The sequence below is a fragment of the Homalodisca vitripennis genome, chromosome 5, assembly GCF_021130785.1.
Source record: "Homalodisca vitripennis isolate AUS2020 chromosome 5, UT_GWSS_2.1, whole genome shotgun sequence".
Classification (NCBI taxonomy): Eukaryota; Metazoa; Arthropoda; class Insecta; order Hemiptera; family Cicadellidae; genus Homalodisca; species Homalodisca vitripennis.
Window position 1 is genome coordinate 69,687,847 of NC_060211.1, and position 144,179 is coordinate 69,832,025.

Sequence of the window (144,179 nt, forward strand, 5' to 3'; positions counted from 1 at the left end):
AGGATAGGTAACTAAAATCTGCCTAATATCGTAATGAAGTATTCACGTTAATTATGCCGTATACTGACAATATTACTTGACTGTTTGTAGGTAAGAAATTAGCAGTAAGATTGTACGTGCTGTTTATTTTGATGAAAAACTTTATTTAAAACTACAACTTTGTTCCTTTGAATAACAGTTTTTACTATAGTTGTAGGTAGTTACGGTTAGGAGGGTTGCGGTATTTACTAGCTCTTTAAATTTCCTTTTCCAGCTCGCACTAATCGTCTGAGGTATTCATTATCAGACTCTAGGCTTCTGAGTAATAAATGTATTGAAATAAACATAACCATAACTTCCAATAATTTGAAGAATAGGCTATAAAAACATTGAAATAACACTGCTTACTACTTTCATATCTACATAAACAAACAATACCGGTAAGCATAACACCTTTCTGTTAGTCTATGAAATTATTATTATAATTTGTTAGCTGTATGGTTTATCATGTTTTTATTTTTGAGTATATGTATCTTGAAATTCCCTACCAAAAACTTATATCTGATCCAACTTTACATCATAAGAACAGATACGTAATGTTATTATAACAGTGAATATGTAACCATGTTATTAAAAGAAAAATAACTTTTTGAAAATATTCTTATCTAGAAACCCCCTATTTCAATTGTTATGCAGATTTTATATGGATAATCATGATCAAAAATACAAATTTACATATACCTCGAGATGAAAAAAATTTACATAGTATTACTAAAAGATTTAATAACTGAATAACTACGTGATTAAGTTGTAGTTTACTGCTCTTCAAACGTTTATCTGGAAAGAAACTATAAAAAAGTTAATGCTATAAATACTTTAAGTGTCACTATCTTAATTTGTTTCTGTTACAGTAAAACAAAGATAATTACAATAGAGTTGACAAATATTCTGCTTAATTTGCAGATTGTTTACTGTGCAACACAATTTAATTCTTTTCAGAAATCAATAGTATCTTACAAATACGAGTCTTTAAAATTGGGATTCTGCTGTTTAGTTAACATGATTATCTGCATCGATTGCCTTCATGATAAATATAATTTATTTATTTCACAGCATCTTGTAGTTAAATCGAGTCCATTAACTAGTACAGGAGGTCTGCTTATAGCTCATCTATGCTTTATGCCAAGCTGTACAGGTAATCACTTAATTAAATCAGCTCTTTAGTTAGCGTGCTTGTCAAACCTGATTGCCTTCAGGATGAGCGTTGTGTATCTAATACACTGAGCATGGCGCACCTATTACAAAATAAAATGAAAATTATACTGGTTGGTTACCTAATATTTTTGGGCACACCTTGTGTAAAAAAATTGCAACAAATAAGAAGATTTGTATCTTTAGTTAGCAGACATACTTTAAATAATTTGTACTCTTTTGTGTAATAATATGATTTTCATTGCAAAGGTCTCTTCTATTTGAATTAAGGCCTTTAGTTCGTAGGCTTATACTGTATTAACGGTATTATAATAAACATATTCATTATGTTCAATCCACGTCTACACACTAACAAATAGATTTAAATAGTTTTTATTCTAAATTATAAGTTCAGTTAAGCTAATAAACCATGATATGGAGAGATTTTGTATGTTTTACAGATTTCTCTACAAATTTAAATTTGTGTTCGTTTTAGAATTACATAAAAAACATTTTATCCATTTCAAAATCTATTTAAGGAAACTAATAATATACTCTACTTGTGCTAAAACTTTGGATAGTTAACTTGCTTTATTGTAATATATTTATAAGAAGATTTTATAGTAGGCGATTTAGGACGCAATTTATTTAACCCAACTACAATTATAAAGTAAATATAAGTACAAAGTAATGTATTAAATTTCTATCGTCAAGAGTAGTGCAGGAGGAAAGAAATTGAATTGCACTAGAAATTGAAAATATAGAGACTGTGGCAAATAAAATCGTATTCATTTTATTACATAGTGTAAACAATGCCTTCCAGTAAGATCGTAAAGTTTTTTTAGATCTATTGAAAATAGTGTATAATATTGAAAGTTGTGTAGGGAGCTGACCTTAATAACAATCGTATGACTTCGTGGCCGACTTCAAATAATATCCCATAATGGAGAACATAATCTTCCACATTCATATGCGGAAATTTTGGTTCCCAGAGTTTCTATTCACTATTATATAATTTGCTAAGGGAATTTATTCCAATGCATAAGAAAAAATACTGTTTATATATATATATTTTTATTTAATAAAGACAAATATATGGCCATTTAAATATTCTAAATTTGTAAATTCATATTGAAAAAATTTTTTATATTATTACTTTTTAATGTAGAAAGAAAAGAGTAACTGTGAATTTCATATGTCAATTTTAAAGTTAAATTATAATATACATCCATTTCTTTTTATTCTTTATAATAAGAAGCATTATTTAATATTATGTAAAAGAGTCTTTATGACCTCGTCTTAAGCATTAATTAAAACAAATACTCGTAGATCCATAAGCAGTTTATGTTCATTCATACTTTTCAAAGCATATTTTCTCACTTATACTGAGGAAAAAACTGTATAAAATTTAACTAAAACTCATTGATTCAATTGTTTTAGTAATACATTATACACTGCCTTATAATATATCCCCTTCAATATAATATCCACCATATTACCACTTATAATGTAATAATAGTTATCAGATATAAATCGTATAAAAATACATTAAAATAGCATTTATCGTGTACAATAAAATTGCTATTCTATTGAACAGGAAAAAAAGTACGTTTGCTATATTGAACCCGTTAGAGACAAACTATTACAATTGTTAGGGAAATTTTCCTTTTTTACATTTTACTCGTATTAAATATTTTAGAGAAATCACGTTTACATTTATTGTTATTCTTCATCTACTTTTTTTCTGTTACTGCAATCAGTGGTATGATCTTATCATAAGCATTATATAAAATATGCAAGCTGAATAATTGTTTTTTTTAGTATCTAAGTTTTGCAATCGGAAAAAATTACTGAAAGTGTTCAAGATTACAGGGGTAAGTGAATTATAAGAACATCAAGTTTTATAAATAAAACTATTCGGTAAGAAATATTTATAAATGAAACAATTTTACAACTTAAAATTAAACACAACTGTAAAATATTAAAAAATTTAAACTGTAGTAACCACTTTACGCTTAGGTGGGTTTGGTGAACAATGGGTGAACCAGCCAACAGTGTACCTCGGGTTCCTCGACTATTTGAATTTTATAATGAACTAATAGTAGACAGAGTTTGAACTTATTACAAAATTTATATTAATAACTAATAATTGTTATGTTAAATACACAAAACTCACAGAAAACACAATATTCAATTTGTTTAACTGAATAATGCCAGTATCCAGATGTTCACCATCGATAAACACTCAGGTGAGGTTCATTTCATTATTTACTCCACAAAAGCGCTAAACTACTTTTTGATATATAATTATGTAACGAATTGGAACATTGGCCGCTCAAATGTATTAATATGAACAGGAGGAGCGAATCCATCAGATAATCCATTCCTTGCTAGATCTCACACTTAGCACTTTTTTGCTTTCACCTTTATTTCTTTGTATAAATAGGATATACATACATAGATATAAGAGAAATAATAAAGCCATGTTTGTATTCCAAAATACTGCAAATTCTTAGAAAATATTTACAAAAATATCTTTATCATACTCATTATACCTCTAATTTGAAAAGATTTGTAAGAATAGATTTGATATATCGTGTGTAATGCTTATAGTAACAAGAAATAGTAGTATAGTACTTTTAGTATGCATAGTGGCAGTGACGAATTCAAACAAATCAGTTTATTCTGTAATTAATTTTTAAACAAAATAGCTAATGTGTACATAAGTGGAACTCGAAATTGGCTTAATTTGTCATTGTTGGGACGACGTATTTACAGAAGCTGAAAGAATAAAAACGAAATGATTAGCATACATTAAAAACATCTACCGCAAGTTTAAATATAACATCAGCAGGAAGTTAATTAATGTTACGCTGTCATCGAGATAAAATTTGTAAACCAATTTGAGAGCAAATGTTGGAACAATAACATTAATCATTCAAGACTAAATACATAAACAAACACATTCAGAGAGATGCTACTGAATATTCATAAATAACTGATCAATTTAATATTAAACCTAGTATTTAGTAAACTATATGGCTTTGATTAGTATATAGCCTATTAATTCTGTTTGTAATAAATTTTTTTGTTTAAAACGCGACTAAGTGAATATAATTGGCCTTATCTTCAAAGCGACTTGTTTGTATAAATAGTTTTTGTTCCTGCCTATATTACCTTAATTTAATATTGCAATATTGCATAAGATAAATATAAGCAGGGAATAAATAAAAAATATATAAAAGTGTCACGTAAGAGGATCCAATCCAAAATGTAATTGTCATCGCTCGTTTTATGACAATTATAACGACAGACACCTTAACAAAAAAAATTTAATCCTGAGCGAAATAAAACAGAGATTCCGACAGTGTACTGAATGACAAGCTTCAACGAAGCTAATCCATACTTTACGGCTAAAATGGACATGTACTATCCAAGGTATTATATCTTGTCTATGTAGAAATGAAGATTCAAAAAATGTCATGTCTTCATATAAAACGTTTTAAAATATCTTGCAAAATAATAAATTCACTTTGCAATAAAGTTTATTTTCATACTAGTATTTAATTATAAACGTTTACACACTAGGTCCCCATAAAATCCGACCGCATACGTTGAGATTTTTAGGCTGCATGTGATAATATATTACATGTTAAAACCTCGAATGAGTGTGCAGAGTTCGTTTGCAAGTTTATTTATTCTTATAAATTGTTAAGCAAACCGAGTACAATAATATGACATTTGAAAATATGTTTTGTTTTTATTCTTGGAGTAAAACAAAAAAATATTAGTGTATAAAATAAATGTAAACACGATTTTATTTGAAATTATTCTTGCGTTTAAGTACATTCCTTAGTTTCATAATGTTACTTGAGTTTCAGGACGGTGAAAAAGATTTTTTCTTTATGGTTTTTGATTGCAGGACACTCAGGAATTAAATGAGCTCTAGTCTAAACTGTTACCGAATGCAGCTTTACAGAAGTTTTTGAAGGTTTCCATTTTTTGTGGCGTGCTCCTTTTAATATTGTATTGCATATTACTTAATAAGTGAGTGGAGTTATCAACACAAACAAAAATTATGTAATATAAAATGAAACTTTTTAAAATAATTTATAAATTGTAATAAATAAATAAGGACCGCAACTAAGAACTGTTCTTATTTGACGTTTAATCGCAGAAAAGATCAAAATAACTGTCTTACAATTTTCCATTCAATTTAAAAACAGCGTCGAGGCAGTATAATACTATTATTCCCGGTCAGTGCCCCGCACGGGGCAGGAGGCGCTTTTATAGTAATTTTAGTGATTTGGTCAGTCTTTCACCTCGTCAAGTATTTAACTTCACAGTGACTCGTAGTATCTTAGTATAACGTAGCTTTAGCAAGAACTATAACCTTACCGTGTAAAGAAAATTAAAATACAGTAATGATTTTTTACAACAATGATTACATAACAGTCAATGGTTAAATAATCAATCTACTTCATTATTGTAGAATCTTGAAGCATTGGAAAAACGGTTTATTGTAGTATCGCTAGCATAAAGGAATAAGAAATTTTCCAATATATAATTTTTATATATAAAAAATTATATATTGGGAAATGCCGTTTTCCTTTATACTAGTGATACTACAATACTTCATTATTCTATATTACTATTTATTCAAAGAAAACATTTATTAGGTTCGTCACTCTTAAAATTATTTTAGTGCTTTCATAAAGACACATAGATAAAGTGTGGATCATGCCTCACCATCGCTTAAATGTCACTTTTGATTTCTTTGATTGCGATACCAGAGTACCAGCAAATAGAGATTTAGAATAAATTCTGTTATATTTTTAAGGCATATGAATGAAAAGATTTTAATAACGTAATCTTACAAATTATCTTACCATATATGTTAAGCCTCTTTGGGAAATTCAGAGTGTCTTTCCTTAACTTCATGACCTTCCAACCTTAAGGTCGTTAGGGATGTCTTGATCGGAACTTCTTATTCCTTTGATGACGTTATATACTGGTGAACACAACCAGTATGTTCTCCATTACCATTAGTCCGTGATTCATCAGTAGAAGTTTATCATCTTACTAGTTATATCCGGGATGGTTAAGGCGTATTTAGGCAGTCGGAATATAGGAGTATTCCCCAAATGAACGACAACTAAAGGCGTTTTTAGGCAGTCGGAATATAGGAGTATTCCCCAAATGAACGACAACTAAAGGCGTATTTAGACAATCGGAATATAGGAGTATTTCCCCAAATGAACGGCAACTAGGCTGTCCTGTGCGGCCATCGTGCGGCCTTTGTGGTGACCTTGTGCTCATTACATGCATTTAAATTGTCCTCCTATATGTGAAGTATGTCCTAATTCTAGTTTAAAAGCTTCTAAGAAAACAAAGTTTAGCATACTTTATTTTACATTACTGCTATGCAACTATCATTAAGATTGGTAAAAGGAGTGACATCAATAGTAATAATATACACAAATAAATTAGTTATAATTCAAATTTTACTATAATTTTTGTTATTATTTTAAATGCAAGACACTGGAATTTTAATTTAATTTATTTAAATTCGTTAATAAAAGTGCATGCTCATAATGTATAACACAGGAAATAGTGAACGTTATAGAAGTACTTTTTGTGATTCAATGTTTATTGAAATTAAATTCTGCTATCGCCATTTATATAAATTTAATTAATGTAAATAATATTCGTTTGACAAGTATTTGGTCTACCGATCACATGTTTGTTTAACTATTTAAACGCATATGTGACAGATAAGGTCAAATACTAAACAAATGAATCGTAAAAAGTAAGGGCTCTGTGGTGTAGCACATTCACCCGGCAAGTGTGAGATCTGGGTTCTATTCCCGGTGGAGCAAGTACTTTTCGTGATTTAATGTTTATTGAAATTGAATTCGGCTATTGCCATTCATACAAATTTAATGCCGAGGTGGGTTTTCACGTAATATAGAAATTTTAGTTCAGAAGGAAAAAACCCTTACAACTTATAAATATTAAACTCTGGTAATTAGTATTGAACCCCAAAATATATAAATTTAAACTTAGTATGGATATAAATAAGTCTGATATTGTTTGTGTAAATATATATATATATATATATATATATATATATATATATATATATATATATAACGAACTTCGAGTTCAATCAAATATTGAAAGTTTTTAATTTTACTTTCAAATAAGATTTAATCTACTTTTATCAGTTCGTTTGTTGTCCCTTGTCAAATTCGTCTCTTTAAACATGGTGTATATGTCCTTTCTTAAAATAAGAAGGCTATAAATATCAGATTATGATTCATTACAAATGCTGTCCTGGTATGTAATAGTTTACATCATCTTATTTTATAATCTGTTTCCAAGATAAATCTAAATAATAATAAATTAATATGAGAAATTTGATTTAATATATTAAACTTAACACTTTCATAACCATATTTCTTTGTTTCCCATTATTTTATCATCAAAGCGTGGCTCAGAGATCTTAAGTACAATAACAATTTTAAGTTACAAGCTCAAAGCAACCTAGTTACCAAAATTAAACAATATACGTATGTTTTTTATCTGATGTAAAACACCCCACATACACAACAATGTTTGAGCTTGTTACACACAACTTATGAATATTAATTCTGAACATGTGCGCTTGCCGTCGCAGATTGTATTATTGTAAATGCATGTGGGAATTTTAAATAGAGCTGATTTGTTTTTATTGCAAATTACACACAAGGTATTTCATGTTACTTCGTGGCCAAATTAAATGGTATTACTACGTTACTAAAGTAAACTTTTGTTGCAAAACACTGTAAATGTTTGCATGCTTATATATAAAGTTTTAATATATTTGTTAAATATTATTAAAATTATTATATATTTTAGCACTAAATTTAACTTTTCTACTTAACAAAAAAGTCTGTTTAAACAACTCGTAAAACTAAATAACTAATGTTTATGACAATATAAAGAAAATTACAAATGTCAAAACTATAGACTGTGATGTTCGTTAATACAGTCCCTTACCTATTTTTGAATAATTATATGTATGATTGTATGCTTCTATACATGTCTGCATGAAATATAGAGAATTCAATTATCTATATGATTTTTGTACGTTGCATTAAAACCTTAGCGAACCCCGTTACGCTTTCCAATTCGTATTAAATCAAACTAGTTTTTTTATATACAAACCCACCTAAAACTATAAGTGTTTTTAGGAAAGCTTAAAAAGTTTGGCGTAACATTTATTCTTTTATATATGATGTGACAACAAGTTTGGGCTTGCTATGCATTTTCAGATGCATGTGTAACTCTAAGCTGAAGTTTTAATAAAACAATTTTATCTATTTTGTTATTTTTACGATTTTTAAAAAACTTGGTAAACGGCTCCATGTCACAAAGCAAAGGTTTATAATAACTGTTTATTTCCCAAAATATCTCCTTTATAAAAGTCGGTAATGATATAACTATGTTATGGAATTTTTCGCATTAAACATGCAAAATAAATAGTCCATAATTTTACAGTATTTGAACATCAGTTATTTAAATAACTTTATACTGTAATTAAAATGCAACACCGAAACTGACTATTGAATATGTAGCATCTAATAACACTATCATTTCCAAACTTAACTTATAAAACTGTTAGTTTATGTATGTTTACATTTATTATTACGTTTATTACTCGAATCCTCCAACGAGGAAATCTTTTTTTTATAATTTTAAATGTGCTATTAATATGAAAACTGTATAAAGCATTTAATCAAAGAAAACAATATGAATGAGCTCTCATGTCCTAACCTCATTTTAATACATATTTTTAATATATTGTTAAATTATTTTTTGTATAGAATATTTCAAGTATAATCCTTTCAAAGAATTTCAAATTTTAATATTAATGTGGTCAATTATTATTTGCTAAACATTTGTGAATTTACTGCTGCGTATTTCATTTATTTCGTATGCAACATTTTCAATTCGGGTGGCCATCATAGTTCGGTTTGTATATTTGTTACGATGCTGTATCGTTTGCAATATTTGTCCTTTTTGCAACAAACTGTGAATAAATTCAGTACTTTTTGTAAGTTTAGATCCATTTTAGGATCAACAAACAATGGTATTTAAAGCGTGATAGTAAAAGGATGTAAACTTAAGTTTTATAAATTATTGGCTATAATTCATAAATTATAAATTTGCAGTTTAAATATAAACTTTTGGCAAACTTGGTATAATATCGTAGATTTTAAGTATACTAGTAGCTGCATCACTTAATGAACTTTAAAGTTAATTTATCAAAACATAATATATGATTAATACTTTTTTCTAACAAATTTGTATCCCAAATGCTTTTATAGATATTATTACTATTTTTAGTAATATATTCGTTTAATATAATTAATTCGCATGGAGATATTTAATAACAGATTTTACACCATCAAATACATTAACATATTAAATTTCATTTTTAAAGAATATACATTCGTACTAGCAAGCGCATATACAGACATTATATGTAAATATGTTGTGTGTTAATTTGATTACATGTTAGAAGAAGTTACATGTTAGTAACCAAGTTAAAGCACACAGTTCTAAAATACACAGTATAAAATAAACGTTAATTTGTCATGTCATTTAGACTGTTATATTGCCTCATGAAGATTAACTACTAAGCACAGTACTAATCGTAAATGTGCCGCAGCAAATCCAGGTTGTAACAGTGCACATATTTCATGTGGAGTTGGTCTGTTACGTTTTAGTACCTGCACTTGAGAGGAATATGGAGATACAATTGTGTGATAAACGTGACATATATCCTTACTTAAATTAGCTACACAGTAAGGCGTGTCATTTAAGGTATATAATACATTGCAGTCTTTTACTCCATACAACCATTAATAAAATAACAACTTTTGGATAGTATAGTAAACATTACATAAACCAAATTGTTTTATTAAGTACAGTAGGCTGCTTACCATTTAAATAAGTCACATTTAATACACCAATCATTTGATAAACAATATTTTAATATCAATAATAATGTTACCATAGTAATTTAAACATTTAATACTGTTGTTTATTATAATAATTATTAAATATATAAATAACAGACATTGATGTAAGATTTAGGTTACTTGTTCACTATAGATTAGAATGTATTACTAAAACACTGATTGTGTCACCAAAATATAACTTAGAAATTGCTCTGAATCAATTTTTATCGAATCAGTAGTTTAATCCACAATAAGCCAAATGTGAGTTCGTGCGATTTAGTCCAGTTTAGTGGCAATCATCTTCTGGTTCTCTTTTAAGCGTGGTAATTTAGTTTCAAACGAATACTTACTAAATATAAAATGTAATGTCTTAGTATACATGGACTCACGTTATCTTTTGTAAGGAGCTATCTAAGTTGTAACATTCCTATAGTAGTGTTATTATACCTAAAGGATAGTGAAAATTGTATATCCAAATAAATGTTCAAAATTGAATTTAGGATTGTGTGACATTATAAGCATTTAGACTGCCAATAAGGGTATATGACGTCAAGGTGCGTTACGTGGCTATTTATCCGTTTATTCTAAATTAATGAGACTTGGGTAATTAAGAATTCGTTACATGTTTGGAACAAAAGTCATATTTGAGTAGTTTTGCAGTACAATGCAAAAAATGTATAGGTGTTATTATTAATATTCTATAAAATACCTGTTCTTAATTTAATGGAATTTCTTATTTAAGATATATACGATGCATCTAATTCTTAAAAAAATCTACATCATTATTATGGCACAATAAATAATAATCTTTCTTTCATCTAAACCACGTTTATAACATAACATATGTTTGCTTGCAAAACTAATTAAGCAACATTTCACCTGTTATGAGTATACAAAAAAGGAATTAGAAATAACAGTGTCAGCAAATGCTTGAGATTAATAAACAAATGAATTGATTGGGAAACCATGAGAGCGTGTAGTAAGCTTAGATATAATTTATTACAAAATCGTAGGTAAGAGATATTTTAGCTTACGACTCATGATAAGCCAAGTTAAAAGAAACTTGAAACAGTCACATATTTTCAAACTTTTTAGAATTATTAAAACTGCCAATGACAGTTACAAGTAGTTAGGTAAACCAAATAAGGAAACATACCTCTGTGCAAAAGGTGTAGTGTGGTAGGATCTGAATCTAATCAAATTTAAGGCTGCCAGAAGAAGATCTTTTAGGATACAGATACAGCCTAGCTAAATCTGACTAAGGGAGTCTCAGGCACTCCAAAATTTATGCTGTATAATAAATAAGCTCCATAAATCAACTTTTTACATCTCATATTATCTAGAATTTTTTTATATCTAACTCATAAGAAGTAAATAAGATATACTTCGTATATATCCAGTGCAGTATCTTCTTAAATGTTGGTAACCCGGTTGGTAGCAGGAAGAGAATCCTGTAAAAGGAATCACGAATTAAGCAGTGATCAAGAAATTATAAAAAACTTTGGACATATATTGTGTGACTTATATGTAACCTAAAATAGTTTATTAAAAATTTTAGCTGTAAAGGATACATCGTAACAAAGCCGTTTGAAAAATGTTAATAAGAGGACCAATCTAAAACTTTATATTGGGATTGTTTTAAAGTACGTCATGTTAAAAAAATTACTGCCTGCGTATTTACTTATTAAGAATACTCTGAGTATAATATTATCAAGATTGTTAATAGTACTTGCTTTAACTCAGCATATTTGATAAATACAACATTTATTCATTATAAAGTACAAAACTTTAAACCCAGTATTACTATTTAAAGGTTTAAAAGAGCAGGAATAATCCTAGTTACGAAAAATTTAAAACTCTTCTAGCCATTGAAGTCTATACAAATTGTGCAAAAAGGAAAAATAAATTGGGTCATTACTCTTAATTTAGGCTATGAACATTGTTTGCTAGAAAAATATCTTAGAATGAACAAATTGTTTAAAATGCCGTTAAGTGTGATACATTATTTTGAACTGGATTAAATCGTTGCTAAATACCATATATTATTTTTTATCCATAATCTTGAAAGAAATATCTAAAAATATGTTTATGGTTAAATATTTGTATTATATAAAATATATTTCATAAATAATTATTTAAAATCAAAGATAAAAAAAATAATTATAATTGCATGTATTATACAATAAATCATTAAATTAAATATTAAAATATCTCTTTTAAATTGTATTGTTACGTAGAGAATCTGAGTAAAAGGCATTTGATATTCTGTAATATATCAAAAAGTTAATTTAACATTTTGTTCAGAAAAGGATGCACCCTCATATCTTTGATATTGTTGCACTTATATGTTTACTAGTCTTGCAATGTAAACGTGTGAGAAGAGTTGAAATTTACAATACACGTACAGTTAAAAGTAAAAACAGGAGCTGAATTTTAAGTTTATACTCAGAAGTATTTTATAATCTAACATCATATGTTTCAGTTCAACTAAATGCAGAAACTTGTATTTCCTAACGTATGCACGTATTACAAATTCATTTATAATAATAAAAATGATACATACAATTTTGTTTATCTGGTTAGACTACAGTTTTAGATCGAAAGAACATTGAAAAAGTAAATTACGTTTATTTTTGCTACATAAGTTAGCTGAAAGAACATTTGTATGCCTGAGAGCTCGAACCTAGACTCGACACTTCACGTTTCCGACATAAGCTTTTACGACTGTGCTTTTCTACCCTGCTCTTTCTGGCACCTTGCTAGTTGACCGAACTTCAAGACATGTGATATAAAAGTGAAGTACCATCATAGCTGTTGTAATTCTATAGATAATATTGTGTTACTTAATTTTACTTGTAATGCTTTTAAGCTATTACCAAAAGCTTCACTCCGTAAAAACGTCAATTATTCTATATTATTAGATAATTATTAGTTACTAGTAGTTACCTGTAGCTTCGCACGCAGTAGGTTCAGCACCTGTATCAGTACTTAAATTTCGGTTAGAGTGATTCTATTAACGACGCCAATGTTGAGTTTGCTTTATTGCCAAGATCAAGAAAATATGTAAAAAGTGTGTATTTACGGCCATTTTTACCTTTTTATCAGTCGAGAAAATATATTTAGATACACACCTATATCTTTATTCTTTGAGGGGGCTACGTCAGTGTGGCGTAATCAATATGGGTTTTCTAAGACTTTACATTTGAAGAAAAATTTCAGTAATAAATTAGTTTGTTTTATGTGACAAATAATATTTCCAAAAGGTTTAAAATTAAAAGTACATGACCTACGACACTATTTACGTGTTTGTTTCTTTATAAGCTGAAAAATATGTTTAATATTTTAAAACATTTAGAGTTGGAATTAGTACATTAGTTCAAAAGCACAGTCCACAGCGAACTTTAATCTAGCATATTTCTTTCCGAATGATTGTAAGAAAATTCTTACCATCATATGTCGTAGGAAATTTTCTAAGGTAGGTTAGTATTAAAATTATAACAGAAATCCGACAACGTTGTAAAAACTAATGGTTAGTCTTTAGAGATTTTGACATAATATAAATGTAAACTAATTGAAAATACCAGTTATATGAAATTACATATGGTTTTTCTGTCATAAATCAATTTTTAAACATAACAGTTAACTACTCTTAACTCAATTAATATTACTTGTTTGCTGTAATACAATTTTGGAGACCTAGTTGGTATTTTTCGGAACTTTAAAGACCATTGGAGATAGCCCGGTGGGATTTTTTAAATAAGAATAGGACAATAATAATAGCCGGGTTCATAAGGTTACTCATTTAAAATGTAAAATTGGTTAAATATTTTACGGTTAAAAACTAAACAAAGGCTCACTTGCATTTATAAGGATGGCCCATTAAACTATAAATTGTGGATACAATTTCTAACTAAATAATAATAATACGATAACATTCGTGGGTGTAGGGACATCACTGTGATCAGTGATAATCCTATCTCTGTTGCTGAAATTCCCTATTATGGCAATATCTTCTGTTCTGCTGATCATGTCCTATAAGTCTTTATACTCAAGTAATCTGGACGTCATAAAAATCATCAGAAGGTAATATCGTGATAAAAATCCATTTGGAACTATGATTATATTATCAAATCCTATAATACACTATAACAATCCAGTTATCTTTACGAAAACCTTCATTATATTACTAGAGATCTTGTTAAGTGTTGAAGAAACATCACCCTTCCATTTACAGTGGAACTTGTGATAATGTAGTCAATATTTAAAATGAGTTAATGCAATCGGATATTCTCAACATAGAATATAACGAAAAGACATTGAGCTGCTTGGTTGTTTCATCAGTATTATACCAAGCAAAAAATGTATTATTATATTGTAATAAGAATTTATAACTTTGTTAACAAAAAACTACTCACATAACAAAACTGGTTTTAGGAAACGCTTTGAAACATTTTTGCCGGGCGAATCCCTCAAGCTCAGGTATCACATAAGCGGCTTTACTTTTAAGACACGTTTGAATTTACTGACAAATGTATTGAAATTCAATAAGTCGTCTTGTATCCAGTAGACATTGTTTTGGGTTAGAATCATGTAAAGGTATCTAAATTGAAAAGAACTAATGCTTAGTTTCGTGTATCTATTAATATGAAACAATGGTGCTCCATCTAAGTAAAATATTTGTTGTACTTAACTAACCCAAAACTGTTTACAATTAATTGTTGTTGTAGAATAGTAAGTTTCGTTATTTCTGACAGGGATCGGATTTTTGGGTTAGTAAAGTTAAAATCAAAAAGCTCATCAGTGTATTTTTTACATTAACCTTAGTTGCAAACTCAAGTCATCTTTGAACTGCTGTCATTTTTGACTCGGATATCCGTTTGAGGTTGGGTTTGCAGCTTTGTACTCTACTAATAAAGACCTTTTATTTGATATGCATATCAACCAATGCTTACATTTAAGATTTTCTTCTGACTCCTGGCCCCCCTGAAGAAGTAGCGGATCACTGAATATGTGATCAAATAGATTTTTATGTCCAGTAACTTTGTGTAATGTTTTTTAGATCTATTTTAAATATTTTGAAAAATATTTAAGCGACCCGGGAATTTTTGGACACAAACTCTAGCCATCTTTGAACGGCTGCCATTATTGACTCGGTTATCCGTTTGAGGTCGGGTTTGAGGCTCTGTACAATAATAATAAAGACCTTTTATTTGATATGCATATCAACCAATGCTTACATTTAAGATTTTCTTCTGACTCTTGGCGGGCCGCCCCCCTGAAGAAGTAGCGGATCACTGAATATGTGATCAAATAGATTTTTATGTCCAGTAACTTTGTGTAAGGTTTTTTAGATCAATTTTAAATATTTTGAAAAATATTTAACCAACCCTGGACTTTTTGGACACCCTGTATATCACTAACCGTTTCATTACACTAGGATAATTTCATTCTAAAATGAGGTCTTGAACTATTAAATTCTCGTCGCGTAATGGATTATTGTATTTCAGGCGTGTAGAGATCGTCTCTAAACGTATTTACTGAGCAAAAAATATCGTTGCTTTTGACCTACGATGGTACACAAGGTATAGTCTAAGTGTTGGTCGTTTAAAAACTCAGTACATGACTATTTTATTTGTGGTTAAGCCACATTTGCACTTTTTATGAGACCTCAAGTGTTCAGCCACTAAAAATAACACTGGCCCTATAATATTCTATTTCTTATTTATTTAAGCCAGGTATATTGTTCCAAAATATTTTAAAGATTGTGTTTATAGATCTATAGTTTTAATTTCCTAGTAAGGCATTTATCTTAGTCCACAATGTAATTATTTTTTATAATATTATTCTTACTATAGTTCGCTTAGTTATATTATTCATATAGTTTTAAAAAGCTATTGTGTAATATATTTATTTTCAATAAATTAGTTTTTATTTATTATATTGACAGTATTAGTATTTATTCACTAAAAGAAATTTGACTTTAAATATGATTCCTATAAATCCTTGGAGGAAATTTCTCCATGAACATGTAAAGTATTTAGAGAAAACTGTTGCCTTATGAAAAACATTATAAAAAAGTATATTCCTCAAAACTTAATTTAAAATCTGTTCCTTTACACAATAACAACAATTACAACTAAAACTTAAAAATTGTGATATGTTTAGAGACATTTAGGTTTAATTATGAAACTGTAAAGATGGCAAGAATAAAATTTAGTAGAGTACTACTACAATACATTGCATTAATCTATTAATTAAAATGTTATAGCACGAAATATGACGTAGAATCTGTCATATCAACTCATTGAATGAGGAAAAAATTACAGATTTGATAATGCATGGGTCATATTCTTAAAATAGTGATAAACATAAGTCACCTGCAACATCAGTAATCAATAATCACGCAATTTAAAACTATCTAACTAGTATGACAATATATTTAGTATAATTTAATCATATAACTTTTGTGTATTAATTACATAAGTGTAGATAGTTCCCAGTACTCACACGCAGCGTGACCTAAATTTTTATTTTACAGTAGGTTTATTCACAATAGATTTGATCAACTATATAAAACATACGCATTAAACACGTTTGTTTTGAATAAAATTTTGTTACCCAAAACTTGGTATATGATATAAACATTTTAATACGAAATTTAATTTAATAACAATAACCGTACATCTGCTTAAATAAGAGAAAGCCTGAAACTAGACTACTTAAAAACAATTTAATTGTTATTGGTGTTCAAACAAATATATACATTATAAGGGATGTTAATAATACAAAACGCCCTGGTACAAAATGGTTTGAGTTTACAACTTTTTATTATTAAATTCTTGTTCTAATAATACCGGACAAATAATATAACACAAAATATGTATTTCTTCAACATATATATAACACATTACAATACAGGGCGTTTCAAAAAGGACTTTTCATTGGTAGTCGATTTCTTCCCAGACTCGCACTAGCATTTCAGGTGTAACTTGCTCAGCAGCAGCGTAACTTCTTCCCCTAAGTTCAGGTAATGTGGCCGGCAAAGGAGGTACGTACTCCATGTCTTTTATGAAACACCAGAAGAAAAAGATCTAGCGGTGTCAGGTCTGGGGAACGGAGGGGCCATGCAATTGGTGCATTGCGGCCAATCCATTGACCTGGGAAGCGGTCATTTAGAACATCCCGGACATCAGTCAGATAGTGTGGTGGTGTGCCATCTTGCATAAAGAAAACATTTCGTTCTCGGTCATCCTCATCGATCTGTGGTGTTAAAAATTGTTGCTACATATCAAGGTACACTATCCCATTAATGGTTCTCTCTTGGAAAAAAAGGGGCCGTACACTTTCCTCTTGCTCAACGCACAAAAACACTTTCACTTTAGGGCTATTACGAACATGTTGTAATGTTATTGTGGATTTTCACTACCCCAAATTCTACAGTTATGTGTGTTTGCCTTGCCACTGAAATGAAAAGTGGACTCGTCAGAAAAGACTATGTTGTCCAAGAAATGTTTATCATCATCCACTCGATTTAACATATCCACACAGAAGTTCCTATGGGCAATCTTATCAGTGTCTTTAATTGCTTGTAAAAGCGAATATCGGTATGGTTTCAAGTGCAAACGTTTTCTTAACACACACCAACCCGTCGTATGTGGTACTTGCAGCTCACGCAATGCACACCGGGTCGATTTCGTAGGGCTATTTACAAGACATTCTCTCACTTGCTCAACGACTTTGTCAGATGTTCTTGGATGACCTGAGGATTTTTTTATGTTTCACTGAGCACCCTGTTTCTACAAAACAACTATGCCAACTCATAAATTGTAGGTCTACTAGGATGATCTTTAGCGTACTTGGTACGGAAATTACGCTGAACTGTTGTCGCAGACTTCGATTCTTCAAACCAAAACACACAATTAGCACGCTCCGGTCTAGTGAAGGCAGTCATGTCTAACGTTACTGTCACTAGCGCTTGTTCGGCGCAATTAGGCACTAGCGGACTACGCGAATATAAATAAATATTCAAAGTTTTAAAGTCCTTTTTGAAACGCCCTATATATATATATATATATATATATATATATATATATATATATATATTAAGGCTATAACCACTTATACAAATGTTATGTAAATAGAAGTAATTTGACAGGTGTTTACTCTTCTGATCATATGTTAGTATGGTTATTTAAACACATAATATGTGAAACATAAAATAATTGAATCGTAAAAAGTGAGGCCTCTGTGGTGTAATGGTAGCACATTCACCCGGCAAGTGAGAGATCCGGGTTCGAGTCCCCGCGGAGCAAGTACTTTTTGCGATTCAATGTTTATTGAAATTTAATTAGGCTATTGCCACTTATTAAAATTTAATGAATGTAAATAGAAGTCACTAGACAGGTATTTGGTCTTCCGAACATATGTTAGTTTGGTTATTTAAACACATATGTGACAGATACGGCCAAATACAACATAATTGAATCGTAAAAAGTGAGGGCTGTGTGGTGTAATGGTAGCACATTTACCCGGCAAGTGAGAGATCCGGGTTCGAATCCCGGTGTAGCAGGTACTTTTTGTGATTCAATGTTTATTGAAAATACAATATATATAAGGAAATGAGCATTTATATATCTCAAACTCAATCTTGTGGAAGGCGTGTTCCGGAGCTGGTTGCGTCCATGGCTCTGCCTCCTGTGTGTGGGGATGAGATAGCACGTGTCATACAGGGACTGAATTCGAAGAAAACAGGTGACGCAAATGGGATGTCAGTTTGGTTACTTAAACGGTGCCTCAGGCACTTATTAGGACCACTCACAAAACTGATAAATTCCTCATTCGAATCTGGAACTTTCCCTTCTCTTTTGAAGACAGCCAAAGTCATTCCAATTTTCAAGAAGGACGATCCTTGCATTCCAAGCAATTATCGGCCCATATCAATTCTTCCGGTGTTCAGCAAAATTTTTGAAAAAATTTTCTATGAAAGACTTGAAAGCTTTCTAGAAAACAAGCGGATTCTGAATCCAGAGCAATTTGGATTCAGAAAAAAACAAATCCATAATTGACGCTGTGAACAACCTTTTGGAAAATGTTGTCGATGGATTGGAACGGCGAGAACATGTGCTTAGTATATTTCTTGACCTGTCCAAGGCATTTGACTGTGTGCATCATGAGACACTGCTGCACCAGTTGGAGAAATGTGGCGTTCGGGGACTCCCGCAGCTGTGGCTTGCTTCTTACCTAAGGGAGCGAGATCAGAGCGTGGATATTTCGAACGTCACATCTAACAAAATCAAAATGCCTCATGGTGTCCCTCAGGGATCTATCCTTGGGCCTCTTTTATTCCTGATTTATGTCAGTAGATTGAACTCGGTGATCCATCATGGGAAACTAGTTCAGTATGCTGATGACACGACTCTCTGTTTTAAAAGCAAAACACTGCAAGAACTGGAAATCACAACGTTTGTTGAAGTGAATTCATGTATTCAATTCTTTTCTGAAATGAATTTGAAAACAAATCAAACCAAATCAAATTTTGTACATTTCTGCATTCGGCAGAATACACGTTCGGATGGGCCAGCTGTATTTGTAGATAATGTCCTTTTAGAGGAAACATACTCTACAAAGTTTCTGGGAATGTTCCTTGACAGAGGGCTGACCTGGGACGACCACATCGACCACATATGTGCTAGAGTTTCCGCAGGTATATATGCCTTGCGCAACCTAGCATAGTTATGTTCCCCCAAAGTTTTAAAAATGGCCTACTATGGCCTTATCCATCCACACTTTGCGTATGGAGTAAGACTTTGGGGAGGCTGTGCCAAAAATAGATTGGAACGAGTATTCAGACTTCAAAAAAAGGCTGTCAGAATCATACAAAAATTGAGTTTCAGAGAGTCGTGTAGGGAATCTTTTAGGGAGCTTGGATTTATGACTTTGCCCTGCCTCTACATTTTTGAGGTGGTTACGTACTGCAGATCAAGGTGTACTCTGATTCGTGGCAGGGACGTTCACCAATATGAAACAAGAGGCAGGGACAACTATCGAACTCAGCATCACAGACTGGCGTTGTCGCAACATCTACCTCAAGAAGTTGGTGTCAAACTGATCAATAGGCTCCCTGAAAGTATAAAGAATTCCAACAATCAAAATCAATTTAAAACTCGTTTAAGACGCCGACTGGTGTCTAGAGCGTTTTACTCTGTCGATGAATTCATGATGAGCCGCTGGGATTTATGAGAGCATAGGATCTGAGGTCAGTGAGAATGTGTTTGAGAGAATGTATGAAGATGTAAGTTTGACTGTGTGTGTGAATGTATAAGGGGTTGCTTATAACTATAATTATAAGGGGTTTCTTGACGATTGCGATGCAATGTTGAATTGTAAAAAAATGCAATAAAAGATGATTTGATTTGATATAATTTCCTTTAATATTTTTGCATTTGCGTTTTCAAAAAGTTATATAAATAATAACACAGCAAACAAAATTTACATAAGTTAAATGTTTTATATACATATATATATATATATATATATATATATATATATATATATATATATATATATATATATATCTGTGTTTGCGTGCGTGCGTGCGTGCGCGCGCGCGCGCGCGCGCGCGTGCGTGTGTGTGTGTGTGTGTGTGTGTGTGTGTGTGTGTGTGATGTAAGGTTTTCAATTTCTCAGCTAAAAATTTCAACATTGTACACCATGCTATACAAGTAGTTTTTATACTTGTACAGTTTATGTTAATCTTTAAATCACCTAAAATTGTTTAATCATTTAAATTTTGCATTTTTTTAAATATATTTTTGTTAATTTAGCCACTATATTTTCTTTTTCTCAGTAGAATTTATGGACACAACGTATAAATAAGCACTTATACTTAAATTAAATCATTGTGCATATGAGTTTTGTCTTGCAGTTTTTTATGATAGTTTATTGCCGCAAGTTTTTGTTTTTTTGTACAATTTTGTGAATACGGGTCCTTATAATCTGTAGAAGATGGTATGTTTCAATCCTAGAAACCTAGTGTTCTATTTTTAGTAACAAATAATGATGCTAATTTTCCAATCTAAATTGTCCTTTCAAATCCCCCATCATTAATACAAAAACATAAAAAAATAAATCAAGATAAATAAGTCTTTCTTAGCCGCTTAAGGGCAAGCCCTCATTATTGCCAGCTCAGATCCATGTTATGACCTCAACCCTGTACTTGTAGACTATACCACATTGATGAACTCAGCTCTTACTTTTACCATGCCAACTCACATCTTGGTTGCTATGCAGGTCAAATAGTTTACCCACCAGGTACAGTATATAGTCGAAATATAATGTAATAAAAATATAGGTACTACGGATCTATTAACATTGGTTTTCCTATACATCTGTGGCTTATAATGCAAAAATATATATTCTGATATATATGAGCTGAATTGGAAAGCATATAGTCTTCCGTTTTGCGTATATGCTTAGCACCTAATACGAAGATTATTTTAATTTTTTTTTTATGCTGCCATAATGAAGATTATTTACTTGAGAATTCCTATCTCTATTTGACAATATCTTTATTTTCCGCTTTTACGAATATTTACTACCGTATTTACGTTTTTAATGATTCAATATCAAAGTTAACTTTAATACGACGGACATAGGGATTGAAGTCCAAACACTATACAGTTTTCCCTGAATTAATTTGAGTATGATGATATAATGGAACATGTACAAAAGTGACAAGACGGGGAGAGAATATGATGCGTCTCCCGTTGATGGAGTATCAGCCTCCGGGAGCAATTTGCACTGTTGCGTATAATGTTGGAATTAGGTTTCTTCCCTGATAATCATCACAAGGAATTCTTTTACATTATGTTTACAAGTATAAAAGAGTGTCAGGATCATTATTGAATAGTGACTTTATATTTTAGTGATTGTACATTTTTTCATGAATTAATGTTTTGTAATTTTTAAAACATATGCATACTACATTATCTATTATATATATATATATATATATATATATATATATATATATATATATATATATATATATATTATAATTCAAGTAGATTATAAATAATGTTGTCCTGAGAGGGAGTATACTGTACCTTAATAAATACTAGTGCCCAAAAAGTTGTTGTTATTATTTACAGTTCACTTTATACGCCTTAAGGGTTGTTTAATTAATAGCATTTTAAATTATTAGTTTAGTTGTCTTATATTTTAAAGTATGACCCAATCTGGTTTGGCACCAAATTAGTCATGATAAAGACAAATTTATTAAAAAGGTTTCAAAGCAACACGTAAAGATTAATTATATAACCATTCACTTACATTTCTTTTTTAAATTATAGTAATCCACCCTTATTTTACCTTTGACATAAAATGTTGTAACACTGCATTTTGAATTGACATCGATTCCCTTGAATACAACATAATATAGTAATTCAGAATGTATAAACGCCTTATTTAAACTATTCACCATTTATATAATAACTGAAACTGGCTTATAATGGTTTAGACTATCATAAAAGTACAGAATTTAATTCAACAGTTAAATACAATAAAATATTTACGTATATGTAAATATGAAATTTTTCCCCATAAAGAAAATAACAAGAATCGAAATGTAATTGAATTAATCATATGTCTTACAATACGAGAGTATTCAAATTAAAAATTCTTTTAAATTAATTAAACTAACCAGGACGCATAAATCTAAAGTACTGCTTTTAACTGACATTCGTAAATTTCCAACTATAACAAAGTTCAGAATTTTCTGTCTGAGTTGGATTTTCACTATTAGTATATTCACATTCCTACTTGACCAAAAATTTATTTTAATCTTAATTTCAGAATAACTCTTCTTTTAAAGCAAGAAGAAAATAATTCCCAATACATTTTAATACTACATATATCACCAAAATGTTATAAAAGTTACGTAAGCAATTTCAGTGCATCTGTGTTTTATTTTTTTCTCGTAATTTTTTATTAATAATTCATAATAATTTTATTAGGATTTATACATGCTTTTAGAAATTAGGAGGATATATGGATGATTCGCAGTAGATGAATATTTACCTTATCCGACGTAACTTGTAAAGATCTGGTCCACTTGTTGAAAGTAATTGCTTTGGAAACTCTATTAGTGATTACGCTATGAAACAGATGACCACCTCTGTTGTAGACCGTAGGCACTTACCATATCTTTCCTACGTGTTTAAGGGCTCTTTACAAAAATTTAAGCAGATGTTTTAAGCGTTTGAAAAAGTCACATACCTGCTTAGTATGTATCGTAAACGAGCTTTGAAATATTTTTACTTAACTTACATTTAATTGTTTTAATCTCAATTAAAAAAACTTAAATAACCTTTTTATTCTTATATCGAAAATAAATTATTTCACAGGTTTATATAACATTCTAAAGACGTTTAACTCTTTAAAACTGTATTTTTCAAATTTCAAAAGTGTTTTATTAAGTTTTCAAAATTGTTATTAGTATTACCAGTATAATCTCAGAAAAGCATGAAGTGATTGTATATTTAGTGATGTAGAGCTAATCAAAATATACCATACACATATATCTTTTGGTTTTAATAATAGCGAGTAAAAAATAAGCTAATAAAAGCCAAAATATTATGATCAATCTATCGTTATTTGGCAAACTCTCTAAATTAAATTCACTCTTAGTATTACATTTTGTAAACATTTAAATTAATCTTTTAACTATCAATGGATGTATAAAATTGTATAATAAAAACAGTAGAATTTGTATATGTACTAGTTGTACAGTTTAAACTCGTCGTTTTATTTAGTTCAGACTACGTATTTACATGTATCGGGGTAAAAGGGCTTGATTTGTATTAATGGATATTTTGGAATTCTGATGTATTAAAATTTTCTTCGAACCGTCATTTAAAACTTAAGAATAAAGAATATCTATTTCGTACAATAATCATAACTATAAAATGCCATGGAACTATCTGGACTAACTTTACCAGTTAACTAAAGGTAATTGAGTTATTTATTCTTTCAGTCAACCTTGAATATTAGATCCCTAAATACCATACAGATTGTTCACAGATAAATACAATGGAATGTATTGAAATAAGAGTAGTTCTGGGATTTTTTTTGTTAAGAACCGTTTAAAATTGTCATTTATACAAAGCAATATACAATTTTATCGTAATCGGCTACAACTAACAACTTCATAAAGGAGAGGCTATTTAATAATGACATAATTGTACTATAGATTTATATGGACTTAAAACTAAGTACTAGGAACATGTTGTTTTAATAAAAATCATTAAATCAAATGATTTAAGATTTTATATACCTATATTTTTTTCACAAGAGACTTTAGTTATAGATATAAGAAGATATGATAGATTTTAAGAGTATTAATAAAGTAAGGATCTCCTCTGTGAAAGATTTGCACCATAAATCTCGCGTTTATACCTTTATTCTTTGTTGTATACGCCTATGAGTTTTCTTGAACTCTAAATAGTTGATATATTGTACTTAAAATTGCTTACAACAAAATACGAAAACTAGTTCGGCAAGTGGAATTTTCAGTAGAATTTCATAATAACGGCAAGTCACATTAAGAAATATGTTCAATATAAAGAAAAGTAAGAACGGGCTCAATATTGGCACGCTCAAACGATCTGAGTTAATAGAGCTCCTGGCGTTTTACTAGATTTGGTTGGCACTTTCCTGTGTGCAATTACAAAATAACGGTCAACCCTTAACCCGAGATTATTGCTTTAAACAAGTCAATTGAATGAAAACTCTATCTCTTTCATAAACCCTGAAGAAGTAACAGTTGGTTAACACTTAACAGTTTGGTATGATTATGTGTCTTTTAATATTATTGTTTGGTGTCTTTAGTTAACAAAATGCTGATTATTATATTTTATTAATACATTGTAAATAGAATGTTATAACTAGAGACAATTTGAAAGTTCCCATTGTATCTGTTTCTATGTCTTGTAATCTTATTGTTTGGTGTATTTAGTTAACAAAATATTGATGATTATATTTTAATACTTTGGAAATAGAATGGTATAACCAGAGACAATTTGAAAGTTCTCATTGTATTGTTCCCAGAGATCATTCACGTTTAAAAACTTTCTGGTGAAATGTATTACATTTTGGTTACCTTATTCCGATAGCCTCATTAGCACCCTGATCAAACAAGCCTTATTGAAAAATGAGGCTTCTGGTTAACGTAATTTACTATTAATTTCCTGTATAATCCACTATTAATATTATACAGTGCTGAACTGTGGATTCACTAACAACAATAAATACGTACCTTAATAAAACAGTTCAATCTATAGTCATAAACTACTATAATTTCGACTTTCAATAAGTCATCTTCTGGTGTCGGCGTCAATAAAATTAAAAGCGAGGATGGTCCATCTAGAGTCGTTATGGTTTAAAATTCACTAACACAGTTCAAACACAATGAATGAATAAATAAATAATACGAGAAACACAACATTTGCTAGGCCTATCACATGCTAATATTAAACATGAGAGGAGATCGTGGTAGGAATAAGACAGGACAACTCCTGAACACTATTGTAATACCAGAAAAATTATTAAAACATTTGCATCAATTAAAATATATATATATATTTGTCGTACATTTTTGTGACGTAGTTTTAAATGCATATTAAATGAATATTGCTCATAATAACTATAATGTTTCATATGTTTTAACTTATTACAATTATATGGAAAATCATATCCTTGTTTAAGTCTTGCTTATAAGAAAAAGTTTTATTGTATGTGACATTTTATTTATACTGAGAAAAAAAACCGTAGTTATAACTATTAGGAAAACATTATAGTTTACTGAAATATTATTTAACCAATATTACTGTAAATATAATATCTTTATTATTGTACACAATGTAACCTTGTTGTTCTATTTTTAAATATGACTGTTTAAAGAACTCGTACCAAATGGAATTGCCTGATATTAGACTACAGATGATAAAATTGGAGGATATAACTTTAGAACATAATAATGGCTAATGGATACGAATAATCCACATTGAAATTCCGTCTGCATATTCGTAAGTCCAATTCCTACTATAACTAATTGCTGGAAGTTATCTGATATCATTTAACTAATGAAACTCAATGTTAATTAACTTGTGAAACTACTTGTAAATTACCTTTTAAAGGACTTTACTGCATTCCCCCAATATTATTAATAATTTGCTGTCTGCATTAGAGGAAAGGTTCAAGTATATTGGCAACAAATGTTTTTTTATTGAACCTGTTTCAAGTTTCAAAATAATTATACAGTAAGTTTTGAACTTAATATATTAAATTAACCTGAATTGTAACAACGTAAACTATTTGCTATGTAAACATTAGCTATTAAAAATTAATAAAACTAACAGTAAAATAAGTTATACTAGTTGAGTATAAAAATGCAGTTAGTTGAATATGGTTATTAATTTACACTCTATACCAAGTATACTGTGAGATATTATAACTAAACGGTATATCAGAACAATGTAAAAACGTTTGATAACGCTCAGACTAATTCCAGTGACAAATGTTGCTTGTATAAAAATGAAGCTTCATATACATTATTAATAATATAGATGAGTTCTCTCTTCCAATACAGTGCGAACAGATTAATAAGGCAGATTAATAAACAGACTAATAAAGAGACAGACAAAAATTAAATTTTAGCAGCCCCTCAAGTAATAGGCATCGCTGAAGTTTAGCCACTTACATAGTGACCACGACTCTTTTCAATAGTTTAATTGCATTTGATTATTTTATACATTTATCTACTGATGCTAACCATCATAGAGCTTTAAAAGTATATTTTGAACCCCGTTTATTTAGGTCGAATTATTACCAATGATGTCTTTCAATGATGTATTTTTGCTGCCTGTTTTGGAATACAAATCTTGGGACATAATGTTTTTCTAACGGTTTAAAATTAAAGACGGTTAAAATTTGTAAGCATTTTATCTTATATTTCGTATTTTATAGATAATAATAGCTGAGATCTTTTCAATAAATTCCAATATTATATGACCATTATATTTTCATTTCCCTCTTACAGTCTTTGTTTATCTTTCATAGAAGTAATTTATTACTTCATAAAAAGTAAAGACAGATTTTCTGTATTAAATGGACTCTCATTACTTCGTAGTTGGGTAACTAATCTCAGTATATTTATATAAACCATAAAAGCACAGCGTGATTACTAATATGTGGATGTTGGTAATGGGTACATGGAATGTAATACATGATGTATATTTAAACTTTTGCTCAAAATACAGGTTTTTATTGAAATCCTATTATACGACTACATTAATTATTTTGTGTAATGACTGTTTAGTGCATAGAAATAATATTTTTAAAGTTCGAATTTACAAAATCGTCTACTAAGAACAATATATTGATGGTTTGGCTATAATAATTAACTTTTAAAACACCATTATTAATAATTAATTATTATAGGCAAACTTTATAAAGAACTCTAAGTAACGGACTGTAAATAGCAATAATTTTCCCTTTACTAAGCATGATATGTATCCAAGAAATTGGTAAACAATATATATACACATATATATATATATATATATATATATATATATATATATATACAGTAATACTTTGAGTCATGTATATGTCAGAGATGTTACTTTGAATTTTTATTTCAGACAAATCTGCTATAAAAATGTTAGACCAACAGAATTATACATTCTGTTTGCTAGTGTTTTTGTGCTGTAACACTTACATTTTATAAATTATTGTAACATTTTATTATATTGTCACACTCAATAAAATATTATTGTCTTTAGCTTTAAATCTTTTTAAAGTTGAAATAGCAGAAATTTGAAAACATGTAGGTTACTAAATTTAAGTACAAATTCCAGAAGTGTACACAACGAATGATAGATTAGTACTACACGTTTTAAATGGTATGGTCAGCTTGTATGGATAAATCTTGGAATATTTAACACAGCAAAAAAACAGGGATGAGATATAATGTAATTCGGTCATATGTAAAATATACAAAATTCTATTACGATATTACTTTTCAAGTTTTTTAAATAATTTTTGAATTAAATACACAATAACTTCCATAACAATTACATTAGAAGATATTTATTATTTGAAGCCAGAAACGATGAGCCTCGATTAAACAAGGAATATTTACGCTTTTAGAAAAAAGAATCTTAAAGACGACTTAAACATTAGCTATAACGACGTGATACGGATAAAACATGAATGAAATGAAATATTGATTAGTAATATGTAAGGACATATTGAGAAGTTAATGGGCTAACATGTGAGATATTAAATATAAAATGAGAAGTATTGCTTGCTATACTTTGCTGAGAAAATAAATCTACTTGCGTTGCTGTCAGGGCAAAGTTCAAACTAAATACAAGATTTAGTTTCTAAAAATTTGTTTCAGAACTGTAACTCAAGTTTTATTAATTTGAAATCCTGCAGTACTAAAAGAGAGCTAATTTTTCAGAAATAAATGTAACTAACATGTAGGCCATAATAGTATGCCTAATAAAAAACATTGTTATTACATTTCTCCAGCTTATTGTTCTAAATTAAAGTTTTTAATCTCTTCCAATGGATTCACGGGTTTTATTGTAAAGTCATAACCTTTCCATAGCCAGCCCTTCACAATCAAGTTATTCTAATAAGGAAATGGATTTTTGAATAAAAATAACTAAAAAAAGTTATTTATTCTGGAAATGTACAGAAAACAGATAGACAGACAGAAAATCACACTAACATAAAAAGAAACTTTATTTCTCCTGGTCATACAAAAGAAAAATTGTGCCAGCCTACAAAGTAATAGTCTTTATAGACGCTTAGCCTAATTCCATGGTTGTTCATTTACCATTATAGAACTTATTCTTTTTTATAGAAATAAGGTTTCATTCCAAATTTAAAAAATGATATTTTTCTAAAGTTTTCTGCTATATGATACATTCACGTATACGCTTATTAAGTTACATGTCATAGCAATGATTAGGGAATAAAAATTCTGGTGACTTAGGGAGAGTGTTACTCGGTGATGAAATAAAAAATTGCTTGTCATTGACTATGAAAATTGGGTTTTTACGCCTTATTATAGTGCATTTTACATTAGAACCAAACGCCTAAAACTAAGTCACCAAAATATGATGTAGAGTTGGGGTAGTTAGGGTACATGTCTGTTATTAAAATCTCATATGATTGTATTACATGTATTTAAAAATATTTTATCCTGATATATTCCTCTTGGTATCATAACTGCCATTAAAGCTCATTTAAAGTTATTCACTACTGCTAAGCCGATTCAAACGGAGTGAAATGCATCATCTTTGAAATTAATGTCACCTTTTTATAAATGAAAATGTATGCAAAACTTCAAGTCGCAGGTCAGTTTATTTTTGAGATATCATGGGGACAGACAGAAAAGTAGACATACACAAATAAATTGATTCAACCATTCGAAAAGTAGGCTTCGGTAAAACCCAGCCAATAAATTTTAGGTGTAAGTACATTGTAAATAAAATCAAATAACAAAACAACATATAATATAATTTGGTGGAATATAGTTATAAATTATAACGTTTATAAATTATAATACATGGCTTTATCTATCAACGTGAGGCTTAGAATTGTAGATTAGGCCCTGTTACCCTCACACCATTCTACAAAAGTACGTGATACATTGTTGAAATACATCACGTACTCGACCCTGTTAGAGATAATAAAGTTATTATTGGCTGTGGCTTCGCACTACTTCATGTCTAGTATTGAATAAACAATATATAACTATATTTTTAAAATATTGAAATATCGTCCAAAAAAGTATTATATACTTATAACATGCGTGATCTTATAAAATGTAAAGAAAGAATGCATGCTTGTTATATTACATTTTTCTGGGTCACACAATTTAATGTAGGAAATTATTAATACTTTACAAATTATAATTTGAGAAAAAATTACACCATCATAGTTAATTTTAAAAGTTTATCTATAGAATTTAACGAAACTCCCTACAACTTTGTAATGCATAAAATATATTACTAAAAAAACTATTTACTCTCTAATTTTATTTGAGGAATACTTTTACTAATATCAATAATAACATGTTTTCTCTTTTATAGATAATTCAGTTCAAATACATAATCCAATATGCTACGAGTAAACAAAGCATTTCTGAACTACGTTTACTGTAAAAAACCATCTATACTACATTACTTCCAAATTTTTTTCACACCAATTATTTCATATTTTTTAAATCAAATTTAAATTAAAACAATTTTAAATGTTGTGATTGCATAATAATATGTGATAATTATATTTCTAATATAATAATACAGAATTTAAAATGTTAAGTTTAATAATTCAAAGTTAGGGTTTAGTAGCAATAACACAAAATTTACAACTCCTTAAGTTTCACGGAAAACATAATTAACCCTCCATCGGGCGCTAAACGGAGTTTTCCTCCGTGTATGTTTTATTATTAAAAATAGTACTACTTTTCTGATGTCGGCAGTCGTTTCCCGCAGTGTACTTCACGAGCATCTTTCGGGGAAACGAAACAATAGCCTCCCGCTTTTATTTATCAAAATGTGTCAGTATGAGGTCTACTTCCGTGCGTGACTGGACGATTCCTCCGTGAGCGCCCGATGGTGTGTTTGTAGTGCTTGGACGAAATCACCGTGAGCTCCTTATTGTGTTTAGTTTTTATGTTGTAATAATCCGTGTGCGCCTAAATGTGTGACCTGTGATGGTTTCTTTTTAAATTTTACTATATATTTTATTTGAATTTTGTGAAATGGAGAATGAAGACGAGAGACTTGTTAGTACAGTACCAGTGTGCTAGGGAACATTTCAGTAATGATTATGGAGTGAACATTGTCGCTATAACAACCAGAAGGAAAATTTTTTGAAATTTTGTGCAGTGTGTAAAAAAAATTTTTAGTAATGAATAAATTTTTATTTCAGAGCAATAATTGACATTACAATTGTATAATATCTCAAGAATTGAAGTAAGTTGTTTTTGTAAGAAGTTAAAAACTAAGTTAATTTCCATACATATTTACAGAAGGTTAAACATTTTTACAATTAATTGCATTATTCCTTAAAATTAATCATGTTGTTATTATACAATAACATTTTTTAAGATTTTGAATTTCTTATTTTGAAAATTCATTACATAAGAGTGTAATTTTTATTAAATTTCTAAAAATGAATATATTACATTGTAATTAAATCAGTATGAATATTTAAACAAATAAAAACAGTTTAAACGATTATGATATCCATTATTCGCCAACCTGGAGGAAACCTCCGTGAGCGCCTGATGGTGTTTCTAATTTTAAGCGCCCGATGGAGGGTTAATTCAATAGTTATACTCGAAGTTCTTATCTTATAGACTTTCTTTACTAGTTTCAAGAAATTACTTTTCCAACCCATTGAAAGAAACCCTTTACTACTGTGAGGTCTCTAAAGTCGTAAAAGGAGTCTCTTTTATCGTTTCCCTTTCCTTTGAGACTCTACCAGCTTTCTGTTATGTACGAGAGAAGATCTTTACGCTACGCACAATACCTATTTTACATTCTAAGTCAATAGTTATGTATAAAAATGCAGTAAAAAACATGTTTATAATTAATTTATAATCAAAGTATTATAAGTAATTTAATATTACAAATAATACAAAAACTATCACACCTATAATAAGAATAAGCAAAGTAATACAAACATCTGAGTTTGTTCCTATGAATGTATACGCACTAATGTAATTTCAATTCGAGCTTATCATTATTAAATTAAATGAACTGAGTCATTGATCTATTACAAAATAGATGATCAGTATTCATGTACTTACCTTCTTACTATGTTACGTAATGTTTATTGAAGACAATCATTTGAGCGTAATAAATCGCGTTCAAATCAATCAAAATTGACACATTTTCATCATTTATATCACATTTATATAATCAAGCGGTTCTTTCAGCACTCTCAGCTCTCACAGATGAGATAATGGAACCTCCCATCGAGTATAAAGCCAGTAATTTTAACATTTCAAAGGAGTCTTGAATGGCTGAAACTGTGCACTATGGCTATAATACTGAGGGCTATCATTAAATATGTCATCTGTCTTTGTATTAAGCCTTACATGTCCCGTATGTTACATAGTTTCTTCTTGCAAAAATGAATTATTTGCAATATATAAAAATGCTAATTCCGCATTTCAGTATTATCTTGTTGGAATTATTGAATAACCTCATATTGGCGATGAACTGTGCAACTTATAATAAGATTTTGAATATTTTCCATGATTATATTACATTTGGCCATTTTCCACTTTCGCCTTTGATGGAGTAACGTGTGATTGCACTCTTAAGGTCTGTGTAATGACAATGCCTGGATACACTTTCTCCCGTATGTACCTCAAGCAGTTTTCGCGTATTTTGCCAGTCACCATATTACGACAGCTGAATGTAGACGTTCTATGACCAAAATATGCTTCTCAGACTTTGTGTGTATGTATATTTTCTTGATGGTGGCAAAAAGGGAAACTAATGATTGTCATCGGAATTATGAATTACTCGAGAAAAATAAGCTAATAAACGTGATTAGCGTATGGAATTGTATGCGATGTGCTTGTAATTGCTGTCCTAAGATGAAAATCAAACATAAGCTACAATTGATCAATACAAATGTTTTTAATTACACGACTATGCACCTGTGTTTAGTCATGCACATAGAATTCTCTTGAAGTCTGGATTCTGGGAAGCAAACCTTTCTCCTACTGATTGTTTTTTATAACGTTGGTTAAGGTTTACCAATTTCCCTGTTAAAGTGGTGATCTTTATTAGTTTCTTTATATATTTCAGACGTTAGCTCGAGTTTAATTCGTATATCACTGAGCAAACGTTTCTCCTAATTATTTATTTTGATGAAGTCGAGTTATCGTGTAAAAAACAGGAGACAGAATCTTTGTTTGCCCGATTATCGAGTGATAGGACGTTTAACCAACTAAAATTATTAAAAAAACCATGTGAATAATTACCCCCTAAAAGTACACTTCAATGTTGAAAACTGTTACACTGGGTTTCGTAGTAGCAAAGTTTGTCTGTTAAGTATAAAATGATATACATATATATATATATATATATATATATATATATATATATATATATATAGAAATAATTATGTTGTATACAGTACAATACTGCAGATCTTTTAAAACAATACGTAGATTGTATTAATAAAAAAGTGGGGTGCAATTATTAAACATGATACGACCACCAAGAAAAATGCTTCTCCATATAGTGCTAAGGTACTTTTTGCTATTTGTTGATCATTAAGAGGTAAGACGGATTAAGACTGTAAAATAAATACGCCTAGCCTATTTAAAAAAAATTAAAACTAAAATAGTTCTTTGCTAAGTAGATCTCCTCAACCTTTTATAAATATCAGTCGAAGACGTCAGAGTGGGGCTGAGTGAGATAACCTTATTATAATTCCCTAGAATATCTTACATCTAAACTAAATAATTTATTGTTCCATATTATCTAAACTATTAACTATTTATAATCTGTATACATAAAAATTACAAGATTTTGAAACATCTAAGCTAGTCATAAATATATTTATTGCTATAATACTTTAATAATATCTTAGAATATTAAGATAACGGTCGTTCCAAGATTCTGAAACGATAAAAATGCCATAAGTCCTCGATGAACGAATCGACATTTATATTGGGAATGTACTTTAATATCACATAAACTTTAATTATAAAGATGTTTGTAAGAGACAATTTGTGTTGTAAAAATTAAAGTAATGTAAAATAATTTGTGTTTTTATTAGTCACTATATATTGTTCTTTTACAATGTTTAATGTTTAATTGATATATAAATTTATCCAAAAACATAATGAGTGTAACGGATTTCCTTAAAAGAAACAATGACTGCATACAAATTGATTACTATATAATAAAATACAAGAAAGGTACAAAAGTAGTCTTTCTACGCAATTTTTAGACAAGAAAGTAAATCAGAATGCTTGTAATAAATTTTATGTTGTGAAAACATATATATGTACCGATAAAATATATTTTATCTGCCATTAGATAGCCCCGTGTCTTCTAAAAAACTGAAGAAAATGTCTTCTTTAGCCTAATACAATATAAACCTCAGGAACAAGAGTACACGCAAAGCTATATCAGACAATCACAAGGAAGGTAAACTGTTTATACCCACTGCCGTGAGAGTGGCAACCACCTGGTCTCGCCGTCGATTTTCCCTTACCATCAAGTATTTATAAAAGTCTCCTCTCAGAATGTATTTAAAAGGCACGTGCAAAATAATAATTACCACCGCCCAATCGTGGTTTATTAATATAACAAACCTCGTATCCTTCAAGACTAGATACAAAAATAAAACGTTGTCATAAGTATCAACATTCATATGGGTTTGAATTGAGTTTCAACCCTGACGAGAACAAGTTTTGTTTAGCAACTTCTCATATTCCTATGATTAAATTTAAAACACAAATGTCCTTTTTGTAAAAAATTTACAAAATTGAACTAAACAAAGCAACTAAAAAACTCTCAAATTAAATTCACTCATCATATTTAATAAATCATTGAGGAATCTGCGGAATCCTTATCATGTGTGTGTGTGTGTGTGTGTGTTTTTTTTATAAATATATACATATAACCTATTTTACTGTTTTCAAGATGTTAAGTTTCGCTTATCCATTAATTAGCAATTAAAACCTTATGAACAGTTATTTACTGAAAACAACTTTACTACGTAGGCAGGTAGTAAAATTGTATTCTACATTTCAGTCAGTATAGCAAAATAATTCCATTTTGTAAACGACGCCTGTTAATTTCTGTAACATACATGAGGTTAAAATTTTGCGGTAAGTTTGTAATGGACGTTGAAAATATTTCTCACTATTATTTTTTTTTACATTAACCAATTTACTGTGTTTATATGATTGAATGAGAGATTAAGCATATCATTTTGTCCCCCAAGAAATGAAACAAGGAGAATATCTAATTTTTTATGGCAGAGAGCAGGATTTTCTGGGAACAATGGAGGCATGATTACAGGATGTAACAATAGACAAAGGAATCTATGTCCGCAACCCCGTTTGCGAGGCCAATATCTTCCAAGTGATTCAGCCACTTATAGGTACGTGTTTCTTTGTTATAGAACAAATTCACCTAATTTTAGACTATTACCATACTTCCAGACTAGTTTGCAAGGTAACTAGAGGGTAGAATAAACCATATATTGGAATATACACACTTTTATAATAAAGGAATTTGTAAAAAGTTTTCGTTTTACAGAACAACTTATGTGCTCAAACACATACCTATAAACTTATGGTAATTTATAGTATGAAAACTACAACTGTAACATATAAACTAAGCGTATTAGGAATATAATCTTTGATTTTTTGTAGATTTTTATTATTTTTCAACAAGGCTTACAGTTACTCTTCCTTCTGTCTTGTGTAAACGTTGAAGGCCACATTTTCATCGTATTAAATAGTTTCAGGATTTAATGTAGTATGTGTGCAATAGTTTTATATTTTTGTATTGAGATTTTTTCAAAAATTACCACAAGCTATACTTAGCTTAGTTGTAATATGAGTCATATTTGAGTTTAGTTTATAGCTGAGTTAAAGTTTAATAACTAGTTTCTTATTTAACTAGCATGTATGAAAATGGCACGTTGTTTCAAAAACATAAAGTGACTGAAATAAAACGTACATACTTGACTGGGATGATGATCGTGTTGGACGAATAACATATATTTATCTATGGCTTATCAATTTGATTACAAATCTCCAGTTGATATACTATTTTAGGCTGTTGGGCAAAATTTCTCGTAACGGTTATAAAGCAATGAAAATCTAGATGATTCTATCTAATGTATTAATATTGTAGCACTAGTGTGGTGTATTCACTAATATATGAATATTAATTTATGTAATCTGTTAATTTGATAAATAACTTTCTGATTCATTGAAAATTATTAGTGGCCATATTGTGGCTCTTACAATATACATCATAAGCATATGTTTACAGACATTGACCTAGTTCCTATTTAGGCCTGATGTAATAAATTTATAACAGACTGTGGTAATATCAAACCACTTTTTACTCATTTACTTATGAATAAAAACGTGGGTCAATAGAAACCCTATATTAAATGTATATCTAAATTCAAACGTATTTTCAAAATTATTCATGGCTACGTTGAAAATATTTATTTGTAAATTATTTTGGGTCTAGATTGAAATCTTACTATGTCTGAGAATACTTTTCATAGAAACCATAGTACAATTTGTTGTTCTATCTTTTAGGAATAATGAATCAGTCAACCCATGATCAGATATTCTCTTGAGCCATTATTCTAATTTTAAGTGTATGAAAAATTTACACACGCTTAAAAATACGTAATACAATAATTTTTCATACGTTATCGTCAGCTGAACCTTTAATAAATATTCAGAAGCCGATTGATCTATGTTGTTAAGCTTCGTTAAATAGGCAATTATTTTATTTCTTCCTCCAGGTGACACTTAAGCCGCTTTTAATGGATTCAATTCTAATATTTTCTTTATATTAGTATATTCGGTAATATTTTTCGATGTAAATCAACATATAGTGTGTCATACCAGGACATGCAAATGAGTTATTAAACTTCAAGCAAAATATTTTTAAAGAAACTAGTTATGAAAACTTAGTTTACAAAAGTATTCGTTTTTTACTACTTGATTTGGGTTTTCAATTCAAAATTCCTCAATAACCTTGAATTTCTCAAGTATATTCCTCTTTTAAAAACAGGACGAGAAAACCCATCTGAAAATGGTTTTGTACCTTTAAATATATGTAATGAAAAAAATCACCTCTTGAAAATGTATTATTTTAATTTTCTTTACGTGCGTTAGACATATTTTACAATACTGTTGTTTGTTTTGTACTTATGGCAAGAGGTATTTACACTTTTTCCCTGAATAATTTCTACATATATTATAATATCCTGTTGTGTTTAGTTGGGTCTCCTCAATACAACGTGCAGAATAGCACAGATAAAACAATTAAAAGGCAATCGTTTTTGATTCTGCAAATAAACAAAGTTCAAACTGAACCTTTCCTTACTGCAATACAAAATTTAACAAAGTTTGGTTGGCATTATTACTTAATTATTACTTACATTTTATTTCGTTAAATGCCCATTTTCAGACCTATACAGTAACATTGAAATAAGTTAACGAATCTTTTGTACTATTTACCCACCTAGGAGGTACCGTTTGCGACTTGATGGCTTTCTTTTGAAGGAAGTGAACTATAATTAACGACAACATATTATAGTATTAAGGTCTGCCATAGTGTCAAATTTCAAACGCTACATTAAGTGGAAGTTTAAATGTAGATATACTTAACTCCACATTGAATCCAACCTGCCTACATAAATCATCTATTAAATTACAAGGTAGCGTACACTTCTTGTCGCGTAACCAGCTTCGCTGAGTTACATGACTACAGCATGCATTTTTTGGACTATAGTACGTGTCATGCTCGAGTTTTCACATTCTTCTGGCAGACAAAAGAGACATTTTCAGCCTACATAGTGATAGGTTTTAATTTCCCTGATGCAGATTCCTTGCTTGGACATATATCACCGTAAAAATTATTTTTGTCTAAGTAGAAATGAAGTTTTATGTAAAACTAAGACTACGAGTTATCTTCATTTATAAATCTTGCCACACAATGAGATTTTATATTTTTCCATTAAATTATATTTCATATTAATAAGTGCTAAAATCAAATCCACGGTATGTAGGGATGGAATTAAAACCTAATGTTGCGTTGAAATTCAATCCAGTCATTTCCCAATTTCCCCCTTTAGCTGTATGAATAAGCTACATTCATTTATATATGACATGTTAAAGTCTCATACGGTTTTAGTCGTACACTTAAAAAATTTATCTATTCTACTTTTTTTAGATGCAAGCATGGTTGTTCAGTAGACCAAAAAATGTTTAACCCTTAGCCACAACTCATTGAGCGATATGCACGATAATTGAACTATGTTTTCATTATATCAGAGAAAATAAGCTTCACGTAAAACTTGAAGCATATTGTTAATTTTGTTTTTGAAGATAGCATGCCGAAAGTCATACAAAAGGGCAGACAGAGGTAAATAAAACTCTTAGAGCCCTCTGAGTTATAGGCTTCAATATTACTCAGCCAATGAAAATATAAATAAAGACTAATAATTCATGTTTAATGTTAAAATTAATATATTCATAATAATTTTCCTTGCTGTTTAATGTTGTCGATGTTTTATTTCTAAAATGTGTTGTTGATTCAAGTTTTGTTCATGTACATTTTATTAATACATTCCAATTTTAATATACCAATAGTTTGAGTAATATTCCCCATATATTAAGCGAAGAAGTGCTCTCTTTGTATACAATATTTATAAAGTTTCCTTGGGCTATATATGCCATCATATTTAAAGACACAAATCTTTTGCAGCTATTCCGTTACCACCATGTTAGTACAGTTTGTAGTACATTCCTTGTTTACTGTTATTGCTAAGGCTGGCAGACAGATGCCACGAGGTGAGATATTGCTTGTGTATTGCTGTAACAGCCTGTTTTATTAGTCTGTTAATGTGAGATCTGATGTATTAAACTGTTTAAAACTTTTTGACCAATATAAGAACTCCACGGGGGTTAAAGGTATTTTTTTTTTAATTTGCTAAATAAATATTGCATTCTGAATGCATACATTTCCAGCGTAAATATTGTCCATAAAAATTAAGTCGATAATAATTATTAAAGAGTACATTATTACCATGGGTGCAACGTATCATTAAAAAAGTTCTCGCATGTGACATTGTAATAGTTCAAATTTCGAGGATCAAAGCATTATTTAAACAAATATTGTTATTCTAATAAATCTGATAAAGGTCAAGTCTATGTTTTATTACGGTATATTTAATAAGAGGGGTAAAATATTCTTTTCAAACTGGAGAACCCTGACTTATTTCGTACTAAGTTAGCTTACTGCAATATTTTTTTGGTTCCCCGAGTAAAATTTTGTTGATTACTAGAAAAGTAAATACCGACTACATATTCAATCTCGTAGTTCTTCAGTTTCAAATGTCTCTTAAAAAAAATATGATACAACTCGAAATATTTCCTAAGTCTGTGTGGTAAGTTATATTTATTTCAAAAGAGTTAGATGTCTGCCTATATGCGGCAAAATGATCTCGAGATCGCATCACAGCATTTTTAAAGGAATTTAGCCTCCAAAGAACGTCATTAGGTTGTACATCAGAAGAAGGATCTTGAAGGGTAGCGTCGCACTGATGAAAAATGTAATATTGTCGTAGTTATCATGTTACAGCCGACGTTAAATCAAGCGGAACACTTCTATTACTAGACTTTTTGTGATAACACAACGATATGATTAAATAGATTAATTCTCTAAAAAGATAAGTTAGGCATTAGTTTTCTTGCTTTGTAGATTCCCGCGATTAACTAATCTAAGTTTGAAAATATCCTAAAACATAAGATGTCAGCATTAGACTTAGAAGGCTACCTTAAAAGCAGTCGGTAACGTTGGTGCTCAACTTCCAAAATGTTATCAAAATGTTAGTAAGTGCCCCGATTTTACCTCAGATCCTAAATTTTTCAGATCATCTAATGTACCGTATACACATTCTTTCGGGACGAGGCAGACGCAACTTCGGCTTTAGAAATAATATATTGAATTAATAATAAGTATAATTATGCACTGCTATGAATTTTAATCAGAAAATCTGTTAGTAAAGCATTTTATATAAGTATTAAAATACTCATTGCATGACTCCCTGACTGTAAAACATTATAACTGGTCTGACTAACTTGCAATTACTATTTAATATATCTGTTAATACACTTTATCATGGGGGCTAAGTCTCAATATTACAGAGTATTCGGTTAAAATAAAAATAGTATTATCCATTTATAAATCATTATTTCTAAGAGATTAGATATGAGGTTGAGTGGTAGAGAGGGCTAAATAGCCCTAACTTCGCCTCTTAAATAAGGGCATATTTCATTTCATTACCTCGTTATATAGGTATTAATTTAAAATTTAAACAATGTATAGTAATAAATTACACTTTTCAAGCCCTGCAGGAATGACGATGTATGAGAAAAATCATCCGTACACAGCTACTTCAAGGGTAACCGTATTTTATCAAAAGAAAACTACACAGTTACATATGTACGTCACACAAACGCAAGCACGGTAAGTGGAACAGGAAAAAATCTCTGGGGAATACTCGTAATGGAGTCGGATTTTATTTTACAGGCTATGGCATATTTAAGTACTTGTACTACTTTTAACAAAGGTTATTTCATTTGAATGATGTAAGTAAAGAAAGATCTCTGATTGTAAAGATAAAAATGAATCTTTTGGTTCTGTGGTTAAATAAACCCACAGTCAGCCTAGCAGGCATCGTAACAATAATATTTCCAACGCCACGGTATATTTATGGCGTAAGAGCTATCACGTTTTATGATGCATCCGACCTAGATTTCGCATACTTTTACGCCTTTACAGAGGGCACTCAGAAAGTGAAGAGTAAAGTTTGAACTGCCCAAGTTGACAGTGCAATATAATAATCGTTGAAATGAAATAATTTCAAAATTTAATAATATTATCTATATAACCAGGCAAACTATAATTCGATATTCAATTAAATAGTTATCAGTAGACTTATAATACGTATAGCGTTTCATATCTAGTTATAAAACTTATGTGTATAAAATATTTAAAAAATATATGTAGAAAGAAGGAGAGTGAGAGTGAGAGTGAGTGAGAGAGAGAGACACAGAGAGAGAGAGAGAGATGTTTTAGAATCGTATCTTTTTATATTGCATTCAAATTTTCTCCTGTTGAGAAATACATTATATCAGAAAGTATTAGTTAATCCTTCTTAGACGTCAAATTGCCCACTAATTAAAAACATACTTAAAAAAAATTAATTAAATATACAGAACCGTGTTTTGAAATAAATGGGATTTGAGCTGGTTTAACTGTAGTTGAAACTATAACATAGATAACCATATTTAAATATGAACAACTATTTAAACTTTTTTCTGCAACTGTTTACTCTTTATATGAGTACTTTATTATAAAGAATACTTTTCACAAACATTTATTATTATATTATGTTATTATATTTATAAGTTCTTTGTAAAAAAACGTTAGTTATTTCACTCTATTCAATTACTATTTTGGTAACATTATAATAATACGATTAACCAAACTTTCTCTAAGGTCTCACCAAATAAATAAAGGTATCTAAGTGAAATATATGGTACAGTTTCTAATACACCATTACTTCCAATGTAGGCCAGTAGTAACTTGTAATTAACTCTAATTGGACGCTGAGCCTGTAGAGTTAGTAGTTCCCTCAAACACCTAACAGTTCTTTCTACTTACGAAAATAAACAGATGACCCGAGAATTAAAAAAAAATCCTAATCGATATCCCACTATATTTTAAACGTACATTAAACGTTATAATATAGATGATAAGTAAACTTTATAAAAACAGTCATGTTACACATCAGGATTACCATAAACAATGTAAATAATAATAAGTGTTTATAAGCATAGAAAATAAATAAGCATAAATAAATTAAATCTTTATTTTTAAAAAAAGTTAAATGCATTGGAAATAAAATAAAGTAATTAATTTTACACCTGGTTTACTAACTGTAATACATGACAAAACACAACGCTAAATATTATAAACTGAACTATAGAATACAGGTCAAACATAGGTCTACACTCGCCGATTATTCATTTATGACCGGAGGACAATAGTAAATGGAAATCTTCACGGCAGAAAAAGTATGGTGTCAAAAAGAATGGAACAGGAATGGGGCTTCTTTATTATTAGTTCCTGCTAGATTAAATTCTTCTGAGTCACTCTATGGTTTTAATAATAACGACTACTGAAGTAAAGTTACCTTTGATATTAAAAAAAATTGAGAAAAGACATCTATCATGAAATTACAGTGATTTAAAAAAATTAGACAACCATATATCGGCAAGACAATATAGACAGTGGAGGAGTTGTATCTGTCACAAATTTCATTTTATTACGTTATGCGACAAGAACGCCTATTACAATAACGTCACATTTCATGTTAACAAAACTGAGAAAGACATCTCGCATGAAATGACAGTGAGCTGTCATATTTTGTGAACCATATATCAACAAGACAATGTAGGTAGTGGAGGAGTTATTTTTATAACCAATCTCATGAGAGTATGTGACATCACAAGACAAAAAGTTATATTCTTTGCTTCCTTTTAACCTTACCATTGTTTTTATGGATTGGTTGTAGCAAAAGAATTAACATTTGGTAGATCATTGTTTTATATATATTTATACAAATTTATGTTTGTGTATGTGTGTATGTACAGAAGAATTTACTTGTGAAGCAATGCGTTATTCAAGTATGTAAAGAATTAAATCATATTAGAAGTATTGTAAAACAATTTTATCAAATTTAGATATTATTTGCGTTAAATAACGTATTTCATTTGGGATATTTACAAATTCATAGTAGTAAGAGTGCATTCAAAATAGATAATAAAATTTGAATAAAAATCTAAAGCGAAGTTTTACTTTAATAAAATTTTAATTCCATAAAGTATTTGCTCCACCAGGACTCGGACCCGACCAGGATGTCTTATTTGGAGGATGAGTACGTTACGGCTACACTACATAGCCCTTACTTTTTACGATTATAACATTTTGTGTTTGTATTTCTGTCTCATACGAGTTGAAGAAACGAAACTTAACACTTTTTGAATGACCAAATAAATGTCAAATATTTTGTAAGTAGTAATTATCATTAATATTATCTGTCAGAATTGTCATTAAATATACTACAACCTCGATTTAATTGTACAAACTTTTTCATTACCTATCAAAGTAATCTATGTATCGTTCATTTATATGATCTAATTTCTAATCAAATTTATCAACGAACTCCTTAAACTGTCGTTTATACAAGTTCAAGCTATTTTGTAATTCATAAATAATTTTAAGCTGATTATCCGATTGTTCTTTTACAATTACCTTAAAGAGATCCGTTCCTTTACTACCACTAATGATTCGTCTTTATTTAAAATTTAATAAATAATTAAATAATTATTTAAATAAAAAAATATGTTCTCGTAAATTTAAAGTTTTTAACTTTTGTTCTAACAACGTCGTGTGTATCAATATTAGGTTTTACTCCGAAAATTCTTTTCTTACTAAATTGAGATAATTACTTCAACTTTAATTATGTTAGTTTTTATCAGAATTGAATACAGAAGTCGTTACAGTTTTAAATAACATAACTGCACCTATTTAAAAACTTGTATTTTATTTTCAAATACTGTTTTCATGTTTTAAATCTTACATTATAGCATCCAGTACATCTGAATGTAATATAATTTGAATATTACCATCATAAACCTAATTTAACATTTGTTTTATAATGTCAATAACATTTAAATTACCATCTTCTGAAAGATTTTGTTAAGAAATTTCAATTATATTTCCAAATTCATTGCTTATAGTATTAAAGTCTAGTTTGTGTTTGTGTGTTATCTAGTTTATAGTTTTTAACTCTAGTTACTAAACAGTCTCTAACGAGTACGTGATTTTCAGTCCGATTATAGCAATACGGACGTGCCGTCGTAAACTTCGATAAGGGGATTCTATAGCATAAACATACTTCCTTTTACACTACACAGAAAATCTGACAATAAAATTACTAACCATATGGTAATACGTTTTAATCCAGCCTCTCAAGTAACAGGCTTCACTAAATTTCATCTCATATTCATTTGAGACATAACAAACTGGTCTTCCAAAGCTGTTATGAATAATCTTAGACTGATTATTACCTGAGCTTTATTTAAGTATACCACTCGAGATACTGGAAAAATATAACTCCTATCTGTCACTAAACCTGTCCAAAAAATATACACGATCGTATCACAACTGGGTTTTAATAGTTCAATCAACATTAAAATTACATATTATATCTTTATTTTTACATATTTTCAGTACTTTGTCTTACGATTTCTAATTAAAACTTTCCAATGTTTTAGTTACATTAAAACATGAAAATTACACTATGACCATTTCCAATAGTTTACTATGAAATAATATGTAATTTTCAAAGGCCTTTGATCCAACGATTATGAGCTAGTGGTACGTATACGTGGTACATACAGATTTAACAATTTTAATGCTTTTCAAGTTTAGCAAAAAATATGTTTTATATTTTTTGCTAAACTTAACACATAACAAACACTACAAATGTATTATTGTTTACATAATGAAGTGTATAAGTCAAACATATTATTTAATATTTACATCACAATAATGTTCGGAAATATCTTTTTAAAATACTCCAGTTCATTTTGTTATTTTAATAAGGAAATCTTTATATACCATACTAATTTAAATAAGGTTAAATAAATTTAGGTATGTAACACAGCATATATAAGTAGGTGCGGCTATTTTTACTTTGTACCCTTATGATTTTGTGTTGTAAATGGTAGTATAACAGCTCCGGGTTACACCATATACGCTGTGCTTGTTATCATGGTATGCGATACCATGTATTTACAAACACGAAATGTTTGTTAATATAATTTGTTTCGTATGTATTAATTTTTTTTAATATATTGAAATATATTAACATTCGTTAAATTAATATCTACGTTTATTTTAAAACCAGCAATGCTACATTGATTGAATTTTTTTCTGTTTTGGAGTAAGATCACAACATGTTGCTTTTCCTATTTTAGTCAATTATTGTATAACAATAGTATTGTTTAAATTTATGTGATGGAAGTGTTGTTTAAAACAATTGATACCCAAATTATATTAGGATTTATATATAAAAAGCATTTCAATCGTGGATTGGTGAAGGTTGAAAACAAATTTTAGCGTTCAGCATGAAATTATTTAGGTTTATCATGTTGTGATTATTATGTTATTTTTTCTACCCGAGATATTCATAAAAACAATTTGTATGAAATTGTCGAAGATAGACTATATTTTACATAATGACGAAACGCCATATTAAATGTAATATTTATACCTCAGTAATTATATTTTTATAAGTATTGTTTTATATGAAGTAAGAATTTGTTTTTTAAGTTTGAGAAAGCCACATCAAATATACTAAGAGGTCATTGCCCATTAAGGTACTAATGATATTCTAGCCATCATAAACAGTTACACAAGATAGACTTCGCCTAAGTTTTATGCAAAAAAAGTAAACCTTATTTTATTATTTATATGTATTATTATGTCACAAGTTAAAAGGGCTTATGGTCTTACTCAATATGTTTATAAGTGAATTTAATGAATGTTTTCTAGTTACTATTATGGTTATTCATTATAGAATGAAATATTTTTTGTTCCGCTAAGTCGAATCACACTAAGTGACACGCATCATCATTAAAGAAGCTGTTCCGTTTCAAAAATAAAAATGCTAAATATATTTTGCTGACATAGAAACAAATTTAAAAATTGAATTAAATCTTTCAAACCCCTTTTCATTAAAATTTACTGTGTAAAATTACTGAAATGAATAATAATATGTGTAGATTGGTGAAACTGAAATTATTTACACATTGCATACGGATAGTGCTTCTATTAACTTTTTTTTCCTTTGGATTATTCTTACAATTGGTTACGTATAAATTATTAAACGTCTCTGTTTATGATCATTTATACATAATAATAATGGGTAAATTATCATATTAATGACTATTAATTTCACGTTTAAAGACTACTTTATAAAACAAAATCATTTGATCTTTTATATAGCCGCATTTTACTGCTTATGTAGTCTACTTATACAAAAATGAATTTATACTTTGAAAATTGATTATACACATTGTTTAATTTTCCAGTTTTCCTTCTCTCTGTGTTATTGTAAATGTATTCATGTCGGGTAATTGAAAGAATCGTTGAAATTGATTTACTTATTTATTTAATTTTAAACCCCCAATTGTTTTAAAAACCATTTCTAAACATAAACCTACTATAACACTTAATAGTTTGCACTACTACTGCTGATTACGGCCATGATTGTAGATACAAGGATTAAAGTTTGGTAAAAGAGATGGTGAAGGTTGCAGAGATATCCTCAACGACAGTTACTGATGCCTGATTTGATTTTAGTGACTCCTTTATGTCCAAGGAAGTACGTCTGTACAAGTTCTTTGCTTGTCAAATCTAGAGTAAGTCAATCTGAAAATTGGAAAAAGAGATTTGTCTAATGTGATGTCTCTCAACACAGTCGTACTAGACAACATTTCTTTACAAAAAAGGAATAATTTCTTTAAATATTTCCTCTAATATAATGATGTAAATGGTTATTATACACTAAACTATTTAATGCTTCTAAAATATTTGGAATATAACATACCAAATGAAAAATACAACATTCAGTATATTATTTCAAGTATCGTTTTTTTTACGAAAATGTAAAATGTTATTATGGAACAGTCAGAGTACACAAAGGATGAGTTTATAAATTCACGTTACTTATAAGTACTATCTATTTGCAAAAATATCTCAAAATGTTTACATTTCATATAAGATATCCATCAAAACTAGTCCCTCCTCCTTAAACTTTGTATCTATTGAGCTATAAGATATGTTTATACTAAAAAGTTAGTTGATCTATAATTTTGAGTTTTTTTATTAATCGGCAGTATTACACATTTTCCCCCTAAGAGGATCAACAAAACTTTTTCAAAGTAAATACCACTTCATTATACATTTACTGTAACATATTCTACACTATTATTAGTAAGATATATTTTACCTATTTATGCTCGTAATCTACTCATTATAGTTCTCTACTACTATTCTACTGATCTATGTTACCCTTTCTGAAACATAATATTACATTTAGAAAACTCAGGTTAATTACTTCTTGTTATACATGCATTATTACGTCTTAAATACTACTAAACTAGCTATTAAAGACTATTTAAACATAATCATGTTAAGGATATGTTTGTGTTTTATAACATAGGATACAAATATTGTTCTATGAATATTACAAATTTACCACCATTTAATTTCATTATTGTTATTAAATTCTCTTTTCTTGCGATTCCCTTAATGTAATTAAATTACAATTAAATCCAAAGTAAACTAATAATGAATATAAATTCGTTGCCCACAATAACGGCTCACAATTAATCGAGCTTTGCAGCAGACAGCACATCCCCTCCTTCACAGACACCATAATTTGGAAAGTGGAACAAATCGCTACCTGCGCCCAATGACTGCAGCATTTAAAAATCCATTACGGCATGCTGGTACCAGCATATCATCATGATCTGTATTGTATCGCCAATTGAAAAAATTATACTTTTTTCAGAATCCTGAAAAAAAGTTGAAATTATTTAATGATAATGCAATTTTCCAAATTAAATATAAATATAAATTGAAAGTGATCATCCAGATTATATATCTAATATATTCATTAAACCATAAATATTGTGTAAAAGCCTACTATTGGAAGGTCATGTAATTATGTTATTTTTCAAATTAAATATAAATAAAAATTGGAAGTGAACTTACAGTGTGTATCCAATATATGCATTAGAGTTCAAATATTGTATAAAAGCCTATTACTGGAAAGCATGTAATTTTATACAATATTTAATAAGGTAAATTTAAAATATAATATTTACTGTCAATAACTTTTCATACGTGGAAGTCTCAATTTAGGTTTTCTTTCTCATACATGCCTTTGTTTTTTAGATGAATTTTAGAATTATAATGTCTATCATAATGGTGTTCAAAATGTCTTTTTTGCAGTATGGACATGATACCTTTTTCCTCTCCATTTAAATAGGGAAAATTTCTTAACTAAGAATTTGAAAAAGTAATGATTTTTACTAGAATTTGACAGAAATCAGCACAATTTCCGGTGTGAAACAGTGATAGATTCTTCTATTTATTATATAGAAAAATCTGTAAACTAAGACTTAAAATTATTGAAAAAATAGTATAGTTATAGGACAAAATAGTACTTTTATTACTATATTGGTTTGTAGGAGGCAATTTAAATTCTTTATACTATTTTTTCAACAATTTTAAGTCTTAGTTTACGGATTTTTCTATAATAAATAGAAGAATCTATTACTGTTTCACCAGAAATTGTGCTGATTTCTGTCAAATTCTAGTAAAAATCATTACTTTTTCAAATTCTTAGTTAAGACATTTTCCCCTATTTAAATGGAGCTACTAACGGAATTAAATGAAGTTGGTGAGCTAAGATTTTAAAGAATATAAGAAGTTGAATGAATTAGAAAAAATATAAGGAAATACAAATTTTGAATCTGGAGAAAATGAAAGATAAATTTTGGTATGACAATAATTGCCGAGTTGGAAGATTCTTTAAGTACATTTGCCAAATAGGTTTTTGACTGTTTTGGATGAAAAAAAGATTAAATAATTGAATAAACATGATAAATTACACTTGGTTGTTACTGGAAAGAAGACTATTAAAGATAAAGACTGTGTTACTATCAATTTTGTAGAGTAGAAGATTTTTCGTTTATTCGTAGCAGACATTTCAAATAGATTGATTTGACAGCTCAAGAAAGTAGAAGCAAACAGCTATAGATTCGGTTATTTTTCATTCGTGATTTACAGATTCTTTTATGGTTCAATGAACAGTATTTCACATTGATTTTCAGACTGTCTCAAAAAGTGGTCTAAGGACCGCCATATTACTATCTACTAATATACATATATATAGAAAGAGAGAGAGTGAGAGTGAGTGAGTGAGTGAGAGAGTGAGAGAGAGAGAGAGAGAGAGGAGAGAAGAGAGAGAGAGAGAGAGAGAGAGAGAGAGAGAGAATGGTTATATCTGAGTTAGCAATTCGTATCGCATTAAAATTCGGTTATAAGAGTCGCACGCACTGGAAAGACTGGGGAGACTATTAAGCTCGCCCATTTTTATGCTATTGTAGCTCGGCATCAAGACAAATTGATGGAAAGGCAACTTGACGGTCGGGATGAGGTGGTAAAGTGCGGATAGCTTTACATGAATGGCATGTATGTATAGAAAATTTATTTTTAGTTTGTTTTATTTTTTTTAGATATCATATTTTATATTTTCGTGAACAAAGGCCTTTTTTTGATAATTACGCGACGATGCGATGATACAACTATTAATCAATTACATTTGGAATGGTTGATGGGCAAAAGTATCTGCAATAACCCATACTAAAATATTGAACACTCTGTACCTGAATGGTAACAAAAAAACAACCAAATTCTGCAGGAAGGTTACGATAAAATTACGAATGATTACATAAATATAGTAGCCTATAAACGTAGTTTGGAATTTTAATATAATTCATTTAAAATATATACAGTATATATATATATATATAATAACATTAATTATATTAAAAATTCCTAACTACGTTTATAGGCTACTATATTTATGTAATCATTCGTAATTTTTATCGTACACTTCCTGAAGAATTTTGTGGTTTTTTTGTTACCATTCGTTATTATTGGAATGTTATTATAACATATAATAATAATAACCTTCTGTATGGTATAGTAATTACGCTCACCACAAGCTAGATGCATTGTGTATAACAAATATAAGACGACGAACTACATGTGATAAGTATTTCAATTTCAACAGAATACATGGTCATGATTTTTTAAAGAAAGCACAGGATCAAAACCAGTGTAATCACATTTTTTGTATTTTTACAATTATATATTAGAGCTGTTGGACCTGGAACTTAGAAAGGGTGGAACCATGAGCAAAAGCAGTCTAAAGTAAAGCACACACAGAGAGGAGAGAGAGAGAGAGAGAGATTTCGAATCGTATCTTTTTATATTGCATTCAAACTTTCTCCTGTTGAGAAATACATGATATCAGAAAGTATTAGCCAACCCTTCTTAGACGTGAAATTGCCAACTAATTCAAAACATACCACAACAATTAAATTAAATATACAGAACCGTGTTTTGAAATAAATGGGATTTGAACTGGTTTCGATGTTTCACTGTAGTTAAAACGTATATACATAGATAACCATATTTAAATATAAACAACTTTTCAAAATTTTTCCTTCAACTGTGTACTCTTTATACGAGTACTTTATTATAAAGAATACTTTTTACAAACATTAATATTTCTATTATTTTATAATATTTTTTATAAGTTCTTTGTACAAAAATCGTTAGTTATTTCACTCTATTAAATTACTATTTTGGTAACATTATAATAATACGATGAACCAAACTTTCTCTAAGGTCTCACCAAATAATAATAAAGGTATCTAAGTGAAATTATATGGTACAGTTTCTAATACACCATTACTTCCAATGTAGGCCTGTAGTAACTTTTAATTAAACTCTAAATTGGACGCTGAGCCTGTAGAGTTAGTAGTTCCCTCAAACACCTAACAGTTCTTTTTACTTACAAAAATAAACAGGTGAACCGAGAATTTAAAAAAAAAAAACTCCTAATCGATATCCCACTATATTTTAAACGTACATTAAACTATATAATATTTATGATAAGTAAACTTTATAAAAAACAGTAAATGTTACACACTAGGATTACCATGAACAATGTAAATAATAATAAGTGTTTATAAGCATAGAAAATACATAAGCATAAGTAAATTAAATCTTTATTTTTGGAAAAAGTTACAAGCATTGGAAATAAAATAAAGTAATTAATTTTACACTTGGTTTACTAACTCTAATACATGACAAAACACAACACTAAATATTATAAAATGAACTATAGAATACAGGTCAAACATAGGTCTACACTCGCCGATTATTCATTTACGACCGGAGGACAATAGTAAATGGCATTTTCACGGCAGAAAAAAGATGGTGTCAAAAAGAATGGAACAGGAGTGGGCCTTTATTATTATTAGTTCCTGCTAGATTAAATTCTTTTGAGCCACTCTATGGTTTAAATAATAACGTCTACTGAAGTAAAGTTACCTTTGATATTAAAAAAAAAATTGAGAAAAGACATCTATCATGAAATTACAGTGAGTTAAAAACATTTGACAACCATAAAGCGGCAAGAAGACAGTGGAGGAGTTGTATCTGTCACAAATTTCATTTTAATTACGTTATGCGACAAGAACGCCTGTTACAATAACGTCACATTTCATGTTAATAAAACTAAAAAAGACATTTCGCATTGAAATGACAGTGAGCTGTCATATTTTTTGAACCATATATCAACAAGACAATATAGGTAGTGGAGGAGTTATTTTTATAACCAATCTCATGATAGTATGTGACATCACAAGACAAAAAGTTATATTCTTTGCTTACTTACTTTAACCTTACCATTGTTTTTATGGATTGGTTGTAGCAAAATAATTACCATTTGGTAGATAATTTTTTTATATATATGTTTTTAAATTTATGTTTGTGTGTGTGTGTGTGTGTGTGTGTATGTACAGTAGAATTTACTTGTGAAGCAATGCGTTATTGAAGTATGTAAAGAATTAAATCATGTTAGAAGTAGTGTAAAACAATTTTATCAAATTTAGATATTATTTGCGATAAATAACGTATTTCATTTGAGATATTTACAAATTCATAGTAGTAAGATTGCATTCCAAATAGATAATAAAATTTTTATAAAAATCTAAAGCAAAGTTTTTACTTTAATAAAATTTTAATTCCATAAAGTATTTGCTCCACCAGGACTCGGACCCGACCAGGATGTCTTATTTGGAGGATGAGTACGTTTTACGGCTACACTACATAGCCCTTACTTTTTACGATTATAACATTTTGTGTTTGGATTTCTGTCTCATACGTGTTGACGAAACGAAGCTAACACTTTGTGAATGACCAAATAAATGTCAAATATTTTGTAAGTCGTAATTTATCATTAATATTATCTGTCAGAATTGTCATTAAATATACTACAACCTCGATTTAATTGTACAAACGTTTTCATTACCTATCAAAGTAATCTATGTATCGTTCATTTATATGATCTAATTTCTCATCAACTTTATCAACGAACTCCTTAATCTGTCGTTTATTAAGTAATTCATAAATAATTTTAATCTGATTATCCGATTGTTCTTTTACAATTACCTTAAAGAGATACGTTACTTTACTACCACTAATGATTCGTCTTTATTTAAAATTTAAGAAATAATTAAATAATTATTTAAATAAAAAAATATGTTCTCGTAAATTTAAAGTTTTTAACTTTTGTTCTAACAACGTCGTGTGTATCAATATTAGGTTTAACTCCGAAAATCCCTCTCTTAATAAATTGAAATAATTACTTCATCTTTAATTATGTTAGTTTTTTATCAGAATTGAATATATAAGTCGTTACAGTTTTAAATAACATAACTGCACCTACTTAAAAACTTGTATTTTATTTTCAAATACTGTTTTCATGTTTTAAATCTTACATTATAGCATCCAGTACATCTGACTCTAATATAATTTGAATATTACCATCATAAACATAATTTAAAATTTGTTTTGTAACGTGTATAACATTTAAATTACCATCTTCTGAAAGATTTTGTTAAGAAATTTCAATTATATTTCCAAATTCATTGCTTATAGTATTAAAGTCTAGTTTGTGTTTGTGTGTTATCTAGTTTATAGTTTCTAACTCTAGTTACTAAACAGTCTCTAACGAGTACGTGATTTTCAGTCCGATTATAGCAATACGGACGTGCCGTCGTAAACTTCGATAAGGGGATTCTATAGCATAAACATACTTCCTTTTACATTACACAGAAAATCTGGCAATAAAATTACTAACCATATGGTAATAAGTTTTAATCCAGACTCTCAAGTAACAGGCTTCACTAAATTTCATCTCATATTCATTTGAGACATAACAAACTGGTCTTCCAAAACTATTATGAATAATCTTAGGCTGATCATAACCTGAGCTTTATTAAAGTATACCACTCGAGATACTGGAAAAATATAATTCCTATCTGTCACTAAACCTGTCCAAAAATATACACGATCGTATCACAACTGGGTTTTAATAGTTCAATCAACATTGAAATTACATATTACATCTTTATCTTTACATATTTTCAGTACTTTGTCTTACGATTTCTAATTAAAAATTTCCAATGTTTTAGTTACATTAAAAAATGAAAATTACACTATGACCATTTCCAATAGTTTACTATGAAATAATATGTAAATTTCAAAGGCCTTTGATCCAACCATTATGAGCTACTGGTACGTATACGTGGTACATACAGATTTAACAATTTTAATGCTTTTCTCGTTTTGCAAAAAATATGTTATATATTTCCACATAACAAACACTAACATAATGAAGTGTATAAGTCAAACATATTATTTAATATTTACATCACAATAATGTTCGGAAATATATTTTTTAAATACTCCAGTTCATTTTTTTATTTTAATAAGGTAATCTTTATATACCATACTAATTTAAATAAGGTTAAATAAATTTAGGTATGTAACACAGCATATATAAGTAGGTGCGGTAATTTTTACTTCACACCCTTATGATTTTGTGTTGTAAATGGTAGTATAACAGCTCCGGGTTACACCATATACGCCGTGCTTGTTATCATGGTATGCGCTACCATGTATTTACAAACACGAAATGTTTGTTAATATATCTTTTTTTATGTATTAATTTTAAATATATTGAAATATATTAACATTCGTTAAATTAATATCTACGCTTATTTTAAAACCAGCAATGCTACATTGATTGAATTTTTTTCTGTTTTGGAGTAAGATCACAAAATGTTGCTTTTCCTATTTTAATCAATTATTGTATAACAATAGTATTGTTTAAATTTATGTGATGGAAGTGTTGTTTAAAACAATTGATACCCAAATTATATTAGGATTTATATATAAAAAGCATTTCAATCGTGGATTGATGAAGGAGGAAAACAAATTCAGCAAAAAAATCTATGATTGAAATGGTATTTTAATAAGTAATCATAATATAACTTGGTAAGCAGTTGTTTTAAACTACACACTAAAATCATATAAATTTATCGAATACTATACATTGTTGCAACTTAACTGACTAAAAAAAGAAAGGCATCATTGTGAGATATTACTCTAAAAGATAATAAAACTTTCAACAAAGTAGCATTGCAGGTTTTAAAAGAAACATGGATGTGCAAATTGTTGCATATTTCAATACATTAAAAGTAAGAAATACTAACAAAGTTATATTGGCAAACATTTCATGCTTGTAAATATATGGTATGTACACACAATCACGAGGCTATGCAGTAAACATAGCCGCACTAAGATGTGTACTGCGTTATATGCCCAATTTTAACAAAATAATTAACTTTATGTGCTGTGCGATGGTACCTAGAGATTTCCTTACTAAAGTGGATAACCAAACTGGAATATTTAAAAAAGATAATTCCAAACATGATTGTGATGTAAATATTAATATATGTTTTTGAATGATATATTCAAGTTTTATCTCTCAGTTACATTTTAATTATCGCAGTATAATTGATAACTTGTGTTTAATTAAATGGAGTAAATTATCGTTATACATTTCAACTAATAAAGCAGCTATTTAAACCACAAAATGTTACTGTACATTTTTGGCGGAAGATTTTACTAAGTTGGTAATTCAAATTTCGTTAGTACTAAAACATTCTAATATAATCCACAACTAGTCGCAAGTACCTGCGCTTCGCAACTGAAAACTGCGCACAAACTACATGTATGAGGAGCCCAAAATATATGTTTGGCGAGCAGATAATAAGTAAGATGACCTTGTTTATAAAGTTTCATGTAGATTACTCCTGTAGTATTAATTATATAATAGAAACAGATTTACACGTTTGTATTGTGAAGTTTATAAAATGATGTCTTGTCAAGTACCTCAAATGTAAGTAAATTGTTTTAACATTTTCTTCTTATGCGCTCTAAGATACGTTATAATATTAGATTAGTTTTACAGGTACGTATGGAAATTTCTTAACTTATCGGTTGCGGTTAACTTACAGTCTTAAAAACTGTTATTTAAATTTAAGTCTTAAATAGATCGGGAGATTAGGATATCTTTCAATGAACATCAATAATTAAAGGTTAGTTGGTAATGCCATTCAAAAAACATATGTACACGATTTTCTTGGTTAAAAAAATATTGGGTGCAAGCCTTAGTTAACTGCTACTTGCTACTGAATAGATATGTTATGGAGCAAATATAAATTACTACCCGATAAATGCGATATGGTTGCGCTTTCAAATCCATATTGTCTAAAAAAGCTCTACGTGTGACATGCAGGCACCTTTAAGTCACTCCAGACTCAAGGGTAAGCTTAACTCTTTTGCTGAGATCCATATTTTCTAGTTATATCATGCACCCAATTTTCATCATCCAAAGATTTGACTGAAGGATTTAGATCTACCTTGACAGGTATTCTAGTTTGTTAGGCGGTCACTACAGAGAATAGTGAGCCACATACGTATTTCGTCTGGAATCACAAAACTTGTAGTAGCTATCTGAGATATGTTCTGGCGATAAAAAGAGAACCGCCTAGCTAATGAGTGGGTCAACTCCAATTGTAAGTAATGGTATTAGTTAGTATTTTGTAGAAATTAAAGATAAAACGATACATTTAAAAGAAACTAATGTGAAATATTTGTTGGTGGCAGCAGGTTTAGTATCTTAGCGTTAGACGCTTCTGCCTTTGCTGTTCCATCAATGACCCATTAGTAACCAAAATATCTTAGTTTTAATATGTAAGGTACGTCCATGGATACTGAGCTAGGTTTACTTGATTACAATATCCGTTCCACTGCATGTTTAATAATTAATGGGTGACAGGAAGATGGATAGCTGGTCTTTTCCTTCGTAGGAAGAATTAGAAACCAATAAACTTGTCAAAGCCAAGAATATAGTTTTAAAATTGTTATAGCTGCCAAAACGTTAACATATATAACTATAAAAATAACATATATCTAGAGACTCCAGGTTGTTGCAAATAAATCCAGTTCTTTCATCAACAGTTATATACATTAAAATACAAAAACTTGTAGTATCCATTTAAAACTATGTAAAAAGGGTTCTTGTACTTAAATCAGCAATGTATCCTTTCCAAAACTACCAGTTTGTTATCGAGGTGTCAACCAAATATATCGAAACGGTCAATCACTATTAGTTTTTTACAGGTAATCATATGTACTATATAGTTCTGTTAAATTATAATTAATAACCCTGCATGATATATACACAAAATTGTTAAACTTTCTGTTTACCATTTTTATAGTATATATTGAAATATAAGCGATTTGAATTTTCAAACTTTGTGAACAAAATGTAATATAAGATTACCTCTAAGACAGCTTAGATACAGATTTTTCTAATTGTGTTAAAAATATATAAATAAAATTCTCTTACTTACTTACCTTTAACGCCAAAAATAACCTAAAAAAGTTGCAGGAATGCTTAAATTTTTTTAAAGCAAAAATACCTATGGTTTATGGTATTAAACATACTACGTGAATTACTATGGTTTATTAGTGAACCTAATATTAATCTATTTAGAATAAAATCCTTTAAACGTCTACGTTAATATTAGAATATTTAGTAAAAAATATAGTTCTGTTGTATTTCTTCGTATCTTATTTATATAATAAATATTACTTTAAATTCAAGAAATTACCAAACATATTATCACCTCCTACTCTGATATATTCACGATTAAGAATTTTAAAAGTAAAATTTGGGGCTACCAGGGCAGAAATACCTGTAATACGGAATTTACATTTTCTTTATCTCAAAACTATAAAACGCCTGCATATTCACTAGTAGTTTAAAGTTTAGTTAGGTATAAAATGTCCTCTTGGATATTTTTGCCCGACTAATCTTAAAATTCGTAATTTAATCTCTCCATATTATCTTACAGACATACTAAATTATATGTTTTTGCTTTAAGGCCTTAAACTTGTTGAAGGTTGTTGGCGCGTGATTTTTTGCATTTTTCTTTTTGTCAGTAACTTTAATATACAAAGGTAGGACCCAGGCCATATATTGCACTGCAGGGCTCGCTGAATTTTCATACAAAATCTCTATGATATCTTGTTCTTGAAATATCCTTTAGACAGAAAGACAGGCAAAAAAATCAAATATAAAACACATTTTCTGGCTTCCAGGCAGGCAGAAGTTAAATTTTCTCAGGGTACCAAGTAATAGTCTTCGATAAAGCACAACCAAATAGTAAGGAAGAACATGAGTCTTTATCAAACTCATTCATATATTTGTGGAAAATTGTGTATGTAGCAAAATTACTGTGCCAAATAGTCTACAGGTAAATTTTTATATAGAGATATAACTTATCGTAAAACATAGAATTTCTTGTATAGAATTGAAGTTATACACAATATTTCAAATCTATATCTAGCGCTCGAGTTATCCAGCTGATGACAGACCCGCAGGCATAAATTGACACACAGAAAGATCCTCATCTCTCTGTTTCACATTTTTATAGTATAAACATTTCTGTTTGAGAGGGTTTTGACATAATAATTCAAACAGAATTTTAAGTTTATAGATCAGTTTACTCTCGAACTATTACCCTGATTTATATTCTTCCACGACGCTCAGCTAAATCCTAATGAAAGAGATGCTAAATCAGAACTTGTTTTTAGACTACTTAACGTGATAAAGTCCAATAAGTAACTTGACAATATATTTTATTAAGGTTCATGTTAATGTTGTCATATTAGTGTATTAATATTCGTTATAAATGAATGAATATTGGAAAAAAGTTCGCTAACGTTCGGAAAAGTGTTAAGATTGTTCATCGATTTTATATTATGAAAATTTTTTATAATTTTACCTCAATCTAAACTTCTCCATGAAGTATAATGCTTCGCTATATCTTAGCAAATAAAACCTAAAAAATGAAGTGGGTGATTGATACCAAAGATGAGTTTCAGATAGCCAGTCATAAATCACATTAGGTATACTTTGAAATTCCACAGTAGTTATAAACTCCTTACGTATTTTTCAATTTATATTTATTATTACTTACTACAGCTTGGTAAAACTTTTTTTACTCGAAATCCTTATTCGTATAAAGTAATAACTATAATAAAATAAAATGTTTTGTGTATATTTACATTATAATATTTATTGTTCTTACTATTAATAATGTGATTATGTTTTACTTTTACTCTTAAGGTTTTTCTGTTATTTAACGGAAACAATAATAAATATAGAAATACTAATTTACAAATGATTTTAGATATCCAAAATTTACATTTAGTTACCCTTAAAAAATATGTATATCTTCAAATAGTTTTTTACTATTCATACATATTTACCATGTACTCTAGAATGTAAATTTTATTCTATAGCTTTAGGACTGCATTATTATCCAACTGAAATTATGTCAACTAATTATAATTATTTCAAGTAAAATATTTTAACACGAACGTATAGCTTTTGAATATAGAATAAATAACAGAAAAATAGTTAAAAGTACTTAATAGATTTAAATAACTAATTCTTTATCGAGAAAAAAAAATCTTATTTAAGAACAACAAAGAGTTTATACGTTTCCATCAGAAACCTTCTAAAAACAATATTAACCTTTTTAACAAAACTTTTATTTTTTTGTAACAAGTGAAAATTAAATCAAACCTATCTTAACAGAAAGTATAAAATTATTCTTTATTTTGTTAAAGTATTACAATACCTGATAAAAGTTCTACTGTAAATAAATATAACAATGAAGAAAAATAATAAACATGAAACAATTAAAAATTCTTAAAGAAAAGAATGTATTTCTTACAACAGTACAAGGTAATACTATTATTATTATTACAGAAAGTGAAAGTGTTTTAAAAGGGGATGTAACAAAATTTTAACATTGGATAATATGAAAAATTAAAATACTACACTTACATTTTCAAAAACTTGTATCGACATTCATTATATACAAAACTGAAGATCTCCTAATCAGCATCACTATACTTATATTATCTTCACAAGGACACAAATTTATATAGGACATGAAGTTTACTTGCATAAAGTAAACTAGTTCTATTTGCTTGTTAAATCCTTGATTGGATTTTAATATAAAGAATGCTGTAATAGTAATTAATATAAAAAATTAATCAAATAATTCAAGATAGTTTTTTTAACACCCTAAATCTGGCCTTTTCCAAGCATTTCTTAAATATTTATAAATCTGTTGATTAATGCAAAGACTGGCGCAACAATACTCAACTATTTAAAACGGTTATAGAAATAGCGTGTTTAATATTGGCCATGTGTTTTACAGCTCTTCTTTTTACAAAGAACGTGAATTCATTAATATAATTAGCTAGGTTTATAATTAGGTTTGTAATTTATTTTTATTTTAAATTTAAGAGTATTGTGCATATCACACTTTAATCTTAAGATTTAAATATAGGTATGCATGCAATAATTTTGTAATTTTAGAAATAAATGCCAACAAATATTGCAAAGTTGTAACAATACTGAAATACATGGTTGACCGTGTTTATTTAAAACCTTTAAATACATATTTATTGTGTTGTTAAATAAGTATTTGGTTATACAAAAAAATAATAAAATATGAAAACCACAAAATCAAATGAGTGTCAACCTAATAATAACGGCTTAAAATTTCCTGAGAGTTTTATAGCTATAGGTGGTTAAAATTTTAGAACTTTGCTAAATTTTTTACGAGAAAATAAAATTGAAAACATTCCATTGATGTAGCAACATCACTTTCTTAGTTGTGTTTTTTATGAAAAACCGCTACGATGTTAATTTTACAATAGTCTGTCCGTAATATAAAGTGGTTACATCTGTGATATAAAACGTACATAATATTAAGCGGTCGTAGGAAGTTTACAAGCTTGTACGTAAAATTGTATTTTGAAATTGTTTTATCAACTGCATGCAAGATACACGAGCTATAAGTATAATAATTGTTTTGTGTTTTTGCTATTGGGTTCTTGTTTTGTAATAATTGAAATGGTATACATATACGTAAAACAATAATGCATAATCATTATTGTATTGCAATAACTTATTCAATTGTGTTTTCAGATCATAATATTGTCTTAACCTAAATACTAGAGAATGGTTGTGTGTTTCTGTGGAATAAATGTTTGTGTGGTTTGTGTAAAAATCAAATACAACCGACAATACGAATAAATCGTTTAACATTTATCATAAACTAGGTTTACCTTTTTGTTTAAAGTATGTTATTGAAGTTATAATGTTAAACAGAATAAAAGGATTTCAGACCATTTCCATTGTTTAATGTAACATTAAATTATAAAACTCCGTTTCAAATATTGAAATCCACCCTCTTCTGTGAGTGTACAAGAATACTAATGAAGGTGTACGATTACGAGTATCTAGAAACAAAGGTAGCCTGTGAAAGCTTATAAATTGAGAGAAAAGTGTTAAATAAGATTGAAGTAGCGCAGAGTGGTATATAACAACCTTATTGTTATTATAGTGGTTTGGTTACAACTCTTTACCACTGTTACTACCAATAATTTTAATCCTGAGTCTCGTTAAATATAATGCGTGTCATATTATAAACAAAGGTAACAATTTTATCTCATCACCGATTTCATTAATAGTTTGTAAACAAGTGTGAGTTTATTATGAAAATTCTCGGATGTAATAAAGTTACTTTTAGACAAATTCAAATGCAATATTTTATTTTGGCTGTTTGTTTTAATCAATAGATTAATTTAGTAAATAGTTGACATTAAAAGCATAAATAAATGAAGAATTTCATCTCAGGACCAAGATGAATGGTTGCCAGTGACGCAGAAACTTGGTAAATTTGTTTAATCAATAAATCGCTCTAACCTGAATATTTCAATATTACAAAATCAATTATTAATGAACGAAGAAAGCAGTCCTATAACTTTTAAATGTAAAAAATGACCTCTGCAGTCTTCTGAAACCCCCCCCCCCCACAATGGACAGAATATTTTATTTGCAATAAAATTTGTTTTTGATGGATAATTTTATATTAGAAATAAAAGTTTATAAGGGAGTTATTCAAGAGAGTTTCGCTAATTACTGTTACAGAAAATGTTTCATCGGTAAAAGAAAATCACGATAAGTGGTTGAATAAACAATTAAATCTGAGTTTTGATTATTGATGAGTATTGCCTAATTGCAGTTATTTCAGCATTCAAATTTGTGTTAAGAAAAAGTTTTTGACGTGACAACGTCTTAAATTATGTTGCGGCTCGGAGTCACTCATGAAAAAGTGTAACGCCCGGTAACGTTACGATGCCCGTCCAGTGGGTCCGCCGCACGGGATCCGCACGGGATAAAGCAGGTAACTGTGGGTCCGCCGCACGGGATAAAGCAGATAACTATGTTTATTCGTGAAAATGTGGAGTGCTTAGATTCGTCATTTACAACAACTACAACAATAAAGGTAAATAATTGTACACTTATATTTCATTATCGTAAACTATGATTGATTGATTAATTGTTAGATTGACACAAAAGTTGAGAAACTGAGTTTATAGGTTATGTCATACTATTGACAAATGTTGATAGTGTTAAGTAAATTATTAGTTTAAATCACTCTGCAATCAATCGTAATTCAGTCGATTGAGAAGAAACAGCGCGTATTGCTACTCAAACATTTAAAATAACAAATTATAACCTCTAACCTGTCATAACAGTGCGACCAAACAAACGAACTAAACCGACCAATCACCACGCGCGGAGTTAGAACTTAACTGTGTTTAGCAAGAATTTCAAATTCCAATTTTAGTAAATGTTTTATTCAACTTTAACATTTACAATAACAAATTTTAATTAATTTCAAATTATGTACAATGTTTTAGTAAACAAAATATATTTCTATAGTTAAAATTTGTGCAATTCTTATTTTCATTCAATTCCTTGTTCCTATTGTGCAATTTAATAATATTCATATCAATAAATATTCTACCGAGAAAAAGACGTTGTCACGTAAAATCCTCGTCCGTAAAACCGACTTTACAGGCAACCATAATTTTTTAAATCAATTACGAAAACTTCTAAAATTTAAATTATGAACTTTACGCAGGTTTTTCATCAATCCATGTTAAAAAGGCTTTAGCCTTTAGGTAAAAATGTAGATTCCTTACATTACGTACCTTATTTATAGCTTAAGGGAATAAAATGGGTTTTACTTATGACATAATTTCATTTCGTTGAGAAAAAACCACTATAAAGTATTTTATTTTATAAAATTAAATTTAATGAGAATTAACTAATGTAGTTTAACACTTGTTAATTAAATGTAATTTTCTGATATCTAATGAATTATAAAACATAACTTTCATTTTAATATGCAAATTCAATAAAAGACGTATCACTACTGAAACTAAAAGTATGTTCTATAACTTAATACCTTACTGAGACTTAAACACTAAAAATGAACCAATAACTAATGCCATTTACTAAGGTAACCATTATTTAATTCTAAGGCACGAATAGCATAGCTATGGTTAAAAGGGTTGTCTTTTTGCGAATATTGGGTTTAGCTTCATTTCATCTTCTCCTTACACCATTTTGTAACATAGTGTAAGATATGCGGATCGTTACTGTACACTATATGGGTCGGGATAAATAATAAGACGTTACATCTTAGAGTACCACTGCTCTAAGGACCACTCATAAAGGAAACGAACGTGACACGGAGGTTTACATGACGGTGTCTGGTGGTGGGGACTGCTGGCTAGCCAGCTTGGACCATTGGTTGTAGGGTAGTGGCGTGATGCGTGATGTGACGTCACAGGAGAGCAGCCTAAGAGCATTCTTTATTCGTATCAGACCACATCGTATGATACATCGGCCTGACCAATACATACCTGCAAACATAACTGGTGCAGACGTTAAATATTGCTATGGGTACATTACCAACTTAGTATTTATCACACTAAATACATTACAATCCTCCCCTTAAATACATAGGTCGCTACAATTTTAGAAATGTATTAAATTATAATTTTTTTTTTAATTCTCCTATTTTAAATCAATTACAATGAATAGAAAATTGGACATTATGCTCTTTTATTTTTGTAAGTGTAGATTATAGAGAACAAAATACAAACTCAATATAATCATTTAACACAATCAAAACACTTCAATCAAAACCAATAAATCAGAATATAGCAATTAATAACACATTGATATGAACACAATTAACAAATCGATAATAATAATACCTAAACAATATTAATTATATGCAAGTCACAATCGAGTTGTATTTACAAGTCCATTTTGACTACAGGTTTACGATCCCTTAGTGGGCATCGTCTAACAGGTGTCATTTTTTGGGTGTAACGCTGGAACTGTTATGTTTACATTTGTACGTGGGCTGGGGCTTTGCCCTGAGCGTTTTCTGCAAAGTTATTGTTATGGTGTTTGCGGAGAGGGGAGCAAGGTCGTTGCTAATAAACTACTGGCGACATTGCGCTCGCTCTGTCCCGCGTGGGTATGTATATCGATCGTTTCCTGCGTGTGCTCTGTTGCCACGCTTGCGTCTGGAGCTCTAGGCATTGTTGTCGACTCAGACATTTCCGCACTACACTGTAAAACCTATCAACTGGTCGATATGTCGTTCTTTCCAAACCTCATGCCCGTATTTAGTTCAACTAAATACGTGACTGGTCCTAATCATGAAACTAACACACGTGGTATCCACCCTTATTTTCTACCTCTGTAATCTTGGCTCATGATTGGCTGTCCAATAGCTAATTGTCTAGTTTTACTACCCCTATAATACAATTGATGTTTTTCTTGATTATCTGCCATTATTGATTTAACATTTGGGGCGAATTAAATCTAACTAGAATTCTTTTTTATGTCTGCGTAGCTTAATGGTAAGTCATATTCAGCTAAACACTGCAAATAGGCACCTATGACATTAATATTAAGGTCATTCACCAGAAAATTTCACCTTTGATCTCACTATTTACAGGTAATCTAGATAAACCATCGGCATTGCCATGATTTTGGGACTTATCATACACAATCTCATATTGGAAACCACTTTAAAACAAAAGCGTATCGCTGCAACCTACTGGCTGCGAAAGCTGGTAACCCTTTCTTTGGTCCAAAATTAGCCACTAAAGGCTTATGATCAGTCTTTAACAAAACCTGTGTACCATATAAATATTGACTAAATTTCTTGACACCAAATACAATGCTTAATGCTTTCTTAGCTATTTGTGAAACAGTTTTTCTCAGTCCTATTTAACACTCTACTTGCGAAAGATATAGGTCCTTTCTGTACCGTCGTGTTAAATCTGACTCAAAACTGATGCAATGCTACCATTACTGGCTTACCACTAGTGGTAATGCAGGGTCATAATGCACTAAAATTTCAGCAGAGATTAAATTTTGCTTAATCTCTTGTAATGCCTTCTTACATGCTAAATTAAATACAAAATCGGTATCTTTCATAACAACTGATACATTGGAGTCAAAGTAGTGGATATCCTAGGAATGAAACGTGGAATAATAATTAACAAGACCAAGGAAGGCTTTAAGCTGTGTCACATTTTGAGGTTCAGGTGCCTTGACAATTGCTTCAGCCTTACTAGGTGCGGTATGCAACCCTTGTTTTACTGATAACAAATCCTAAATATTCTAAACTGTCACAGAAAAATTTACATTTGTTTTTGCTCACTGTGAACCCATTGTCTTCAAGTCTTTGTCACACTAGTCTAAGTTTTGCATTGTGCTCCTCATTGTTTTTACCTGTTACTAGAATATCATCTAAAATACAGTTACCCCGGGATTACCTTGTAATGTTTGTTCTATTATTCTCTGGAAGATTCCCCGGTGCTGAACTGATACCAAAAAAACATAGGCGATTGTAAGCATACAATCCTTTGTGTGTGCTAATTGTACAATACTTTTGACTAGCTACATCTAGTTTAAGCTGAAGATAAATCTATTTTGGAGAATTTTGCTCCATTTTGTAGGCTGGCAAATATTTCTTCAATTTTCGGTGGTAACGGCTGTCGGTCTACCTCCAAGAAAGGATTTACAGCTATTTTAGCATGCCCACAAATTCTTATTTTCCCATTAGCCTTTAATAATTGGTACAATGGGAGTCCCACTTCACTGGTATCTACTGGTGAAATAACGTTCTCTTGTTTCTAGTCTAGTCAGCTCGGCCTCTACTTTTTCTTTAAGTGTAAAAGGTAACGTCCTAGGTTTAAAGTATTTTGGTACTACATTTTCTTTTAACTTTAATTTAACTGGTGCACCCTTGTAGCATCCCAACTTATCCATAAATACATTTGGAAACTCATTGTACAGTAATTCTACTTGTTTGTTGACAGCAGATGGATTGACAGATGTTTGTTTGTTTACCTCTACAGTTGTGTTGTGGCTTCCACTGACAGGCGCGCATGCGTCTGCCGCGCTGCTGCCTGCAGTTGGCACAACCCCCACCATGCTCGTGCGATCGGCTGACTGTACATCGTTTACATTACTGTTGTAAACACCACCACCATGTTTTATTGTAATTTTTTAGATTATGCTGGTCTGTCTGGAATTAATTTATTTTTGTATTATTCTTATAAAAAAATGGTTGTCCGTTGATAAATAAATAAATTAAATAAAATTACTGGGCACTCTCACTGTCAAAAATCAAATGCTTGCATCCAAAACACGCCCTAACAAAGGATTAGCCCCATTAGCTACGATATATATAAAGCTAATTGTTTCTCTTTACCTTTATGTTGTAACATTTACCACAACCTTACCTAAAGGCCTGATCTTTTCATGTGTATATGAACTTAATACTAAGCTAGTTGGATACATGTTTACATTTCCTAAACTTAGTCTTACAACTCTTTTTCTGACATAACTGAAACACAAGCTCCACTATCGACTTCAAATACAATTTCCTTACTTCCACTAATAACTGTACCGTTATTGGCTCAATTTTATTAATCTTACTTTCTATTTCTTTATCCGTTAAATAGATTGGAAATGTCATTACACATAGTCATTGTCTTTAAGTTTCCAGTGATTATCTGAAACCTGACTCTGCTGATTCTTTACTTTCCTCTACATAGTGCTGCCTACCTTTATAAACATGTTACTTTTTACTGCTGTAAAAATGTTTCCTTTAGCTGAAGGCTCATTACACCTATTTGTAAAAACATTTGGTTTGTTGTCATTTACGTTTGTTAACATAATTTTTCGATCTACAAACTCTTTCAAGGTGTCCCTTCTTTTTTACAATGATTACACGTGTACTCACGAAACCGACATTGCGATGCTGTGTGTGTCCCACGCTTGCCGCAAAAATAGCAGGTGATGTCTACCAGAGCCTTCCCGCCGTCCGTTGACCTCTCGCTCCGCTGCTTGCCCGCCTGTGTCCTTTTCGGTATCGACCCGCTGCTCTGCATCCGGTGAATTACGTCCTCCTTTAGTTGTCATCTGGGCCGCCTCCTTCTCAGGAAATTCCATTGCAGTAGTAGTTGCACGGCTTTTTCATAAGTGAGGCTTTCCTCCCCGAGATGTAGTTTCTGTATCTGTTGGTCTCGCAGACCGCGAACTAATCTGTCCCTTAAGTAGTCTGGCAATTTATCACAAAATTCACAATATTTAGATAACTGTTTTAAAATGCACAATATAATCGCTAACCGTTTCATGATCCCCATTGATTCCGCCTACTAAATTTAAAACTTTCGTGGTAAAAGAAGGCTTGGGATGCAGATGATTAACTATAGTGTCCACAATTCTCTTGTACGACTTGTCAGACGGTTTGTCTGGTGTAATTAAGTCTCTCAGTTACGTATAGTTCCTTACACCCCATAACTGTCAACATCGTGCTTAGTTTCTTTGAATTGTAGATTTCATTACAATCAATAAAAAAGCTCAAATCTCTCTATATAAGACTGCCACGATTCTTCCGCACTATCAAAATGACCCATAGACCCGATAGTTGCATTTTGTCTTCTTGTTACACTACGTAATAACTGTTTTAAAATGTCCCCGGTAAAAATAATCGTCTAACGGCATTAATTGTAACGATAAAAATCAGACTGTTACGCTGCTTACACCAAGAATAGTTTTATCGATTGGCGTACCTTACTACTCACGACCGTTGGAATGTCCGGAATGTCCTTGCACATTCGCGGTTTATTTGCACGTGTTCATTACGTGTGTTGCCCTTTCGCACTATATCACTGTAATGCACTGTTGCAGTTGTTTTCCTCGTCGCCACTGTAAGCGATGTTCCACTATGTTATCCTCGTCGCCACTGTTAAGCGACGTTCCACCATCCCATCCTCGTCGCACACTGTACACTATATGGGTCGGGATAAATAATAAGACGTTACATCTTAGAAGTATCATTGCTCCAAGACCGCTCATAAAGGAATGGACGGGACAACACGGAGGTTTACATGACGGTGTCTGGTGGTGGACTGCCGGCTAGCCAGCTTTGGACCGTTGGTTGTAGGGTAGTGGCGTGATGTGACGTCACAGGAGAGCATCCTATGAGCATTCTTTATTCGTTTCAGGACCACATCGTATGATACATCGCATGACAATTACATACTGCCAAAATAACTGGTGCAGACATTAAATTATTGCTATGGGTAAATTACCAACTTAGTATTTATCACACTAAATACACTACACATAGGTTCCTCTTATGTATGAACAATGCAGAGTTCGTGTTTTAACATTTTCGTTACCTACTTGTTTTGGATCTCTTGAGATGGACGGACTCCAGGTTGCAGGATTGATATCTATGACAGTTTTAGACTCACCACTAATCAGGAATTGAAATGGAGCTAAACTCGACAGTGGCACATTAAGGTCAGTACAAAAACCTAGTCTCTCATGCAATTTATTACATTTGTTACAATTTATAGTCCATAGCTGCATATTTCACTATCTTATACATTGAAACTTCGTAGGACTGCACTCATTTTAACAATATACTTACAATTTTTACGTTGCTATTATGGTTACCTACCCATAAGAACAATACAAAAATGGTTCTCTAGCGCTTATAAAATCCAATTCAGTTGTACTCACCATTATAAAACTCAAGTTTTATCATATGGCACTAAAGTTTCATCCAAAATTTTACATCTGTATGTCAGATATTTCTCAAGATATCAATTATAAGATATCTTACAGACATAAATAGAATTTTTCAGCCCCCATAACAAAAAATATATATTCGCCTAGACTTCAACATTGAGAGAAACTTCATACAAAACTTAACACAGAGTATTTTTATCACACGATGCATGAATGCCATGTCTCTAAATTCTGATAAGCACATCCATCCATTCGATGCTCCGTCGCTGTTTTAACGTCACAAACAATCATATTCGTGAAAATATTATTATATTTATGGCAATATTTAAAATAATGTAAAAAACAAAAGTGTAAAAATATGTATTTAAATGAAAATTATGAAACCGAGAAGAAAGAAGAATATTGTTATCATTTCCCTTCTGTTTTAATTCCGTTCATTACATAACTTTATAATCCGTCCATTGTGAAACTTGTGATAGTCAGGTAATGTCTGTAAATATGTATCTAAGCCACGGACCATAACATGTATTAGAAAGTGCCATTCTGCACAGTTAAAGATGGAAATTTCATTTTATAATTATTATAATATAAAACAAAATAAGCGATATTTCTGAAAGTAATGATGGTCGTTTTTACTGTTTATAAAAATAATACAAAACTATCAGAAGTTTATTGGCTGAGTGTTAGTGAAGCTAATCGGACCAGCATCTGAACAAACGTTTGTATTGTATGTGTCATGTAGTCTGTAAGTTTGTCTATCTGTCCTAAGCTAACAACATTTCCAAAAATGATATTATGTAAATTAACAAATTGATCATGCATATGTAGTACAAGGCATATGTATGTGCCAAGAACTCAAATCAATGCAGGTTCTTGTCTACGCATGGAATTTTAATGAACGTCTTGAAAGTCTATTACTAAGTATACGACAGATCCGGGGGCTGTATAATTTATATTCTATCTGATTATCTATCTGGCACAGGAAATTTCGAGGATAACATGAAATTAGTTATAATTTAACGTGAAATTTTAGTGAAGGATGTAACATAACTTTTATCGTTTAATATACATAAATAAAAAAATGGTTAATCCATCTCAAGTCTATATAGGATATAATTCACATTAATGTGGTAAATCGATTCCTAAAATCGTTTCGTAGTATCTGAAGTCCGATATATTACTAACATATCCATCAGAGCAAACAGTCAATCGTAAAATTGTATCATTGGATGTTTCCGTAGAGAAATTTTACAAATAATTTTTCTAGAACTGCAATAAATTCCATTATATTTTATTGAAATTTTATTTATTTCTTGGTATCATAACAGCATTTATTTTCTCAACGAATAAACGTTTTTAACAATAAAGTTATGATACTTATATAAAAGATTCTAACTATTTAATAGTAGGTTTTGAATATTCTATGATTTTTAAATAATTACCACTTAACTATTTAAAACTATATTGAACTGTTACAAACAAGAGTACTGAAGTAAAATAGATGGAGCGATTCTCAAGTTATACCTCTATTTTTGTTTCGTCTGTAAAAATACAGTAAACAACAGAAACAGTGCAATACTGTACAGTAAATTTTACACTAACAGTAACAGTAAACAACAGGCTTTGGACTGTATCCTTGAAATGAGTGTAACGCTTATGTTCTATTTCACCATTGGTACTTAACCTACATTGGTTACTTTTTATACGGGTTAAATTCATGCCGTTTCTTAAGATTTGACAGTAAACAAAAAAGAATTTAACTTGTATTGTATATAAACCACAACGTCTTCATTAAATTATTGATTATACCATAAAACAAAAAATATCATTATATTAAACGTTTTTACAACACTATATTTTGTATAGTTTCTTCATACTATAAAATATATTTTTTTCGCAGGAATAAATACATGAAATTTCGGCTTAGGTTTAGGGAAATTTATATTTATAGTGAGTCGGAAAATCTTATTTCTGTCTGTTTGACTGTCCGCGGAATAAATTGAAAACTAATTCACTTGTATAACATTTTAAACTGTACATTAAAGCGAATTTACATATGAGAAACAGTAAATTAAATATAGCACATGCCACTCCATGGGATTTGACTTGCGAATATTTTTACATTTATCTTAAGGATAACCACGAAAGCATCCATAATAATTTAATTGCGTACTCACAATGTAGCATTTCCTATGTAGGAAAATTAAAACAGAATTTATATATTGTTGTCAAAATATATATAGTTTGATTACACAATATATCTCTTTGGCATTGTGATTGATAGTTGGAGGCAAATAAACGGCGTCGGTTATTAGTTAGCTGGTTAGGGGTAGGAATCAGTATTAAAATCTCCGACACGCCCATTTCGGCGTCTTTTTGAGTTTATTTTTGTGGTTCAATTGTTGGTATTTTTTATTTAAAGAATTTCATTTAGAATTCTTCATTGGATTTTGCGTAAGTAGCTCTTTCATACTCTATTATTACGAATTTCAAATGGTACCTATTTTTTAAACTATTTTTAGCTTTCTTTTACAGGGTGTGTTGTGTTATTTTTATAAAAAGAGGAAATTTAAAAGACGTGGAATTTACTTAATAATTCGTGCACGTTTTAAAGAGAGTATATGTCGTAACGGCAGTATTGTTGAAGTAAAGTACTCAATTACATTACTGTTAAAACGTTACTTGTAATAATCATTTAAAATAAAACCGTCAACATTATTTTTATACGTCATGAAATAAGGTTTTTAATATATTTTTTTTATAAAACATAGTTAAGAAATAGTTGGAACTTTGAATATGTTCCAACAGTAACAGTTTTTTACTCAATTGGTACAAAGAATCTATCAATAAGTTATTACTTAAAATTTGATTTAGTTTCGCTTATAACAAATAAAGGTACATTTTATTTTGAATTAAAATTTAAGTTTTTATTTTATTTGAACTTTATAAGAATGTTAAATGTTTAGTACGATTTTATTATTGTAACAAGTTAGACAATTTAATTTATTGTATTGGAAAGAATAAAACGTTATCTTGACAAAAATTTTATAGCACAATTGGTCGCGTAAACAATTCGGAAATAAATAAAAAATTTCGTATTTCCATTCACAATGTGGTGGTCGTACTTATTCACCTATGGAAGAGATCGAATTGCGGATATCGAAACATAGCGTTACTGATGTTTTGTGTCAATGAACGGTGGAAAATTTTCAGAAATCATGTTTTTAACAGTTTTAACTAAATAACAAATCACGGTAAAGATTATAAAAAATATATCCCTAATATTTAAAATGTTTAAAATAAACAATTTACCTTTATTAAATGTTATAGCATTATAACTGGAAGTAATGTATTTTGTATCATGAAAGTATTGAGCAATTTCTAAATATATATATATAATATTTTTATGTTATGTTTTAATGCCAAAATACAGATCAATGACCAAGAATAATGTTTTTTAATCCACCATTCTGTAATACTCATGATATCGAGCCGAATTTAGAAACGTACAAAGAAATTACAAAACAGGATAAGTACTTTGAAAAATATAATTTTTTTGTGACCGGATTATGAAGCCGCCAATTACTTTTATCAAATACTTAATACCGATAAAACTCATACATGAGATCTTTGATGTTTTATATTCTTCCAATAGCTTAATGTGTATTGCCGCTTTCTGTTAATTTCTTCAGTAATCAACTAATAATTAATATCCATGTGCACTGAAACATACAACAATAGTCCAGAAACAAATATATAAATATGTATTAAAATTCGCATAGCTATATACAGAATCGTATACTACTCGTATGTTACAGAATTAACATTTGCATAGGTTTTAATGTTGCTGTTTTATAAATAACCTTGGGTAGAGTACAAAATTACAACTTCTGTTCGGCTATAAGAAGTTTAAAGTATACTTCATCCTTAGATAATAATACATGATTTTCAAACACATGTCAATGGATTTTGACAGTATTTAATAATTTAAAATACTTTCGTTTCATCAAACTATTTAATTCATAAATAAACATTTTGTTTTCGTTCAGCGGTCTTCTTCAATTAATTGGTGGTCTAGGTTATTGTTGGTCTAGGTTATTGTTGGTCTAGGATGGTCTTACTGACAAGTATATCACCATATTAGAGATAATGTCCTAAGCTTGATAAATAGAACACGTGATTTATAGTTAGTAAATGATTCGTTTTCATCCATGAACGTATGTAGTAAGTTTTCCGATATCTCTATATCCTACTTTTTACTAAAAATACATTACATCCCATTATTTCCCATAATAGCCTGGTATAAGATATATTATTTAAATGGAATATATATTTAATTTTGTTACAATTCAAGATAAACTGAAGCATATAAACAGTGCAAATCCTTTACACCCATTAAGGATTTGCTATCCAGTGACGGGTAATTATAATCAGGGAACAAGTTTTAGATTTAGGGAACACGTCTAAATTAATTTCTAGCGTTAAACTAAATCGCATCATTTGGTTCAATTAATTACACAATTAATTAATAGCTAAACTGTCCGTTATAGAAGGTATATGTACAAAAAAAATCACTTCAGGATAATAGTTTAACGACAACAAAATAATACACTAAGATATTTTAAATGCAAATTCTATTATTGATTTTATTTGAAAAATGAATAATGTTATCAATTGGTGACCTCCATATTGGTCCAACATTTATTCACAGTATGTAGTCGATACTTAACCCACCATTGTGTAGCTAAAACTAAAAGTAATGTGACACAAGATCTTTTTATAATTTAATCAAAATATGTGGATGCAACAGGGCAAATAAAATATCGATGAGAAAATAATTTACTATGTAATTTGAGTGTAACCCAAATAAGCGACCGTTGAATCTCCCTTATAATTGAGGTTATTTTCATTTACACTGATGGAATTTTAAGTTAACGGTTTTAATAATAATAATAATAATAATAATACTTTGAGGTTTTTCTTAGTATGAGAGTCTGTTATAGCTATCTCTCATGGGCAAAAGTATTTGCAATAACCCATACTAAATACTGAACACTCTTTACCTGAATAGATAGAAAATCCACCACCTTCTGCAAGGATGTTACTATATAAATATGAATGATTACATGAATATAGTAGCCTATAAACGTAATTTGGAATTTCTAATGTAATTAATGTTATTATTATATTACATATATATATATATATATATATATATATATATATATATATATATATATATATATATATATATATATATATACTAAACACTGTGTTGAATAGAAGAAAACAAAAACTATTTTTCACTTCTATATTTCGGGGGATTTAATACCCCCGTCTTGAGGAAGTTTTAAATAAAAATGAATATAACATATATATATATATATATATATATATATATATATATATATATATATATATATATATATATATAATCACATTCTGATTGGTATAGTAATTATGCTCACCACAGGCTGGATGCATTGTGTATAACAAATATAAGACGACGAACTACATTTGATAGGTATTTCTATTTCAACAGAATCCATGGTCATTTTATTTTTAAGAAAGCATAGGATCAAAACCAGTGTAAGCAAAGTTTTTTTTTTTTTAATTATATATTATAGTTGTTGGACCTGGAACTTAGAAATGGTAGAACCATGAGCAAAGCAGTCTAAAGCAAAGCAGAGAGAGAGAGAGAGAGAGAGAGAGAGAGAGAGAGAGAGAGAGAGAGAGAGAGAGAGAGAGAAAATGGTTATATCTGAGTTAGCAATTAGTATCGCATTACAATTCGGTTATAAGAGTCGCACGCAACGGAAAGACTGGGGAGAAAATTAAGCTCGCCCCTTTTTGTGCTATTGTTGCTCGGCATCAACACCAATAGTCGGGATGAGGGGGTAAAGTTCGGACAGCCTTATATGAATGGCATGTACGTATACCAAATTTATTTTTAGTTTGTTTTATGTTTTATTTTGTTAGATTTTATATTTTCTATTTTCGTGCTCAAAGTAAACAAAGGGTTGAATTTTATTTAATCTGAAAATTTGAACTTGCAGTTCTATTTTGCTAAAAGGCTCATTTGCTAATGACGCGACGATGCAATGATACAAATATTAATAAATTACATTTGGAATGGTTGGTTTTAAGTAAGCAAAACTATATAAAATGCGTTTCAATAAAATTTTCACTGGTATTATGATCTATCTTGCTAAGATTCTATAACAGCTCTCCCAAAGATCTCTAATAGGAAGACAAATAATCATTTTCTTTCCCATAACAATTGTCTTTATTATAAGTAAACCATATCATTGGTATCTGCATAATACAAAATTGGTTCGTAGCTTTTAGTATAATTTATATTTCACATATTAAAAGCAGTTATATGTAGTTATATTCTAATCTTATTTTTAAGTGATTTAAAATAGGCTATTTAATCTCCAAAAGTAGCAATTAACTGTTTTTTAGAGATTTTGGAACTTGTTATTAATATTATTGCTTATTTAAGTTACACCTATTATACGATATTCTTATGTTCTGAATTTCTGGCATAATTGTATTAATTTGTTAAAATGTAATAGCAAAACAGAAATCTACTCTATATATTATATTTCTATATAATGTTTAATTATATGCATACTAAACTATTTTTTTAACATCATAGTTCTAAAAATAAATAGTTTAGATCAAAATTTGCAATAGTATTTTTAAAATAATAGGCTACCAATTAAAGTAAGAATGTATTTTAATATTTCAGGTTTTAATTTTATTTTAAGAACTGAAATAGTTGTAAATGTCTAATATCAAAATTATCCTCGCATACTTGGCCTTTGTGATGTTGTTTTTTTTATTAGTCTCTAGGTTTAGTCAGACTTTACTGTACCTTCCAGAACATCTGCAAAATTATAGCAAAGTCCTCTGTTAAATACTGTTAATGAAACCCTTATGTTAAGCGCTTTCACATATTTAACGACCTTAAGGTAGAACGTTTGCTCTGAAGCACGTGGTGGAAACCTAGAACATATCAAACTGTTTTTAAAAGATATAGTATCATATTACAGTTCTCGATTTGATTTAAATCAAACAATTCTAGTAGATAGTGTTGAATATATTCAGTGGTAATCATGTTTTAGTATTAAAATAAACTGTCCTGTTGTTAGCTAGTATGTAGCTTACATTTATTACAAAAGAATGAAAGTTTTTATACTTACTTAATAATAAACACTAGGAAATAACTATCTTGGTGTGGTAATTATCAGAAATAAATGTATACATAGATATATCTTGCCACACAGGAAATGTTTAATAAGTGGTCGACATTCAATTCGACATCGATAATCCGACTCACTAAAGATTTTTAATATAATGAGACAAATTATTTAACAATAAATAGAAAATTATGGAATATTTACTGTAATTGGTTGGTAAAAAACACTTTGTTGTTTCAAAGCGAAACTCAGCAAATATTATAATCTACATTAATTTAAGCAATGTACGATACTTAAAGTACATTTTTGCTTACTTAAAGTGAGAGTAACAGAAGCTTACGTTGTTTGGCAAACTACTGAAGTATACAAGACTAATTTATTGTGGTTCAGGAAAGTAATGAAGCGGTGAATTCTTGTTACTTGAAGTCGAGGTTACGTAGAACAAGTTCGCGTAATATCGAAATAAAGCTTTTCATTTGCAAGATACTAGCATAAAACGAATTTAAAGTTAATATTATTTAAGATCTGGCTGAGAATAATTTAGCTTGGCTACTTTTAGATTAGTTATTAGTAGGTTCAATTGCCAATAGCATATCTAGCATACGTACATATTTTATTTGGAAGGAATATAGCACACTCAGATGAACTAACACAATTTTTATTGTTAACAAAATTCAATTACTTTGTTTTCATGTTAAAAAACTTGAGAGATCACAAAACAATTTAAATATTAATCATGAATAAAATTTGAATGTTCCTGTATTACAAATTTAATTTCATTGATTTCAATGGCCAGTTCTATATTTAAACATTATATCTAAAGTTATTTTCTCAAATTAAATTTGAAAATATTTACATAATTAAAATAAATCCTTTATTTTCCTAAGTTAAAAACATTTACATATGTAATAAGAAATTTACAAACATAATTATCAATAACAATCTTCTGATTTAATCTCTACATTTGTTACTTTAATTCATTGATGTTAGACATAGTTACCTTGAATTTTTAACATATAAATATGATTGATAAATCCCTCATATCGTTAATAATAAATATAAATAATATAAAAAAGATAAATACCTAATGATTCGTTCCTGTAAATAAAAAAAAATCCTTAACTTACATTTTTTTACTAGACGCTGACAACATACACTTAAAAGCCTACAACACTGTTCGGCACACAAACACGCTCACGCGCGCACTCGAGTTTTTCGTCATTGTATACGATGTCCTCACGTGCAGCCCGTTTTTAGGAGTTCTGCAATGGCCCTCGCCTGAATCTCCACGTATTGATTGGTCAGTAACAATATTTTTTTATAAGCATGATTAGTGTAAATTTTTTTTAAAGCGATTTGTTATCATTTCCTTATTTTTAACGGGGATATCATGAACAGATGGATAATATCAGCTTACATCCGGGGGATGTTTGTTTCACTTTGTATTACGATACTTCCTTTCTTACGGTGGTCTATGATTTCGTCACAATTATTATTAACAAATCATTAAATATTATTTACACATTACCTTATATAATGATAGGGTGTATATAAATAATGTATAATTTTATGTAGGATAAAACACAGGACATTGATCAATGTTAACCTCGTCATAAAAGGTACTAAATTACAAATTTGAAAATAAGATATTTATGCGAAACGAGGTAGTAATTATTAATCTTTGAGTGAGCATACAAAGTATAATAATGTAATTTTGATGTAGTAAAACACGTTAGTGAGTTTGTTTTGACGTCGAACTGTGAACAAGAGAACACAATCAAAGTTGAAGTTTTGTTCAGTGTGTGTTTAATGCGATTAAGCTACAAAGCCGTTCAGGTTCTCTGTGGTCACTTCAATTTTGTCAGAACGCCGAATTACGCTGTTTGTGAAAGCACTGATTCAGTTTCAAAGCTAAAAATGAAGTGCAACACTTTGTATGTTAAACAATGTGTTAAATTAGAAAGAGGCGTATTATAGTACATTTTATAAATTTGTATTACCGACAATATAATAATACAATATTAGCTACAGTCATATTTTTGTGTTACAACATGTTCACTGAATTAAAAGCATTAGGATATATTGAGAGGTCAATTAATTCATGTAAAACTCTGAAAAATAATTAGCATTAACAACCGGGTCTTGTAAAAGTTTCTTCTGGATCTTTATTCATAAATGGAAAATAAATATTTACATTATCCGTCAAATACTAACAACTAAATCGAACCTAAAAAATCTTTTACACAGCAATAGCATTTATCAAGAAAGTGCGCCTTCAGGTTTTAGTTAAATAAGCTTAAATTGTGCTCATTTTTAATATCAAATGGTAATTTGTTGCATTCTTTTAATAAAAAAATTGGCAAATCGCTTGTACTAGCACAGCTATATCCAGGGGTGGAAAAGCCTATTAAATTATTTTTTCCTATTAGAAATAAATAAAATATATAAAATTAAAATAACCTAAATTTTATAAAATTATGACAAACAGCTCGACCGATTTTTATACATTTATTTTTATATGACTTTCTGTATATCTGCCTACATGAGATCTAAAATTGTAACATACCCATAAAATAATAACATGAAAACAACATTAGCAAAGCCTCTTATTCGACACGTTATTTGCAATATTCCTACCTCAATAATCTGAGAGTTAATTTTCTTCTTAAAACCATCTAGCAAACTCATGTGGTTTTCATACAATATACACTAGCCTAAGTAGGATTGCACTCAAGACATTTACCCAGCTGGTGTCAGACATCTTTTGTTTGTTCTCGTGTGTGTTTGTGGGTCAAGAGTAAATATCTCGTTAGGCTCTGTACACCTGTTCCGGGAATACCATCTCAATCAACAATACCTTTTATTTCTTTGTAATATAAAAGCTCTGTAATCATATCCTCATTTATATCTTGTGAATCTTTATTACACTATGGAGAAGCCTAAAATATTTGTTTAAAAAACTATCTATTTATGTGAATTTAATAAGACAAACTTAGATAAGATTGTAAATATTTGGCTATGACAAACAAAGCTAAACAGATTTTATAAAAGTACTATATAGCAAGCGAGAGATAAGACCTGACAGATTGTACCTTGTTTTCATATTTGTGCCTTGTACCAGACTGTACCTTGACTACCAGCTTTTCCTCTCATAAATTAAGTCACTGTACCTCAGGTGAGGCCATTGTAAGTTTAACCTTGTGTGTTGGCATAATACAAGGGCAGGGAAAATATCTCAATACTTCTTTCACAAGAAATAAATACTTCTTCAATACATCTTTGTATCGAAACTAATAATCTGGACTATTTATTTTTCTTTATTAATACTGGTTGCATACACGTTTTTATTCTTTGTTTCAATTCAAAATATTTTAGTAAATATTGTAGAGATAAATAACAATAACTTTCCTGTATAAGGGTAGATAACGATTTCCTGTTCCTGTGACGTGATATAATCGGTTTGGTTAAAATCCATACTTATGCTGCAAACTAATAAGGGCCATGGAACACGCTGTAAATTAATAAACTTTGTTAAAATTATTTATTTTATTTTATTAATCAATACAGTATTAAAATCCTACCATTTGGATGAAGTACAAAACAACCAAATTAGAATAATATGGAAATATAACATAAAATATTATTGCAATTCATTACACAGCGATGTTGAGTAATGAATGGTCATTAATGGTGATCTAATAAGGATTTGTTTTTAAATTAATATTAAAATCGTACTCTATGCAAATAATGTATTACAACATAAAAGTTAAGATTATTTTTTAAATTGTTTAGTGACATCAATTTGACTATAAAACTTAAATTAATAAATATCTAATCCAGACCTACGTAATGGAAAAGACATAACAATCTAATACAGGATGTTGACTGAAACATAAGAGAGCTGTAGACCTGGATCAAAACTCGCTTTCGACACCTGATGTTTATACAAACGAGTATGCTCTTACGGCTCTCTGCCTCACATCACTGGTAACCTACTTTGATATATAGTAATAACACGATGTACATACTAACGTAGCAAAACAATATAAATTATTATTTTATTTGGACTGTGTATGATTGAAAGGGATTGTGGTAGGAGCTTCATCTATTCTAACTAACAATTTCTATGTTTTATTTTACACGTACGAGCTGAGATATGTATTTATGTTACAGTTCTATCAATAAAGTGATGCAGGATATTTATTAATATTTTTCCATCTTAAACAATATCTTCTAAAGTGATCCTACAAATTGTGAGATAAGTTACAACTGTGTACCGTATGGAATAAAATTATAATGTTTAATGCTGTTATGTTTCCCGCTAGCTGCTTCCGTATGAATTAAATTTTAGTATAGTAATGGTTACTAAGCCGAGAAAGTTTAGCAGGCATAATAATTATGTTATAATACAGTAACTGGTAATAGTAACTAAGTGAATACCTATTTAAATTTGATGATTAAAGCGTTGCACATGTTTAACATTTTTGGTGTATCAGTTTATATTCTATTAATGAGTCTTAAAGGTAATTATATTGGGATTGTGTCAGGTGGCTTTGTGTTCAAGGATTTAGTATTCATCATTCGTGCCCAACATTTGTGGTAGCATCATTTCGTGGTCGTTGATATATTGAGGACACCAGCTTGCTTGATCTTCACCATAGAATGAAGTAAATGAGAATTATTTTATTTGAGAACTTGGCGTTCATTTGAGGGGAGTTTTCAGGTCCCTAGGGCTATGTTTTATTTGAAAGCTGTGTAATTAATAAGTACACACTCTCGATAGTCACTCAGCGATTCGTCCCAAATTAGTTTCAGTACATAATATCTCAGAGTGTTACGATAAATAATTTTCACATCTGAACGCTTAGATTTTTTTAATGTACATCCCATGTATGGTATATACGTTATAAAATACTGGAGCATTTAAATTATTAAGATCATTATTTTACTGATGTGTACCATTCTCCTCTGGACAAAAAAAATGTTTACAACTCCCAGACAGACATAAGAGAAATTTTGCCCGCCTACTGAGTGATGAGGATTAATGTTTCTCCTTACCGTATCTTGAAAACTAATTTAAGTAAGTATATAATGATACCTTATTTTATCAGGCGAAGTTAGGACCAAGAAGCCCTCTCTACACTTAACCTTAGGCCAACGGATTAAAGGCGACTTCCGAACCACCAACAATGGCCGGGCAGGCGGGCTGCTTGCAAGGACAGGATCGCTCAGCGGTCACCATCCAAGCAGCAATCTCGCTCGACGTTGCTTGATCCGGTTATCTTGGCGGTAACTACTGTACCCGCTACACTGCGCCATTGGCTGGCTGCGCCATTGGCACTGCGCTAATGTAGTGCATAATCGAGTTCTATTACGAAACTACAAGTACTCACCACTGAAATAATTTAATGATTTTAAAATTTAGAACCACTATTAAACGACCATTTCAAATATAAATCCTACTAGAAAAGGAATAGATTTGATTGAAAATTACGTGAAATATAATTCATACAAGAGTGGTAAAATATGAACTTTTAAATCTTTAACTACAAGTTCCATTAGAGTGACACGTATTGGATATCCAGTTATTAGTATTTCCTATACATTAATAAAAAAATGTTTTTCGTAAATAAAAATGTAATTTTAATTAATTCCTTTGAAATAAAGTATGTACGTAAAGATGTCTAGCAATTTCAATATTACTTGTTCACGTATGAACAATATTTTTTTAATCAATGTGATTGCGTTGGAGAGACGTTCCAGTTTTGATGAATTGTATCGTTGTCTGAAAGTTTATTGGAGAAGGGTTTATTGTAAGTCGGGAAATGTAATTGGCTTGTCCGTGCTCCAAAGTATCGAGACCGTAAGCCATTGGAGCTGAAATTTCACATTTCGTTACGTCGAATCCAACCTCTTTAAAAGTGCTTTTGAGTCACTAGTATTTTTTATTACGAGCTCCAGAATCTAGAATGTAGTAAACGTAGTCAAAAATGTAATAATTAAATTTTAAAGAAAATTATTGTTCAGTACCTAATACAATATTTAATATCAGCACTAATATTTAGAGCAAATCATTTCTTACTGGCTTTATATAAAACGCTGGAAATAATTTGAAAATAAGATTTATATTATAATACAATTTATTTTAATTTTATATTTAGTATGTTAAAGAACACACTAAACCTCTTTTAACTTGTTTAAACATGGTAAATTATTTATTAGTAGTCATATTTTTCAAAATTGTATTTATAATCTTTCTTATTTAAATGCATCATGATTTAATTAATTAATTACGAAAATATTTCTTTGATTTCTAGTTTAACTAAACAACGAACAAACACAAACAGATACAATTTAAGATAAGGATTATATTTTTGTAGTGAATTAAATTAAAAAAACATAATATTTAGTTACTCAGAAAGGTAAAATAAATTAATATATAAGTTAAATTTTTTAAGTACCAACAAATAAACATGCAAATGTTATATTATAAATAAACTGAATCATGTAAACTGAAAAAAAATAATAAAGAAAATGAGTGTTTGCTAGGGCAAAAGGCTTGCATAAGTAGATTTGTTACTTTCTGATTGGAAACAGCATGCATGTACTTTTAAGTACTGAAAAGAAGAAAAGTAATAAAGAACATTGTAAGTATGTGTTATCGCTTAGTCCTTTTCCGAATTAGAGCTTATATAATAAAAAAATATAAAAAATAAAGAGGCGTTTGCATATATAAAATGAGTAATTTATTTTATTAAAATAAAGATTAAATTATAACTTTAAATTGGGGAGCACGAGGGTAAAAAAACTAAAAATTTTGACTTTTTATTTTTTAATTTTTTTTTATGAAATACGGACTTATTGCGGACATTTTTGATATATAACACATGATGAAAAGACGTTTGGAAATGCACATAAATAATTTTTAAAGATATGATGTGACGCGCAAAAACGACAAGCAACATTTGTTATTGTGCGTTACTATAGTACTGCAACTCATTTACAAACTCTAATGATTTCAGTTTCTGCTGTTGGCTAACCTGTACAGTGTCATCTGTAATAGTGAGAACTGTGTAGTGGGCTTTAATTGCTGTATTGTTTGTTTACATTTCAGTCAAAACATTGTTATTGTGGTTACTTTTTTTTTCAGTGGTTGTTTTGTGTTTTTTATGGTTCAATATGGCAAGGAGACCAAGAAGACCTAATACTGTGTTCAAAAAAAGAAGAAATGTAGGTATTCCTAAAGCTAACTTACCTTTACCTCCTCAACCAAGTGACAACCTAATTCAAAGTAGGCCTAACACATTGGATAGTCCTAGGCCTAGCACATCTCAGTTACAGGTTGTTGATGAACTCGAACCAAAACAAAGTACTTCTGAAAAGAAGATTGGTGATCTGGATGAAGTATATAGCATGTACAGTGATTCTAATGTAAATAGTGTAAATATAGTTTTAGATTTATCTTTATTGTGTGACGCTTTAGCTCAGTCTGTGGATTGTTCGCTTTTGTGGCGAATCGGGGATCGAAGTACGATTAGTTAGTAGCATTGGTTTGGCCTCAAACCTTGAAATATTTTGTAAAAAATTGTTCAAACAAGCATGATTTCAAATCATCCAAAAAGCTGAACAATTCCAAGCTGTATGAGAGTAATGTTCGATTGGTGTATGGCCTTCGCTCCATTGCAAAGGTCATAAATCTGCGCAAACTCTACTTGGAATAATGAATTTGCCCCCTCCGCCCACACATTTTGAGTCTTATAACGATGTTTTGGGCTCAGTAGCAGAAGATATTTGTTTTCAGAGCATGAAAGATGCAGTGGAGGAAGCTGTAGTTGTAAATAATGGGATTCGAGACTTGGCAGTGGCTCTCGACGGGACACTGGCAAAAGAAAGGCCACACATCTCTTCAATGGAGTTGTTACTGCCACCGCCAGCTTTGACACTGGCAAGGTAATTGACTGTTCAATACTGTCCAAATATTGTAAATGCCCCAACAAAGGAACAGCATAGCCATCAATGCACTGCAAACTATAAAAGGCTCCAGTGGAGGGATGGAGGTGCAGGGGGCAGTAGAAATTTTTAATCGGTCCAAAAGTGCGTATAACGTACGTTATACTGAGTACCTTGGAGATGGGGATTCTAAGGGGTTTGCTGCCGTGAAAGAAATGAATCCCTATGGCCCAGACTGTGAAATCAGCAAATTGAATGTCTGGGACATGTACAGAAAAGGATGGGTACTAGATTAAGAAAAATGAAAAAAAATGAAAACAAACCTTTAAAAACTTAGTGACGGTAAAGGTTTGGGTGGCAAAAATAGGCTATCTAATGCTGTCATTGACAGATTTCAGACCTATTATGGCCTAGCCATAAGTGAGAAACACTGACAATGTACAGAATATGGTAAAAGACATTTTGGGCCATGTAACTATCACAAGCTGTCTACTGATGTATGACCCACACCATGGACTATGCCCTAAGAGTGAAACTAGTTGGTGCGGCTACCAAAAGTCTATTATAGGAAATAAAACTTATTCCCATAAGAATAGTGTACCAACCTGCATTATGGAGTTTATCAAACCTGTGTTTTTAAAAGCCTAACAGATAAAGAGTTGTTGAAGAAATGTCTGCACGGGAAGACCCAGAACCCGAATGAAAGCGTGAACGCTGTGATTTGGTCGAGGTTGCCGAAAACCGGGTTTGTCGGACTGAAAACTCTACATTTTGGAGTTTATGATGCTGTGTCATCTTTCAAACGATGGAAACATCACTAAGTGCAAAGTCATAAGTAAGCTAGGCATGGACATAGGGAAACACACCATCAACAGCAATGAAGAAAAATGGATGAACTCCGAATACAAGCTTCTAAACGGAACTCGTCTGAAATGAAAAAACAAGCAAGGCAGAAGAAAAGACAGATCAAGAGAAGGTTGGAGGACACTGAAGAAGATCCTGATTATCCAAGCTATGGAGCTGGCCCTGTTTTAGGATGCCAAAGGTACTGTAAATAAATATTTTGTGTTTTCTTCTCTTTTATCTCATTTTTTCCGAAAACTATGTTTTTACAACTTGGTGCACAGTTTTCTCAGGAACTACTGCATATAATTGAACCAAATTTTTACCACTTATTCCTAACATACTAAAGCACACTTTAACACAGGAAAATAGCATTATCTCTTTTTGTTCCAAATTTATAAAATAAAACAACACGTTATATTTAAGAAAAATATAAGTAAATTTTAAAATTTAATTAAATTTTTATAGTGGCTTTATTTTTAAATCCTTGTGTTAAAGTGTACTTTCATATGTAAAGAATATATGGTAAAAATTTGGCTCAAATATCTCCAGTAGTTACTGAAAAAACTGGTGCACAAAATATTCACAGTTACCATGGAAATAATACAACATTAGTGCTCCCCTTAACGTCAATTAAGTAGGTCTTGTTAATTTACTACAGCAAACGTCTGCTCGCTTGAAAAATCATTTTTAATTTCTATTTAATTGGGTAAGAAATTTTAATACACTGTTTATAGTAAACTGAAAAATGAACTGTATAAATATGGACAGTTTTTATTCACATATTTATTGGGAGTTATTAATTGGATCGATTTGTACACCTGATGTGATACAAAGAGAATGTCCAGATTGTATTATACGAGTATATTAATTGTTGGGCGTCTTTGATGTCGAGAGGTCAATTTATACTACTTAATCGCCATGTAATTTAGGATATTTTGATGATTCTTCTGAGGATCTTTGTTCCAGGTTCTAGAACTCAAGTCTGTGATATCGTAAGATTTCAGTAACTGAACTAATTGGAAGTTGAACTTTCAGGAAACTCAACATTTATATTAATTCAACTCTTCCTATCATAGCTACTTGCTGTGTAGAAAAAACTTATAATAGACGAAATTTAATCAATATTTAAAGGCCTAATATCTTAAAATGATTGTTTTGGTATGAATTTAATAATTTTGGTAAAAAAATTTGTTTGGGTCTTTATTAATGGAAAGCGGTTTGTAATTTCCATTACTATAGTTCTATCAAGACAAGATTGTGATCAATGTTATACAAAAGCACTTGTTACTTGCTTAGAGTTCATTAAACATTGTGACTCTCTCCTTGGCAGTAATTGAATTGTGAGGTTTTTTTATGCTTGTAATATTTTTCATAAATTCGATTAGTAATAAAGATTTTATGATTAGTAAATAAAAAATACCAAGCCATATATTATATAGTATTTATCATATATTTGTCACTTTTTACGAACTATCGGGAAATCTTTTAGGGAAGTATTTTCAGAATCAACAAAAAAATAATTTTACGTAAACCTGGGTGTGAAGATGTCCTGTCTTACAAAAGTAGGCCCTGCGTATAATCAACTCTGCGGTATTTCTTGATTAGTGTAAGCATATTTTTGTGGAGCTGGGTATTCATTACGATCTTCGATCAGTAATCTTAAACAGTCTGCTCTATATAAAGTTAAATTTAAAATACCTTGTCCAAAGACAAGACGTATACACACACAACGCCCGCAAACACCATGATATAGATATTCGTACTGTAGGATAATCAAAAAGAAGAACTGCTTCACGGCTCTTGCGATTAGGCTATAAGATGATCTTCCAGATGGGGCCAGAACATTGAAGTATTGCAATTTAAATGGAGACTAAAATCCTGGCTTATGGATTATCCAATTTACTCAGTGAATTGAACAGTGTGTAAATATGAGTTAAGGCAAAACCAGCAATGCCGGTCAAAGGCCATAAAGAAGGTTTTGAGGTAGTTCTCATAGAAATCTGCCTATTGAAATCACCCACATTAGAGAATTAAAATTTCAACAAATATTGAATAAAAAAGATGCTTTCTCCGCCAGAAATTGATCCAGTTTCTCTCAATTACCACGCGAGTATTCTACCACTACAGCACATACATTTTACTTTTTGAACTAAAATTATTTGTATTTTACCATTTATATCACATATGTGTTTAAATAACTAAACTGACATGTAATCAGATGTATCTGTAAAACAGTAATGTATTATAATAAATTATTAACGTGTTTATAATTAAGAAACTTGAAGTAAAACTTACATTTTCATAGTTTTGCTTGAATTTTTGCTTTAAATGATAATTTATATGAATTCTGTACTTTTAGAGGCTTCAAGGACTATATATCCAAAGGTAAAAATCTTTTTTGATCAATCACAAAATCCTAAAATGCAACTTATGCACAAAACCAAAGAATTTTGTGAAGATATATTAATAAATTTTAGGTGCATTATCAACTAAGGTGGTTCCAAAACATGAAACATGATGCGAATAGGACAGTAGTAATTAATTAAACCAATTGTTCCGATTTGTTTTCAGTTTATTGTTACAATTGAAGCAATTATCAAGCATTCAGGTTTGGAAGAGTAATTACTGGGTGGTTGTGGGTTAATTAACTATTTAGGCTTTGATTTGTTAGAAATCAAAGTTTAGATGACAATTTACGAAGTTACTTTGTTACAGGAGTCCAATAGGTCAACATACACCATTCACTCATAGCTAATACCGAATGTTCCCACGTATTCTGAAATAAGTATTGCTAATTATTTCTTTAGTACAACAATCACCATTAACCGAAAATACATTGGATCTTCGTTATCCATTTCAATTAGATTAGGCTTTTTAATTGGTATTACCTCTTTTTTAAAGGGGTTTTGTTTTCAATAGTGAAAGTTTTTTTATATATTCTAATCAATTTTCAAAGGTTCATATGGCTCATATCTTATATTAGCAACTGAGATAGAAAACCTAAATATTACTCATTTCGCAAAAACACTTGTGTTATTTAATTATCACAATTAATAAGAAATAAGAATAATTTTGAGGTAAATTATGTGATATGATATATTATAAAAGTGGCAGATGCCTTACGAAGAAATCCCGCACTTGCAGGTAAGGAGCTTAGATATTGTTTGTATAACTTGTATCATCAATCAGTACTATTTTAATATCCCAGTCATTAATCGCGTTATACACTATCATGATCATATTGTCTATTACACTTGATTTTAATATTCATTTAACATAATTACATTTTAAAATCAATTTTAATATCCAGATGTATTATTATATAATGTATAACTTCAAAGCATGTTGGACACTTAACCTTGTTAACACAATGTTAAGATTAGAAACAAAGAAACCCTATCCCAAAGCAGTATAGCCACATATATCTATATGATATCTTTGAACCTGGAACCTCTTTACTCAGTCTAATATTTGTTATAATACTATAAGATTAGAAATAACCTAATAGTATTATAAACAACCAAAAATTATGCTGTATATTGAATATGTGCCAAATTATATATATTTTTTTTTTAAATCGACCAATAAAATATTGATAAATAAAAAGTCTAATTTTCACCATACCAGAACAAAAACTACCTATTAAGATACTAACAATAATATATAAAACGACAAACTATATTATATTTTATTTATTGACATCTGTTCTATATCATTGTATATACCAAAATAGTCTTTATAATGTTCGTAATTAACGAACACTTAATCTCATCAAATTCTACTCAATGTGGTGAAATGAGATTGTTTCCCGCGTAGGTAAATCTCAGTAAAGTGCGGGCAGTTCTGTTCAATGGCTAGAAGAGATAATGTTAACACGTTAAGCCAGCACTTTGTAATGTAATCTTTCTATCAATCTGCTTTAATGAACATTTAAACTATATCTATCTAAATTACACATTTATATACTTAATTTAAACTATTAATCCCTATTCTATATTATTCCAGATTTTTTTTTATTTACTAGCTAACCAAACTTTCATAATCATCCCGTTTCAATTTATTTGAAATAGCTTTCAAGTAAAACTTCTTTTGTGAAACACAGTATAACACAAGCACTACAAACATTCCATAAACTTTTCAATATTCAATTTTTTGATACCAATTAAAAAACTTACATAATAAAACATAATTTGCCTTAGATATCAAATAGGTTTTGATAGTAAAACTTCTAAATGAAACATTTATGATGTAGTATTATTAACTTTAATGTGTATATGAACCAATAATTCTAATATATGCAATTTTTCTCTTTAAAAAAATTACAGTACACTGCGAAATAAATTCAAAATCATAGGTTTCAGTAGGGTAAGTTATTTACCACATGGATCCTACTCGTATGGTCAGTTATCTCGCAAACTTTAAACGTTATTATTATTAAAAAGGTATACTGAGTCTTGTGTTATAATATACCCGGTTCTTAAAAAATATCTCCTTTCCTGAAAACACTTTATAAATTCAACGGGAAGCAAAAGAGATTTTTGAGAGATATATTGATATATTGAGAGATATATTCGATAACGAATATATCGAAAATTTGAAGTGGTTTCCTGGGTAACGAAAACTATTCTTTGAAACAATTATTTATTCAGTTTTAATCACATTTCAAAATATTAATATACAAAACGCCTAACACTAAATCTCAGCCTACTAGGATAGTAAGAAAACATTACTAATGCAAATCGAAGGATTACGAATATATCGAAAATTTTAAGTGGTTTCCTACGAAACGTTAATTATGTTTTGGAAAATTATTTTATTCAATTTTAGTCACATTATTCTATTTATAATATATTAAACGCCTAATACTAAATGCCCGCAAACTAATAGTAACACACTGTAGTTAATACAAAACAAGATATCAAAACTAACGAAAATGTTATGTGGTTTCTCAGGAAACGACAACTATTCTTTGAAAAAATAATTTATTCGGTTTTAATCACATTTCAAAATATTAATATACTAAACGCCTAACACTATATCTCAGCCTACTAGGATAGTATGAATACATTACTATTGCAAATCGAAGGATTAAGAATATATCGAAAATTTCAAGTGGTTTCCTAGGAAAAGTTAATTATTTTTTGGAAAATGATTTTATTCAGTTTTTGTCACATTGTACTATTTAAGATATATTAAACGCCTAATACTAAATCTTAGCTAACTAATAGTAACACACTATAGTTAAACAATTCAAAAGATATCGAAACTAGCGAAAATTTTAATTTTACCTCTAGGTTAATGAATAGTAACAGGTATTTGTAGTGAAATTCTCTCTAGCGTTGTCTCCAGAATAATAAAGTTTTTTTACTCGTAAATACATTAACAACCATATGGTTAATTTTTTTTACAATAACACTATCATACAAAAACTACAGAAAAAATTAGTAAAGCTAAATGATGTAGCAATAAGAAAATTAGTGTATATCGCATAGCTTACTTCCTAATGTTTTGAATGTCTACCGTTTTAAAGTTTATAGATGCCTAATAACTCACTATACGATATGATATTTTAACACACATTTTTCTAATGAGTGGTTTTAGCCATATAGTTTACTGATTAATTTGTCGAGGTCGCCATTTACATCGGTAATTGTATTGTAGTAACTTTTATATTATGTTCGTGTAAGTGCTATTAGGCCACGCTCGCTAGTGTCCACAATTATCTGAGGATTAGTTTTCTCGCTTAACATATGCAACGCTGTCTTAATTTTTAACTCATGGTAACTCCACACCGGTTGTAACTACTGTTCACTAGCAATATACAATAGGAATATTTATACAAGTAATTATACATGTATTTTATATTTAATAACTACCGCATGAGCTTAATTAGCTTTACAACACATTTAAACCAAGGTTTAATCTAGGAGATTAAGTTTGAAGTTTCGAAAACCAAATTAGGAGCTTTTACAAGGAAACAGTGCTTTTCAAACTGAACGTAATTGGCATTCCGATACACTAAAGGTGACTATGGATAATTTTAATATCTCTGACACGTAATTTAATTTAACATGCCCTTTAAGTTAAACGTTAACTTGAGATTTTCTGTTTTTGACATATCTCTAAAAGCTAAAATATTTTTTCGAAGTTTTTAGCTAAATTTAAATACAAATATAAATAAAAATCTAATTTTTGCCAAAAATTAACTACAATAAACTATTCATACGTGGTTATTTTATTCGATTTTATGACATCCCTACACATACGAATGATACTGTAAAACACAACTCTCATTGATCTGTAATTAAAACCCAATTTAAATCAGTGTTTTATATTTAACAAATTTGCCATTTAAAATAAATATCTACTTAAAATACGACTTATTTTTCAATTTATGTAAATAATAACACATATCTATTATTTGCATTTTATATGGATTTTAGTAGTTGTAATAATTTTGTATATTGAAAAAACACTCTATTAGGTTTTTATTATATTGAATAATATATTTTTATACTCTTAATGTAGTAAAATTAGTGTAAAAGCAAACATTTCATCAAACAAATACGAAAAACATTAATAGAATACACGATTTTTTAATGGTATTTTAAAATGTATATGTATTTGGCTAAGCGTTTACAAATAGCTTTATGATGATTTCTGTATATTTACACTTACAATAATGTATAATGATACGAGAGAGATATGTATGTGTATATATATATATATATATATATATATATATATATATATATATATATGACATTTTATGACATATTTTAGGAGTCACAGTCAAATACAATAATATGAAGCAAATATTAGGACGTACATATAAAATTGCTTAGAATCTACGAATGAGAAAATTCCAAGAGAAAACCGTGAAAGTTATCAGTGTCATAAAAATAAAATATGAAGCACACATAACAGTTGTTTAGAGTTTAGTACTATGTATAATTTTATAGACTCATTTATTTATGTGTTAGACCGCAATAAAATGTTTTAAAAAGCATTAACCGTTTACGTTAAAAAGGTATGTATAAGACTCTGTTATTCCTTAAATAAGTTTGTTAAATATTGAGGCTTAGTTGAGTCTTTATATTGATGGATTTGTTATTGGAGACATATTTGTGAACGTTATTTTATACAATGAACATTTACTGCCGACTTAAGGTTGGGACACACATAACCGCACCGTGCCCGACACGTGAGTCGGCCGAGTGTCGGTGCGGGCTCGGCTCGGTTACCGTGAGAGGCCACACATGTCCGTATGCAGTCCGAGCACAACAATCTCACTGTTTGTACTAGAGCGTGTTTCTTTTGAATTCGAAGTGACAGATACTTAAAAAATATTCGGAAGATTAAGTATTGCTTGAGATAATTGTTAATTTCATTGTTGCTATTTTTATTAGTCGCTGTGGTGAATGAAACATTGCAATGCTGCAGTAAAGCTTTGTATAATCAGCTAGTATGTAAATATTTGTAAATATCATTATCTTGGTTATATTTTTATCCCTATTAATTCTTGTTCATTTGTGTTTTCATTGCAGTGAATTTCGGTCAAATACACTATAAACAGTACATAAATAATACATTGTCATAGTATTATTTATTATTAAGCACTGGCAATAATATTTATTTTTAATATTCAGTTTGTTATTATGGGGAAATAAATTATTAATTATTATTATTATTTATTTTTAACATGGGGTTTTTCTTGCTTGAAAATCTTATTGTAAATAAAATATTTTTATATTTAGTTTACTGAAGTGAAAATAATAAAAAAATAAAAATGTCATATAAACATTCTAAATACGATCCTTACAAAATACCGGAAACAAATTTATCAAGTACCTTGAATACATCAAAGAAAAATAGATTTTTGCGCAAATTAATTACATGCTTGTTATTTTTTAATTAATGAAAAATGTTTATAGATTTTTCATAATTCGAATTTAGTTGTTTAAAATCACTTAATGTATGTTTCAAATTTGTTGTAATAAGAAAATATGCACAATAAGAAAATATGACTAGTTTACTCTAAGGTAAGAAAATGTAATACTTTTATCAATAAATATGATTTTGTACGCGAACACAGGATGTACAGTTAGTAGGCTATACTAAATAATTCAATAAAATATAATTCAATAAAAAGAACGTGTAGACTACTTAAGGTTGGGACACACATTAACCGCACCGCGCCCGACACGTCAGTCGGCCGTATGCCTGGCCGTCATACGGTGAAAGAATTGCAGCGCAGTTTTCAACCTGCAAGTCCACACATGTCCGCACCGACACCAGACCGTCGTGGCCGCACCGTGCCCGCACCGTCACCCCGATATGTTTTAAGGTTGGGACACACATAACCGCACCGTGCCCGACACGTGAGTCGGCCGATTGTCGGTGCGGGCTCGGCTCGGTTACCGTGAGGGCACCACATGTCCGTATGCAGTCCGAGCGCAACAATCTCACTGTTTGTACTAGAACATGATTCTTTTGAATTCGAAGTGACAGATACTTAAAAAATATTCGGAAAATTAAGTATTGCTTGATATGAATGTTAATTTTATTGTAGTTATTTTTATTAATCGCTGTGGTGAATGAAACATTGCAATGCTACAGTAAAGCTTTGTACAATCAGCTAGTATGTAAAATTTGTAAAATATCATTATCTTGGTTATATTTTTTTATCCCTATAATTCTTGTTCATTGTGTTTCATTGCAATGAATTTCGGTCAAATACACTATAAACAGTATATTTAGTGTTTTTTGTATTAAACCCAAGAGCTACAGTGTGATGCCAGAGAGTTTGCCATGTTACAAGCCCTTTTATAATAATTTGTAAAACATAGTAAATATTTGTGAAATATATTACTGGAGAACTTACAAAAAACAGATTTTACAAAATGTGTTTCTTTTATAGCTCCGAGGACAAATAATTTATTGCCTGAATTAGCCAAAAATAGCAGAAACATAAATATATTTTCTAAAAAAATTAGAGTATGGTTGATCGGTCAAAATGATATTGAGTATTTGTTTAAGATAATACATTAGTGTATGGTTAGTCTTGACTGCTAAGTTATAATAATATTTTAATTAGGACACGTTAGAGCATTATAAAATAATTATTTATAATATAATATTTAGTGGTTACATGTGTAAAAGCCTAATATTTGAATTGTAAATCATGCATTAAATCATTTTTGTTTAATACAGCACACTAGTTATACTAAATTTTAAACTTTGAAACGTAAGAGTACATTATTTACTACATAAGCTACAATAACTCATTTTTATCATTTCATTCTTGCTCGATTCCGCTATTTTTATTTTTTACCCTTTTTGTATATAGTACATACCCAACACAGGCACAGCCTCTTATGGGGTACCTAAATTTCCCTTATTTTGTAAATCTATTGGCCTAATTATTAGGTTTAAGAAAAGAAAGAAAATCTAAAAGGATGTAACCTACTTTTTATATTTTATTACTCTAAGTACATAAATTAGAAATTAAGTAAGTAGAAAACATTTTTTTTTTATTTGTTATTTACTGCTATTGTAATACGTTATGTCATAGTCTTATTTATTACTAAGCACTGGCAATAATATTTATTTGTAATATTCAGTTTGTTATTATGGGGAAATAAATGATTTAGTATTATTATTATTTATTTTAACATGGGTTTTTCTTGTTTGAAAATCTTATTGTAAAAAAAATATATTTTTATTTTTACTTTATTGAAGTGAAAAGAATAATAAAGTAAAATAATAAAAGTAAAAAAATGTCATAGAGACATTCTAAATATGACTCTTACAAAATACCGGAATAAATTTATCAAGTAACTTCAAAACATCAAAGAAAAATAGATTTTTGCTCAAGTAATTACATGCTTGTTTATTTTTTAATTAATGAAAAAATGTTTATAGACTTTTTAATAGTTTGAATTTAGTTGTTTAAAAATCACTTAATGTACAACATGGTTTTCAAATTTGTTGTAATAAGAAAATATGCACAATAAGAAAATATGGACTAGTTTACTCTAATGTAAGAAAATGTAATAGCCTACTTTTAATCAATAAATATGATTTTGTACGCGAACACAGGATGTTAGAGTTAGTAGGCTATACTAAATAATTCAATAAAATAGAACGTGTAGACTACATAAATAGTTTTAAAAAGAAGAACGCAACAGTAAACAACATATGATGCCGCTCGTAGACCGCACCGTGCCCGTCAAAATTCAAACTCCACATATCGGTGACGGTGCGGGCACGGTGCGGCCACGACGGTCTGGTGTCGGTGCGGACAAGTATGGACTTGCAGGTTGAAAAACTGCGCTGCAATTCTTTCACCGTATGACGGCCAGCATACGGCCGACTGATCGTGTCGGGCGCGGTGCGGTTATGTGTGTCCCAACCTTTAGCCGTTATGGTGGCACATCCATTACCAAGTTTAGCTAAAGTTTGCCACCTAACCAAAACCTATGCATAAACTAAGGTTGATGAGATTAAGGCAGAATAACTTACATTGTGAATTCATTATGATCAGTTTGCTCCCATGGAATGAGTACCTTAATAATTTCATGGTAATTATTGCTTGTAGTAATGGTTGCAGTAACAACTAGTGTTTTATTTTACCCTTTAAATAACTGATTAATTATGAGTTGCATTGTATCAAAATTAAGAAGAACTTCTTAAAATACCCTAACTATAGTAAACAGTTTGGATAAACATTGGAAATGTAATTAGCAGGATATCGGAAAACACAGGTAGTGAGTAAATTAAAAACATTGGGTAAAAATATGAATATTATTCAATTAGTAGTAATATAATGTAATAATGGTTTGAAGGAATAATGCTATAACATATATTATGTCCTTTCATAAGTAAAACCGTTTCGTACCACATACAATAAAACAAATACACAAAAATAAAGGGTTTAGGCTTAAAATTCCTAATTAAAATTGTTACCTCACAATTTATTGTCTTTGATTTATGACGATTTGGAATTTTTGTTCAACCATTAAACTTATATTTTGATTTTCTATTTCTATTCTATTTTGTGTGAGAGAGAGAGAGAGAGAGAGAGAGAGAGAGAGAGAGAGAGAGAGAGAGAGAAATATATAGATGTGGAGAGACAAGGATAAAAATAATGTCACAATTATGTTTTGGTGGTTTAATCAAATGTAAAAAACAATGTACACTTCGATTTCCATTATTAGAATCATGTTCACTTTAAAGTTGATATAAATAATTATTTCGCTGAGAGTGAGAAAATTGAAGTGAATATGTTTCCATAACCATTTTTAATTAGACTTGTTTTAGATGTAAAGTTTACTGGTTTTACTGTGTTACCTTGAAATATGTATAAATACATATAGCTAGTTACATGTAAAACTAAAATGTTTCATGTTGTCCATTATATATATATATATATATATATATATACATTTTTAAAATTTGATAAGTGGCAATAGTATAATATTATTTCAATAAACATTGCACCACAGAAAGTACTTGTTCCGCCGGGACGCTTATCCCGGCGGAACAAGTACTTTATGACATTCGATGTTTATTGAAATTATATATATATATATATATATATATATATTATATGTATGTATGTATGTATGTATAGTTATTTGAATGTACATAGACGGTGATCTTTATAAAGTTAAAAATATAGATGTATACATTCATTATGGGTATACAGTACACAGCTTCTTGTTTACTATTATTTTTGCTGTTAGCGTCTTGGCAAGGCACACTTTGTGCTATAAATTATGATCTGTTCCTGCCCGATTGTACTTGTGAGTTACTTGTTCTACTTTTAACCCAGTATTTTTTAAACTTGAATATACTTTATTTATACGCAAATTAATTCTTTAATGGTAATGAAAGTACCTCAAAATGAGTTCAGGCGATATAAAGTTATAAAAGTTGATAACAAAAACATCTAAACGATAAAATCTTGTGTGTGGACTAACGTATATTACAAAGTGAAACGAAAAACTCAATTCGGTAACATCGAACGACACAATTTCACGGTAGAGTAGCCACTATGATGGGTATATGAGTAATATATCGGATTGCTGATACTGTGAATCTCTTGTAGGAATTGAATTACGAGGATAATCATTTTATATATGTGCATCCCATAAAGAACTGAGATAGATGGCATGCCCATAGGTCACAAGGTAAAACCTAAAAAATATTTGTTTTAAGTGATACAATTCTTTAACATTTTAAGTTGTAAGTAGTGAAATTAAATCCGTAAACAACTTAGGAGGCCTTTTTATAAATCATATATTGAATATTATATTCACAAATGGAATGATGACTGCAGTATAATTCCGATAACGCAAGAAATAACATTTTAATGTTATATATGTTTGATAACAGTGTATTCTATGCAATTATTATTCCAGGCTATAAGGATAGAGATGGCAGTTATACTTGTACAAAAATATTTGACTAAACTGTAAACCAATACAGTTTAAATGTCACTATTAGAGTACCTGAAGTATTATATTAGCGCCAACCAAATCCAGATTTTGGCACTCAAAGAGTTTGGCAAAGAATATAAACTCCTATTCTTTAAGATGCCATTAAGGACACACAGCCCTCTCTTACATCAACTGAATCTGAAATATTTCGGAATTGTGGTAATTTTTGCAGTACGATCAAGATTATTGCAAACATTTGCAATGCCAATATGCTCAGAGGATAAAGTATCTTTTGCTTCTTAGAATAATGAGTATCTTAAAAATTCAGATTGTATTATTGTGGTTATTTGTGGAAATGTAACTGAGCTAATTTTTTTTACTAAAGTAGTAACTTACATCCTAGAGCTCTATGGCATATTGTAATGTTCAACAGATTCAATCTTATCAAGACAACTAGACTAAATAATTTATGGTTGAAAGGGATAATTTACAATGAGTCAATAAAATAAACACAAAAAATTATGGATTAGTACATATTCTCAAGCGAATATATTTCTTTAACATGTTAGGCTTCCTGCCACTTAATTAAAGGTCCACTCAATCAGAACTGCCTTTTAAAGACTTTAAATTGGAGTGTATTGTAATTTTCTGCAACTAAATGTATAACGTTTTATTTATTTCTTAAATATCCACGTTTGTTACAAAACTAGTTTAAAACATAAAAAGTGTGTAAATAAAATAAACTGAAAACATTAAAAAAATAATACATTGCATGTTAAGTACATTAGTTCACTAAAGTATGATTTAAGTTAGTGTGAGTGTTTTTAATTTAAAATGTAAGCAATTATTTGAATGTGAACTCTTTCTTAAACTTTATAAATCTCTTGTGTCCGCACATGTTTTTAAATATGGTTAGTTAAAAATGACAACGGAAACTTTATAAATACTTTGTGAATTATATGTACTACGGAAACAAAAGGCTATTACTTCTTCTTCAAACAGTATAATAATATACGTTATATATGAGGATTGTTTACTTTAAGTAATACATACTGTGTGTTAAAGGCAAAGGGCATAAACACAAGGATCAGAGCATGGACCGTGCCAGGTATTCAGTTCTGTGTAAACTAAGATAACGTTATTACTGTCTTAGCGTTGCTACCACCTAAGTGTATAAATATAGTCAACCGTACCTAATACATTATCTGAAAAACATGGAGCATATCTGTATCTCTAAATAATAGCTTAATGCCTAATTCCATTTTCATTACCTTCATCCCATAACTACGTGTTGCATGCAGTTGTTCAGCTTAGTGCTGTCTGATACAATGTAAAGAGTCTACTACTTTTAAGAACGAATTGATTTGAAAATAGTTATAAACAAATGCCATGATAACAAACGTTTCCATTCCTAAACTTTATGCAAAATCCTTCTTGTCGACGATAAAGTGATCCTGGTTTTATTGTTTAGAGAAATGTTTAATTTAATAAACGTTCTTAGTAACTTTATTTACACAGGCTTCCCAAAAAAACTAAATATAAAAAGGATTTCAAATTTTGTATAGAATGACTCAGCAGCTTTACAGGATATGTTATGACTTTAAATTCCATTGCTATACATCCATTTGCTATTCAATTATCTGTCTTCTTCTGTCAATGTTAGGTTATCAAGGATAGAATATATATTAAAGTAACTTAAAAATTATATAATATTAAAAATTTAGATTGCTTATGCCTTTGCGATTAGCAAAGTTAGAATCGTATAAGTTATCGTGGAACAAAAAACTGTCAATAAAGACGTGAAGTAGCGCGAACGAACTAGGTCGGAAGGTACACCTCCAAAAAAAAGCTTCAAACAAAAAAGTAAACCTACTCGTTAAAATGCGCCATGAGAATGAATTTAAAGCAATATAATATTCACAAGCAAATATAAACAAAATGAATCATATATATTATTTTATCTAGCTTAAAAAAGAAATTACTAAACAACATGGAGATTTTCAAATATATTATCTAATAACTATAACTTCCTTAAACATATCAACATATATTTATGTTTATTGATTCAAGAAAATTTATTACTTTTAACAGTATTTAACAAATATTATTAACTTTGTACTCGTATAAATTACCAGTAAAGGTATGATTAACACCAGTAGCATTAAGTAATACAAAATGTATTAATTGCAATATACCATCAGTATATTTTAAGATTAAAATAATAGTGATGCATATTAAGAATAGAAATATAAACTTACACTAAAATGAAATCAATCCTGTTCTCTTATCTCCTCTTCAACTATTTATATTACATTGATTTAATAATCCCTTCTTATGGCATACATTCGAGTAGATTCATTAGTATCTCTTACTTCAAATATAATTTAATTAATTTTTTTATATTTAAGGGAAAGAAAATGTCACCCTTTTTTATACGGATTGTAAGATTAAACATTTATGGAAGCTATTCCTGAGTTAAACAATAATTAGTTACAATTATAATTATTTCTGTACTTGATGGCATACTACATGTTTATCAAAATAATTTGTGTTTTTACATCTAAAACAGTTAAACCAAGAAAAATTTCCTTAATTGCTTCAGAATTAATTAACTCTTATAAGATTTTTAAATTATTTAACACTTACTAATAAACTTAAATATTACATTCTTAAGTTGTAAAAAGTAAACTGTAAGTAAATTACTTTGTAGCAAAAGACTCTGTAGCGAAACCCTCCTTTAAGAGTTTTTACCAAATTGAATTATTTTAGAGATGAAACTTTACAAATTACTTACGGTACTTTTGTACGTTTACGTTTAAAAATGTATATAACAAGTAAATATGTTTAAGAAAATCCATATATTTATAACTATAAAATTTTCAAGTATTTGGCAAAAAATAATTTTACCGTACAGTTTGGTTGAATTTTTATGTTGGTATCCCCATTATATCTCAGTACAGTATTTGGGGTTGGTTTTAAAATGTTCGAAATAAATTAAAATTAAGCATGTGTTCACAATAAATATAATAACCATTCCTTTCCTTATAGTACCATTTTGTGTGGATAATATTTTTGGGACTACTATGGTATCATATAGAGACACAGTATGATTTTTTAAGTATTATGAATTTCTTGTGAAAAAGCAGCAATTGTAGCCACTAAAGGGAACTTAGTGCCACATCTTTTAAGCCCCACTCGGCAACAGTGATAATTTCATATGTATGAAAGTACTTATATAAAAATACGCAAATGATACGTGCATGTAATATCAGCAACTTTAACTTTACGGATGGCCAAATAAGTATGATATATTATATTTCTAAATAAAAAATGTGTTAAAAATAGGATAATATTTACAATTTAAATGTAAGAAGAACGTTTTACTCCATCAAGTTTGTCTGAGTCTAAACATCCTATCTTGTTATGTAACAATAAATTTAAGTAACCAATATAAGTAAACTTAACTTGAAACATATTTTTGCTTTTGTGTAATAAAATGTTTTATATTTCTACCTAAGTTAGAATAGGCACTTGACTTCACTATTAGCTTATTTAATAGGGAATGTAAAATAAAACTGAAAATATCGTGGAAAGTATTTAATAATCGATTATTTTACATATATATGCTTACTCTCAATTAAAAATGAATTAAAGAATACCAAGTTTTATGTTACTTTTAATGTTTAAAACCACAAAAAAGTACAATAAACATTAAATGGCATGCACAAAGAATTAATACGGTGTGTCGGCCGTTTAAAATAAGAAGTTCCATGTTTCGATTCAAACTAACGTTTCTTTGTTGTAATTGAATTACCTGTTTCTGATTCTTCTTTGGATTCTTCAATGTTGATTTTTGATTACTTCTGTAAGTATTCAAATGCTGATAAAACATTTTTAAATTATTAAAACATGTTTAAATATTATTACAAAATGTAACTCTTACAAAAGTTTATGCATCATATTCAAAAGATCAAATTAATGAACAGTTTACTTTGGTTCATCTGTAATATTTTACAACAGCATGAGAATACTATTAAAAAGCGGTTTAAAAATCTATGTTTATGACTGTGCATTTATAGCTCTTTATAAATTAGCCTACATTTCATTTAAATGTAAAGTTTCTTTTTGCTACACTAAGCAAAACTATATAAAAAAAATGTTTATGCTAATTAAAATCCACAAATTCCTAAACATAATTTTTGAAATTAAGTTACTTTTTAATAAGCTACAACATTATTTTAAATATTAAGAACTTTAAAATTTTAGATTTAGATTTTTTAAATCCGAATATTATAGCCTACTATTAAGACCACATGGTAACAAACTAAGATAAAATAATATAATAAGAAATATTAATAGTAAAAATGGATAAACATAACAATATAATGAATAGCTATATTGTAATCCATACAAAAAGTAGGGATGATACAATTTACAGCTGTTTTATACTTGTTAGTGTAATACTGGTTCTACACTACTACTTAATTGATTAAAACATTACGTAATAATGAACCAGAAAATATAACTCATTGAAGTGATTCAGAACTCAATACATAAAATGTTGACATTGAAATCTGTACCTAAACAAACTTAATTTAATATTCAGATATAATTGTTTCTTCAACCATTAATCATGATTTCCTTCAACTGACAAGAACTTGCCCATCAGAGTAATTAGCAACATTCTCATTAAAACTCTTTATAAACCTTAATTTATGCTTTAGTTACATGTTTTCGGTGAACAATATTTCTTATTCTTATTACCCCTACAAAATTCTATTAGTTAGCTAGAGGCATGTTTGAAAAATCTTAATGAGTAGTTACAATGCTATAATCTTGATAAGAATAAATAAGTAGATAATCTATGTTTTGGTTTATTGAGTACTAACTCCGAAGCTTTATTTTATGTAAGTTTTTACATTTTAATAAATAAATAGTTAAGTGAGACAGCTTAAATAGTGTAATAAATATGTAATTACTTAAAATAAAGTTTTTTATCCAGAACTGTATTACCATTTCAAAAGTTACCTAATATTTGATTAAATATTTATATTTATATGCAAAACTTATTATAAATAAAGATTTGAGATTTAATTTTTTGGAGAATTCAACTATTAGTTAACAATTATATCTGAAAAGAAAATTAATTCAACTAAAATTCAATTCGCAGTAAAAATCATAAAACAAATATTAACGCAAGTCAAAACAATATCTATATGCACGAACAATAACGAAAAGTTTATTTTAAAATTTTAATGATACTGTCATTTGTAAATATGGAAAATACACATTATAACTCAAATGAAATTTAAAAATATTTAACAAATTTAATCTCATTTTTAATCTGTTGCTTAATGGGACATAATAATTATCAACCTGCCCTTGATCCCGATTGAATATATACCATAATACAAGTTGTCTGTCAAAAAAATCAAGCAATGACCACATAAACTGCAAGTTGGATGGAACTGAAGGTTTTTGGAAATTATTGAATGATGCTCAAGTACAATGTAAGCTGTGGATCTGCAAGTATCTGGTATGTTAATAATTCGAATAATATGAATGCAATAAATCAGGACTTGATCAGTTGGATATTTGTAAAGGAATTATTATAAACATGAAGTAAATCACGGATTAGAAACTGTGGCTTAAAAACTGGCATCGATGTTTATATATTTTGAAGGTATAAGCTGAATAATATTTTTATCCATCCCATCGCTTTTGAGTACAAGCCATATGCAAATTTTTAAAGGATCATTGAGCTTGTTAGTGAAAACGCTATTGTAAACCGTATCAAGCCCGTTGCCTCTGTAGTTAGTTTATAACGGAACATAGTTGAAGGCAAAATGCAATAAATATTTTGAATGGATTGCAGAAACTAATCAGTTTAATTCCAATTAAAGAATAAATAAACATTTCAAATCGAAATGTAGAGAGAGAGACTAAAATGTTTTTAAATGTACAATGGAATTTGTATTGATTTTAGGTAAAACGTAGGTAGAATTTTTGTTTGAGCTAGTTTTAGATGTCTTGGAGTGACGCAGAAGAAAGCAGGATAAATTACCATGACTTACCTTAGTGATGATAGGGAATACGGTGTTCGCGTTGGGTTGTAGACAACAGTTTCATTGCAATACTGCTCTCCCAGCGTCCTGAGGTACTAAGAGTTTGTTAGTATAAGATATTGTTAATACGTAGTAATACACTTAATTTTCTTGTTAGTATTTACACAATAAGTCCTCCAATAACCATTTTTAGTTAGAAAAATGCAGGTAACTTTATTCAACTAAATCCTATCTGCCATAATCATATTAGGATATTTCATATATGTTGTTATGTTTTTTTTACTTTCAAGGTACGATTTATACTTTCAATCCACACTCATAAACAAATAAATATATCATATAGAAAAAAATATTTATTTTAACCAACCTATCAAGAAATATTCAAATCAATGTAATGTGCAAATTATAGGTTTATTTGCATAACACCTTCTGCTTAGTGCAGTTTCTCAAATCTGACACTGTAACACAAACTGACACATCATTCCTGGAATTTCAGACGCTGTATTAACGGAAATTAATATGGAGACAATCTGAATATTTGCATAGAACCAACATTCCCCACAATAGATCATGTTTAACATGATAAGTGTGAAATTCGATTTGTAGTTGGTATTTGGCACACTATAGCTTATTGAATAGAATAATATCCAAACCGACTCACTACTTAAATAAAACAATGTTTTTACCAAATACTCTTTACATAGAAAAGGAAATGCTATAACTCTTAATCCTAATTTTCCATTAATTTTTGAATTATTTGCCTTAAAATTATAAATTTACTCACATGTAATGTTATTGTTGGAATATCTAAAACCTACTTTACGTTAAATCTCTTTTAAAATTAATACTCTTTATCATTTAAGTTGATTAATATGTTTTTTTCTATGACAGTATATTTTTTGGGTTAATGTATAAATAGTAGGTCTACAATTCAAATTAAAATTGATTTTTTAATAAGCTTTTAAAAACACTTATTGTAACGCATTGAATACGTGTTATTTTGAAAGTAAAATACACATAACCTTAAATTTGTGTTTTAGAGCAGAACCAATCAAGCATAAGGATCAAAAATCAGCATATGTTGGGTTTACTATCCTGTTTGAACTAAGATAACGTTATTACTAATGCTTCAAATTTATGTTAAATATAAACAAATTTACAAAAATAAATAGCAACTTCTGGTACGTTAATAAAGATCTCTTATTCCCGTGAAGTACACTTTTGGTAGCGATGTTAAAAAAGTACAAGCTTGGGAAAATTTAACCATTAAAGAACACATTTCTGTACCATAAAGTCCCATGTGTAGTCAGAATGAACTTATTATTTATGGATCGTTGAATCCTTTAATAATCAATGCATTCTTTGATACTCAATTAGTGAGGTAATGATGTCTTATAAACATGTATTTTTCTTACAACCTTTTGTATGTCAGTTAAAAGAAGTAGCAAGAAGTTGTGTGGACATATTTTTCACTTCACAGTTTATTTTCTATTGCCAAAATCAGTAATAGAGGAATATTATATTCCTAGATAGATTTTGAAAGAGAAATCTTTATGTAGAACATTTACAGTTATTTGTGTTATTTGTTTGAAAAGTATGAGTATGGTTAAAATATATAAAGGCAATTTATTTCAGTTACTTAATAGACTGACGAAATATCCATGTCCGTTATTTAGAGATGAAACGGTAAAAGAAGGAGCATCGTAGCGTAAACAAATACGTGGAAACATGCACTTCTGCTGGGGCACAGCAAATGCAAACATAAACCAACACAGTAACAGAACAGCTAGGGTAGCAAATATTTGCTAATATAATATAAGCTTAGACTTGGAATTACGATATAACCGTTATTGAACAATTACTACCATTACACTAATTATATACACAATATAAAGTTTTACTATTTGAAATATAAGTTCTTGTTTCTTGACGCACTTTTAAATAATTTCTATTTTGTATAGTGTATTGCATGGATAGTATCATTAGAAATACATTTTGAAGTGCTGATATTTAAGCAAATATTAGATGACTGGAGTAACTGTCCAATAAACTTGTTATTATTAATTGGTATTAAAAATGAAACTTTTAACAAAAATAAGTATGGGTAAGTGATAAGTATACTGACTTAGAAAACTGTCCAATAACACAGAATATAAACAAAAGGCGGTAATGAGTAAAATTTTAATATTTTTGTTAAACTAGTATTACATTCTCTTCTGTATGTTAAAAATATAATAAATGTTTAGAAAATTAAATGATATAATGAAAATACTTTTGAGAAGACTATCTCCTATTTATCAATTGAGGTAACAGTATTTTAAATTGGCAAAAAGAGGGGAGAAAACCCCTTATTTTATAAAATCCCACTATGACTTTAACCAAAGCTCAGGGGTTAACTTTAAATGTAGTACGTGTTAATTGACAAGAAATCTGTTTCTCCCGTGACCACTTCTATGTTACTTCCTCCAAAGAAACTCACCTGACAACATTTCTATGTTGACACCGATGGGCCAAACTGTCCATAATGTTTGCAGGGTGGTGCTGCTCGAATGCTTGTAATGTACGTTTGTGGCGAAAAAGTGAATATGGTGAAGGTATAAGGTTGAAAATTTTATAGTACTTATATTATTTAAATATTGTAAATTTATGGTGTTCCTGTTCGCCGGTCTCACAATAATGACTAGAATATATGTATATTTTTTGTTATAATGGCAAATACATTATTGTTATTGATAAAAATTTCATCTAAATTTATTTAAAATAAAACTAAACACTTTTCAATATTTTGGAATTAGTACTTAACAAATCTGTCACGTAATAATAGTTTCAACAAAATCCCAATGCAAAGAACGGGTACTTATAGCTAGCTTTAGGATCTCATGCTACTCCAAGAGATTCACTGATAACGTTGGACGGAAACAGCAGGTCCCTCTGTCATCGTCTCATTGTGGGCACTGATTCTTTTAGGGGTAAAAGGTTCGTTAGACGAGAGCCCAGTTCAGGATCTGCAGACATGTGTGTGTGTGTGTGTGTGTGTGTGTGTGTGTGTGTGTGTGTGTGTGTGTGTGTGTGTGTGTGTGTGTGTGTGTGTGTGTGTGCGCGCGCGCGCAAGAACCTGTTCTGAAACTCTCGTGTAACGAACATCCTAGAAGAACTTTAATTCTGTTTACATCATTGACTATGGGATATTTTATCATGAACAATTAACAAAGTCTTAAATTTAATAGCTTTTAATTTTGATGTTTGCATTAGATTAAACGTAAATATATGTAATCAAATACACAGTCATTTCGATAATGTACGCTACAAACATGGCTTCTTGATGTGTATCACGCTGGGTACTTTGGAACTATAAACTTGCTTATCAATTGAGCCATTGTCCCTAAGTACTATGATATGCTGGACTATTGATATTTTCTTTTATGGAAATCGAGGAATAAAGCCATGGGACGTAGAAACAATTTGTATGAAACATGCTGTTAGTAAATATATTGTGGCTGAGTTTTAAGGTTCCATTTCTGAAGAAACAGATTTTCAAAATTGTATTAAATTTTTTTGTTTTATATCAATTAATTGCATTGCCTTATTTATATTCGCTATATAGCACCGACTTTGATAATAATAAAAATGGTTCTCTCTGTATTAAAAACTCGGTGTTAACACGTTCTTAAACAGTTATTGAACAGAGAAGTTTTACGCCTTACTTAATTCAATAAATAAAAAAACTATACTATATTAATTTCTTTGATTAGTTAATCGGTTCAATTTAACGTGTACATATGGAGATACAAGAAAGATTGAAAAAATTACGTAGGAATGGCTTAATGGCAGTAGTACTAAGTTTTCACAATGCTTGGGGTCAAACTAACAGTTTTAAGGTCCCTTTAATACTGATAGCTTTAATGTCCGTAATATTTTTATAATTCACCTTATAAATGCCTCAAATTTACACATTATTATACTTTGATCACGAAATCGTCACCAACACTTTGTATGATTAAGTATTTTGTAACATTTAAGTATAAGTACGTGATTAGATATTTATTTTCAACTTGACCTTCATATTACCTTACTATATAATTGCATTATAGAAAACATTTATTTAACGTGAATTTTCAATAGTCATTAATACTTATGGTGAGTAACAATGTATCACTTATTATTTATATCACTTATAGGCATCCTGTATTAAACATATAGTTCGTCTAATAGTTTAATGAAAGATAATGTTTTTATTTAAATGGAAATCTTGCCAAAATGATGGTAACTTGTTGAGAGAGAAAAGAGAGGCTGTCTACTCGATTGAATTTAAAATGTATTAAAACACCGTGTTATTGATGCGTATTCTGCGTTGAAGTTTAATGCCTTCACCAAGAGTGCCATAATAGTGTTACAATAATAGGCGTGTACATGTACGTTGTAGTGCTGTATTAATGAAATATGAAGATAATATTGGAGTGGAGAAAATATTTAAAAGATATTTTAAAGATTAATAATCTTCTAATAATTTACTTAGGTATTGTAGTAAGTGTGTGTTTTGTACAGTTTGTACTGATATATTCGGTTAATTATAACACGTACACTAAATCAGTTTAAAGAAAAACTTAAATTATAATGATAGAATATTTTGGGAGAAGTAGTCCAATAATTTTAAAATTCTCTTCCATATTAGTTTTAATACTTCTTTTAAGTAAAAAATAAAATAGCCAACGTTACGCGTGAAAATTTTCTTTTCAGATGAATTCTGAAATTAACTGTAAACCAGGTTTATTTTGATGTCAAATGTAATGGACAAAAACGTAAATGTTTTATATATATATATATATATATATATATATATATATATATATATACACACATATATTTCAATTTGCAAAATTGTGCTAATTACAAATATAATGCTTTATAGTATATGGCATTTACCCCTTAGTATAATAAAGAAAAGTATAATAGTTACGTTCTTAACGTTGAACTTCTTAAAATCCATTCGGGAAGTGCTTCTAGTTTTATCATATACAATAAAAATGAAACTATAAAAATCATATATATATATATAAATGTGTATATATATATATATATATATACATATATGTATAAGATGTCAGATATTCATATAAGAGATTTATCTTTATTTCTACAAATTAAATAATTGTATCAGTTCCTGGCAGGACGCCGATTGTGCTGTACATGAACAACATCATTATTGGTTACCTAGTAGGTAGCAGATTGTGTTGGACATGTGCCTACGTGATAATTAGTTCCCCAGAAGGTCACAGATTGTACTGTACATTAACCAGAATCATTATTAGCTGCGCTGCGTGATAGGTAAGTTAGTTGTTTTGGTCATAAACCGCTTTTATTATTAGTAGAATGATTCCCAAATGAGACATATTATCGTTAAATCTAGTTATGTATTTAATCACATATCGTGCTGCATTCGACACAATTTTTCTTACTTTGTATTTGTTGCACTTATTAAATAGACTATCGATACATTTAATGCATTATCCCACATGTACATTGTCGGTAATTCCAATGCCAAATTGTTTATCATATAATATAAAAATGCAACATATACATTTCTACGAGTTGATAGTAAACGTCAGTAAAATGATTACATAATATCGCATCATGCAATACTAGGTATAATTAGACATTGCAGCTGCGAAAATATCATTAAAGTGCAACACAGCGCTGCCTACGCTCGACAACTGCAGCACTCAATTACCCATTACGGCATGATGGATGTTACACACATTATTGTATGACCTGTGTTGTTGAGCTAACTACTGAAGTTCTTTTTTTTCGATCAGAATAAATTTCTCTTTTCTTGGTTAACTATGATTAATCAACCTAATATACAGATAGTGTATCAATTTATTTATAGAGATTTATTCATGTAATCGATACGATATTTGAGAGACTTAAGCGATATAAATAATAAAAAGTAAATTAATAGACACTTATTCACTACGAGATAATGCTCCTTTAAGCAGAAGTTCTAATTGTTTAGAACCAAAAATCTAAGTAAGTATGTATTTTTAAGTTACTTAAACATTTACTATGAATAATCTTTACAATACACTAATTTTTCATTGTGTTCTTCCAAGTTGGATAATGAATACCCTTAAGACCAATATAAACAGAGATAATTTTTTATAGTCATAAATTGAAACTCAAGATGAGTAGATAATTAAATTTCCAATAGTGATTTACCGGTATGGTTCTGAATCATTAAAGTAGGCTTCTTGATTTTGAACAGTGTAAACAGTAAATATTGTAAACATTTACGTTATAATGATATAAGTGCTATATAAAAATATCTTACATTGGATCAATATTTCATTAGAAATAATTACAAATAATTAAAATATTATTCCTTACATTAAAATGAAAAAATATTAGATTTTAGGTATAGTAAATAACCTAGTTCTACTGTAATACGAAATTACATTTTGTCAAGAACGTCAGAATGAGTTTTAAGTGTGCATTTGTCTAAGACAGACCATGTTTTAACCAAGATTATCGCGATACGAAGCCATTGTGAAACCTCTATAGACAAATCAGTAACAAACTCTGACAGTGCAATGGACAACGAAATACGGCGACGTTTTGTTTTGTTTGTATATATGCCTCTGTAGTGTACATTTATTTACGTTTTAATTCACAGCTACACTTCAATCCTATGTTGTATTTTTCTAGTTTATCAGAAATATTACATCATTTAAATGATAAATATGATTTACAATCTGTGTAAGGAACGGGTTTTTTTGGGTTTAGCTCCAGTCCACATGTCTCTTAGTGTAGCGTCTGGAATACGACGCTGTAACACACTTCTTGACTTCTGGAATCTGGAGCTATGTTTGTCTGAAGTGGTCCAAAAACGTCGGAGTCAAAAAAGAACTGTACATTGATTTGAAATCAGAAAAAACCTAGACAACGAAACATAGTGAAAACAAGGAGATAATATAACCTCATTGTCTCATCTTGTGCACAAGTTAGTGCACTACGAATTTTTGGAAACGATTTAGAGCAGTTGATTTTTTCACTTTAAGTAGCTATAGTGGGGAGGTTTTATTAAATGTAAATGTAAATGTTAGGTTCAGCTCCACTTACCGGTTATTTTATATTCCAGACGCTGCAATAACCTAAAATTTATCATGAACAGGACCCTATATTTTAATTTCATGAGTCCCCACAAAACCTAAAGACCTGGAAGAAGAATATCTTAAGACCAATGAATTAAATAAAACTTTGACAGGAGAAGTTGAAAATTTCAAAACTCCATTTCAACTTTCAAAAACATTTTATACGCTCTCTTAGAGAAGAATTAAAAGAAGCTCGGAGGGAAATAGACCGCCTGAAAAAACTCACTCTTCAATGCTAGAAACTATTTTATTTTAAAGAAGAATATCTCAATTTTGAAGAAGAAATTGATAAGCTTAAGAATAATTGCAATACAATCAGTGATTCGGATATTAATTTAGCAGGTGCTTTTACAGGAAAGCCGTACTTAAATGTAAGAGAACAATACTCAGTAGTTAGCAAACTGAAAAAGGAAGCCTAACGTTACTAAGACACTAGCGTCCAAAAATTTCCAAGCACCTCTGATTTACACACTGTCATTGCAAGATACTTCTCAACCTGTCGACATTGCAACCTTTAACTAGGTGGGAGGCAATACACAGCACATCACAAATCATTCACAGTTTGACAAAGAAGATAACATAGTATTTATGGCCGGCACTAATGACTGTAATGAAAACTTCTGTAAAAACACCATTGTTAATAGTCTTAAACTTGATAAACTTGTAGATGTAGTGGTTAGGACCAACCTGCATGTAATTAGCATTCCTTTCAGATATGACAAACCTCAAAACAACTTTGGGATTCATACCACTAACGGACAGCTTCAGAAGGTTTTTGGCTCTAAAATACATAGATTTGTGGATGTAACTGGTTTATCTAGATCCAATTATACACAGCACATTCTCCGTTTTAACAAATGGGGCAAATTAAACCTAGTAATGTTACTAAAAAGAAGTGTGATGGGTAAAGGAGACAACTGTAAATGAATGACAAAAATGAGGCCGGTTTTCATCCCAATGAATAATGTATGTAAAGATGATACCAATGTTGTGTTAAATCCCAATAATTCTCAAATTAATATAAATAAATTAAGAAATAATCCCCATTCAACCATATCAGCACTTTGAAACACCAATTTTTCTTGAATTATGCATTTAAATTTACAAGGAAGGATCTTATAAAATAAGAGACCTCGAAATCTTTCTTGAAAAACTTACATTGTTGTCACTTGTTTAAATGAACATTGGTTACAGTCTAATCAAATTACTATTCTCAATAGTATACCTAATTTTAAGTTAGCAACATATTATTGTAGAAAATATAGCCAAGGTGGGGGTACTCGTATTTTGTTGAGGGATAATTAAAATTTTGTTGAAAGGAATGATTTGAGTATTTATTTTAAGGATAAAATTTTTTCAGGATCAAGTAAAGAACTAACTGTTTCAAATTCAATAATTATTACAATTTATAGAGTTCCTAATACTGTTAACAAGATTTTCCATGATTAAAAAAAAACTCGAATCTTTGTTTGTTTTATTAGAAAAAGAAACTAGATGTAAGACTATTGACATAACAATGCATGTAAATATATATTTACTTGAAATTAGTAGAGTGCCTAACCTCAGGAACACCTTTTTAAATATCATAGGTTACATGGGTACGTTGAATGTTTTCTAGAGCCCACAAGAATAACTTTTTTTCAATAACAGGTATTGATAAAATCCTCAGCAACAAATTATCAACCGACTACAAAAAACGTAATTATGACCTAGGGATATCAGATCATCAGGCTCTCTTTCTTGCAATGATGGAGCATAAAAAATCTTGTAAAAATGAGACAGTGAATCAAGCCCCTACTTTTTACAGAATCTTTTCAAAACAAAATACAAACAAAATTTTGAAATGCTCTTAGTGAGGTCCATTGGATGTTCATAAGTACATGCACCATCAAGATAGTTTTAATAGTTTATTTTCACAATTTAGGTTGGTCTTTAAAATTCTTTTCCTCTAAAAACATATTCCAAAAAGATTAAAAACTAAACTGCAAAAACATGGATAACTTTAGGCATTAATATTTCTGGCGCAAGAAAGGGATAACTTAAAAAAATATCAAAACAAACTTCTGATCCATTATTTATACAATACTTCAAGAACTATAGAAAAATATTTAAGTCTGTTTGTATTAAAGCTAAGATACTATTTAATTGTAAGTTTATTGAATCCTCAGATAGTAAAAGTAAGGCACCATGGTCAATTTTTAAATCTGAACTAGGTAGTCATAAGCTAACAGAAACTTTCTCTGAACTTAATTGTAATAATGACATAATATTTTATGGATAGACAATTTCTGAATATTTTAATAACAAGTTAATCAAAATTTCTAGAGAGATTGATCTGAATCCATGAGTATCTGAATCACTTAAGTATTTGTCTAATTTAAAAACGTTAAACCCAGTACAATTTAACATTAAACCTGTTCCAGTCCACATAGTATATAATACAATTAAAAACTGAAAAACAAAAGTTACCTGGTTGGGATGAAACTCCTGTGGATTTGATGAAGCAAGCTGTGGATTTTATTGCTTCTTTCCTTTGTATCATAATTAACAGATCATTTGAGACGGGTAATGTTCCTTACCAACTTAAATATGCAGAAATAAAGCCAATTTTTAAGAAAGGAAGTAAGTACAATCCAGAGAACTACTCGTATAGGCCAGTATCAAGCTTGTCTTCCTTTTCCAAAGTGTTTAAAAAAATAGTGACATATCAAATACTATCTCTTTTTGAACACAATAATTTGATTACAGATGAGCAATATGGTTTTAGAGCTTGACGAAACACAGTTCAGGCCATTTCTGATTTTATGTATAGAGTGGCGGAGGGCTATAGAGTCGCGGAATACAGGTGCTGTGTTTTGTGACTTGTCCAGGGCCTTTTGACTGTATGTTACATGAAATTCTCTTGGATAAAATTCTCTACTATAGTGTTTTCTTTCTTTAGTTGACGCTGATACACTCTTACCTGTCATCCCAATTCTGCCGCACGGTTGTATAAAAAATAATACATTATTTATGTCAGAATGGAAATTATTCAATTGTGGGGTTCCACAAGGATCAATTCTGCGCCCTGTACTATTTTTAATATATGTTAATGATCTTCCAGCAAATAAAAATTCTAGTTTAATATTATACGCAGATGACACAACAGCAATTCTCAAATCCACTTCTAGTATTGGCCTTCATAGGTTGATTCAAGACTCTCTTTTTGAATTGTCAAGATGGTTTACAGCGAATGGTTTAAAATTGAATTCTACTAACACAATTAGTCAGTTTTCAAACTGTTCAAAGCCAGAACCATCTTGAATTTAATATCAAGTTAGAGAGTCAACGCATTGAAGTTTTGAAGTCAGCAATTCTTTTTAGGAATCCAAAAAGACTTAAATCTAAAATGGACCGAATATTTTCAAATTTTTGGAATAAAGCTTAAGTCTGCTTTTTTCCAGATGTTTGCTTCAGTCATGCAATACGGTATTAAGTTTTGAGGAAGTTCTTGTAGGCTGGCAGACATTTTCAAAATCCAAAAGAAATATTTAAGGATTATGACGTGTTCCAAAAGAAGAACGTCATGCAAAGGAATATTTAAAGACTTAAATTTGTTAACCTGTCCATCGGTTTATGTGCTGAGATGCTTATTGTTTGTAAGGCAGAATTTTGAGCTCTTTTTTTCAAATCACAATAACCATAATTACAATACAAGAAATAGAGATCTGTGGCACTATCCAATGTATAGACTTTGTTTGTTTGAGAGTTCACAGCAATATTTTGGAAGAAAATTATACAATAAGTTGCCAACTAGATTTAAATCAATACAAAAGAAAATGAATTTCAAATAAAAGTTTCAGATATGTTAAAAGAAAAATAAACATTACTCTATGGAAGAGTATCTATGTAATACAATAATTTAATAACATTATGAATATACATAATACATAAATTTTAACATTTTATTTTATTTTTCTTACTTTTATAATTATAATAACATTGTACATATTTAATTGTATAACGTACTTAATTAATTAAACTTTTTAACTTTTGACGAGGTTTCATAACTGATAGTAATATTCAGTTCTATTTTATATCTTGACAATATCACCCGTTCTTCCAGCTGTGCTGGATTTAAAGAAGGTATGTTATGTAAACTGTGACAATAAAGAATTTTAATTTGAATTTGAACCTAATACGTATATTCATACGATAACTCAAAAAAGAATTAGGGTAAAGACTTATGTATTACGCTTAATTTTTATAGGCTAAATATAATTCAATGATTATGCATTTTGTTAAAAAGAATTGGGCTGAAACTAAGCGAACAAATGTACCCTTGTGTATTATGTGTAGTTATAATTGCAATAAAGAAATTGCTGATTTAATAGATTGTAAACTAAATGAATACTATGAGTTTGAAGTTCTCCATACCTGCATTTCAGCTAATTTACGGTGAAACAGGCTGAAAAATAAAAATATAAAAACACCTTCCCTGCATAATATTTAATTAAAATATATCTAAAGCTGTTATAGCAGAATGATTTATTTAAATCGCGTTTTGGTTTGTAGCTATATAATATGTAAAATAAAAAATAGTTACTATCTGGGAATTTACTACCCCTTGAACGAAAAGTATTTGACTCAAGATTTGAACATGTTTTACAGTTAGTATGTTGTATGTTAGCGTTCCAATTTTGTCAATTTAATAAACAATGTGATACGTCTCATAAATAAAAACTATGACGTTCTGTAATGGGAATATTAACAGTATGTTATAAGAACCTACAAATTTTTGTATTTAATATAAAAAACAATAACTAATGCTATATAAAATAAAGGAATTAATAACAAATATTTAAATCATATTTTGATATTTTAACATTTCGTTGATTATAACTTTATTTGGTTTTCTCCCTCCATGTTATTTAAATTTAGAAAAATTTATGTATATCTTACCTAAAATACAGCTAAGTGGTGTATACTTACTTAAATAATCACTAAAAAATCCATCAAAAACTATTTTTCTGATAAAATATGTTATTTAACAATAACAAAATATGGTCATTATGATCGAAACATGGGTGTTTTATTAGGTATTACAAAGAAGGTTATACATGATCACTCAAAAATAATACTGTACTAAATAAACTAAATGTACTATATGATTGCAAAGTACGTAACTCTTTTTTCTGTAATCCTGATAAAACAAAATAGTAAAACGTTAGATTTTGTAATATATCCGTAATAACAATGTAAATTAGGGAAGGAAAAATACAATCCAACACTTATGTAATATTGTTTACATTCATAAACACAATAAAAGAGCAAGTTTAAAGAAATTAACTTATTTTTAAAATACTCAATTAGTTCAAAGTTGTCTTAGGCTGGAAATTTTCTGCATGAAGTTGGATCTAACTAATCTCAAACTGTATAATGCAATCTCACTAAATGTTTTCCAAGACCTTCCTAATAAACTTGGTTATAGCATTAAGCATTAAGTTTGATAATATCATATTTTGCTGGAAGAATTGGTTTCTGTTAAAATACTCATCCTTTGGTTTCGTAAATGTATTAATAACCCTAATTTAGTATAAAAATACTCGTAGTTGTATATAAATATTGACCTTGTCATGTGCAATGAGTAACTGTAACGTTGACAATTATGTTTATTTTCATTTCATTAAATAATACTTTTTTTATATCAATACTTAGATTGAATGCTCTAACGTAAATTAATTTTAAACATTGATGAATTTGATATGATATAAGATGATAAAATTGAAGGGGTGAGTGTATGAAGGAGATAAGTAACAAAAGTAAGTTCTTGAGTAATTTGTCTTTAAAGTTTCATTACTGAAACTTTTACTTTGATTGACATTTTGGACAGTTTTTTTTATTCACACTGCTAACTAGTTTATAAATGTTTTCATGGCAACAAGGACTTATTATAATTTTCTTTGGTCGATTAAAAATGTAGAATTGTACTACCTCCTTTATCCAAAAATCATTTTTAAATAAAAACTTAAATTTACAAAACTGAATTAGGTAAGTGCACATACTTCTTTTATCTAAGATATATATTTAAAATGTAAATATTTATTTCTTTGATCAAGGATTATATACAAAAATAAAATAACATGAGTATCAGGTAAACACTTATATTTTGTTTAAAAAAATAGTTGTAAACATACAAAATCCATTTAAGCAGACTTTGGATGTTTGATCATCTTCTTAAGCTGTTTGTTGCCCAATGATGCCTTTTTAATACCACTTATCTTTCTCTGGAACGAAGCATATCTGTTCTTTTAGATTGTCTATCTTTTCTTTGGATAGGGATCCAGTGTTTTGAAGATATCTTGGGATGTAAAAGTCTTCAGGTAAATAGGATGGGGAATTCTTTTGCTTGAGAATACATTCCATTTTGATAGGTATGTAATAATCGTAAGACTCCTTGAAAAGCTGCGCTCCAGTCATTTCCACACGAATCCACTTAATTCCTGTTTTGAAATGAACCTTTTCATTAAAATGATTTTTTCCTAGTCATTAGTTTAATGTTTTTTGTAATATTTTCAGTGTCTCTAAAGTGATACTGCTTGTCTATCACAATAACGTCACGATACTACTCAGGAGTATAAATGCTTTGGTGCTTCCTCAACCTTTCCTTAATGCGTCCAAACGCTCGATCCGAATATAAATACGAATGCCCCACCTCTGGGAACTTGTGATCTACTAGATATTGAAAAAAAACACACCATCAAAACGTTTTTATTTTGTCCAGAACATGAGTCTGTCCACAAAATGAGATGATATTTCCCTTTGAGGGCTGGATCCACTTCGATAGCTCGGAGAAAACAGCTACAAAATTTCATAGCTGCCTCTGGAAGCTTGATTTTCGGTCCATGAGCAGAAGACGGTTTTTTTCAAAATTTTTTTTATTACGTCGATTCCTAAGTTGTAGAACCACATTTGTCTCAAATGAAAAGCTTTTGAGGTACTTAGCCTTGGTAGTGGCATAGTTTGTTGTAGATCTAATGTGACATAAGGCAGTTTTCTCGGAGTTCCTGGCATATTCCTTTTGAGAGTCAAAAGCTGATTTGTAGTTTTCAGAGAGCTCTTCGTTTGCACTATCTGAATCACAAGAACTACATGTATCACTCTTGGGATAACCAAAAGTGAGATTGAATTCATTATTGAAAATGAATGTGTAAGTTGCCTCTTTGATTAGGAATAATTCAGCTTTTCCGTCATTTCGGCATTTGTCCAGGTAAAAGTTTATGCATTCTGGGAATCGAAAGTAGAGGTGAAAGATATTTTTTATGTATGTTTGCAATGCCTGGAGTAGTGTGATTCTTCAGCTGGGAAACTGGAAATATGGTTGATGATGAAGCCAACAACTTCAGCGAGTGTCTTGTTGGGTCTGACCATGTGTTTTCCTCTTCTGTCAGGTTCATGAGCACTTTCCCCTGATTTCATTGATTTTTGGATCAGGTCCACCTTTTTCATACTTATTCAAACAACGAAATGAAAGCTCGTTTGCATACAATTGTATCTCTACCACTACTAGTCACATTGTATTGGTATGAGGCGCTTTTATGTTTTAATGCACCAGTTTTCAATCTTTTTGGCTCATTTTTTAATGCTCTTAAAAAGAAGGCAATTTTTCGAATTTATGTCTAGTTTGTAGAAGGAAGAAAATATTGACTCCCTTTCCTCTTCAGTTATTGACTGAGAACACTTGAAGCGACAACTCTCATTGCACAAAATTCCTGAATTAACAGTTTTAGCACGTTTTAATTCGCCCTTTACTGTAGTGTAAGGGAGGCCACTTTCTCTACACTCTGCCGTTTTTTTTGCTTTCCATTCTTCAATATTTTTCTGCCTTTTCCTAGTTACTTGACCTTTTTTTGGAAATACTTTTTTTCTTGTTGATTTCAGCAGGCAAGTTAATAACAACTTCAGTTTCATCTTCTTGCACTTCAAAATTTGTACGGTCATTCAGGTTATCATTTTCATGCTCTTCACTCACTAGTTCTTTATTGGTATTGTCGTCATGATTTCCATCATTGTGTAGATGTAGAGTATCATCGTCTGATTCTAGCTTATCAATCTCGATTTAATTTGGAATGTACTCATCTCTTGAGTCATCACTATATAACGGTGAAAGGCTTTCATCGTCAGAATCGAAATTTTCTCCTGTAATCTGTAACAAAACATTATATTAAGCCTAATTTGCCTGGTTTCATGTGAAAAATCACTATAGTTATATTAATCAATAATAAGTTTAATGTTTATCAGTATGGCTGTACATTTGTTTTGGTTTGAAAAATAACTACGACAGAATTTCACTATATTTATTCATTAGCCTAGAATCATTGATATACTCACGTAACGTTTTGTATATTCCGTGTTTGGTTTTATTTGATGGTCTTGTACGTTTTCTGACTTTCTCCAATCCCAGTTTGGCAGTATTATTTGGACCATTTGAACTACAAGGTTTCAGAATGAAAGTACTTGAATCATCTTGAAGGCTATTATGTTCTGGAACCTGAAGTGGTAATTTCAAATCTGAAAAAAAATAAAAGTCTTTCTTTCAGCTAGGCCTACCGTTTGGTTATGAAGTTCCATTTGAAACTTACCTATTCATAAAAACATAATTGTAGTATTTACACCAATGGATTATTATTGGTTCACTAAAGTCAGTTTCATAGCCAAATTGCACCACACATAGCAATAGCAAAATACTGGGAGATACTATTATTATAATATTTACCTTTTAACTTGGTTTCTTCATTTATTTCTTCGTTGATGATCATTACATCATTCTCAACTTCACTTTTTAGGTTAGTGTCATTATCACCTACTTCTTCTGGTTCAGTTGCTGTTTTTTCAATACTTTCACGATCACTGTTAACTTTTAAACCCAAATCTGCTAAAAGCCTTCCTCTAAAGTCATTGTATTAAAATTTATTACTTATTTCCGCATGACATAAACTAATAACACAACAGTTGTACACAGCTTAACAACCTTTGTTGTCTTCTTCTCATCTGATGTTTAGCAGCTGACAAGTGCATGAAGGAGGTATGTTACAATGTTTGTTCTCTGTGTTGTGGATGAAGGAGGTAAGTACTATACATAGTAACTAACCTCCTTCATACACTAGCTATCTCAGCTGTTTTTACTCAAAGAATGCTGGGAGTAAATGGAAAATATAATTTAGCACTTTTACCCCATACATGCATGTTGATAATTCATTTTCTTAAAAAATGTTACTTACCTCCTTCATACACTCACCCTTCAATTATAAACGTATATTTAAAAATTAAAGAAACATACAACTTTGTTTCTCGGTCAAATACTCTGTTATGCACTCCTTTTAACAACATAGAGTCAAGCTCTTGTATTCATGATAACAATAAACTGTATACGCTAAAAGTAAATCATTACTTCCAAATAACGTGATATTAATTTCATAATGTGTACTTAGATTTCCCTTTACGGTTCAAAAGTATAATTACACTATACTATTGTACTATAATGTACAATTATATATTGTACAATGTAAGTATTGTTGTTTATTGTACTATAATTGTACAACTCTGTAACATTATAGTACAATACACTACACTTTAAACCTGGTTTGTAGCAAGTAAACTGTTGTTTAATGCATTCAGGCTAGATATGTATTGCTGAACGTTTCCAATAATACAGAAGGTACAGTATAATAATAATACAGTATAGAAATTCACTAGTTACTTACAATGACACTAGTTTGTAAATTACTTATAGAGAATTCCTTACGTTACAAAAAAAATTAAAGCCACACAGCTTATATATATATATATATATATATATATATATATATATATATATATATATATATATATATATATATATATATTGCAGAGGAATGACTTTAAATTCATTATCAACGTATAGTCATAACAAGTTTGTTTAATTTTGTTGCGTTGTTGCACATCGTAGTAGTTTATTATTGTTACTATTACAGTAATAACACAGAAATAAAATAATAATTCGCATTATAGTTTTTTTCCTGATTTACACCTGTATATATTTGAAAATGACAATTTAGTAATTTATATAACTTTGGTTTTGAAAATATTTCAACTTCTAATACCTTTCCTGTATGAAGCAATTTTTAACACTATAACTAGAAGAAGCCTAATTGATAATGCATCACTGGCCTGTAACCAAACCAACAACATGGAGTTGATTATTACGTGTATTGAACTATTGGTGTAGTATTATCGGCACGTGTTGCAGTTGTGGGCATAACAAGGAAAATCAACTGATGTACATAATTATATGGACAGTGTCGGCCACAACATTTATGTTTCTTGCTCCATCAATGTTCACTATTTATTGAAATTTAAGCTTTAAAGCTTATTGGAACAATCTGTTTAGATGTGTCGGATCCGTGCTTTGATATAAAATAGTAGAACATATTTAATTTGAATCTTAAAGATATATTTTTCTGAAATGCAAAACAAGAAGTGACTGATAAAACATCAAACAAAACATAAAAATTATTAAGCCGCAAATTTTACCAGCAGTTTTCGGTTGGAAAGATAACTTAAACCGAAGAAAAACAGACTCAAAAATTTCAAAAGATTGATGTGAGTATGGTTTACCCTTAGCACAATATTTATTGGTTTATAAATTAGTTTCAAAAAATATTTTTCAATCCACATAGAATACTACTAATAGAATTTTAATACTATATCTTTATGAATAACTGGTCAAAGGTATCTTAGAAAACCAAAGGAAGGATACATATTCATCCTCCCGCTAATAAAAACTTTCACGAATACGAAACCCACAACTGCGATGCACGTAGCAGCAATATTTTACACCAGCCGTTTTCCACAATGAAAATAGAACCCATTGTTATCTTCTGATTTATTGCAAACCCCTAAGCGTTGTATGTCTTGTTCGCATACAACAATAAATGTGGGTTTTATAAGCGCTTACTCTAACACTATTGTTTTACATTGTCGTAAAAATACTTAAGCCCATTTTGTTATAAACAATAATTAATCGTTGAAAACAAGATATCTTAAAACGTTATATTAACTCTGCATTACATACACATAATGTAATATATTGTTAGATGCGATAACCTGGATAAATAATACAATGTATATGACATTTCTTTCTTATTTCTTGGCTTTCAAACTGTTCCATAAATAATATGACTACCAGACACAGACATTTATTAAAATAATTATATACATTATCATTTTCTGTAAAACGTATATCACATGTGTACAATTCATTCGAAAAATGTCAGCATTTTGTTCGGTAACACACAAGCTTTCTTCAAATTGTAGTTCAATAACGGAAGTCATTATTTATTATTGGCTATAACATTTTTATCTGATATTTTCAATTGTTAGTGTTACTAAAATTAAGATTACATTTTTTATTATTAAAATACATTGTGTCAACCAGCCGTTTGCTTCATATTGTGTGTGCCAAGCTGTTCCCCCTTGTTATGACGTGCCGTTTGCTATAGAAATTGTAAATGTAAATTTATCGTTAGTTCCTTACCTGCACTAATGTGTGCAGATGTGTTGATCAGTGAACCCGTTCTGTGAACTGACATGGATAGAATTTTCTTCATATCAGTCTGTACTCACGAGTTCTTGCCTGACATTATTAGCTTTGCCTTATTAGCATAAAACTTATTTAGTGTGTAACTAAGACATGGGTTTGTTCATCGCCACGCATTCATTACTTTTTTTGTGTATTGGTTAAGATTTTTCCGACACGTGTATAATTAATATAATTAAATCATCTAAACTAGTACTGTCATTATACTTTCAACGTTTACATGTAGTTTACCAACAGATAATTCCCTCTTTCAGATAATTTTTTTTATTAAGGTTACGATATTTCTATAAAACGTAGGATATTAGTAATTATAAAATAAAGTATTCTCATAACCTCCTATTCTAACAACATTTGAAATAAATTTAGTTTCTTAATTTTATTGTATTAATTGTTCATACAATAAATTTCACTTTGTACAGTTATACATTGTTTTATTCATAATGTTTATATTATCCCTAATGACATGAATAAAAAGAAAGTAATAAGACTGAATGTAATGAAATGTGAAAGTTCAGCATTAATTAAATCGGCTTATGGTCTTGATTCTTTAGAGCACGAATAAGCCAATTACGTATCCAGCTTTAAAATATGCCCTTCTCTTACAAACTCACAGACAACGATACAGTTAACGTTGACTTTTTAAAATTTAGTTCTTATTTCAAACAATGGTGAATGTACTTATTTTATACTATGAACACTGATGTTAATACATATCATTTAGTTATAAAATAGTTTAAACTGGTGCTAGCCACGAAACGTTATGTTTCAATACATTTACTGTATATAGTGTATCGATAGGATTATTTTAAGAATATACACTATAAGACGTTTTTATAAGCCAAAAACACACACACACACACACACACACACACACACACACACATATATATATATATATATATATATATATATATATATATATATATATATATATATTAAGAAGAATTAATTACTAGGTAAAAGTGGTCGAAGCATATTTTAAAATTATCATATAAAGAATATATGATAATTTTAAAATATGCTTCGACCACTTTTACCTAGTAATTAATTCTTCTAGTTAAACTTTTGATTTACAATTAGAATAAAACATTTGGAGAATTATAGTTTTATTTTTAGAAAAAGAATTTGTGTTCATCGTTTACCAGATATTTAGTATTGTGGATGTTTAATTATTGAAAATAAAAATGTTGACCTGTACACTGGCTTCCACAGGACTCAAAGATAGATCACGGCGCCTGGTCTTAAAATGTTGGTTGGAACACTGTGACAGACGTAGTCAGTTGTGTATATGTGACCGAAAAACGAAGCAATTTTCTTAGCTGGAGCGTTTGCTAGTTGGCAAACTAGTTTTTACGAGGGAGAACTTGGAATATCAGCAGTGCATTCACTATGTTACGAATTATCTGTGTTGTGAATGGTATTTTTGCCAATTTATTACTCGGATTTGGTTAGAAAGAAATGCTTAATCACGGTCCAGATAGAAGGTTCATCTTGTCCGAGTAGCATAACGTCGCGTTGGGCCTTATTGGTTAAACTTGGCAATTAGGTTAGCACTGATGTAGAAGATGATATCTGTAGAAGATTGAGAGCTTTCCTTATACATTATCCCAGCTAATGTAGCAGACTAAACCTCACCACGGAGAATCAAAAGCTATTTATTGTGACAAAAGCGCGGATAATTTTATTTCCTACTTTTTAGAAATTAATCATCCGTTGCAGTCAACATTAAATCATAGATTCGTACATCAAAATCGTACAAAACGTAATTATTTTACAGTTTATTTTTATTCCTTATCTAAATTAATAATGTAGATAATACGAGTATGACATAAATTTGAATCAAGTATTGTTTATTTATTTTTTTATTAAAAGGTAAACACTTATGATACATATTATTTAAACGTTATTGGGTGGTTGAAAAAACAACGTCGAATTATCACGGGAACAAAACTCATCGTTTATTGTCAAAACAAAACGTATTCACACAACAAGAGTTACAGCCAGTTTTGTGACGCTAAACCGAATCAAAATTCCATGACAACACGTCACCCTTATATCTGCATGTTTAACTACATTACTCTTCCAATTAAATATTTCGTGAGTCAACAAAACACTCTGGGCGAGTTTGACCGTAGTGATGGAAGGTTAACTCTCATAAACAATACTCAATGATCGTACTATGAGCCGAAGAAAAGAGGCAACTATATTAAATCAATAATTGTCAATTATTATTAGTATTGAGGACAAACTAATTAAGGCAATATGTCCAAATTATGTCCGGAAAGCGGTTTTAATAACCTATGTAAATTGCTTCTATTGAACAATTACAACTAAATATTGTCAAATACTGCAGGCACGAGTCATGTTAGCCTGTCAGTATCACATTGAATCGAATGCTAATAATCATTATTGTTAAACCTAAAATGTTCTATAGGCACTGCAATCTATATAAACTATTTAAATGGTTTTATACTCAACAAACATATTACTTTATTCACAGCGCCTTTGAATATTATACTTTATAGTGGTATAGCATTAATAAATATGAATATAACCAAATTAAAACGTTTATATGTTCAGTTTGCAATCGGTAGTGTTATGGAAAATAACTATTTATTAGGTGTTGAGTTTAACATTCAATTTAATTGCTGCATTTTAATGACAGTAACAGCTGATTTAAATAACAGCTTTTCAAATACTCTCAAACTATGGGCCATTTAGTTTTGAAGTGCAATACAAATCCTTTCATAAAATTGTTGTTTCTTTAGGATATTTATAAAAATTATTTTAAAACTTGTTCGTTTTGTATAAAGCTATGATTAAAAACATTGGTTTATTATAGATATTTAAGTAAAAAGAATAAATAGCCGGCATTCCTACTATATTAAACCTTATTTTAAAATATGTTTTCTAGTATATTAACTTCTGACATTGACCTATTCACTAAGTTTTGTAACAATTTTAAAAATACAAATTAATATAAAATTGTTGTAATAAAAAAACCAAGTGGGGGATAGCTGCTATTTGAAATGGAAATTTGAAAGAGATATTCTTCTCTTTAACTTTGTACCTTAGTCGTAATTATTTAGCTGAATCGCGGTAGGAAGTAGGCTCCTTGTTAACTAGACGCGGTGCGTGGACATTGTTTTTTTAGTTAGACCGGTACATCAGCTGATCGAGATGACTACGGCGATACGTTCCGACCCGGCTCGCTGGATAGAGAGGGGGATCAGTCGAGTCTTGAAGCCACGACGAGAAGGTGCAGACGTCCTGTTGAGAATCTCAGCTCTTCCTCTAACCCTATAGTTTGGGATTTAGAGTAATTCCTTTTATCGCGTGTAAATTTAATTCAAGTTTTTAAGTTTTTTCTTCAGTGCGTATTAAATCCCTATCAGCCTCCGTAATCTTCAAAGTAGTAAGTCCCGTACCAGCGTTTAGTTAATATCTTTGATTTTTTATACTGTTGTAATTAAAATTTCTAAAGTTTCCCATCTTTCAGAGTCTGAGAATTAATTCAATTTTTTGAAGTATTGTGAATTAAATTTTGGTCATAAAGTTAATACCAAGTTTTGTATTATTTTGATTTTGAATATTTTGAGAAGAGAACTTTTTATTTTGTTTTGTTAATTTAAACCATTTTTGGAGTATAAATTTTTAGTATCATTTTAATTTTAATTCATTTTTAATCATGCTCTTAATTAGATTTGTTCGATTGTGTGAAGTTTTGAAGAAAATCGAATCAAAAGTTTGTAAACTTTGTCAAATTTTGAGTGAACTTTAATCTCGGAATAAATCAAGTATTTCCGAAAAGTTGTTTTGATTTACGAAGTATTAGCTCCATATAAATTTAATATATGTGCTATAATAACGGTACAACTTAGAATCAGACATAGAATCTGAATATGCATAGAGAGCCCAACCTTTTTGTTACACTATTTATATATATAACATTAGAAAACCCTTTGAATAATCTCTGATGAAGTTGACATCTAGTTTATTTTAAATAAGAATCTTTCAACTCTTCAAAGTTACTGCTGTTTGTTATTTTTTACTTGCCTAATAATTTTAAGTTATCTTTCAATATTAGGTATAGAGATTGACAAAGTCTGTTGAATACCTTTTATATTTTTCTAATGCGGTTAAGATGTATCCTCAATATATGTAACTTGTAGTCATTTAATAAAAGACAGGTGAAACATAAAGATATGTGGAGATGAGTAAATTCTGTTGAAATAAATACTGTTTACGCTAACTATGTTAAAATAGTGGCCTTGAAGTTTTAAAGTACATTACATTTAGAATTTGTAATCAAAATACAAAATAAGTTAACAAAATAAGACGAGAAACCTCATATTACATTAGTCATTTGGTCAGGACCTTGACTGTTGTTTCCAAGTCAGTAACGGTAAAATTAAGGGTATAGGTCGCCTTCTAACTAGATCACATGAGGTGGTTTATCGGCCACTCTATATATCAGTAATGTCACCTTGGAAGATGGCGATGATAACTCTGTTTCAAGCTCACCAGTCAAATATTACAGGAGACAGAATTCCCTCTGTCCAGGATAGCAACTGTCTTTATCACTAAGAGAACTCTACCCACTTCAGCAGTTATGCTACTCAGAATATAAGGCCTACCAACCCACCCTTCTACCGCAATATCTTGACATTTGCAGTTACTGACGTGCCGTTCTCAACCATCCATACATGTTAAATATTGTTTATTTTAGGATATTATCCCAGATGAAAGGAATACATCGGTTTCTGCTGTGTAGGTTCCTATGAAAGGTATAAACTAGAAAAGAACTTAACCATTCTTCTGTGGTATATAATAAATGTTACACATGGAAAATGGTTATATGGAACAATCAACAATTTTAGAGATTGTACGGTTGATTTGATAGTGTATTATAAAGGGAATTCATTCTAATTACTCAAGCAGATCTAAGCTATGATAAATAATTTTAACTGTTTGTATAAAATTTTATATATTTTCTGAGCAATCGAGGTTTATTTTATGTCTGTGTATAGTAACTTTAATTTACAGTAAGACTTTATTTCATACTATGTCACACCCGATACGTTCTTTTATACTCTGGCTGTTCCGTTTTATTCATATATATGTGATTATAGGTTTTGTAGGGAATTTGCTAAACTCCTTGTAGACAATACTCTATGGGATGTGAAGAGTTAATAACTACTTAAAAATAATATCTGAATTCCACTATTCATTTACTGATGACTACATGTCATAGATTGTAAATATTTCAAATTTTCTACCAGCGTATCTTTTAAATAGTAAACCATTTGAGTTCGGTTGTAAACCATCCCCAGACATGACAAAAATTTAGTTACTTAAAAACTAGACTTCTAGGTGTAGAGATGATGTACCAAGTTTTACTGCATTAAAGTTCTTTCATGACATACTGTTAATATGAAGGAAATTAATCATTTGTATTTTGATCATGTAGCTGTTAATGAATACTCACGACAGACTTATTTAGCTATTTACCAAATCCATACAAGTTCGAAAATGTTAATATCTTTTCAAATATTAGGACTTTTGCGTTACCGGAAGATATCTACTGATCTGAACTGAAAATTTTTTAAACGCAATATTTTTAGGTTCTATTGGAGAACTCAATCTCACATTTTTCACTTCATGCTTCATGCTAAATGTTTAGTTTGCAGTGCGATTTATTCTCTACGCAAAGTTTGAATTCTATAGATCAATACATCGTTACCAAATCTCTAAACTTCGAGATCGCTCAGTAACTCCCACGGAGAGATGTGGATCGTCGTCAAATTTAATGATGTCTGGTTAAAAAAGAATCTTACAGGTGTCAAATCTATAAGTAATTTCTTTCTCGAGATATCGTGAGGAAGGACAGACAGACTAGAGATACATGTCTGGATTTTTCCAGACAAACATACTTCTCTAAATCTCAGCTATCAATTCCTGCATGATTGGTATTTGGACTAAATATTTACTCAGAATTTCAGGTTCAAGTTCAATCTTTTTTTAATTTCTCAAAATAAATATATAACTACAATTTACGATTTAATATTATTATTTTTTTATTTAAAAGAATTTACTGTCTCTGGTGGTTTTATAACTGATGTTGGACAAAGTATTAATCTTCATATATCATAACCTTTCACTATACTAAGATATGCTTCTTGTAGCATTCGGCGTGAATATCACAGACAATCTTACTTTGACAAAGTATGTTCAAAATAAATGGTGGATCCAGTAATTTTTAGGAAAATGGTATCTCGAAAATATGTCTTGTCTATTAGCCCCATATCCAATATTCGGTAAATTTATTTGTATAACGAAATAAACATATGTCAAATATAAATCCTTAATTCAGTGATACCCAATGGTTAGGTTAGCATTGCCAAAACATTTATGATATCTTAACCAAAACCACAGATCTACAAATATATGTCTGGAACGTACGACGTAATTAAATTTATTGAGTTAAGGGTCGTCATCAGTAGAAGTTTAAACACCATTTTCAATTTATTTTCAACCTTAAACTTACAATTAATTTCTTGATCTTCACATAGAAGCAATACACACCATTTGCAATAATATAACTCATGCCAGAATAATATTAATAATTATTTAAACCACAGTTGCTTATTAATCACGTAGGCACATGGAGTTTCACGGCAATTTTGTTTTTAGCTTCCTCATGATCTATAACTGTGGTGTTTCAAATATATATGGCTTAAGAATCAAACAGACAATGTAAAGTTTTTTTCATGAAGATCAACCATATAGATATTAAAATATAGTTGCAGCCCCTAGAAGAAATATATTTTGTGCATTTCACTCTATAGGATTGAGCTGTTATTATAACGTAAATACGTTAGTACACCCACAGTTTTATATGTTTATATAATGTTCTAAACAAAAAGAGTACAATCATATACATTTTGTATAATTATATGTACATAGTAAGACTAAACTGTTTCTTCCCAACCATGAAAATTCAAATTTGGAGTATTTAAAACTTCTTTGCAAATAATTTACTTAACTTCAAGCGGTTAACCAAATAACGGTATAGAGTAGAGGGGTATATACTCTTAGGACCTTCCAGCAGTTGGGTTTTTAACTATCACTTCGGATATAATCTTCGTCATCCAAAGATAGCCTTCAATTTATAACAATAAATAGGCAAAATTTACCATTGTTTACGTATTAATATAGGAATACACAAATATAATGTGTACCTTGCACATACTCTTTACTACCTCCTCGTTGTAACCATGGCTTTCAATAAGAACAATGTAAAAACATTCCGTAACGCAAACCAAATCGTATGGACTGTCATGCATCATAATGAATCGATGTGTTCCTCAAATAAAGGTCTATTTCCAGTTTAAAAGTTCAGTTCGTTATCGAGTACACAAATATACAAAAACGATTTTTTCAGCCTCTCGAGTGATGTACTTTGCTGAACCTTAGCCAATAAAGTGTAGATTCAACATTTCCCTATCATATTAGTTATTACTAAGCTTTCTCTTAAAACTGTTTAATGGAAACAATAAATTATTATTGTGATCTTGTTAAAAGGTTTTTTTAAACTCACTATACAGTTACTCAAACATATTTTAAGTAATTACATAGTCGAAAGTTGATTTAATTACATTTATTGTTATTCTGACCCTAACAAGATTTAAATAGTGAAACAATTTAACTAGGTTTCTTTAAGTCTATCAGTTGTCTAATGTCTGTCACATACAAATTTACCTTACTCCTAACTCGTATTCTGATTTTGATATTGTAAAACTGTCTTTATACAAAGTTAGTAAAATCTCGCACATTAAAAAATTAAAATACGGAAAACGATTAAAAATATACATAAAAACTACCCATTTGTTGAGAGGAATTATTTTTAAAACCCGCAGTTTTTAAAGATTATTTTAATAAAATTTACGTAAAATACGCAGTAAAATGAGATAAATTATATAATTTAAAAAGTAGATTGTAAACAAGCTTTAACAGCTTTTATAAAACAAATACTACTCCTAGTAGTAGGTCGGCAGTTCCCACGGGGGGAAGGCAAATAGTCTAGTGTCGAGAACCAACTTCCATTGTATAAGCCATTACCTTGTTCTTTCTTGAAACTGGTAGATATTCCTCGTATGGAAACTCGTGTAATTCAAAATGAGAGGGTATTAAAAGCTTTATAATTTGAAATAAAAATGATTCTCATATCATATTTTTCTTAATTTGGAACATTTGTTAAAATACAAATCCGACACGTAATAATTAATAAATTGGTGTTATATATAATCGGTGATTAAACAGTGAATTGTAGTATGTATATTGAGTATTGTATCATTAAATAACTTTTTTTAACTTTTTTAATTAACGGTCGGTTTTAAGTAAGTTATGTAATGTAGAACCATTATATTGCATTAACTGATAAAGGAACTATCGTTTCATATTTGTAACAGTTTTGATACTCTCCAATTTCGAGCTTGACCAGACACACACCATATTAGCACACGTGCTAACGGGTAAATAACCCGTTTCTGCAATTGCTGCTACCTGTTCATCATTTAGACAGTGTGCTCGCCCAGGTACAGTCTGTTTGCATAGTCCATGGCAACAATGATGTTTCAGCTATCCTGAGAACTCATTAGTAAAACACAATACTAGCAATATATTTGTGACCAAAATATCTCAACTTCTTTAATTCCACGACGTTTGACGATGTATTATAATAAACAAAATAATTTTAATAGCTTTACAATGCCCAGAACATCATTTTCCAGCCGTAAAACTACATCGTTTTGAATACAAATATTATTCATACAATACAAATACCAGGTAAATATAGCAGTAATATAGAGAAGAGGATATTTTTCAAGGCTGTATACAAGAAAGGGTGTAATACAGTATAGATAAATAAGACCTTCATATGATATTATTTTGTGATACAGTTACAGTAAGTATAATATCCATATCATAAAAACACACAGTTTGTGCAAGCTTCTACTAGATACATGTATTATTTTAATCGTACCTAGAAGGGTTGAATATTATTAATTTTTAACGAAAAAAAAAGATTATGTTGATACAGTAAGCATAAACACAAAATAATCGTGTAGTTGAAACGAAGGTACTCTTAAAAGCAATTATCTGAGCCTGCGCAGGTTTATGGCGTTAAGGTCTGTCAGATTTTACGACACTTCCTAACTAAAGCTCACATTCCTTTATACCTGTATATAACTATAGCAAAGGTTCATCGAAATGTTTCCACACCACTAGTATAATGTACCATGTACGCTTTGATTTACATAAATGTCTATTTAATTTCCATTATCAAAACTGTTCCTGAAAGATAATATTAAAATATGATAATTTCTTAAACTTTTAATGAGAGACTGGTAAATTTTGCTGACTTTTGTTCAGTTGTTAATCTATCTTAATTTGATACAAATTAATTTAACAATCAAAGCAATGAATTAATGAGATTTTCCCTCAATTAAATTGTAAGAGTAATTAGGAAACCAAGTTATACTGCTACATATTGACAAGTACAGTTGTTATAATGTCATTAGAAAATAACAGTTAGTTTAGTCCAGTCCTCATCTTAAGTGCAAGGTCGCTTTAGCTCTTTGTGTAACCCTGGGTATTTTACCCTTAATATTACATAAAAAGTATAACAACTCCAACACATTATCTTCTTTCTCTATACTACAACTGATGTCTCCATGTTATAGTAAAAATTTTACATATGCTAAGCTGTTACTTTTTATGCATTAATAATTTAGGGTTAATACAATTACTTTACTTCCAAAGTCTATTAGTTAGAGCATTTAGATGCAACATAATCAAATTAAAGTCTAAATAATAATTGTTTGACTTTAGGTTTGCGAAAGTTATTACGACTAAAAAAATCGTATAACTGGTTTGATTTCGCATATTGTATAGGATACGTTTTAAAATTGTAAATAAAAAGGAGCTGGGTGGAAAGCAATTAATTTTTAAACAATGGAAAAAATTTTTTCGTGATTTATAAGTATTACATAAATATGTAAAAAACAATTTACTCGCATACTTAAATTTTCTACGCAAAATTAGTTACGGTACGCCACTTTATAACCTAAAATAAATTACATCACTTTCTAACCTAAAATCAACTCATAACATAACACTTCTAAAAGTTTTTACACTTTTTTCAGCTTTTCCTTATATGATTTTAAATGGAATATTTTATTTTAGTTCAGCTAAAAAGATTATTTAATACCCATAAATATTTTATTACAAGATAATCACAGTCATATTGTATAAAAAAATGCATGCAATGTTTTATAATGGATCTTGAGTCAAAATTAAGCTGTTGTTTGCACAACTGTTTTTCAGATCTGAAAATAACTACCCAAGAGCTGCAATAATTCCCCGCAAACTTTTGTATTTCTGCTTTATATAAGGAATTCTATAGACAGGAATATAACATAATCAGCCCAACTGCATAATTCTTAATTGTAGAATTAGAATTATTATTATTTGCTTATCGCAAAAATCAACATTTATAAATGTCAATAGACCTACCAAACATAAGATTATAAAAACCAAGGTTACTTAATTTATATACAATACTTAGTTAAAGTTTAGTTTTTGACAAAATGAAATAATTATATCTGTCCAAAAAGTTACATTTTATTTATTTTTTTAGTACGGAGATTCGTGATGGTATGTACTAAGATACTAAGATGGTATGGTATGTTGACTTTTCTTAAATTTACAACATCCAATAGGCAGATTAGAAACATATCTAATTTAATATAAGTACATAATCAGTACATTTATCAAAATATTTTCATTGTGATATTTTTACGAGACACATTATATTTGATTTGTAATATTAGGAAGACCTCAGGACCTTTACAGCTAATTTACTTCTTATTCAGAGTTAATTGAAACCAGTAATGTACAACCAAGTAGATATACATAGTCATCATCAGTAAAATATTGGTTGTCATACTTATATTTAAATTAAAATACCATTATGTTATTATATTCATACACTACTCAAGTATTACAGAAAAAATTCTACTGATGGATTAATGATAAATTATATCAGTTTCATTCTCTAGCAAATTTTTACATCATTGATTAAAAAGTTTTTGCAGTTGGTGTGCTTAATGTGAATGACAAACGTTATACAATAAGTTTCTAGTTCTGTTCTACATTTCTTATATGTGAACCACACTTGGGCTCTGCTGGGACTGAGTACATCAAAAAAGGGTTTTAGAATATGTATTGAGTACTTATTGATATAAAAGAACTGAAAGCAACCGGTCAAACAACTGTACTTTTCTACTTTAAATTTTTTTAAGTATTTTTGTTTCAATACTAAAGCGGTAAAAGTATTAAAGTTTTTGAATTTCTATAGAGAATATTAAACTAAAATATTAACCAATATATAGCATTGTGTCTTTAAGATAGCAATGCAATTTCAGATGTTTGAAACCAAATTTTGTTTAAAAATTATACTATCCTTTTATAGATTTTGGTTTTTATATGTGTTTTTAAATCAAATAAAGCTAAACGGGATTGTGATATATTAAAGAAGAACATACAAAACTTAATTTCTCCATTTTTGGTAACATTTTACATAATCTTACATTCAAACGAAAAAAAAAACTGAAGATCTTGAAGCTAATATTAAATAAAGTAGCAAACCAATAATATTCCTTATTCGTAGCTTATCTGCTAAAATATTTTAGACTTGTATTTACGTCATACATAATTTAATAATGTTTTTGCACAAATATTGCAGGCAATTACTACAACAACCTGGTCTAGTAAGACTAACTAATTATTCTTTTTTTGAAGTTTATTTTAACGATTGAAGGATTGTGATGAAAACAGGACTTTTCCGGACATTTGTACTCGTTCAGTGAAACAAAAAATCAGTAACACTACGTTTCGAGATCTGCGATCTAATCTCTTCTTCAGGTAAATAACTAACCTAATAAATAATTACAAAATAGGTTAAAATAAACAAATCAAACCAATGCGTTGTGGCACGCCTAAGTAAAGAATCACACCACAAGTTTGTCTACTTTACTAACTCTAAAACATGCACTTAATAAGTCACTATATATAACACTAATCATTAAAATTGAACTACAGAATACAGGTCACAATAAGTCTGTATTCGTCTACCAACCACCTACGACTGACTAGAAGCCATGTAGATGAACTTCTTAAAACCATATTGTGACTCCGCATTGGTTTATTACAAATATCTGATCCGTTTGATACTTTTGGTTTTGTTTTTGACGTGACAACGTCTTAAATTAGGTTGCGGCTCGGAGTCACTCATGAAAAAGTGTAACGCCCGGTAACGTTACGATGCCCGTCCAGTGGGTCCGCCGCACGGGATCCGCACGGGATAAAGCAGATAACTGTGGGTCCGCCGCACGGGATAAAGCAGATAACTATGTTTATTCGTGAAAATGTGGAGTGCTTAGATTCGTCATTTACAACAACTACAACAATAAAGGTAAATAATTGTACACTTATATTTCATTATCGTAAACTATGATTGATTGATTAATTGTTAGATTGACACAAAAGTTGAGAAACTGAGTTTATAGGTTATGTCATACTATTGACAAATGTTGATAGTGATAAGTAAATTATTAGTTTAAATCACTCTGCAATCAATCGTAATTCAGTCCCGGCACATAAGGGATTGACATAAACACATAATTATAACTATAATTCTGTATTTATGACTCACGAATGATTTTTCTGGCTCGTTTGCACTTTTATATTACTTGATCTGCAGATCTCGAAACGTTATTTTACTGATTTTGTTCACTGAATGCTAATGTCTGGAAAAATCCTGTTTCTTTAACTAATTATAACTTATTAATTAACTTTCAGATATCCTTAATATTATTTTAGTTTACTCCACAGTTCAATTGAAAATAAACATTATTTAATTTACTTGGAAACTGGCAAAGCAGGAAAGGAATTTTCCCAAAAAATAATGAATAATGTGCTACTATTTATATTAATGGTTACAAATCCACCTGAGGGAAAGTAAATCTAACAATTCTGTCTAAGATGCTATATGAGAACATATTTAATTCCGAAGAATTATTTTATTCTTTTCGATGAATACCCTTAGTATGTTGTCTCTGTGCATGACACACACACACACACACACACACACACACATATATATATATATATATATATATATATATATATATATATATATATATTCCATAATGATTGTAACCAATGATTTCCGGTATTCTGATATTTGTGAAATACTTGTGGTATTTTGAAATTGATAATTATCCATTCATTACTCTTTCCAAAAAGGGGCCTTCAGAATAATGCAACGGCTTCTTAATGAGGCTGACTCAATGATGATCCGACTATATTTGCACATCATAACTGGGTAAAATTATTTTAAAAGGAGCATTGACAGCAAAAACCCTCATAACTTCAATGAAAATTTAATTATGTAAAAAATACGTGGTGATTTAATAGAAGTAGATTATAAATAAAATATTTTTAAAAGTCCATTAAGAATGACACTGTAGTGAAATGTTATAAAATAATTTGATACATTTACCGTACACCTCACGAACAGAAAATTATTTTCCGTTTATTTCCGAAGCAGTAAAAAAAAATTTACAACAAATTTAAAACATGTAAGCTAGCAAGTATTACTTAGCAGTTTAAATTAATATATGATATGTTTAGCACTATCCAAACTGTAACACTTACTGTTTTAACTATTATAGTCTTTAATAAAATTACTACTGGATAAAAGTTATATCAAAAGCAAATTGCATACTAAATCTAATAATTTGTTATTTTCGGAACTAGAAATATTATGTAACGTTTATGTAATTGAACAAACCATGTAATTTATAGTGAAATAATTACTCTATGATGATTGAAAAATATTCGTTATGCAATGATTAGGTGTGTAGTTTTACACGCCTAGAGTCACATTAAACGCTAGCCTATAACCTTATAACCGAAATGTAGAGATTACCGCATGTGTAGTGAAGTAGTAGCGCATTCACCCTGAAAGTGAGACATCTGGTTTCTGATCCTTATGAAGCAAGTACTTTTTTTGATTCTACATTTATTTAAATGAGATAAGGCAGTTGCCATAATAATACAATGTAAATATATACAAATTTATATATATATATATATATATATATATATATATATATATATGGCAAATTTATTTCATTCACTTAATAAACATAAAAAATGATTTCAAAATAGTTTCTTAGTATTAATAGACGGTAAAATTTGTACAATTTTCATGTGATCGGCGGCAAGCTTGTCTGGTTGCTCTCCGTACAAGCTTTTATCTCTACAGGTACTCGTTTCAGACTTTAAAAGCCTCCCTTGATCTTAGCAGAGCTCAAGTTTAATGGACCTCTAAGAAGTGCGTAAAGGAACATTTTATTTAGACGCTTACATTCAGCTAATGTACAGTGCTTAATAACTTTAAATCAAGTAAGTAAAACAAAGACCTCTTATTCCTACTGCAATATTAAAGTTTTTTATTACGTTTTTTCTTACAGAGTTCCATTTTAACCACCAAGAGGTAAGGCACTAAATTTGGTTTGGATATTTATTGGTATATTTTACACATTATAATTATTATTTATTGTATTTTTAACAAACAGTTATCCGCTTCTTCTTAGGCATTTTTCATTTAGAATAGTAGACACAAAGGCCATATTAAAACAAACAATATTCTAAAAACCTCTGAGATGACACAATCACTGAAAGATATTCAAATCTCCTAATTAATTTTATATAACAGTGTTTGGGACTCTAATTGGGAAAGTGCCTTTATAAGAACCCATAAATACAACAGATTTCCCTCCAATTTTCTATAATATTTCATTAATTACTTTCATCGGTTTAAGTAATAATTGACCAACTCCATACCTGTATGGGTAATTCCTACTTTCAAAGTCCTTAAATCTTTAGCAATAAATAATGGGCTCTACTATGTTTAAAAAAAAAGTAGGTATATTTTACGTATACAGGGTGATTCATACATATATACACATATCAGTGTACATGGCTAACAGCTTTGCATATAGTTTGGCCTCCATTAAAACTACCTGTAATAATAGATTTTATCTTATAGTAATATATATATATATATATATATATATATATTATATATATATATATATATATATACTACTACTACAAGATACACACACCTAAAAAACTGGAGATCATATGTAAGCAGCACTGCCATATTGCAAAAAAACACAATCTCATGTAGTCTCTCCATTGTTGCAATGTTGTTGCTTGTTAATGATAGATGTTAATATTATATCTTTATATATATATTTCTTGTGTGCGTGTGTATGGTCCTAAACTCCTCCTAAACGGGTGGACAGATTTTAATGAAACTTTTTGTGTGTCTTCAGTTGGATCCGAGAATGGTTTAGATTCATAATTCGGTCAAGTTTTAATACTTTATTTAATTAATTTTTTAATAATAAATTGTTGTTTGATGGTGGAGTGTTTGACATTGGATCCGCCAGACTGCGCCACGAACGACACGTAATACAAAGTGAACTGATACTTAACAGCTGTGAATATTTTCAGCTGAAGTTCATCAAAGGGGCAGAAACATTTGTTCACATTTAAAATTTAGAAAGTTAATATTTTAAATTTGTAAAGTGCTTGATCAGTAGTGTAATGCAGATTGCAAAGATGAAGTTTCACCAATTGTTCTACGTAAACATTATAGGCCTAATATTACAACACAGCCATAATGTTTTTCTATTTTAATTCCAGGTTTTCTCGACATTTTGTGCTGCTATCAAATTTGTGTGTTGTTTTTGTAACATTCTGTAATTATTGTGTGAGTGCTAATTGTTATAATACATTTATAGAGATTGAAGATGTTTAAAGTGCATAAAAAACTATACTTATTTATTAAAGTTATTGAACTCATTTTTGCACATTGAAGTGAGTATATTGGTCGCATACCTCAAATAACCTAAGTAGCATACAATTCAAAAGGTTGTGTTTCTATGTGTGAATATTTGTTAACAGTTTAGATAATCAAGTTTTAAACTAATTGGATTTAAAATAATTTTATTGTAATTTACAATTTTTTAATCTGCAGTCAGAATTGGTCACATAAGTTCAAATTAAGTAGCATACAAATCACATGTGGTGAATAACTACTTTATTGTTAATAGTGTAGGAATTGGTTTTAAATTAAATTCTGTTGGCCAGTTCCGACATTATACTGTAATTTTAAATTACTAATTTTATAACAAGTATATTTTTTTAATTTACAACTTAATTTATCGTAATGCTATTGAATGTACAATATTTTTTTGTTAATCCTTCAGGAGTGTACATAAACAAATAAGATGGTTTTCCAATAGGGCTGAAGTATAATAAGTGGCCTCCATCACAATCGAATTATTGATATTTCTGAATAGCCTATGTAAACTACTATCCGAATTGGATCATAGTTATTTAAAGGCTGAAGTATAATAAGCAGCCACCATCACAATAGAATTATTGATATTTCTGAATAGCCTATCCAAACTACTGAATTTCATTATAGTTTATTTATTCGGTCAAATTTAATTAAATTTTTTAATTATAAATTGTTGATGTTGGAGTGTTTTATATTGGATCCGACAGACTGTGCTACGACACGTAATACAAAGTGAACTGATACTTAACAGCTGTGAATATTTTCAGCTGAAGTTCACCAAAGAGGCAGAAACATTTGTTTACATTTAGATTACGTTATTATGAAGAGCTTGATGAGTAGTCTAATGCAGATTGCAAAGTTAAATTTTCACCAGTTGTTCTATGTAAACATTATAATATTACAACACAGCCATACGTTTTAATCAATTATAGTCTTGAAAGCATAGAGTAAGCATAAACATATAAAAATAACACCACTTCTTATTTCAATATATTCTGTACTCACTTTGGAGGATAGAGATTATCCAGATATAAAATTGGAAGTTTTTAGCTTTTAAGTGAAATTTCTTAGTAAATTATTAAGTGTTGATCTTGGAAGAATGCGCTACGATCGGAGTTTCAAATGTTTTTCTATTTTAATTCCAGGTTTTCCCGACAGTTTGTGCTGCTATCAATGTGTTGTGTGTTGTTTTGTAAGGTTCATGTTTCAAAAGTAAATACGGGCAAATAACATTAAAATATAATAGAATAAAGTTATAAAAAGTGTACTACGTGGCCGCGTTTATAAGTTTCTAAAGGCCAGCCAACAGGCAAAAGGAATAAAATAAAAAATAAAACATTGTGTAATTATTGTGTGAGTGCTAAAATTGTAATAGTACATTAATAGAGATTATTGGGTCGCATTACCTCAAATAACCTAAGTAGCATACAAATCAAAAGGTTGTGTTTCTAATGTGTGAGAATAACTATTGTTAACATTTTAGATAATCAAGTTTTAAACTAATGGATTTCAAATAATTTGTTTGTAATTTACATTTTTAATCTGCAGTCCAAAATGGTCAGATAAGTTCAAATTAAGTAGCATACAAATCACATGTGTGAATAACTATTGTTAATAGTGTAGGAATTGGTTTTAAATTAAATTCTGTTGGCCAGTTCTGATACTATACTGTAATTTTAAATAACTATAATGAAATTCGGTAGTTTAGATTAGGCTAATCAGGAATATCAATAGAGGTTATCCAGATATAAAATTGGAAGTTTTAGTAAAATACACTTTTAACTGAAATTGGTAAATATTAAGTGTGCAGTGATTGATCAGTTAATTTTTGGTTAGTAAATAAATTGTTTTTTATCTTGGTATGTTTTTAAATTGGATCCAGCAGAATGCGCTACGATCGCAGTTTCAAATGTTTTTCTATTTTAATTCCAGGTTTTCCCGACAGTTTGTGCTGCTATCAAAATTTGTGTGTTGTTTTGTATCATCGTGTAATTATCATGTGAGTGCTAATTGTAATATTAAATTAATAGAGAATCACATGTGTCAATAACTATTGTTAATAATGTAGGAATTGGTTTTTAAATTAAATTCTGTTGGCCAGTTCTGATACTATACTGTAATTTTTAAAATATCTATAATGAAATTCAGTAGTTTAGATAGGCTAATCAGAAATATCAATAATTCGATTGAGATGGTGGCTGCTTATTATACTTCAGCCTTTTAAATAACTATAATATGGATCGTCATTTTAGTAGTTTAGATAGGCTATTCAGATATATCAATAATTTGAATGTGATGGTGGCCACTTATTGTACCTTAGACCTATAGGGAATACTTATTTAGTATAATTAGATATATATATATATATATACTGTCAGCCTTTAAATAACTATAATCTAATTCGGATCATCATTTTAGTAGTTTAGATAGGCTATTCAGAAATATCAATTCGATTGAGATGGTGGCCGCTTATTATACTTCTCCCTTTAAATAACTATAATCTAATTTGGATCGTCATTTTAGTACTTTAGATAGGCTATTCAAATATATATCAATAATTCGATTGTGATGGTGGGCCACTTATTGTACTTCAGACCTATAGGGAATGCTTATTTAGTTTATTAGATAAATTAAATTCTGTTGGCCAGTTCCGATACTATACTGTAATTTTAAATAATTATAATGTAATTCGGTAGTTTAGATAGATTAATCAGAAATATCAATAATTTTGATTGTGATGGTGGCCACTTATTGTACTTCAGACCTATAGGGAATACTTCTTTAGTATTTTAGATACTGTAGTCTATGTTGTTATACATTTTTATCTAGAAGTTACTTAATTAAAATTACATATTGAATAAGTTACTCATATTCATTGTGTACTATTATACAGAATTTTATTTTTACAGAAAAATGCCACGTCCTTCGTGGAAGAGGACGAATAGTTATTCAATCATGTGATTTATAATGCTACTTAATTTGAACTTATGTGACCAAATTGTTTAACAATAGTTATTCACACATAGAAAAACAACCTTTTGATTTGTATGCTACTTAGGTTATGCGACCAATATACTCACTTCGTTCAATAAATTTTCAAAATTAGTTCAATAACTTCAATGAATGACTATAGTTTTTATGTAACTTCAAACATCTTCAATCTCTATTAATGTATTATTACAATTAGCACTCACACAATAATTACACAATGTTACAAAGCAACACACATATTTGATAGCAGCACAAACTGTCAGGAAAACCTGGAATTAAATAGAAAACATTTGAAACTGTGATCGTAGCGCATTCTGCTGGATACAATGTAAAAACATTTCCAAGATGGTCCACCCAATTAGGAGGAGTTCAGCTCCATACACACGCACACAAGAAATATAAAGATAATAAAATTCGGTAGTTTAGATAGGCTAATTAGAAATATCAATAATTTGATTGCGATGTTGGCCGCTTATTATAATTCAGCCTTTAAATAACTATAATCTAATTCAGTTTTGTCATTTTTAGTAGTTTAGATAGGCTATTCAGAAATATCTATAATTCGATTGTGATGGTGGCCACTTATTTATACTTCAGCCCTATACGGAATACTTATTTAGTATTTTAGATAAATTAAATTCTGTTGGCCAGTTCCGATACTATACTGTAATTTTAATTAACTATCATTAAATTCTTATAACGTGTTCAGGACAACGTCTGTCGGGTCTGCTAGTATATATATATATATATATATATATATATATATATATATATATAAATATAATATATATATATATATATATATATATATATATATGAGAGAGAGAGAGAGAGAGAGATAAAGAGAGAGGTTATACATTTATACAATTCTATTCACCTTGGCTCTTGACTCATGTTCCAAAAACGATTTTACCCTATCAAGTCAAAAATTGTTTAACCTTCCAATAGTATCTATCTAGAACAAAAAGATGCTTTTAAAATCATGGAATTCGAAAAGTTGTTCTTCCTAATAAGCCGTACCACTGAGATCTTTAATCAATACTTCAACTAACTCAGGGGAAAAATCTCAAAGAATTTGAAAAATTACGACGAGAGGAATAAAAAGTACCAAGAGGTGAGCAGTGATATTCATTTTAATAACTAAAGAAATGTAGATGTAATTAGATTTAAATATTTAGGGATGACAGTCATTTGACTACTAATGATAATTTTTATAAGTTACGAATCAATAATTAGGTAAAGTCTTCCTAAACTGAGGTTTCGTCATTTAAAATTTATATTTACATGCTTTAAGTCCAATTTACTTTTAATTTCGTCCCATGAGGATGAGCAGAATATGACTTAAAAGTGAATATCATCCCTTTTTATTTGAAAAAAATCTCTGGAATGTATTTCTACATGATACATATACATTTATTTATTGAGTAAGGATACGTATAAGTGTTAAAATAACAAAACTTCTCGTTAGCTTGGAATAACATACCAACACATGAGCACCGAAATGAAATCTTGTCACTGGCTTTTAACATTGACTTTCCTCTCTTTTGTCCTCTCCTATGACTGTACTAAATTTATTTACAAAATTATTCATTCTCCAATTTTCTTCTTGGCATCAATGGTGGTTTCTCATAAGTCCAATGTAGACAAATTCGGTAAGGCTCAATCAAATAATATGTAGTAATATGCAAAATAACTGAAATCATTATTACTTGTAATAAATAATTATTCATGTTTAATTAGCCGAGTATAATATATGAGTTCGCCTATGAAATTCGTGTGGATATATACATATATACGTGTATCTTTATTTAGCCCTGTAGTCTTGGCAATTATAAAATATCGTATACTTATTCCAATCATTTACTTTTTGTTTAATCAAGTTGTAAGCTAAATAAAAATTTTAAATAATTGTACAGTATTAGCCAAAATAAGCTGCACTGAAATGGTAATATTTTTCTATGGTAAAAAACAGTAACATTACATATAGATTATACCAATAAATATCAGTCAAAGGAAGCAACATCGGTTAAACTCGGGTATTGACATGTTCAATATGACCCCCGTTCAGTTTGAGAAAACACAAGCGAAAGGACTTTTCAGATCGCCCAACTACTGTCTGATATGAAAAACACCACGAAAGAGTGTTGCAGCAAGTGTTACAGTCACCGAAAATAAGCCTAATGCGAGCTTCTCTTAAACTGAATATTAGCAATAAGTAAATGCAAAAAATAAAAAAAACAATGGTTGTTATCCCTACAAGTTACAAACTGATCAACCTTTGAACTGTGGAAACAAACTAGCCAGAGTTCAGTACTGTGCTTCAATGTTAGCAATATGCAATGAAGAACCTGAGTTTCTGAGTGACGTATGGTTTACAGACGAAGGTCATGTGCACCTTAATTATTTCATAAACAAGCAGACAATACGTTTCCTTGGATTTGAACGTCCGGACATTGTTGTAGAGAGGGCATACTAGCTAATATTAAAAATATATAGTTTGGAATGTGTCTGAAATTAAAATGAATGAATTTAGTACATGTATTTATTGTCGTTAATATTATATGGAAAAAATTATTTTTGTTTATATAATTCTTTCATTTTAATCGTAAGGTTTAAAGTATAAAGTTCATATAATTTTCAAGATTCTTTTAATACGAGAAACTCTTTATTCCTTTTATTTATAAAATCGACATTAATGTACTATTTTAATAATTGATACGACATCATACTATTTTGTATATATTTCATATAAACGTTACTTTTGTTGCAATATTATTTAAAAGGAAAATTCTTTTGCTTTTATTATGCGAAGCCTGTTTTTAAACTATGAGAGTGCAACAAGGACAAAGTATATATGTTTCCCCGGCTGTTTTCAATCCTTTCACCCTAATAATTATTCGACTCATATTCTAAAAGCCTCTCTTGATATACTTAATCTTGCAGTACTCAAGTTTCATGTACCTTTAAAAGTTTCAAAACAGAACCAGAAAATGTTAATGTATGGTTTTCCGTTCATACTAACGAAACCTGTTATAAAACTTTCTATGAAAGGCGAACAACATTAACCCCTTTTTTTACTTACAGTGTACAATCTGCTTGTATTTTTACTGATCTCTTACATTACATACAAAGTGGAATAAAATATACTTATATGGTTTATTCTAATTTTATATACTATTTATATAACAAGCATTATTAATGAGGAAGAAATATATATATTTCGAATATTTCCAAGAGAATATTGCGTTTTAATGTGTCCACGAGTATAATATAATTTAAATATTTCTTAAACGTGGATTAATTTAGGTAAAGATTAAGCATCTGTTGGTATTTTGGCTAATATTAAGGTAATAGATTTTTACTATGAAATAGAAAACTGGCTGCATAATTTCATTGACTAAACTCTTAGCTTAGAGGAGATAAAAAGTTGAATATTTTAGGGATATAGGAAAAAGAAATCAACAAACCATTTCCCTTTGCGA